This window comes from Lygodium microphyllum, chromosome 15, assembly GCF_053477565.2.
Source record: "Lygodium microphyllum isolate KBCC chromosome 15, Lygodium_microphyllum_v1.1.10, whole genome shotgun sequence".
Classification (NCBI taxonomy): Eukaryota; Viridiplantae; Streptophyta; class Polypodiopsida; order Schizaeales; family Lygodiaceae; genus Lygodium; species Lygodium microphyllum.
This window is the reverse complement of record NC_141149.1, coordinates 152,882,677-153,026,855: the sequence shown is the minus strand read 5'-3', so window position 1 is coordinate 153,026,855 and position 144,179 is coordinate 152,882,677. Positions and strand designations below refer to the sequence as shown.

General features: G+C 39.8%; 1 protein-coding gene across 1 annotated transcript; it reads right to left on the bottom strand.

The window, feature by feature from the left end:
* Positions 1-24,382: 24,382 nt before the first annotated feature.
* Positions 24,383-137,912, bottom strand: LOC148025237 (uncharacterized). The gene is made up of 5 exons (XM_087693666.1): positions 137,685-137,912; positions 137,478-137,553; positions 137,167-137,240; positions 82,734-83,024; positions 24,383-25,356 (listed from the first exon to the last, which is right to left on the bottom strand). The coding sequence occupies exons 1-5, from the start codon at positions 137,910-137,912 to the stop codon at positions 24,868-24,870; spliced, it is 1,158 nt and encodes a 385-aa protein (XP_087549792.1). The 3' UTR covers positions 24,383-24,867.
* Between the last annotated feature and the right edge of the window lie 6,267 nt (positions 137,913-144,179).

The following is a 144,179-nucleotide window of genomic DNA, read 5'->3' as shown; positions in this document are numbered from 1 at the left end:
TGTGGCCACTGTGGATTTGGTACACTGTACTGTGATACTGGAGGCATCTGTTGGTAGGGGTAGGGTACTGTCCCTGGGACTGCATTTGTTGGGTACATCATTCCTGGCATCAGAGGAGGTAGGACTCCTCTTCCGGGATTCATCACTAATCTAGCTTCCACTTCATCGTACAGTCTTGCACCTTCTGTTGCAGCTTGCAGGGTGGCTGGTCTTTGCAGCTCCACAAACTTACGGACTTCTGGTTGTAATCCTCTGAGAAACACCCAAAGAGCCCTGTAGCCTAGTCCCAGCCAAGTCCGCACCCCGAATGTCAGTGAGCACTCGAAGGAAAGTTGATGCCACGTAGGTTGGGTCTCTTTGAGACCGCCATTTGGCCAATCGCTCTTCTGAGACCGTCATGATCTGAATGCCATCATCTAGATTATGGTTAGTCCATCTCTTCAGGATGGATTCCATTCGTGAGACATAAGCTTCTACTCTTTCTCCAGAGGACTGACTTAGGTTCATAAATTCCTCTCGCATCCGCTCTTCAAAACCTTCACGCCTGAATTTAGTGAGGAAGGCCAACTTCAGGTCGTCCCATGTGCCAAAAGTTCCTACTGCTTGTCTCTCATACCACTGAAACGCCGCGCCCTTGAAAGTGGCGGGGAATATTGCTAACCAATGCTCAGGGGTTCTGGCATTGTTAGCCACACATGCTACCATAAACTCTGCTATATGAAGATCGGGGTCTTCATTGTACTCTCCCTTAAAAACTGGCAATGGGACTACATTCGCTAGCCTGTCATCAATATTTCCAGGATGGATTTGGCTTGGAAGTGGACCTTCAGCAGGAGGAGGAAGGGCTTGATGTGCCATTGGGGCTTCTGTAAAGAGTTTCGCAAGGGCATCAAAGGCATCTTCTGCTGCGAGCTTGTTCTCAGCTCTGATTTTTGCTTTCTCTTTTCTCACGTACCTCTGGACTCGTTCTAATGCTTGCCTCTTTATTGCGTCATTCATCAGGGGGTTGGCTCCACTATGTTGTTAGTGCTCCATAGAGGGTTAACAGAAGGCTTCAGTCTCTGGAGGATTGTCTTGCCAACATTTCTTCTACTTCTTCCTTTTCAACGTCTTTGAATTCTGCTTTCATGCCACTGCACAGAGGAAGGTATTCGGTTCTGAAGGTGTCAAAATGCATACGTCTAAGCATTGTGGTGGTGCCATCATCATAGTAATGCCAGCTTCAGATGGTTTCAACAGTGTATGTTGTGAAAAACACTCTGTCTACCAACTTCCAATGGGTTGCTAATTGAACAAACAAACGATTATCAGTGCACCAAGCATCCCACGTATCTTGTTTTTGAGCATCCACGAACAAATTCCAACTCTTTTCCTTCTTGTCTCTGTGAACCTCTACAGACCAAGACTCCTGAAGCTTCTTCACAATCTCCCACTTGATGATGTCTGGAAACTTCTCAATGAATGCCAAATCTTCCATGTATGGTCATTCTCTCTGTTCTGCTCTTCAATTTGTTCCCAAACAGTTTGCCACCAAGATGCAAGTTTCTGCTACTTCAACAGGAAGAGGAAACTGTCCACTACATAGAGCATGCATCATGATGGTGATGTGTTTCCGCCATTGTGGGATGAACTTCTTGTGGAAAGTGGCTTTGATTATGAGAAATTCCAACTCTTCAGTGGAAGAAGGAACTTTACAAACATCCATTGAATTCTTCTCTTCTTGGCAATGCCATTTCCTTCATTTTCAGCCTCTTCTGGTGCTTGTTGATGGCAAGATTCCCCGGCTGCGCACCAAAAACATGAAGCCCCAAGAGGAACACCAAGGAAAAGGGAATTCTCTTACAAGAAAATCTATCTTGTAACATAAACAAGCTTGTTTATTATGTTTTATATTATCACAATGAAGAAAAGAACACCAGGCACAACAAATCTTCATACAGCATCATGTAGATCTCCCATGGATTTGATAGAATCAACCATATTCTTCAATATCTTCACAAAATCCATCAATATAACAAAGAAAGCAAAGGAATACACCATCTTGAATGGAAATACATCACATAGTATTCATCTTCAATATCTTCATAGTCTTCTCTCTCAATCTCTCATATACAATCACTCTGTTTCAGTAGAATTGACTATCTCTGACTCTCTCTCTCTCTCTCCATCAATAATACATCATATCCTCACTACAATCTCTCAAAATCACTCTCAATAATCCTTCTTAGGTCGTGGATATCCCTCCCAAGAGGTATGTCTGATATGAAAAGTCATCAGAGCCACTACAGTGTCTTTTCATAGCTCACTACTGTCACTTCACTCCAGTCTTCACTTGAGTCTTCAGCAGCTACTTCTTTTACTTCTTTCAGCTCTTTTGCACTTGTATTCACCTCTTTCCAAGGCTAGAAAACTTTCCCAAGCTACACTCTCATCCATCAGAACACATACAGAAGCATACAGAACAGTCATCACAGAACAGTACCAGAACAGCTACAGTACAGAACAGAACAGAACAGAACAGAAACAGAGGCTCTACAGAAGACCTACAGAAGGTTACAGAAGGTCATCAAAACCACTTAACTCATACTCAAACCATTCCAAACTATTCAATAAACTTTCACAAGATCTCAATCTTCATCAATCATCAACCCATCCCTCCTTATAGAAGACAATTAGAACAAAATAGAACAAAACTAAAGCTATACAGAAGGTATACAGAACCAATCAGAACCTATCAGAACAACACAGAACCTCATATCTCCACTGATAAATATCATAAACTTCCAAAACACAATCAATATCATCCAAAACACTCTCAAACCACTTCCAAACCAATCAATCATCTCATAAAATCAACCATTCAACTCTCAAAAACAACAAAAATCAGCCAAAAACAAATCATTTCAACACTCAACACTAGGCTTGGAGAAAGAGGCTTGAGGATACTTGGGCTTGCATCACAAATGGTGGAGCTACTAGTGTGTTTGAGAGAGGAGGCAACTCAATCGAGCATTAATGTCAAAATATGCAAAAACTAGAGCATGGCATTAGCTATGGTGGATCGAAGACGAAGATTAAGGTCATGATGACATAGACAAGACTTGACCTATTACAGAAGTGAATTAGGTTCCAAGATTGAGACTTGGACTCATAAACACAATCTTGTGTATAAGACTATCAATGACCAAGACACTAACTAAAATGGAAAAGCATCATGATATTTCATTCATCATATATATGTAAAAGTGGTAGTTAAGTACAATGCTTTATAGTTGTTGGATGGGTAGCAGTTTCCCTTTTTGTGCATATGGGATTCAGTCTGCCTGCATGTCCTAAGCCTAAACTGCCTCATATAAAGAGGCCATAGTGGGTGTGATTGTAAATCTCAACACCTCTCCTCAATCACAACTAGAAAGTACAAAGTGTCTAGAGGCTTTAGTGAAAGCAACCCCTGTAAAGTGTGCGCACACCATAAACATGGCAAAACACTAGAGGCTGTCGCGTAGAAAAAAAGGCTAAGTGTGGGTACCACAAACATGGTGGTCGTCCAGAGGCTGTAACAGGGGCCTCACAAAGTATACAGAGGCTGTAATACATGGCTACATGAGGAGTTTACAAGCTTATGATAAAGATATTTTGGGCTAGGCAATACAAGGCTAAAAATTTAGTAAAAATTTGGGTTAAGGATCATGAGGTCCTTGCGATTTTCAGCATTTCTTTTTACATAGATCTTCAATTCATTGCAGTCTTCTTTTCAGTGTAGTCCAGCTTGCTCTTTTTTATCTTGTACTTGTTCTTCACTTTGCTTGCAGCTTCAGTGTCCACCACTTCAATCTTTTGGTCCTCTTCTTCTAGGTCCTCCTGGTCTTCTTCTTTGCTTGCATTAGTTGCATTAGTCCTCATGTCCATGTCCCCCTCAAGCAAAGGTATCATCATCTTTGAGGCAACGGAAATGACTTCAAAATCTTCTAATAGATTCATTGATAGCTCTTTAGAACAAGAAAATTCGTCCATCCATGCAGGTAGAATAAACAAGTATTCCATATAGTGTTGATAAGAAACATGAGTCATGCTACTCTTCATGAAGTGTATCCACATAGAAATCTTCTTTCTTGTCATTGACTTGATCAAAAACCAATACCCACAAATTGAGAATAACCAACAATGAGTTGATCTTTTTATGTGTCAAAAGACACAAGCAATGGTAGTGTAGTATTAAAAGGTACTAGTTTGAAATTTGATGTTTGTTGCTTGAGTTTGACTTGATGATCTTAAAAAAATCTTCACAACTTCCCTTTCTTGTTGATTTGAGTGGTGAATCTTGTTGGGTTTTTAGTGTGATAATAGATCACAGTGACAATGAGTTTCTTGGACTGAGAGGAATAAAGAAATGATAACAATTATGAGCTTTTGGTGCTTGTGGCTATGGAGGACTAGATCTTATGACATATATGCGATTGATTTTTTATTTATATAGCAGCTTGCAGAGAACATAATCTGGTAAGATATTTGAGGTGGAGAAGGCTTGAATGGTGGCCTTTAGAAGCCCTAAGGTCGTAGCAAGTACCGCGTTGCGTAGAGGGAGATCTAATTGTATGAACAAAACATGCGCAGTTCTAAACAACGACCATGAATTTTGGCAATGTTGACCTTTGGAGTAGCCAATGCCAAGGTGTTAGGTGATAGGAAGCTTCACCCTGAGCAAAGGCACAACTCTCTAGAAGGAAGCTTCCAAAGATACGACCTCTATGATGAGATATGAAAGCTCCAAGTACAACAGGTCCTATCTGGCTATGGCAGTCACAAGCTTGACTGAAGATGAAGTTGAAAAAATGAAGTCCCGAGCTGGATGTGAGCTAGGTAGAGATGAACAGAGGCTGGAGAGGCATTGCCATGCTCAGCTGAGATCTGATACCATGTCAAAATACACGGAAACTAGAGCAATGCATTAGCTATGGTGGATCGAAGAGGAAGATTAAGCTCATGATGACAGACAAGACTTGACCTGTTACACAAGTGAATTAGGTTCCAAGATTGAGACTTGACTCATAAACACAATCTTGTGTATAAAACTAACAATGACCAAGACACTAACTGAAATGGGAAAGCATCATGATATTGCATTCATCATATATATATATAAAAGTGGTAGTCAAGTACAATGCTTTAAAGTTTTTGGATGGGTAGCAATTTCCCTTTCTGTGCATATGGGATTTGGTCTGCTTGCATGTCCTAAGCCTAAACTGCCTCATACAAAGAGGCCATAGTGGGTGTGATTGTAAATCTCAAGCTCGCTACACTCATAGGGAGGGATAGCACATCAACTATGTGAGAGGTAGCCATTGGTGCTTGCTTGAAATGCTTGAATAATAAGTGGTCATAGGGTTTTGGTGGTTGATCTTGAGCTCTCACCTCTACATTTTGGTTCCATTGATGGGACCAACGGATTCAAGCTTGAGCGCTTGCGCGCTTCAAATCGAGCATTGAAGTAAGGGTTTCATCTCTAAACTGGAGCTTGAGATAGCTAGGAGGTTTTGGGTTTTTAATTCGTGCTATAAGTAAGTATTTTTTGTTTGTGATGATTAGTTGAGTAGGAGAAACCATTTCAGTACTCTGCTTTTGATTTTTGTTGCATTTGGAGTAGGATAGGAGGGAGAAATCAGAGTAGAAAGCTTAGGGTTCGCTGCTATAAAACATGCATAAACATGGCACTAATAGGGAAAAAAAATGGAAAAAAAAGAGTCCTCAGATGTGTTGGGGTTGCAAGGGGGGTGATTGGGAAGGCTAAGGCGGTATTCAACAAGGGTTTAAGGTATTGGGTAACCAAGAAAAGTCTCATTTGTAGTCCTGGCTTTGTGTGTGTGAGAGAGAGAGAGAGCTTGCAGGTCATGAGTCCACATTGGATCGATCAGAGCATGTTGAAACTTTCTGCGAGATTGAGGTGGTATAGGATGCCCTTGGCCTTCACCCTTGCTTGATTTCTGGAAGTTCTTGTAGTAGGTGGTGGCGACATTAGAGTGGAGATTTTTAGCAAATCGTAGTCGACACGTGTTTTTGACCGGCGGAATTGGATGCTCTTCCGAGTGTCTAATTTCGCGGAATCGAACGCTCGGACCAAAGACATTGTCCGATTCCGAGAATCGGACACGTAGAATCGGACACACCACTTCATGAGAGAGAAGATATAAAAATTAATTACTAGCTAGGAAGATCACATTATGTATGTATTTATGATATGCTTTAATGTGAGACATACTAGATTGAGACTTTTTGAATGAACTATATTGAAATGTTTGGACCTTATGAACAAACAAATCATCTCTTTGGAAAAATTATTTTCTTCTAACATAGAAAACTAATAATTAACATAATGTATAATAGTTATTGCATTGTGTATTTGGAAAAATAAAAATTTTGAAATAGAGAAATTTGATATAAGTTGGAGAGAGAGAGAGAATGTGTGTGTATGTATTTTGATAAAAACCTAAAGTTATTAATGTAAAACAAGCCCAAATGTAGTATTATAGTATTACAGGAGAGAGTTGCTATAATTATTTTGAGAGAGAGAGAGAGAGAGAGAGAGAGAGAGAGAGAGAGAGAGAGCTTTGAATCACAACTCTCCTCCATCATCTTTCTAAGTGGATGTAAAAAAATTTGTTGCCAGAAAGGGATTGTTGGCAACCCCTTCTCAGTGAAAAAAATCCGTAAGTTACCTCCATCTCTTTGAGGGGGGACTCATGAAATTTTTTTTGGCTAGGAAGGGGTTGTTGATAGTTCCATGTTCTATGAAAAAAAATTTATCGAGAAGGGGTTGCCAACAACCCAAGTTGTTCGGCGATTTTTTTTTTCACAAGTCCCCTCAAAGTAATGATGGAGGAGACTTGTGAAAAAAAAATTCATCTCGAGAAGGGGTTGCAAGCAACCCTCTTTTTGACGAGTTGCTAGCAACCCCCTTTTCAACCAAAAAAAAAAGTCAAAGCAAGTCATACACACACACACACTCTCTCTCTCTCTCTCTCTCTCTCTCTCTCTCTCTCTCTCTCTCTCTCTCTCTCTCTCTCTCTCTCTCTCTCTCTCTCTCTCTCTCTCTCTCTCTCTCTCTCTCTCTCTCTCTCTCTCTCTCTCTCTCTCTCTCGTCTTTGTCTCTCTCCCCCCTCTCTTTATATTTTTATTTGGTAATTAACTAAGAAATAATTATTAATTAAGCTATTAACTAAGTAATAAACTAAGTAGTGCACGTGCATATATACCTCTCTCTTTATGTGTATGTGTATGTGTTTGTGCATGGCCATTATCTTCATTTCTCGCTATGTGTATCTCTTGCAACTCTCTCTCTCTAGAGTTACTAGGACTCAATAGAGTATAAAGAGAATATATATATATATATATGTATATGTATATATATATAATTTTTTTGTATGAGAGAGAAGAGGAGAGGGAAGTTGTAAAATAATGTTTGATGAGAAATAAGATACAAAAAATAATTACTAGCTAGGAATATCAAATTATGTGTGTATTTATGATATATTTTAATGTGAGGCATAGTAGATTGAGACTTTTTGAATGAACTGTATTGAAACGTTTGGACCTTATGAACAAAAAGAGTCCTCGCTTTTAGAAAATTTTTAATCCTAACATAGAAAACTAATAATTAACATAATATATAATGGCTATTTTCTTTTGCATTGTGTATTTGGAAAAATAAAGATCTTATTAAAAAAGTTATATACTATTGAAATTATAATCAAAATATGACTTTTTAGTCTAATTTTACCTCGGCCAAAAACTTTTAAATAGAGGAATTTGATATAAGTTAGAGAGAGAGAGAGAGAGAGAGGGGTTCGTACGATGATGTCCCATGCTACATTACCCCATGGCTTTTGGGCAAAGGCTGTTATGACAGTCGTTCATCTAATTAACAGGTCACCGAACAGGTCTTTGGGGGGGAGAGTCCCTCAGGAAGAGTGGTCAGGCAAGCTATCTTCTTATGCTCATTTACGAGTGTTTGGCTGTGAGGATTTTGTGCATATACGAAAAGAAGAATGCAACAAACTGGAACCAAAGTCCTATAAATTCATGTTCCTAGGATACGGTGATGAGGATGAGATGGGGTATAGGCTTTGGGATCAGAAGAAAATAAACATAGTATGCACTAATAGCTTTGTCCTATTGATGCTTGGCACAAGCATTGTCTTCTAGTTAAGAAAAGCCTAGAGAATGTTTGCCCTATGATTAGAAAGAGAGATCATGGCTCCACTAAACAAGAAAAGAGGATCAATAGCTATCCACCCACCATAGGGGCTTGGATAAAATCCTGCAAGAATAAGAGAGAGAAAGCATTTTCCAAAAAGTAATTGGAGTTTAAACCCTAAGTAACTACTGAGACCTCTTCTTGGACCAAAATACCTTCTAAAATAGCATGTATCTTGGTTACGACTTGCTAACTTGTCCACCTTGCCTCCAACTTTGTCTCCATGTCTTGAAATAAGCTCCATGAAAACCTTGGTTAGGATGTGACTAAATGGGATCAAATACCATTACTCTAATACCACTTGTCAATAAGGAGACTAAAAAGGAGAGACAAGAGTGTAAAAGAGAGAAAAAAGAGGAGAAAGAAATATTGATGAGGAAAGAGAAAGACTAGGAAGACATGAAAAATGTAAGAGAAGCCATGAAAGCTTGAAGAAGGAGATGAGATGAAGAGACTCTTCTTGTGTATTCATGAATAATGAAAATTTTACAAGTCTCTACATCTTCATACCCATGTCAATGTGACATGGAATTATTTCTCAAACTTACTAAAAATGTAACTCTTCCCAATTTCTTATAGCTAACTGCTCTCATGATTACTTTACCTCTTGAACTTTTCTCTATAGCCTAGTGATTTTGCATTGGTCTTAACACAAGTAACAACATAGTTTCACTACTTGCTCCTTGAGAGTTCATCATTCTTCTAAGTTTTATTTAAGCTTTGGATCTCTTGATTTTCACCCAAAAACTATTTAGCTACTTCCTTCCAATTTTGCTAGTGGTGAGCCATTTCTTTATCTAATAGCCTTTAGGCCTCTTAGCATTCTCATACTACCATCTCCTTGTCAACTTGTATCTCCTGGACAAGGATTTCATACATTAAATGCCTCTATTGTATTTGGACAAGTTTATATGGATGGACCTCATCCATGTTTTTAGGCTCTATTAGTTCTTTTGTTATAATGTGATTGAGAAATCAAGTGACTTGTTTTGAAGTCTTATTTTCTATTTCTTAACCTTCTTTGTTAACAACTTCACTATAGTGACTTGGTACTATAAGAGGGAATTAGTCTTTGATGGGAGGCTATAGACCAACAAGTGGCACCACTATTGGCTCCCTATCATTGCTAAAGCTTGATTCCTTTTGTTGCTTAGCACAATACAATTGTTATTTGTCTACACTACCTATTAAGCAAGGCTTTTAGCATGCCATGTGTCTATCAAGCAAAAATTTTGGAGTGTCATATGTACATTCTTTCTTGAACTACAAGAAGGAAAGGAGTTTGAGATCTCTCTCTTGAATGGGTAGGTAAACACACAATTTCTCTTTCTCATCAATCAAAATCCCTCAAATAAAAAAAACCTTAACTTCTTCCCTCCCTCCCCCACCTCTATGTGTGTGCACGCGCACGCGCGCATGTTTCTCTTCATCAATGCTAGAAAACTTGGTGATTGATGCCCTCAAAAGAAACATTGAGGTGAGAGGCTATTGAAAGAGGCTAGAGAAGGAGGTGAGAATAACAATAAGAGTAATAATAGTCATTTGAAAATGTCTTCATGTACTTCTTCTAGCACATCTTTAAAATTGTTCACATATACATCTCTAAAGAAGAACATCCCCCAATTAATGTGTTTGGGTTGGGGGCTATATATGCTAGTAAGTTTATAACACTCCTTTACGATTGTTCATATCTATCATAGGCCAAGTAACATGCATGTGTTTGGGTTGGGGACTTAATTACTAAGCATATGATGGAGGAATTCATTTGATTATCTTGTACATTATGTATGCTGTGAGCCAAGTGACATGCAATAGTGACCAAAAATACATGCACAGGAAAGGCCTAATTTTGGCATCATGAATCCAATGAGATTAATGAAGATTGAAGATCCATAGCCTAGATTATCATATAAGACACTAGAAGTGAAGTAGGACTCTTGTCTCCCGCATTGTAACTAGGGCAATGGCCAACAATTAGAGAGGGATGGTCAATGCCAGCTTGAGTTGATCCAGACCACCTATAGGTGGATACACCTGAATTTGTGTGTTATCTTAAAGATAACAACTAAAAAATTTTAATGACGCCCTTTATGTAGTGATTAATGCTTGCAAATCTAAATCCTAACATGCAATTATCTATATCTTTTTCTATCAAAATAGCTTGCAAAAATTCTAGTAAATGACTAAAGCATGTGTACAATTCTAGATCACTAGGAGGAGACTTAGCCTCATTGTATAAATTCATGTAATGCATTGTTGACCACATTGTCCTCTGAACATAGTCCCCTGGCATAGTCCTTTGAGCTTGGTTCATGCAGGCTATCTAGTACACTCCTCAACCTATCCTCTTGAGAAGCTTGGTACAAGTAGGTTGTGTGGTAATCCTCTTGAGAAGCTTGGTACAAGTAAGTTGTTTTGGGTTTCAATAGGCATCCATCTTAAGTAGTAGCTATGCCCTAGACTCTCATGTCAAGAAGCATATTAGACTCAACTTGGGAGTGTATTCCTCATGCATCCCTCATGCATCTCTAACATACTTTGCTTGATGGGAAATTAGGAGCACCTTGATATTAAAACTCAAAGAAGATATATTCAAGAAATATAAGACTTGAAAAGGAAGTCAAATGGTACAAAGGATCAAAAAAATAAATTCAAAATAATTTATTCTCTATTTTATTTATTTTAAATGCTAAGGAAAAATCATCATTAGGAGCATTGGGTAGGCCCAAAAAAAGATGATAGAGAATTCCAAAGCCATGGAGAAGAAAGGTCTGAGAAGATGGATAGAAATTTTAAACTCATATGAAGAGGAATTCAAGGGGAAGTCATAGCTAGAGGTAAAAAGGTGATTTAAGCTAAGCAGAAGAAACATTTGGAATTCAGGAAGAATGATGTGTTCCTGAAGCAGCAGTAGATGGAGTGGAGATCCATCTTCCCTAGGGAACATTGGAAGATATGGCAGAAATGCACTAGAAAAGTGTGGTCTAGTACTCCATAAACAAATTGAACACCCCTCTATGTAAGGTGTATATGCAAAAGCTAAACATGAAGGAGAGGCTCAATACGTTTATAAAAATCCATGCATGATGTGTCATGTGCCATCAATCTTGGGAGTCAATTCTCCATGTTCTCTAGCATTGCCTTGCAAGTAGGCTTTGTCTTAAAGAACGTGACAGGGTGGATTACAATTGTAGGCCTTAATGTAGAGGTTATGATGAAGATGGCATTGTTTGGGGACAAAGGTGTATTGGACGAAGACATGTTAAACCTATGGAATGTCATCAGGGCATTAACATTAGCACCATTTGGGCCAATAAGAATGCTCAAATATGATCTACTATCTAGATAGACTGTAAGAGAAGTGCTTGCAACATGTAGAAAGATGAGGAGGAGAGAGCATGTCTTCAAAGTGGGGGTACAAGCTCCTTAGAAAGACAAATTTTTGAAGCCTGTGGGAAGGCTTTTTCAAGCCCACTAGCATATTTTTCCATGAACCTCAAAATACTTTGTGATCAAACCTTCACATTAAAAGAAGGAAAGAGAGAATAGAGTTCTCTTTTGATTTTCGCAACAGCGCGAGTACTCATTCAGACTGTGCATAATCGAGGGCTAACAATGGGGCAGGGGCTCTGCTACTACATGCGACAATGCACATGAAGTAGATGAAGACCATTATCGCATCCATCGACCTTAAAATAGGTCCAGCGTTGACTGTCATTTGAATACTGTGGGGCAGTTTCTTGCATGAAGAGGGCTCATCATGGCAGACACACGAGAAGATTGAGAGCTAGAAGATATACAGTCCACCGGATGCTTATCTTGCTTAATTCAGCACATCGAATGCCCTGTCTCTTATTAGCCATCAGACCTTATTAGCCAGAAGATATACATGTATATTTTGAGCATGTATGATGGCTTTTGATAGTCTTTATGCTTGTTAACTACATGGAAATTGGAGATGGCACCAGAGACTCCTGGTTCACTCCTCTTACGACATAAGTAAGCTTTTGTTGTAAGGTATTCCAAACCTCCATCTGTAGTCTACTTGAAGATGATTGATTATTATTTTTGGTTGTGTGTAGGTTGCAATTTCTCATGAGGCGGTAATTAAGGTGTAAGTTGTGCTCATCATGAAGGTTGGGTGAAAGATTGAAACACATCTGATAATCATTGTTGTTGTGTGTGTAGGTCAAGGCCCTTCAATTTGAGACTTCCTAACTCATATTGTAAATGCTACATATCACTCTGCATAGTGCTAGCTAGCTCTTCATCTACTAGTCGTTGAGACTCAACCTGCGGTATAATCATCGACAACAATGGAGGTATGCACAGCTGCTATCCCTACGACAGCTTGCCCCATGTGCTTGTAATGATGCATTTGCTTACCTTTCCAATTCAACGTCTTAACTTTGCAAGAATGTAGTGTAGCTCCTGAAGCAGTTTTACTTTGCACCTTAGCGGTATTTTGTTAACTAACTTGTGGGGTATAATTGCTGGTGCAGATGGTGGAGCTTCTGGTCCGAATGGACTATGCTAGTTGTGAGAGAAGTGTGGGAAAGGCTCTGGTTAACCTCATAGGTACAGGCAATTTGTTCACTTTAATATGTTATGCTGCATGTGAATGTAAAGAGAGTTAACGTGTTCATGAAGATTGTGACTTATGACCGCTCGTTAATCAACTGAACTGATTTGGAGATCACCAAGATTAGCTAACCAACTGATGAGATTAGGGGCATTTATGTTGAACGGATCAGCCCAAACATTTCTGAATCCTCAAGTGGTTATTGCCTATCAATAGAGCTGTTTGAGGTGTGTTAAATCAAATGGGCCAGAGCTTCAGGATGGGTACAATATAGTTTGACTCTCCCATGTAGGTTAGCAGAATCATACAATGTTGCCCTTGCAATACTTCATGTTATTTCCATCTGGGTCTATGGCTTTTAAGCATAGGTCAAATCAATAAATTGTACATGTCTTATCACTATTAGGATGTTGCTAATCGGCTGATTTTTCTACATATAGGGAAATGTGATTGCTCGTGGGATTATTGAATGGTGTGATGGAGCGCCTCAAGTAAGGAATTCTATAGTTGGCAAATGAACCTTGATTCTACTCAAGCTAGAAAGAAGACATCTCTGAAAGCGTTGACTAGTTTTTTTTACCATGTTAGTTCAAGGTACAATGTTGCACTTGTTGCACATTAGCAAGAAATGGATCCCTTTTAAAGACTTTAAATTAGGCTTATTGGCCACTTGTTGCTTAAAGGCTTTACAAATAGCATCTCAATAATATCATATGCTCTTTTAATCATGAGAGGAAGTGTAACTCTGCCAAGACCACAGCAAAGACATATTGTTTTTTGTATTTTAGATGACTCATGGAGTTAGATATAGAAATAATGAAAAGCTTAAAGGAGATTGCATTGTCAGGGAGACATCCTAAAATGAAGAAAATTGATCTTGTGGGAAAGAGTTATTTGTGTGAGTGTGCAGTATGGAAGCAATGAAAGGAACACAGAGAGAAGAACTCATAGAAGATTATGAGGGAAACAAAACACAAATCTAGCTTCAATGAACAGGAAATAATACTGATACAACAGCATCTGCACATTGTAAAGCTATGCTACGAGACTGATGATGAAGTATTGAAACAGAAAAACACAGATCATAAAGTGATGTAATTTGCAGATGAAGCAGGACAGATCTGAAATGCAGCAATTGAGATGCTACATGGCAGTCTGTAATAAGTGGTCAGCAGGCCTGGAGTGGAAATGCAGCAGCTCGATAGGTCATGTTGGTTGTAGCTGACTTGAAAGATCTCAAATAGTAATAGATGAGGTGAGGATGATGAATTAGGAGAAAAACTAGTAGATAGAACCACATGTAGACTGTCATCAGTGGGTGGAGGGCAATGAATAGGCTGCAATAATCCCCGGAGCAGGTTGTGATGGTTGGCTAAGAGAGGAGCGTCTTTGGCTACCAGCCCAGGGTAGGGGCCAGGAGCCCCTTACCCTCGATGGCAACTAGTGGCAATTAGCTAGATATGCGGTGGCTCCCAAGCAGAAGCTCATGTCATTGAATACTATTAGGGGAAACCAAGGGAAAACAGTCCCCTTTTCCACATGGGAAAATTATGTCAAAAAAACTTCTTGTGATTGACTATATTCCATCTTGACATTTGATTTGTGGGCTGCAGGAATAGAAAGATCATGAAGAATTTGGTCACTTCATGTGATAATCATGGTGAATTTGGTCAAGATATCCTGAATAGCAGCAACCTCCTCGAGATTAAGGCCAACATGACTGCAAAGGATTCTGATCCATCTGATCAACCTGGCCATATCATGAATCAAGTGAATCAAGCTGATATTTCAAGGTCAGGTGGTATGATTAGCATATCCTTAAATTGGCCATGGACATCCATGCTACTTAGCAGATCAAGCCCAAGCAGCATTGGTCAAGAGCATGTGCTATAGCTCAACAACATGGGTGGATCAAGAGGCATGATTGGTGATGATGATGTGCATAATTTGCAGGATAACTTCAATTTGGTATCTTCTATTGCTAGACATGTTCAAGTTGATAACTCAGCGAATCTGAAGGCTCCGAGGTAAGTGGAATGGAGGTTTCTTGTTCTTTTAGTAAAAAGCTTTTTGGGTTATGGGTTGAGGGTTGTTATAAAAAACATTAAAAAAAGATATGATAGGAAATGAGGAAGATTATCCTGCTTTTGACACATCTTTTTATTAGAACTTGAACTTCTCTCATGGATGGGAACAATAATCAATAAGAGCATATGCATGTTGGATATACAGCTACTAAAATCCAAGCACCTCTTTGCATCATTTGATGTGCAGGATTAGTTGAACTATGTTGATATAGAATAGATTTCAGATAGAGCTGCTTCTCTAATTGTCAATTCTAAAAGTTATTTTCCTTCCCGTCAGAAGCACGTTAGATTTGAGGTGGAGTATTTGACCAGCGAATAAAAGCAAATTGATTAGAATAAGGTATGCCTTCCTTCAAACCACTAACTAAGTACTTTTTTCGTTTTTGAATCATTGTATGGCACAACAAGCCATGGCATGTCATTGAAGTAGTTGTCAAAATATTCTTGGTCTTCATCAAATGAGATAAACACAACCTCAAATTATGTGATAGCATCATTGATGCACAGAACAATGGTGCTATCATGCCCAAGAACAAGACCGTTTGGTGGAGTCTAGATCATACTCTTCTATTGACTCTCAGCATGAAGGGTCAAAACCAGAGATGACCTATAATGACTTCAGCACATGCATTAAATGTATCTAGGTAGGCTTTTGATAGTATGAGTTCAAGGTACAATGTTGCATCAAGCACCATGGCATGGCTTTCATTAGAGGCATCATCAGTAATGTTTAAGCATGTGTACTAATTATTGGTCAATTTTGGTTTCTAGCTTGTAAGATGTCTATGGGATGCTACCTTAAGATGATCAAATATGAAATGCCAAAGGATCATGACACAAAGGAAGTAACCACAAATGCTCAGGTGAGAGTTTTAAGAATGTTTCTTGTCCTTTTCTTCAACATGTTTTTTTTAGTAGTGCATCAAATTTAAAGAGATGCAAAATTGAGTTGATTCTTACAATAAGTTTTATAGTCAAATGTCTACATGCATCAAAAGTGGTGGTTTTGTTGGTCTACTTGAAAGAGGTAAAGAAAGAGGTCATTGGCTCCATTTATGAAGGCAAATCACAACTACTTGAAGGAAGAGAGAAGACATTTAGCTTGCAATTTCAAATGAAGACAATTTGTAACTAGGTTGGGATGGCCAAGTACTTTCCTGCTTAGGGGTGGTCTAATTAATTTTTGTAGTGAGTATGTTTGCTCCAATCATGCATTGAATTGTGTTTGAAAATTTAGAGCATGTCTTTCCTCTCTCAATACTAGGTGGTAAACTTCAAATAGTTTATGAAGTGGTTTGAGAAATCTTTTATGTTGTGTAGAGTATGGTTTGTTGGCTACATGTTGGTAGGGTCTTTTCCCACTATTTTGGAGCTTGTGGAAGCATATGAGCTTGAGAAGAGCTTGTGGGTTGCGAGCAGCTTCAAGGAGATGCTTGACATCAATAGAGCTTAGGCAGTTGTTCCTTCATACCTGGTTTGCCTAGCTCCTTGGCTTCTCTTTCCCAATCCCCCCAAATGGCCTTGGGAGGCCTTGTATTCATGATGTGTGATGTTAGCTTTCAGCTCCAGCTATGTTGTTGACCCCTTGGTAGTTCTTTAATGGTTCTTAATAATACAATTAGCCACACTTTATTTTTCCAGAAAAGGTTCAAGTGATAGGCAGGAAAGTCTAAGACAAAGCTCGGGAAGGAATAACAGGGTAGGGAGCTGATGTATCATGTATAGAAAGCTATACACTAGAAAGGAGAGATGTGGGTCAAGCCGAGGATAAGTAAGGATAGGCACATCAAGCTGGGAGGGGCTGCCTTATGATTTTGTAAAATAGTATTGATAGGTTTTTCTATGATTTTGTAGTATTAGGTGGTGTTAAGGTGTAACCAACTAAAAGGTTTGTATGTATGAGTGTATAAACAATGAATTTGGTTTCTTTATAATGCTATTAGTATATTAACTCCAAAATTTGCAGTCATCATGTGAAGGATCGCAAGCTGCAACTTTACATGGTGCTAATTTTAACTCTTCAAACAGGTTATGGCTGAGGGATCAGCGACACATCATTTGAAATTATTGATCCCTACATTGCTCAGGTACCAATTTTCACCAACAAAAATCTTAATTTTGATGCACAATCACTATCAAAACTTTGTTGAGGACAGCAATTAACAACACAGTGCATGCCTTTCTCCTTTGAAGCACCCCCTATGGATTGGTACTTGAGTTCTCTTGAGACCATCTATGGATTGGTACTTTAGTTCACCTTGGATATTCAATTGCTAAGACCAATCTAACTTCTTGTGGAATATGGCTTGCTTGTAGGACATTTTTCATCGGCATCATCATTTCTAATAAGAGTATCAATGTTTAGCTAGCATTTGAGCAAATCAAGGCTTATTTCTTGTGAATATTTGTCTAATATTTTAGATGAAGCCTATACGCACTTGAAACCTCGCTACTGAGAGGCTTGTTCTATCTAGCAGCTTTTGCCTATGGAGTTAGAGTGGTCATGGTAGCATCTCTTCTAGACACGGGCAATGCCAACAAGGTGCTTGGAGGATGGGAAGCATATCAAACCCTGGACTACTACCACAAGGTATGTATCCTTATGAAGGAAATCCATAGAAGATACATCTATTGCTACTTTGGTGCTCTTACATTAGATGCACCTCTTGCTACTTTGGTTGTAGCAAGCCCAATAAAAGGTGAGATTGGTTGAATTTGAGCTTGATGGATCTGTATGTTTCATCCACCTATCTAAACAACTTGCTAAAACGTTGAAAATGAAGAATGTAACTTGAGGGTTTTGATATCCTATTTGCATGTAGTGGTAAGCTAAATAAATTTGACTTCATATGATACTTCAATATATTGGATTCCTTTCTTGTGGGCAAACTCAACACTAGCATATGTGTTTGGTCAATCTTATTGTTTGAGAGTCTAGATAGCTTTGCATATTCCCACAATGCATATTCCCACAAGAGTATGCATTGATTTGGATGGGCATTACATTTATCCCCATTAGTAAGTATGATACAATATGGTTCCATGAGCAAATAATTTAAATATCATTTTATTATTTGTCTTGTTGTGGATAGGACTATAGGGTTTGAAGCATACAACCAGTAGAGTAGATCTATGTTGTGGAGCTATGGGAGATTGCAGTGCTTTTAGGATCAAGGGAAGGAAGTTTACTAAAAATGGTAGGTCTTCTCTTGTTGCTTTGAGCTTTTTTCGCTATGTACATGTTTAAGCCTTTTGATATCCTTGGTAATTGTAAACACAAAATGCATGTAGGGACAACATTGTGGGTGAAGCAACAAGGATCTACATTTCAAAAAAAAGGAAGGGAGGCTTAGGAAGAGCTAACAAGACTTAATTTTTTAAACGGTGGAGCAGATCGGAAGAGGATGGCAACCCTAGACCTACCTTAGGTGCTCTAGAACATGGTGAAACAGAGAGAATGTAGTGTTCAAGACAACTTTTTTAGTGGATTCAATTACAATTCTATTGCTAACAATACAACATTGTGAACAAATTGTGATTAGTTTTCTTAACATGATATATTAGTGTGATAATTGCTTGTATTAATGGTTCCGACTAGTTTTCTTGTATAGGAAATTTTTACTATATCTATGGTTTCAACTAGTTTTCTTATCTAGGAATATTTTACTAGATCATCAATTAGGAATTTTAAAAATTTTCTATATAGAAATATTTTACTAGATCACTAACTTGTAAAGTGTTCCACTTTTACTAGTTGAGACTTTTTCTAGATACTTTGATAAGTATCTATAAAATCTCTGTTTTTTTACTATATGGAAAAGTGTTTAAAGTTCCTTGTGTGGTGACATTCTACATATTCTGGGGGTAGTATGTACATGCTACATTCTCTTCGGCTCGCGGACTGTTCTTTTTCCCAAATCAAACCCATGAGACCATGTTAGAGAGAAAGATTAGAGTAATATTTTCTTCTGTCGTCTTCTTTTTCCCTCTGATTGCTCGCAACTATTGGATTAAAGAGAAGGAGGCTATTGCATTCGGGGGGGCGACCAAGGACCATGACACCATTCCTTGCTCCCTCTTGGCAGCCATGACTATGGTGAAAGATTAAGGAAGGGTGAGTCTACCACGGCGCCACGCTATGATCATTGGGTTGCCTTGAGTGCTCCCATAGCAAATGCGGACCTCACAGCTCGAGGTCCATGTTAAATTTAAGAAATTCATGATAAATCATCAATGTGGATGCAATTCACCTACAAATCACATGCTTTTACCGATCTTCATTGTGAATATTCATGAAATGCTTCTCCAATTTTAGGATTTCATTAAGATCTTGTCTTGTAAAACTGTATTGTGTACTATCTCTTCCGTAATGATCTTTGCCTTCACATTTCCAACAACAATTTTGTTATTTTGTCTCCAACAATTTGTGCAATTGTAGTGCATTGTACTTTTGCTTTTTATCCTGCTTGCAAGGGTCCTCACAAAGTCGAGATCAAAAAAGAGAAAGGAGAAACTCAATGTTTTAAGATTTAAAAATAATCAAAATAAACATCTAACTACGAGAATAAGCTACCTTATATTGTTATTATTTTTTGTCAATGTGCATGGACTCGTCTACTAAGGACCTCCAAGAATCACCCATGACTCTACATCCATAAGTGGGACCATCTTGTCTATAGGAACTTGTAGTGCACAAGGCTAGACATTTGTCTCTCTTTTGAGGAGAGGATCATTTTCTTCCATGGCTACATATAGCATCACAAACATGCATTAAAACATGATTAGGTGCGAGTCTATAGAAAGATGGAAATATCTAAGACTTGATGGTTGCTTTCCGAATTTGCAATTACTATTGCAATTGCCATGAATTTTATCTTGTAATGGTTGCTTCCTATTTGCAATTACCATTGATCCAATCATGGAATTGAGAAAACTGATCTTACTTAAGCTCAACTCGAGGACAACAATAATCCATTGTGAACTAAACATGACATTAGGCAAGACCAAGTGACCTAATAAACCTAAGATAATAAACTAAAAACATCAAAGGAAAACACTTCTTTTTTGTATGGTATTATGACATAGAAGACTTACTTCAAACTCATGTTCTTAAGATGAAAACTTAGGTACTTCTACATACACAACTAGATCAACAACAAAAGCCCCCTTCAATTTATATTGTGAAAGTGAAGCATTAACAATTATTTCAACGAGGATGGTTATTAGCCTTCAGAAGTTCTTCTCAAGCTAAACTAGCTCACATATGATTGCTTTATCCTTATCAATGTTTTATTTTGTTGCTTTTTTGGGTTATGTTTTCTATGACAGGAGTTGGAACTAATTTATCAAATTTATTTCTAATAAACCTTACCCATGTCCTTAATGGTGACCCTACACACATGGGTACCACATGCATATCTACCTTGTAGAAAGTCAATGATGAACCTTTAAGTGTCTCTTGAAGTAAGGTAGGGTACTTCTTTGCCACCTAACAAAAAGAACCCACGTGGTGCGAATCTTATTCAAGAGCCTTAAAAAGGTGCTCTTAGAACAAGCCTTGTATTGATGTTTCCCTTACAAATTCCTTTTAGGACATTGATTTATTGGTTGAATCTCCTCTTACCTAACCTCTAAGATTGGAGTAAGGCACTCTTTGTATCTGTAAGGGCCTCTTGCTTTTCTTTTGCTTGGTTTCCCTTTTTCTAATCATTTAAATATCATTGATAGGAGCAAAATAAAAAAGATGTTACTTACACAATTTAATGCAAAATGCAACACAATGGAAACTATGTCAAAAATGATTGGAAGTCTTAGAGGAATCGAAAAATGAAAATGGAAGGATAAAACAAGGGGATTAAATTGTGTGCAAGAGGCCAAAAGTTCTTGCACTCTAGTGCATCAGTATTCCTATGTATAAAGTTGGAGAGACAAACACTCCTCTAGTGGCAAACTATGTGTGCCACCATGTTTTAGGCATCAAGCACTAATACTTGGGACATTTTCGAAGCTTAGATAATGGGTATGTTGGACCTCTCAAAATGAGGTAGCAGAAAATCCTATCAAATAGAGTTGCATACAATTAGAGGCTTTGCCAACCTATATGTTGAACCAATCAATATGAGATAGGAGATGATCATACCAAAGTGAGTGTATCATTTAAGCAATCAAGCACTTACATGAAAGCATCCCCACACTTGCCAATAAGCTCCAATATCATAATGAAGATTGCATTCCATGTTGGCATGGACTTACATGTTGTTTGGCATTAAAGAGGAGATAGAAACCATTTTAGCTTGTTATGATTTTATTAAAAAGCTATCAAATTCTCATATGGTCATTTGTTTCGCTAATACATCCACAGATGGCATTCATGACATGATGTACTAACATGGACATGGTATGTGCTCAATTTTGGTATTTTGGCAATTGAAAAGTCTGAAATATTGAAATCAAAATTCAAGGCATCATAATATCATCAGTTTGCGCCAAAGATGCCATATCCCTAGTCATGATCATGAATAGTACTAGAACAAAAGGTGGATTGCTAATCATCCAAGACTAAAAGCTATAGAATGACCTAGAATTGAAAATTTGACTAACAGAAATAGCATTCTATGATACTTGATAGGTCATGTCGTAGGATCGATGAATTAAATTTTTAATTTAGCATAAACACATATTGGCTAAAGTCTCATATTTGGGCAAGAAAGAACCCCATATGGTAGGATTTGATCAAGGTAAGTACAATCATTTATTCTCATGTGAATCAAAGCAATTATGATCTCCATAATGCTTATGCATCTAGGAGTAGAAATTGAATTGCATTTGGGCATCCTATACTCACAACATAACAATAATCTGCATTTCGTTATAATGTCCCCAGTCCATTGTAAGTTCATGAATTCTCAAGGCAATGAGATGCATGTGATGCCAATTAGAGCAAGACCTTAATCTCTTTGCAATGCAATACAATATATGTAGCATTGTATGATTTTATTGCCTTTAATACAAGTCTCTAGTGACCAAAGATACTCTACTTCTTGGCCAATTGCTATTTTGTAAACCTAGGGTTGAAAAGCTATCTCAAAGCTATAAACAAATTTACAAAGGAACTTGCTTCTTTGACTTATATATAAGCATTTTTTCTTTGAGCTCCTTTCAAGGAATTTTGGGTCCATGATATCAATGACTTTCCTTGTGAAATATTGATATAAGGTATAGAATGAAAAGAACATAAATAACAAGAATGTTAGAGGTAGATATATGAGCACAAGCTTGAGTACCAAGGACTACTATCATAGCATTTAATTGCTAAACAAAACAAGGAATGAGTTTGAGTTGTATACAAACCATGTTATTATAAATCTTGAGGGGTAGGGAATGTCTAGCCTTTATTATCACATGGTTCTATTATCTCCTTCAACTTTTTCTTTCAAGGTATTATTACTACTTTTCATTAGCATATCCAATGGAGCTATGTAAAAAGGTCTTGAAAAAATGTTATACCCCTAGTATTGGACTCAAACTCAAGATTAGGATTTTGAATGATAGGCTAACACTAAAGATTCCCTTATTGGTGTCACCACACGACAAGCCATAATTAGAGATTCTCTCTCAATTCACCTCATCATAGTTCACCAAGGTCAAACAATTTACATTAGTCATAGTCCACCTCTTCTCTCTCTACTCAATAGTACCTAGCATTTTCACACTATGTCTAGCTCCCTCAATCCAGTTTTAGCTCTTGTAGGTCAATGATTACATCACAAGTAGCTCATAGGTCGCCAACCAAAGTCAACCCACAAGTCTTTATGTTTTGCATTCTCTCAATCCTATCCCTTTGTTCTTTTCTTTTTCTTTCCCACCCAACATATTCTCTCCCCTTTTATATAAAGACCTATTCATATGAATGAGCTAACCGGTTTTTAATCTCCCCATGATCTCCCCCTAGGGTGGAAGGATAGCACCTAAGGGTGAGGGTTATAACCTAAGCTCTTGCCTTGACATCAAAGACTTTCTCATTAGTCTTGGTGTCACTGTCGAAATCAAATAAAGAGTCGAGCTCATGGGAGGAGTATTTACATCAATGAGTTTGCACTTGGAAATAGAGAATGCAATTTTGAAAGACTCACTTGACAAAGTGCTCGTGCATTTTGCATAAGTAGAGGATAAGCTCACAACAAGATTGGCTACAACCAATAAAAAGATTAAATATAACTCAAAAAATAATGATTGAAGTGCAACGAGAACTACAAAATGAAATTGAAACAAAAAAGAAGGTAGATCAAGAAGTATAAAAGAAAATTAAAACCTAGAAATGAGATAGATCAAGAAGATATGATAATAAACACTATCTTTTCAATAGATAATGAAGCTATATTGCAAAAGAAGATTGCATCCCATGCATGTATAGGAGGCCTACTTGAGGGATGGCATGAAGAAACTGAGGAACAAACTAATGAAGAGCACCAAGAATGCTTAAAGTTGTATAGGCTAGAGACTAAAATAAGGCCAATACTAGAAGAAAAAGGATTTAACTACATAGCTCCATAGCAAATCAAGCAAGAAAATAATCAAGCAACTATACAATTTACAAATATGGAAGGCAAAGTTAAGTATTAAAAGCAATTAAAATATTTTAAAGAAAAGTAAACTATGGATCGTGGATAAACTTACACCAACGCAACTCAAAGCCTAAATAGACAAAATTGTCAAGATGAAGGCAACTAGAAAGGATGGTAAATGGACAATTTATCAAGGTGGCAAAGTCATCGTAGAGGAGTTGAAAAGCTTAAGCACTAACTTTTAAGGCAAATAGACTATTTATCGATGTGGCAAGTTACTTTTGAGTTATGATGTATTAATAAAAATTAATAGCTTTAGTTGTTGGTTTAACTTTGAGTGTTAGTAGCACTGTGTAGGTTTATTTTCGAATTGATTGTTCCTTGAAGTGGATTGTAATTGAAAATGTTAATTTGTGTATACACCTTAAAGGCAATTAAAAGAATATTAAAAAACTCTCTCTGTGCCACAAGAAGCCCCTACCTCACCACGTCAACTTCTCTCTACTAGAGAGACATGAGAGAGAACCTGAAATGAGAGCACTTTTTGAGCAACACATTGTATCTAACTTAAATATCATTTTGTAATCATCGACTATGTATTGTTCGTTGTTAATTTTCCATTTAGATAGTCATAGCATTAGATGTCAACTATTTTGGGACATGGAAAATTTCCCTAAATTTTTAGATGTAACATTTTTATCTCATATGGCGATTTAGCCTTTCGAAGATGTTAATATAACTCTAACTAACTCTCTCTCTCTCTCTCTCTCTCTCTCTCTCTCTCTCTCTCTCTCTCAAGCAATATGATAAACAATCCAAGAATTTTATATGCATTCCAATGCATATACCTACCGTCCACATGTCAAAAAGAGTAACTTACAACAATAACAATGGCCCATGCAAAAGCAATAACCCTTTCTTAATGTGATGCCTTGATGTTACACAAGACTTGAAAAATAATGAATTTAGTTTTTATCTTTAAAAGAGGCTATGAATTTCCACAAGAAACCATAGCTTAGTGATACATGATGGCCATGGATTCAAATCTTGGATGCAAGGCCACACAAGCTACCAAAGTCACATTACCATCATTGCATACATTATCAAACTACCTCAAGATGTGCACATATCTTGGTCATTATCCTGCTACTGAATGAAACCCAAATGAAAAGCTTTTCTTCAAAGTGAACTTCAAATTTCTTCCTGGAATGGTGAAAGGTGAGCTTCACCCCCTCGATGCTCCTTGATGCAGTAGCTTTGCAAGTATTGAGGTGCATTCTATGCCAGGTGATCCTCATCATTTTCTGGATGAGACTTAGAACATCAGATGATCCTCCAAAGCTAGTTGTTATCAGACGGTAACAGATCACCATTTTTACAAATTTATCCGGGGGGCAAATCGACACGATTCCTGTCAACAGGTGGGTAAGGATTAAAAGCCAAGCCTTCGAGCACCAGCAACTCATCTAAGAGAGCCACTTTCTCTTCTTCAAGCTGTTTAACTTCCTTTTCAGTTGTTTCAAGCTCCTCTACAAGTTTAAAGCTTTCCTCCTCCAAATTTGTATATTTGCGTTTCAAAGTTCTATAAATGCTGCGGCTATCGCCTTCAATTACACTCATCATATCAACTACTGGTCTTGCAGCCATTGTGGCAGTTGTTGGCATGCCAGTCTTTACCTCATCAAAGGAGCTTGGCTGTTTTGTATCCTTCACACTTCTTCTCACAATCTTTTGTACCTTTTGACCAACAGCTTTTCTGACTTGCAGTGTATTGTCTGGCAAAGAACTACCCTTGGGCTGAAGCAAGCCCACTTGCTTTCTTGGTGGTTTTACTTTGGGTTTGTGGAAAGAATGATCAAACCCAAACGGATCCTGCATTGATTGTAGATAAATGAAATTTAACTTTCTTGTTATTTACAAAGACCTGCATAGCAAGAAATGAGAGTAAAAGGTCAGGCCTCTCAATATACTGATTAACTTTTAAGCACATTTATTGCAGGAGTCTTTACTGCATCCCCTCTAGCATGTACAATTGCCAAACTGAAACATTTACACGTAAGGACAACAAGACTTGCACATGCCCAAGCAAGAAACAATCCCCACGTTTTACTTGTCTACAACTGCATCCCCACTTTCTGAATCTTGAAAATAGTGGTTTCAATCGCTTTATCCACAAATGCTCAAGAGAAAATTATTATATTTATGCATTTTAACAGCTCAGAAGCCAGTTATACAGGTTAAAACCTGTGTTGATATATCCAGAACTTTGTCCTATAAACCCTCTACATATAGCATCAGGCTCATGCCCTCTATTCACAGATCTATCACAAATACAAAGGGCACATTTAGCTCCAAATATTACCAAAATTTTTGTGCTGCCTCACTGCATCTCTCAAGGCTAGAACACCATCTGTGTGAGGAAAAGAAAACTCAGGGCAACCCATCTACCTTGCAGCTCCAGGTGACCAGCGATTGTGGAACCAACCTAAAACCAGTCCCTTGGTACAAGCCCCATATATCCTAATCCCCAGTATACATCTGCTTGTTGATGATGGCCTCGTCCAGATACACAAGGGGACTGAACCACCCATCCTTCCACAGCTCCTAAATGCAAGATTCAGAAGTGTCACAAAGGCTACAAAACCTCGCTAGGATGAAGAAACATGGTCATTGATGAAGAAGATCAACAATCCATGTAACCTCCAAACCCCATCCATCCAATGCACAACCAATTCACTATGGTGAAGCATCTGCCTAGGATCCAACCTGCACATGAAACACAACACAAGATAGAATGAAGCACAAAGAAATGGGCATTAGACTCACCTCCCATCCATGAGCCAAATTAAATCGGCTCACCCTAGAGCTTGGGACCAGCATCATAATGGACCAAGCTCATGTCACAAAGAATTAGTGTTGGGCAGTCGTGTCTTTCCAAGTCTTCTTTTGTGTCAATCCACTGCTGTAAGCCTTTGTTTGAGTTAAACAAGGACATTTAGAGCTTCAGCACTGGTCGCATATGTCAGTCCTTTCCATCCATGATCGATAGTGTTCATCCCCAATGTGTGTGGGGGCAACAGCCAGTAGGACACTTAGCTTGATCATGATTTGGCCAACCATATCTATTAAATTGCTGGCCCATGTGTGGAGTGATTGAGAGAGAGAAAGAGAGAGATAGAGAGAGATAGTGCACTCTCATTATTCATCATTGATCCTTCGTGATCAGCCAACCCTCCTCATTCTCTCACCCCCCCCCCCCAACATGTAAAGCTGCATGCTGGGGCTGACTGTTGCAACCTTGTACCTTCAACCATCGCACTCGCATTGTTCCTTCTCTCACCTATGTTCTCACTTTGTCTCCTCTCCGTATTCACTTTTCTCTCTTTCCATTCCACACACTCACATGGTATTAGAGCCATGTGTGGGAGCCAGAGTCTACGAAGAGGAGCATGCTGTCTGCATTAAATCCAGCTAGGGGACATGTTCAAGTGCCAAAGACCTTGCATTTGACATCCACCAGTGCTGGGCGGCCTGTTTTCTGCCTATAGCAGGCTGCATTTAGCAGGGACAGGTTGTGTTTTGCATCTGGGTAAGGCTCAGTGCTGGGCAGCCTTTATACTGCCCTTGCCACCCTGCATTTGGGAGGGACAGCCCCTGGCAGGCTGTATTTTGTGCAGTCCTGACCTGTTCGTGCTGTGTTTCAGATCTGGTCCTCCTCTTCTGCATTGGGCAGTCCTTGCACAGGAGCAGCTGCTCTCTACCTTGCATTTTACTGCAGGGACCATTCAGCTATTTTGGGTAGCGATCTTCCAACCAGGGTGGCCATTATTTGGGTGGCATCTCTTAGACCAGGGCGGCCTCTATTCTGGACAGCTCCTTTTGCACAGGGACAGGTTGCATTTTGCATCTGGGGAAGGCTTTCAGTGCTAGGCAGCCTTTGAACTGCCCTTGCCACCCTGCATTTTGCAGGAACAGCTCCCTGGCAAGCTGCATTTTATGCAGTCCTGACCTGTTCATGCTGTGTTTCAGATCTAGCCCTGCTCTTCTGCATTGGGAAGTCCTTGAGCAGGAACAGCTGCTCTCCACCTTGCGTTTTACTGCAGGGACCATTCAGCTATTTTGGGTGGCCATCTTCCAATCAAGGTGGCCATTATTCATGCAGCATCTCTTAGACCAGGGCAGCCTCTAATCTGGACAGCCCCTTTTGCAGGCTGGGCGGTCTTTTTTTTCGGCAGACAGATCCCCCTTTTCTATGGTGTTTCCTGGGTCAAACACACTTTTCACCAGGCAGCCCCTTTCACAGCTGGGAAACAGGTTTTCTGACATGATATACTGCATTTATTGCAGCCATACCCTTCATATCTGTGTTTTGCAGATCTACCCCTCCTGGCCAGCATTGAGTCACTTTCCCACCTCGGATACTTGCCATTTTATCATTGTCCATCAATCCTTTCATACAAGTGGAGGATATCCCAGTTGCAGCATCTTCTTTGTTTTCTTGCAGGTACTTATTGAAGGACATCTATGGCCGACACGTATGCTTTGGGGGATCATGTGGTTTGGGACAATTCAAACTGACCACCATCCTATCTCTCTTTCTTGCTATATTCTTCCGGGGGTTTCTAGTCCTCAATGGGCATTAATGGCATCTCCTAAGCAGGTGCCACTCCTACCCTCTCTACCCGTATCCGACAAGCTAGGTGGGACAAACTACCCTCTATGGTCATGTCAAACAACTCGAGAGATAATCAATGCCCAAATGTTTGGATTCAATAGAGAGGTGCCACTATCTACCAAACCTTTGCAGCAGTGTGGATACATCTGACATGCACAAGCACATAATCTGTAGAACTCAAAAAGAGAAAAGAGCAAGCTCTGGCATTCAACTGATCCCATAAAGCTGTCGAATCCGGGATCACACCTTCATGGGAACCCATGGTAAGTCAGGGTATAGAGACTGTCACAAAATCCCAAAGGTCATAGGTGTTGTTGAGGCACGTTCGGACATTTCTTCAAAGAACCTAGCTCAGACATTTCTCCCACATCTTCCATCATCGACACATGATGTGTTCTATACCAATCTTCTCACTTCTCATAGCCAAGACACTCACTTGGGAGGCTAGCCAACAGACTCTCACTTGGGAGGCACTAGTCCCATTGGTGCTTGAGCAAGATGTGCGTCACAATGAGCCAGATTCTTGCGGAACCCGCACACATGGTCGTGCTTATGCAACTTTATCTCCAAGTACAATGCAAGCCAAGTAGAAGAAAGGAAAAATGAAAAAGTTGAAGTCCTCTTCTAACTCTGCTGTAGATTTTGTGGGGAAGAGTAGAAGATATATATGTCCTTGTTGTGGGAAGGCCTCGCACCCTAAACAAAAGTGCTAGAGAAAATACTTGTAAAGATATACAAGGGTTTGCACTGAGAAAACACAGCATGTACAATTTAAGACTGAAACACAAAGACTCACATAAAGACAAGCAAAACTCAAACCGTAAACGCGAAATGCAAAAACTCAAAACTCAAACACAAAGACAAACACAGAGAGAAGAAACTTTGAAGTGAATGAATGCTATAAATGAATGTAAGAGTGTATAGAATGCCCAACGGCAGAGCAATGCAATGTCCGAGAGTATCGTACACCAAAGACTTATCCTGATTACTGTAACCACTAGTCAGAGATAATCGAGTGCTAAATAATGAAGAGCAACTGACCGTTCACAAAACACAACAGTCGAAGGCTAAAATTTGGTAAATGCAACAGTGTACCACCAAACAAGGCTGAAAATTAATCTCATAAGATAGAGAACTATCAGGCAACAACAAGAGAGATGTTTACTCATGTAGATGGCTTGCTAGACAACAAAAACGCAGGTACTATAGTAGTTGCCTGGTGGAAGAGGTGGCAGCAACCTATCACCTGGCACCGGATGCTGAAAACGCAAGCTTATCAGATGCTATGATGACACAGCAGAGGGAGACCTCCGAACAACAAGGCAATGGCTGAAAACAAGCCACCTAGGCCAAGATAGCGATAGGTTGCACTCAATGATAGTTGACAGTAGGTGGTTGAAAGCTGAAATCTAAACAGTAGAGTGAGAAACCTGCACAAAAGGATGAGGCTGAATGGTGGGCAGCCAGTCTATTTATAGATGTTAAAGGGTGCCCCAAAAATTAAGGGTTTCAAGGAACCACTAAAACTCTCTCGAACCATGCACTTAATTAAGTGTGTTTTGGGACTGTTTAAAAATGTTAATCGGCTGTAAAGTATGTTTTAGCTCAACACCCCCTCTCAGGCCCAAAACTGAGCCTAAAATGAAAGGTCTATAATGTTTACCCCAAGGTGTCACACCCCAAAGCAACCAAGGCATCGAACAAAGGGCGCACGTCGGCTGCCCAATGGCCTACCAAGACTATAGAGGTGATGATTATCTTACCAAGGAAGTCCAAGTAGTCATCCCAGAGAGGACAAGGCATCAGACAAAGGGTGCTCATCTGCTACGAGTGGCCTACCAAGCCCTACAAAGGTGGATGGAACCACATTGAACTTTCTCTCTGTCTTCTTTTTCTTTTTTGGTGGGAAGCTAATTTAGGAGTAGTGGCCAAGTAATAGTGATCCAGAAGATGAAAATAGGCAAGGTACACCCAACACATCACAAAATAGTACACGCTGACCCAACCACTCCAAGATGTCGATAACGAGGAAAAGGTGATGAAGTATCATGGAAAGAAGGATGGTAGTGTAATCCTTGGATGAAAATAGCTTAAGATCTACCTAGTGGTGCTCTGCACAATGGGATGCATGGTATGCTATATGCTCAAGAATGCTCATGCAGCAGGCGTCACTTAGACAATGTCCCTCATGGAAAAATTATTCACTTACCCAAGCGTCCTAGTACATAGATGATGAAATCATGTAATGCATGAGAAAAGGTACAACAAGTGGGAAGGCCGATGTCATGAGGACATGTATTTTTGAAACCTCACTTAACATGTGGTTTAATTTTTAATCACATGATTAAGTAAATGTTACACATGTGAGGTGCAACTGGGGTTAAAGTAAATTTACGAGCCCAAGACCCGAAAAAATCACGGGATATCAAAGGCAAAAGTTACTATAAGTTATGTTGTACAAGTACTTGGTGGTATCTAGTGCCAATTGTTGGCCTAGGTCATTCATTTGGCCATAAGTGTCAATTGGTGACACTAAAGAAGTGGCGTTTAATGGTACTTAACGCCAATCTGATGGTCAGAGATAGCGCAGAGACACTTGGAAATGGAAGTTGCCTAATCAAATTAATTATTGACCAGTCAAATTATTTTTCAGGGCACCGAAATAATTATTAAATTAATTTTTAATATTAAAAACTGAAAATTAATATTTAATTATGAAAAATGCTAAAAAGGCCATTTGGGAAGGCTGCCACTAGTCAAAAATGCCCATGCAAGACTGAAAAGCGTCTTTAGAAGCTGAAGATAAGCATTTTTATAAATTTAGCCTACAAGAGAGAGGGAGGGGAGACTGCTGGTCTGATTTGCAGCCATTGGAGGACCTTCTGAGGCTGCCAAGGGCAAGAGAAGACCAATCAACAACAGGAGACAACATCTACCGGCTGCTGAGACAGGGCAGCAGCAATAAAAGACTAATTTTCTTCAATTATTTGCATCTACAAGCTGTTGTGGCAAGGCAGCAGCTGCATTTGACTGATTTTCAGTCAGTCTTCCCAACAAAACTCTGAATTTTCTCTCTCTATAGCTTTCCCTCTCATCTCCCAACCATTTCACAACCTTGCTCCGAAGATCTCAGCATTTGAACCCTTGGAGGCTAAGAAATTGCAGATTTCTCTGTTATAAACCCTAATCTATAGCAAAAATTAGGGTTTAGCAGCAACCTCGGGAATCATGCCAAAAATTGGAAGCTTCAAGACTTGGATTCAACAAGGCTGAAGCTGTTTTTAGCCTATTCAAGTAGAGGGACCGGCAAATAATTGAATTTGGGGCATTTTCCATCTCCATCAAAGCGGGTGAAGGCCAATTGATTGCGTGAATCAAGGGGCAAATCGGATTAAAGACTTGCTGGTGATTCATCACGGCAAGGGGAGTTGGAATACTAAAAGGGATCGGGAGAATCCCATTGTAAATCAATTTCTTCTTCAATAAAGCTAAAGAAATACCGAAAGGGATGCCAATTTTGGAGCCAATCATAGTTGCACTCGTACGTAGTACGAACTAGTTCGTACTATACGGTTCGTACCATACCGTACCGTACGAATTCGTACAAAAAAACAAACACCTTTTTTTTTTAAACGTGGTGGTTGTTATTGGTGGTGGTTTGGGTTGTTGACTGTTGTTGTGGTTATGGCTCCTATGTATGTACTTGTAAGTTGTAGCGAATGTTGCGCATGCGGCATATGCTATAGAGGTTTTGGCATGTTACCCTCAAGTATTCATCTTATATACTCCAATAGCATTGCTATTTAGACATTAAACATCTGTTCTATCATCTATAGTTCAAAATAGTGAATTTAAAAATTTTTTTGTACTAATATCGTACTGTACCTTATAAAACCTTAAGGTACCATTTAGTACTATATTTTATCGTACCGTACTTTTCATACCTAACAACTATGGGGCCAATCGAGTGTGCATTGTCCAAGATCAGTAGGTAAATTTGTATTTTCAGATTTGCACTAATTGTTTGCTGCTGTAATTAAGTTGTAATCAAGGATTTACCACCCATCCACGGAAGGAAGACTGGTTACAGCCGATGTCAAAGACAAGTACCGAAACATGTACAATACCAAGAAGGGTAGGAACCCCCTCTCAACCTGGATATCGATACCAAAGAAAAAAGAGAAGCCATGAATGTCGATCTTCATATGGTGCCAAGAACCATGTGGATGAAGATGATGAAGCATCCCTACTAGAAAGAGCAAGAGCAAAAGATACCACTATGATAGCATCAAGAGAGATGCTCCATGATCTCCCACAAGAGGAGAAGCCTCCATGCTAGTAGAAAAGTAAAACCCCTAGTAGATGAAACCGTGAAAGAAACAACGTGCAACTCCTATCTCCAACTCAGGAAAAACTAGTGCAAGCCTGTATGTTTGCCTTGTATGAAAACACAAAACCCTACAAAAGAGATCAAAATCTGCAAGTACAGAGGTGAATAATGAGATGCTCCAAAAAGAAAAATAAAACTAAAAATAAAAGAAAGCAAAGCTAAGTGCAATGCAATGAGTATGTAAGTATGCATCGGAAGTCTAAAAGGGGAAAGGCTAAGTGTGTGGCTGCCATCGCATACAGTGAGGTAGGAAAGGGGTCCTAGAAGGTGCAACAGATGCCCTAGAAATGAATGCGTAAAGTGCAATAGGCGAGCCACTAGTAGACCAATCAACCAATCCTTCAGGAGTAGTAAAGAAGAGAGGTGGTTAAGATTGTCCGTATGCCGCATATCTAATGGTCATTGGAACAGACAGAACAAAGGGTGCAGTAGCGAGAGATATAGCCCCACTAGACTGGCCAACCGAAGTGAAGGCAGTTGCAACAATCTGCGGTGGTTTCCTAGAGACCCTGGGCATCTGCTACGACATTCCTCGTCTACATGGCCGGACCTTCGGTAATGTGTGCAAAACCTATTTTTATTAGGAATTTGATGCTAAAGGGCTCGTGATTCTTTGATTCCAATGGAGAAAGGGATGTCACCCTTGTTTTGGCTTGCCTTCACATCTTGTGAGTTCTTGCCACTGGTGGTTTTTCCTCCCGAAGAAGAGAAAACCACCCTCACGCCTCTAAATGGATGTGTATGAAGAATTTCTTGTGGACTTGATCATGCAGCCTCACATAACGCAAGAACTAGCACTTGATCTCATAGAAGGTTGGCAATCTAGGTAGTCAGATAATGTGCTAGATAAAATGGAAGTATTTATCAGATAAGTTATTCAAGAAAAACATGACCTAATCGTTGTCTCCTGACTTTAGGGAGCCAATAGTGACAAACTCACTGAGTAACTACCGATATTCAGCCAACTTGACTTTCAAATCATCCCCTTCCTTAATGGAAAACTCCTAAAGCTCAAAATCGAGATTTATACATAGAGTGCGATCTCAAGCCACATAGCTGTCAATGAGATGACTCCAACACTCAAATGCGAGGAAAAAATGTTGTAATAGAGAGTGGAACTCAAGAAGCAACCCCTACATAAACTCAACATTGGATATGGCATTGCAAACTCTCCATTGACGAATGTGATCAAGATGAGCTAAGCGAGGGTCCGCAGTACCAATAATGAGACCCCAAGATCCCAAAAAGATTCAAGAACTTATTGCATCAAGTTCGACCAAGTGGTGAAATTCGACCCATAAAAGCATGTATTATCCGTGAAGGTATTCTTGGTTCTTGCAACATGAGCGTAAAACTAGGAGATGAAGGTGTATGAAACCGGTCTATGACTCACATAAAGCGGTAGTTCCTTCAATAAACACCTAGTCTTTTCACACACACAAAAAAACAAAGACCTCACTCCCTCGCTCAACACCAGATTGGCCCCCAAGACCGGCGCCCCTCTCGGTATTTCTTTATCAATTAAAAGATGAAAAGTTACAAAAATGAAATGTTCCAAAATACATAACCTGAGAACTGTTGGTTTTCATCTTTTCTAAGTAAATCCCAGCTGCATAAGGACAGTACAGCATGACCAAAACAACATCCCTTTTAGGAAAGCATTTTCTATAACCATAACTCAATGATTTATGTGCAAAATTGCAATCGGCACATCTCCGAATTCACTATTCTTACTGTCCAGCATGTCCAAAACAACGTCCCTTTCAAGAAAGCATTTTATGTGACCAAAACTCAATGATTCATGTGCAGAATTGCAGTCTACAAAACTCTGAATTCACTGTTCTTACTGTCCAGCATATCCAGAACAATATCTCTTTTACTTTGGCATCATTCCAGCAGTAAAACAGTCCCACAAACAACACTAAATCAGAGCTGAAAAGCCCTATTGCTGTGTGGCATGGTTATTACTTTCTTTAGTTCCTGCATTGGAGAAGCCAACTGTTGCTCCCGAGCCTAGACAATGAGGCTCTTGCCTCAGCAAAAGTACAAAGAAAACACATAACTGTATCTTCGATGGAATCAACCCATCATGCAAAGCATTTCCTCTAAGAATAGAGAGAGAGTTCATCAGAGGGAGCAAGCTCTATCTCCGTACATGAGTCAGAGACGAAGTACTCTCCATGGCTGATGAAATTGTAGCAATCTACCCTCAACTCCTCTAAAACTTCATTCTCAGATCTGCGCCTTATGCCTATTACGTTTTTTTTTTAATGCTCTCTCTCTCTCTCTCTCTCTCTCTCTCTCTCTCTCTCTCTCTCTCATTTGTGCCACACGGCATACATGTAACAATTTTCCCCTTTAAACCTTCCGGTCTAAAATTCTCCATGATCGTGCAAAATTTGACCTCGACACACACCAGAGAATTAATCCTCGTGTAAAAACAAAGATAATGACGCGAACAGATTTTGGGGTCTAAAAATAGTAACTCCCTAAATTTTAGGAATGGTGACCCCTACATTCCTCAAGTTGTTATGAGCAACTTTTATCATTGCAACCACATCAAAAAGTGTAAGGTGGCTCAGTTATAGTGACTTTTATTCCATGAGCATTCTCACATGTGCATCCTCTGTCTTGGCCAAACTCGTTGTCCTACACCATCTCCAGTGGCTAAGCACATAGTCCCAAACCACTCGCATTCTATTCTTCAATGCCCATTAAATATGGAACCGATCCCAAGGCTCAGACAAACCATTAGTCCAATTTGTCCCAATGGCTACCTCTTCTAGCCATGCAAAGATCCCCGCTTATTCCAAGAGAACTCTGGGGATAAAAAGCAACAGGAACTAAAGAAAAGAAAAATAAAATATTTATATAAGTAAATAAGGAAAGCAACTGCAAAAAGTATCACCACCTAGTGACATATCTCCCTCTTGAAAGAAGCAAGCGACCTTGATTGCATCCCACACATGCTAACAGATGACACAAGACGATAACAAGATTCTCCATGTTATTAGTGTCATCGTATGTATCACTTGCTAACCAATGAAACGCGACGATGGTAGGAGTTTCCCTACTACCATTTGTGTCATTACAAGTTCAAGTCTCACATAGGTAGAGGATCACATCCTGTATCCAACTATGATTACTAGGAGCCTTTCTAATATACATGTTTCCGGATGCAACACACGGCGATAGCATGTATTCCCAAACTATTAGTGTCACAACATGTATAATCATTCAACTAAAGTGTAACAAATACAACTTCAAAGCACTGAGATTTCATTCAATGATACACATGTCAATGCCATATCTTCTGGCACTTCACCAATAAAAGGCCTCAATAGGCTCACATGGAATGCATTATGAATTTTCCAATTTTCTCGCAATTTCAGCCTATATGCCACATCATTGATCTTCTCTAAGACTTGAAAAGGGCCATAGTAACGCATACTCAACTTTGGAAACAAACGTTCCTGGCCCTTCTATTTTCTCAAACGTGCCTCTTCAAAATGCAATAAGACCCAATCATCCTTTTTGAACAAGAGTTCCCGACAATGACTATCAACAGCTCTTTTCTGCTTAGCTTGTAACTTTTCTAAGGCATACTTGACCTTTTTATATGCTTCTTCTCTATCTTTTACATAACGATCTGCTTCAAAAATGTTATCTTTTATTTGCAAAATAAGAAGCAATTTCTTTCTACCTTCCATAATCTCAAAAGCTGCTTTGCCAATAGATGAGTGCACTGTATTATTGTATACATACTCAACCAATGGCAAGTAGTGTTCCCAAGAAGTCTTATGATCGGAAACGTAACACTTCAATAGATCTAAAACTGTTGAATTTGCTTCTTCAGACTGTCCATCAGTTTGTGGATGAAAAGAAGATGAAAATTTCAGCGTAGTGCCCATGTTTTCAAACAATGCTTTCCAAAACAAGCTAGTCATTCTTGGGTCTCTACTCACAATTGATCGAGGCATTCCATGGTACTTGAAGATATTATGCATAAATATCTTTACCATGTGTTCTGACTTAACCTTTTTACTTATAGGAATGAAATGTGCCTGTTTGCAAAATCTGCAAATGATAGTCCAGATTCCATCATTCCTTGAAGGAGTTCTTGAAAGATCAAAAATGAAATCCATGGCAATACTTTCCCATGGCCTTTCTGGAATAGGCAATGGTTGCAATAACCCTGGTGCCTTCTGTCTATCAAATTTGACATTTTGGCATACAAGGCAAGATCTGACATATGCATTATCATTAGATCTCAAGGATGGCCAATAGAAGAAAGTCCGACCGCTTTGACTGTAGCATCAATACCACGATGTCTTGCATACAGTGGAGCATGGCTTTCTAATTAAAACTTTTGGTCTTAGTTGTTTTGTAACGCATAGTCTTCCATGCATCATGATAAAGCCTTCTTACAACACATAATTATCATGATGCTGGCCATTGATCAATTGTTCATAGATTTCAAAGAAATCTTCGTCATCAGCATATTGCTCTTTCACATCATCCAATTCATGGTCATAAGAAATTGAAACAACTGACACCTGTTGTTTGCGGGATAAAGCATCTGCAACTACATTCTTCTTGCCTTCTACATGCACTATCTGAAAATGAAACATAGATAGGAAATTTTAACCAATGCATGTGTTTCTCTGGCAATTTAAAATATGTGAGAAAGTATCTAAGTGTTTGATGATCCGTTTGCACTACGAAATCAGCACCAAGAAAATAGTACTGCCAACTAGAAAGTGCATGGATCACAACCAATAATTCTTTCTCATAAATTTGGTAAGTTCTTTCAACGATAGAGAGTACTCTACTCTTGTATGCCACAACTCGGCCATTCTACATTAATACAGCACCAATGCCATTTCCACATGCATCACACTGCACTACGAATGGCTTAGACAGATCTGGCAAAATAAGTACTGGATTTGTAGTCATTTTCCCCTTCAAACATCTAAATGTTCATTTCTCTTTGTCAGTCCATTGCCATTTGACATCCTTCTTTTCAAGCGCATGTAAAGGAGAAGCAATCTTTGCAAAGTGTCTTACAAATCTTCTGTAGTAAGAGCATAGGCCAAGGAAACTGCCGACATCATGAACAGTTTTCAAGTCTGGCCAAGAGACAATTGCTTCTATCTTTGCAGGATCCATCTTTATACCATCTTTAGAAACTATGTGTCCAAGGAAGTGAATCTCTTTCAAAAAGAATTCACTCTTCTTGCCATTAATGAGCAATTTTTTATGCTTAAGCTCATTAAAGACTGTAACTAAATGTTTTCTATGCTTCTCTTCATTCTTTGAAAAGATAATCATATCATCAAAGAATGTGCCAACGAAACTTCGATAAGGGCGGAAAATTCTATCCATCATCCTGTTAAATGTAACAGGAGCATTGGTCAATCCATACGGCATGACTCAAAATTCATAGAGACCAAATGTCGTTCTAAAAGCAATCTTATGGATATCTTCTGACTTGATTCTGATTTGATGGTACCCACTTTTCAAATTGATCCTACTATACATTCCTGCTCCTTGTAATCGATCAAGAATGTCATCTATCCTCGGAATCGAAAACATATTCTTGTTCATGTTCTTATTCAAGGCTCTGTAGTCAATACACATTCGCCAAGAGCCATCCTTTTTCTCAACTAACAACACAGGTAAACAAAACGGAGAACTACCGGGCTGAATTAGTCCCTTTTCTAAAAGCTCATTAACCTGTGTCATAATCTCTTTCTTCTGCACTGCACTGACCCTGTACAGTCGCCTATTGGGCGGACTAGTCCCTGGAATAAGATCTATGGTATGATCTTCAGGCCTCTTAGGGGGTAACTCTCCTAGTAACGAATCTAAGAAACAATCACTGAATTTATCCAAGAAAGCCCTTCTACTTTCATCTAGTATAGACATATTACTGTCAATTTCATTAACTTGCTTTGCAAAAACCAAGTATGCAGAAATACGATTTTTCATTATAGAAATAATTGCAAAAGCAGAAACAACTGGGACAGACTCTCCTTTAAGCTTCACATCTGACACATGAGTCTTGCCCTTATGTACAAAAGTAATCGTTCTGTTGTAAGTATCCAAGATAGCATGCTTCCTGTGGCACCATGCAATACCCAACAGAACATCACAACCCTCTAAAGGCATAATATGGAACTCCTCTGTGTCCACATAGCTTTGAATGTGCATACGGAGTTTGCCAAGAATGGGGGTGACAGGTTCAATATGTCCTAGGCATACCAAATCAGCCTGTCCAACTGGTCCCATTTCCTCGGGACATATACCCAACTTAGCTGCCAATGCCGGTGAGATAAAGTTTGCACGAGCTCCAAGATCAAAGAAAATAAGCACTGTGGAATCTCTGATTTTTCCCCAAGCTCTGCACAATTCTGTAGCATTATCAGCTGATTGATCTCCCACCATATCAAGCACTAAGCCAATGTTGGGTTTCTTTTTACTTGGCACAACTATATCCTCCGCATGTTTAGAAGATTGTTGTAGGCACTTAGAAGGAATATGGCCTTTCTGTTCTTATATAAAGCATTTCCCAGCCATCATTAAAGCCTTTCTTTCTTCAAATGATTTGTCCAAAAGTGACCTCTTCTGTCCTTTGCCTTGTTTAAAAGAAGTCTGAGGTTGCTGCTGAAATCTTTTCTTTCAAAAAGACTTCTTTGTAAAGCTGGTCCTTTCTGGAAATTGCTTCTTCTTCTTGCTAGGATCCTGCTTAAACTGAGAATCCTTCTTTTCGATGCCTTTAAAGCTATCAGCTTTTTCTTTCGACAATGCATTTGCCGCACCAGTATTTTCAATTAACTGTACCATATTTGTAACCCTAGTCTTGGTACAGTAATCCCTGATGGCTCAGGCAAACCGCAACAGTACATTTCAATTTGTTCTGACAGGGGCATTGTCCTGTAAGAACTCATGGGCAAAAGTGCTTCCCAAAATTTCTTATTGTACTCTTCTAAATCCACACAATTTGCTGCGTCTAATTTATACCATGCAGCCATGACATCTACTTCAAACGTGTTAGTTAACCATGAGGCTGCAAACAACTGTTTAAAATGGACCCAAGTGGCAGGTGCATATCCTTACATCAACAATATGTTCCACTACTGCAAAGCATTACCTTTCAAAAAAGTTGCAACCTTCCGCACCTTAGAAGTCTCAATAAAATTCTCTCCAGTGTAAGCTACATCGAACTGCTATATAAATGTCAAAGCTTTCAGCTTATCTTGCATACCACTGAAAGTTTCAAACTTTAATGCCTGACCACCCTCTTTATAGTCTTTAGGCTTTGCACTTTTTGGTGTCAGGCTGTCATAGACAAGTGGCTGTAAAAAGGAGAGTCCCTTAGACGCATTTTCAGCATTAATTTCACATATCTTAACTGCCATATGCCCACTAGGCTGAAAAAAACCAGCCGCTGCATTTTGTACTCCAGACATCAAATAAGGACTCTGCAAAGTCTAATAACCAGGCTATAGACCAATATTAGCAAAAAGTGGGTTCATTGCCTCAATAGGCATCATTCCTAGTGGTCCTCTGGGCAAGTATCCCTGATAACAAGTGGGTAATCCAGCCATTGCTTGAAAAACTGACCCACCACCAAAGTAACCAGGATAAGTAGCAAACTGAGGAGGAATAGTTTGTTGTGCCACTTGTGCATCACTACCTTGACCATTCACTCCCTGATCCCATGCTTGTGTTTCTTGTTGCACTGGACATGTCTCCATGTTTGGTGTCTTTTCCACATGCTCATGAACATTAGAGGTTTGCCTTTTTGAGCGCTCCATGGTATGATGTGATGACTCAGCCTGAGAATCCTCATTATGTGACTTCAAAAAATTTTGCATCCAAGGATTCTTTACAAGATGTTGAAAAGAGCGAACCATACTGAGGAGTTGTGCCGTAAACAAGTCCTCCTATTCTTGCTCCTCATCTTGTGATTCAATGTCGATTCTAGAAGGTGCTGACACCTGTGCACCAATACTCTCTCTTTGTTGACTATGAGCAGAAGAAGAACTCTCTTCTTCATGAGAGAGTTTTCCTTTGCCTTTATCCATGTCTATCATCTCTCTAGTACTGTAATCTCTGAAAAAACTCTATGTATGGCCTTTTCACCCAAAACTGTCCAAGCTTAAATTCTTACAGAAAAGAATTCAAATCCCGGGGATGGAACATGAAACCGGTCTATGACTCACATAAAGCGGTAGTTCCTTCAATAAACACCTAGTCTTTTCACACACACACAAAAACAAAGACCTGACTCCCTCGCTCAACACCAGATTGGTCCCCCAAGACCGATGCCCCTCTCGATATTTCTTTATCAATTAAAAGATGGAAAGTTACAAAAATGAAATGTTCCAAAATACATAACTTGAGAACCGTTGGTTTTCATCTTTTCTGAGTAAATCCCAGCCGCATAAGGACAGTACAGCATGACCAAAACAACATCCCTTTTAGGAAAGCATTTTCTGTAACCATAACTCAATGATTTATGTGCAGAATTGCAATCTGCACATCTCCAAATTCACTGTTCTTATTGTCCAACATGTCCAAAACAACATCCCTTTCATGAAAGCATTTTCTGTAACCAAAACTCAATGATTCATGTGCAGAATTGCAATCTGCAGAACTCTTGAATTCATTGTTCTTACTATCCAACATGTCCAAAACAACATCCCTTTTACTTTGGCATCATTCCAGCAGTAAAACAGTCCCATGAACAGCACTAAATCAGAGCTGAAAAGCCCTATTGCTGTGTGGCATGGTTATTACTTTCTTTAGTTCCTGCATTGGAGAAGCCAACTGTTGCTCCCGAACCTAGACATTGAGGCTCTTGCCTCAACAAAAGTGCAAAGAAAACACACAACTGTACCTTCGATGGAATCAACCCATCATGCAAAGCATTTTCTTTGAGAATAGAGACAGAGTTCATCACAGGGAGCAAGCTCTACCTCCGTACATGACTCAGAGACGAAGAAGTACTCTCCATGGCTGATGAAACTGAAGCAATCTGCCCTCAGCTCCTCTAAAACTTCATTCTCAGATCTGCCCCTTATGCCTATTACGTTTTTTTTTAATGCTCTCTCTCTCTCTCTCTCTCTCTCTCTCTCTCTCTCTCTCTCTCTCTCTCTCTCTGTGGAATTTATGCCCATGGCATACATGTAACAATTTTCCCGTTTAAACCTTCCGGTCTAAAATTCTCCATGATCGGTGCAAAATTTGATCTCGGCATAGACCAAAGAATTAATCCTCGTGCAAAAACGAAAATAATGACGCGAACAGATTCTGGGGTCCAAAAAAAGTAACTCCCTAAATTTTAAGGATGGGGACCCCTGCATTCCTCAAGTTGTTCTGAGGAACTTTTATCGTTGCAACCACATCAAAAAGTATAACATGGCTTAGTTACAGTGACTTTTATTCCGTGAGCATTCTCACATGTGCATCTTCTATCTTGGCCGGACTCATTGTCCTGCACCATCTCTAGTGGCTTAGCATACAATCCCAAACAACTGGCATTCTATTCCTCAGTGCCATTCAACATGGAACTGGTACTAAGGCTCAGACAAACCATTAGTCCAATTTGTCTCAATGGCTACCTCTTCTGATGGCCATGCATAGATCCCGGCTTATTCCAAGAGAATTCTAGGGATAAAAAGCACAGCAACTAAAGAAAAGAAAAATAAAATATTTATATAAGTAAATAAGAAAAGCAACTGCAAAAAGTATCACCACCTAGTGACAGTGTGCAATAAGGATAGGGTGAATATGGGGCATGGAGGAAAAGGAGGAAGGAGCGGAGTACACTTGGAAAGGAATCCAAGAGTGCCCACCAAGCATACGAGATATGGCACAATGGATCCAAATGTGAGCAAGGGCGGAATGGGTATGGACATGGTAACCGCCTGTGGAGCCCAAGCTTGACGGATAGGAACACATGGAGCAAAAGACGGAAACCCTTGTGTAGAAGTGACCCAAGGGATATGTGACGACACTCAATAAGCAGAGAATGGATATCCTTGCATCTAAAAGGTTGTGTGGGGGGTTTGTGAGTGTCCAAGGGAAGTGAAGGATGCCTATCACAACCATCCCATAGTGAAACGATATGGTAAAGTGGGGGTATGTGGAAGATATAGTGTTAAAGGGTGGCATTCTCCCTAACGATACATCAAGAGGTGGAGTGAATAAGGTAGATAGATGGTGGGATGAAGAAAGAGAAAGTGGTAGGAGCGAAGATGGAAGATCCAACCTCTAGTGTGCTTTGAGTGGAAGTAGAATGTAATCTAAGATTATGGAAAGAATATGTAAGTAGATTAAAATATGAAGAAAATAGTGGTGGAATGGGAGCAAGTTAAGAAGTATCGTTTACTTGCTCAAATGAAATAGATGGTAAAGATATACATGATAAAGAATATCTACTTCAAGAGTCTCCTCTATTAAAGTTAACATATTGAAAATTATACGGATCCTACACAACAAAGAAAAAAATTGGAGAGGGTTTTGACTCATATGACTCAAAAGGGTTATATAAACTTGACACAAGGCCTAGCTGAGATGAAGGAGATGGATCGCCAAACACACCAAATGTCATGGTCCCTCCAAGATCAAAGAGGTGGCCAGTCTCACCGATTGGTCCAGATAGAGTAGTAGCACTCATTGTAAAAGTGTAAACCGAATTGTACGTGATGCACAAATCCTCCTCAAACTCTTCATCAGTAAGGTGACCAAAATGAGAAGAAGACGGTAAAGGTAAAGGTGTGTCTACCTCCTTCTCAAGATCATAATGTCTTCTTAGAGCCTCCAATGATGGAGAAGCTTGATAAAGCATCATAGGATCCTTAGAACAAGGTGCTTAGGACATCATGAGTCGAAATCGAATCGTGTGTGAGTCTCACACAAAGACAAACCTCCATAATCACCACAAGATACCTTTAGAAGAGCATCAGCTTTGATACCATCTGAAGATATGCTACAGTTTGCACTAAGGAAACACAGTATATACGACCAAGACTGAAACATAAAGACTCAGACAAGGACAAGCAAAACTCAAACCCTAAATGCAAAACACAAAAACTCAAAACTCAAACATAGAGAGAAGAAACTTTGAAGTGAATGAAGTCGTAAATGAATGTAAGAGTATATAGAATACCCAAGGGTAGAGCAATCCAGTGTTGGAGAGGATATCCACCAGAGATGGATCCGGAGCACGATAACCACCAATCGAAGATGAAGGAGTGCTGAATAATGAAGGACAGCATGCTGGTCACCAAAACACAGCAATCGAATGCTGAAATCTGATAAATGCAAAAATGTACCACTAGAGAAAGCTGAAAACTGATCACTTGAGGTAGAGAGCTGTCAAGCGACAAGAAAAGAGGTGTTTACTGATGTAAACGGCTTGCTGGACAGCAAAAACGCAGATACTGTAGGAGTCACCTAGTGGAAGAGATGGCAACAGCTTGCTGCTTGGCACTAGATGCTGAAAACGTAGGCTTATCAAGTGCTATGATGACGCAGTAGATAGAGACCTCCAAACAATAGGGCAATGGCTGAAAACAGGCCGCCTAGGTCTGGATAGTGATGGGCTGCAATTGATGATGGCTAGACAACAGATGGTAGATAGCCGATGGCTGAAATCTACACGGTAGAGTGAGAAACCTACACAAAAGAATGATGCTGAATGGTGGGCAGCCCATCTATTCATAGATGTTGAAGGATGCCCCAATAAATTAGGGTTTAGGGGAACCACTGAAACTCTCTTGAACCGTGCACAAAATGTGTTTTTGATTAATTAAGTGTGTTTTGGGGCTGTTCAAAAATGCTAATCAATAGTAAAGTGTGTTTTAGCTCAACAATACCCTCACCTTCAGCCAAGAGCAAAGGGTAGATCTACATTGGAGCTATTACCACCAAGTCTATGTTTCTACACATTTATCCAATGGAGGAGCCTTTTTCGATTGTCTCAACTTCTAAGCAGCCTTGGCTCATTGACAATAGTGCGTTGAGTCATATGGCTCCCCAAGGTGATTTGTTGCAAGATCTCCATCCGTCACAAGGTATCCTCACTATCGGTGATATCTCTTCAATGCCTAATAGTGTTAATGGCACCTTGCCTCTATTGTCTGAACATCCATTGAGCTTCATTCCAAAGGCCCTACATATTCTCAACTTAGGCTTCCCTCTCCTCTCAATTTATGGCCTTCCTAGACTCAGGACCCATGTTGTCTTCACCAAGTTGACCATCTTTGATGAGAATTCTTGTGCAGGAGTGACAAGTTGGCAAGAGAGGGGGCTATCTATGCTCTACTCACCTTCCATTGAGCACAACCCTCTAAGGCAACTTTCTATTGCGGTAGCTATTTCCAATTGCGTGCCATTTATCCCACAGGTTCCATCACATCCCCCACCATCTCTTCTAGTGGTTCCCTTGCACCTCCCATCCCTTTCAAAAGGGGACAATATCAATGATGCAATTGTAGATTTCCTAGCCCTTTGTGTTTCAAAGGGGGTTTCCCAAGATCGTGAAGAGTTTCTTCATGGTTCCCAATGTACTTTGGGCCTTTCCCTTATGTGGCGACCTCTTCATCATTGAACCACCATCCCCTGCCACTTGGCCCTTGGTCCATGTTGTTTCTATGCAGCTTAAGGCGCCTTTGATCATTCCTCACTATCGTCTCAAAGTTGGATTAGTGGCTTGGCTCACCCTTCCCTAACTGGAGTTTTCAGCAGTGATCCATTCAAGGCCTCTTTGTTTCCCTTGGCTTTTGGTGGCCTTTATTGGATCGAGGTTTTATATGGAGAGAGGGTCTTGCTCCTTGGCTAGCTTTCTTCATTGATGGGCTTCGTCGGCACTGACACTCTTCTTGCCATCCTTGGATCTGCATTTCCTTTGGACTTCAGCCACATCCAAGATCTAAGAGGCAATGTTCGCAATCATGTGTCTTGTGTGGTCATCTCCTACCTACAAGCCATAATCTGAATCAGAATAGGACATTAAGAGCTCTCACGTTGTATTTGTCTATCATTTTATGTGCTTCACTTTAAATGGAGGGTACATCACTGAATCCTTTTTGGGCATTTTTGGTTATCCTGGGCACCCACATTTTGGGCCTAGCCACTATATTTTCAATTGTAGCCCAATTTGCCTATATTTATAGACGTCCTCTCTTTATCTCCTCTCCGTGTTCACTTTCCTCTCTTTCCATCGAGCACTTTCACAGAACAATCATACCACCGAAAAGTGTCGCCTTCGACCTTTGCTTCCCACACCACCAGAGTAAATGCATCTACCACCAAGCACTCCTTGTGCCACATCTCCAATTTGGGCCAAAGAGATCGTTCAACATCGGCTCTTAGGTTTATATGCTCCAGGCAATTAGATGCATTCGATGAGCAATAAGTCCTTACAAGCAAAAGAAGGCTCTAAGATCTCATCCGAAGCTCTAACCTCCTGGAGACTAATGCAATGCGCTATGGATGTTTCCCCCACCCATTTTGGCTTTCCTAGACACTGGTTCTACAATCCGCTCCACCAAGAGACGGCTAGTATCCACCCTTGGCTCCCCATGAGCTTCCTATTCTCTCATCTCCCTTGTCTTGCTCCATGGACACCGACTCTCATGTGAGCATCAAGAAGATTTTATGTGATACTTCACCCTCCACTCCCTCTTCTACTCAAGTTTGTGAGGCCACCTCTGGAAGCTATCTAGCCTCAATTCCATTGGAGCCCCAAATACCTTCTTTGGCATCGCCAGTGGCATCTTTCAATGTTTTGCAATTCAAAGGGGGTTCATCTTTCTTCTTCGAAGGGGGATCCCATTCCTCTTGGCTTCATAAGGGATCCTCTCTCATCCTACAATTCACATACCTTGTCAACAACCCTTTACATTCTTGGAATCACCCATTTCTTTGCCCATTTCCTTATCTATTTACTCATCCTCTTCTTGTCATTGATACCCAAGATCTACAAGTTCTTCCTAGTTTGGGGATTTCAATGTTTCAGCCATGGCTTGGTGGCTATAAGAGAGCTTGTGGCTTCTCTCCCGAGGTTAAGAGTTTCGGGTTCTATCTATTTATCATGTCTATTGTTCTTCACTACATATTACCTTACAAGTGGAACATTGAGATCCCTCAATTGATCTTCTCTGTCATACTCCTCATTTTCATTCCTTTTTAGGCTTGAGAGGAAGCGTTGAGAAATCAAGTCATTTAGTACATTTCCCCCTACATTTCTCTTTTGGTTTCCATTTACAACCCCAAAAAGGCTATATTTCATAGCAACATGGAACAACTGTCATTCCCTAACAAGCAAGGATGGGAAACGCATTCCATCGACTAGAACGTTCCTTGCTTCTCGTTTCACAATGTTCCAAGCTTGGAATGTTCCAAACCGACCGTTCCAACATTCCATGCCCCCTTTTCCACAACATTCCAAGCTGGCCATTCAATGTGGAGAATGTCCGTCCCAACTGTTTTTTTTTTTTCTTTGGGTACCCCTTTCATTTGGTATTAGTGGAGTATGATATACGATGTATCTTTTTGATTGTTTACTGAGTACTCACTCCTTAGTACATTAGTTTGTATTCAATTTGAGTTCTCAATTATGACTCATGAGTCTCAAGTCTTGACTCTTGACTTTATTTTTGTATGTGCAATTGTCCTTGCCACTTGGGCCTTGGCTCTTTCATGATGCTCTAATAGGTTACTCAACATTCAAACGTTTATAAATTACAGCTTTCCATCTTTAAAGTTTAATTATTAGAGTTTCAACCTTTTTAGTGGTGTGCATTGTGTACTCAAGTCTTATTTGCAGCATCAATTGGTCTTGTAGAGATTGGCAGTTCCATTTTTGAGCAGCTTTCTGTAGTTGCAGCAGACAGGCCACATGGCAATCAGTCCACGCAAGTGATGACAACAGGTAGCAACTACCGCAGGTGCCACATAGCACAACAGGTACAATCAATCATGTGCAATCGGACAGCTGCTGGGCAGTTGGCTGCATTAAATGCAATCAACCTGCATTATTTATGGCTTTTTTTTGCTATTTATTTGGCCCAACCTCCACACACTTTGACAGTTTAGATCTCAAGTTTCCAGACTATTGATCGTGGAGACTGTCCTCGGGGTTCATAAAGAGTGAGATCTTCGAGGTGGAGTCATATGCAGACATACACTCTGTGCCATGTACATATTTGCATCCTTGTACAGCATTCTTCATTGCAGATTTTTTGTGTTCCACTGTCTCTTTCTCTCTCTATGTTCACTCTTTGTCTTGGTCATACGCTTCTGCACTATCTCACTCTGACATGGTAACAGAGCATTGAAGGACTACTAACCAAGGGTGGACCTACCTGAAGAGGAGTTTTCAGCGTGACACAAGGCTGTGTTTTCAGCATTCAAGGGTGAGCAAGAGGGCTGCGCATCAGAACAAGGCTGAGGCGAGAATGGGCGTGCAAGAAAGGAGTAGATTAGCTGAAGCTACTGCTGATTTTTGCTGTTTGAGAAGGAAAAAGGCTGTGTTTGGGGCCTTCAAGTGCAGATTTTACCTTTTCATCACCTCAGGTGGGTGAAGAAGGAACAAGACGAGTGGCGAAGAGCCTTAGCAAGCTACATTCACATAGTTAGAGGGGGACTACTTTTTGTGTATTGTGCAAGCATTATAGGAGAAGATGTCTTCTAAGGCCGAGACAAAGTTTCAAGTGATCATGGACTGGAAGGTGCCCGTGTTACGGGCTCTTCCATCAAATCAAAATCTCGATGGTGAGAACTACCGCATCTGGCAGATTATGATGCTTGCTAATTTGAAGTCCTATGATTTGGCAAACCTTGTTACGGAGGCTATTGATCATCCTTCTTTGGATGACGAGTCCAGACTCTCTTCAAGTCATAAGTTGGAGTTGGTAAAGGCTCAAGCACATTAGGACAAACTCGATGCTTGCATCCGCTCATTTTTATTTCTCTCATGCACTACAACTGTGAGATCTCGTATAGAGCATTTGACAATGGCCTAGGAGATATGGTTGCAGCTTGATCACATGTATAGCAAATGAGGAACTTAGTTCTCAGCCACCGGACTCACCGATTGCATCCTAGCAATCAGTGTACCTTTGAGAGACCTCAACAGAGGGGGAGTGACGAGGAGAGATACGGCCTCCTCCTTGGGTTTGTGACACTCTTCGTGATGCAAGGATTAAGGGGGTCCCTAAGAAGTGGCAGCCACAGAATGGCCCACGACATTCTCGGAGGAACCAAGCATACCACACCGAGCTTGTGTACACTAATTACTGTTTAATGACTCGTGCCATGCAGGATCGGGAGGCCACCTCCATGAAGGAGGCTTTACGACATGATCATTTGACAAAGAGCAATGGAACAAGAGCTGGAATCGATTGAGACGAATGGCACTTGGTACCTTGTGTTGAAGCCTTCTCATAAGATCATTGGAGTCAAATGGGTCTTCAAGACCAAGTACTACAATGATAACACATTGGACAAGCACAAGGCTCGCCTTGACTCATTTCTCCAAGAGCGATTGGGGCATCAGCGTTCCACGACCAACCCCCAACTTTATGTTTACACCTCAGGTGGAGGTCGTGTGTTGTTTGTCCTTTATGGATGACTTGATTGTGACAAATAACCATACCAAGATGGTCGAGCAAACGAAGTAAGGACTTCATGAGAAGTTTGAGATAACGGATATGGAACTTCTTCATTTCTTTCTAGGTCATGAGATCTATTAGACTCCAAGGGAGATCTTTCTTTTCCAATAGCAGTATGTTCAAGAGCTCTTGACTACGTGTGAGATGAAGGGATGCAAGTCTCTTATGACTCTTATGGACCCGAATTGGAAGGCTACGGCTCATTCCGTTTCTCCTTTGATGCTACCTGTTACCAACACTTGGTTGGCTCCTTGATCTTAGCTTCTCAATACTCGCATTGACTTATGATATGTTGTAGGTGTGTTAGCCGGGTTCATGAGTGAAATCAAGATGGTGTATTGGTAGGCTCCTCAACGGATTTTGCGATTTCTATGAGGAACCCCTAATCTTCATCTATTATCTAGCAGGTACAAGTAATGCAAACTTGGTCCTTACAGGATGGAATGATTCAGATTAGGCTGGCAATGTGAATCATCGAAGGTCCACGACAGGTTATTGCTTTACCTTGGGTGCCGATGTTGTTTCATGAAGAAGCAAAAAGCCGCCCATGGTTGCCCTATCTTTGATTGAGGCAGAGTATCGAGCGGCATCTCCACTACATGTGAGACAGTGTAGCTTTGTAGGCCCTTGGAGGAGCTTGGCTACTCGCAGGCAAGTCACACTGTTCTTCAATGCAACAATGAGAGTTGCATTGCCTTGGCCAATAACCCTATGTTTCATACTTAGACGAAGCATATCGATTTTGCTCGAGAGCAGATTCTGGATGAGACTATTGCCCTGGTCTGCTGCAAGACAGAGGACAATCTTGCAGACTTGTCTACGAAGGCACTTCCTCAAGCTTTACTTCGACAACACTCCAGATCCCTTAGCCTTCTACCCAGTCCAAGATCTGAGAGAGGGTGTTAGAGATTGGTATTCCCTACATAAACACTTTCATTTTTTAGCAATTTTCTATAGTCGTAGCAGGCAGGCCACATGGCAATCAGTCCGTACGGGTGACGTCAACAAGCAACAGGCGACGCAGGTGCCACATGGTTAGATAGTGTTGGACTTAGCACCACGTGCAAAAACAAGATTTCCACGAGTAGTCTTCCATAAGGAATCACAAAAACAAATCGCATAACATGCATCATCCAAAGTTTTTAAAAAGGTGAGACTCTTCGTGAGAGCCGGTATATGGCGTACGTCATGAAAAGTAGATATGCAACTGAACCAAACTGCAGCTGGAAATCACCAATACCAACTTTCTCGAGTACGAGGTCATTACCCAAATGGACAGATCCAGTCAAATTGCGATAGGAGTGAAACCACTCTCTATCATAGATCACATGAAAGAAAGCTTGAGCTCTCATTGCTCTAGGACTTCTCAAGACCTATTGGGGCTATCTCAAGGCATTCTTGAGCCTACATTGAGCTTATTTCAAGGAGTATTCAACTCAATATTCAAGGCTGTAAATACAAACACGTTTTCTCAGCTACGGCCATTTTCAAGCACTTGTGCTTACTCAACCACTCCTCGTAAAACCAACCTTCCTTCCGTGGATGGCTGGTAATTTCCTAATTACAACTTACTTACAACAATAACATTTATTACAAAACTGAGAAATGCAAATTAACTTATAATCTTAGACAATAAATACCCTGTTGACCCCAAAATTGGCACCCTTTCAGTATTTATTTAATTTAATTGAAGAAGAAGTTGATGTACAACAGGATTCTCCCAATCCCTTTCGGTATTCCAACTCCTATTGCTTTCCAAAATGGCAAGCAAGTCTTCAATCTGATTTGCCCCTTGATTCAAGCAATCAATTGGCCTTCACCCGCTTCGACGGAGATCGAAAATGCCCCAAATTCATTAATTTGATGGTCCCTCCACTTGAATCTAACTAAAAACAGCTTCACCCCAATAGAATCCAAGTCTTGGAGCTTCCAATTTCTAGCACACTTCCGGAGGATGCTGCTAAACCCTAATTTCTGCTGCAAATTAGAGTTTACAATAGAGAAATCTGAAATTTCTCGGCCTTTGGTGATCTCAATGCTGTAATCTTCGGAGCAAGGCTATAGAAAGACTGGGAGATGAGAGCGAATGCTGAGGAGAGAAAATTCATGCTTTCTTCGCAAAGAACTGAAAAAAATCTATCATTTACTGCTACTGCCCTGTCTCAACGGCTTGTAGATGCCTAAAGAAAATCAGTCATTTACTATTGTTGCCCTACCTCAACAACCTATAGATGCTGTCACCTACTATTGATTGGTCTTCTCCTATCCCTAGCTGCCTGAGAAGGTCCTCCAATGGCTACAAATTAGACCAATAGCATCTCCTCCCTCTCTCTTGCAAGCTAAATATACTAAAATGCCTCTCTCCAACCTCTAAAGACGTTTTTCGGTCTTGCATGGGCATTTTTTACAAGTGGCAATCTTCCCAAATGGTTTTTCTAGCATTATCCATAATTAAATATTAATTTTTAATCTTTAAATACTAAAAATTAATCTAATAATTATTTTGGTGCCCTGAAAAATAATCTGACTAGCCAATAATTAAATTGGCTAGGAAACTTCCATTCCCGAGTGTCTCTGCGTCATCTTTGACCATAAGATTGGCGTTAGATACCATTAAACGCCACTTCCCTAGTGTCACCAACTAAGACTTATGGTCAAATGAATGACCTAGGCCAACAACTCGTACTAGGTACCACCAAGTACCTATGCAGCATAACTTATAACAACTTTTGCCTTTGACATCCTGTGATTTTCTCCAGTCCTCCCCGGCTCATAAATTTACTCTAACCCCAATTACACCTCACATATGCAACATTTACTTAACCATGTGATTAAAAATTAATCCACAAGTTAAGTGAGGTTTCAAAAATGCATGTCCTCATGACACCCTGGCATTGGACAAAGGCCTTGGCATTGTTTACCACTTCTCCCACCATTGACCATTAACATTAAGCATTGGTTTTGAGTCATTGAGCTTCAGCTATTAACTGTGCAAACAGGACAGCATGCTGTCATAAAACAAGGATGGTCATATCTTCAATGTTTGGAGCTCGTATATGCTTCCCCAGATGCTCATATGCCTATGTTTTGTTGTCGAATACTTGGGGAATCATATATCATTGGTTTGAGATACTATTGAACTAATTTGAGGACTCTTTTAGCTCAGTTTTCTCATAGATATCACTGCTGTCATAACAAGGCTGAATGCTATTTGTCTGGGAAATGTCATTCTCTTGGCTTATATGATGCTCCCGTTGGCCAATGTATTGGAATGCTTTTGAACTGATTTGAGCCAATATTTGGCTCGGTTTTACTGTCATTTTTACTGCTTAATAAGCAAGGCTGAAGATCATTTTATCAGTGAAAGCATATGCCTATTGGTTATTGATGCTTCCTGGCTACTTAGGATGATACATTGATGTCTATGGTTGATGCCACATACTTGGCCGTGCTCGCAAAATGGTTTTGGGCTTTGATTGAGCTCACTTTTGCTCAATCTTGACTGTCATTTTACTATTGTAGATACAGTGGACAGCAAGCTTTTAACAAGGACAGTCTCTGTCTAATGCTCTTTCATGCTACTCGAGCATTCTATCAGATGTATCGGTGCATGACATTGAATCTCTATGCTTGGTTATGCTATTGAATGCATTTGAGCTTAGGGCATTTGACATTGGTTGTCAATTACTTCATTGGATGCTTCAAAGGTCTATGACCTTATGAGCTTGAAGCTTCTACTGTGCCTTATGCTCCCAGCTACGTACTTGATGTATCTTAGGTGCTTGGATGCCACTCACATGAGTATTTGAGCTTTGTTTGCTCGTCTAGCATCTAACTTTTGTTCTAGTGGGAGCCTCTTACTTGACACTTGGATGTTACATTGAGCTTTGGATTTTATTTGCAATTAAGCTTGAGCTACTTCAACTTCTACTCACGTGCTCCAAACTATTGTATCATTTATGAGAGCAATCACCTCCATTTGATATTGTTTTGGTCATAGTTTGTGGACAGCTCATTATTTGGTCCATACCTCTTGTTTTCAACTTAGTTTGGCAGTGGTTTTGGGGATGTTTGCAGGTATTACAGCAGCCTATTTGGTCTATACTATGCCTCGTTTTCCTGCAGAATGGCTGGTCATTCAAATAACAGTGCCATCTTCAACATTGAAAAGTTGGATGGCAGCAATTATGACCATTGGAAGACCCAAATTTGGCAAGTTTTGGTGCAAAAATATCAGATTAGGCCGATCAAATGCAAGAGCATTCAGCCTAAAGGTCAAGATCAAGATGTATGGGATGACTTAGATAGCCTTTGCGCATCCATGATTATCCTGTCCCTCAACAAGCAAGTTTATTATAATGTTGTCACAGATGGGTAGTTTGCATGGGATCTTTGGGAGAAAATCCGTAATCTCTATGATAAGCAGAGCCTTGCTTCTCAAATATATTGGCTAAAGCAGCTTATGGACCTTCGTATAAAGGAAAGTACCAGTATTTCTCAGCATTTGAGCAAGTTTTATGCTATCATTGGCCAATTGTCATCACAAGGTATTGACTTTAAGGACAATCTTCCACCTTTATTCTTGTTGGTCACATTGCCTAAGTCTTGGGATACATTCCATACTGCTATGTGTGCAAATATGCCGGAGAATGGGCTGAAATTGTCTAATGTAGAGGGTACACTCTTGATAGAGGAGATCAATAGGAAAAATGCGGATGCTTCTCGTACTTCTCATGCTTTGACTGTTCGGTGTTGCCATGATGGCAAGAGCAAGAATGACCGCCATGGTAGAGACTTGTAGAAGTCTCATTCTAAGCCCCATGGACAGTCTTGCGATAAGTCCCGTGGACGTAAGTCCTATTTGACATGCCATTATTGTGAGAAAGCAAGACATATCAGGCCGCAGTGCCATAAAATGCACGCTAACAAGCACAAGAAAAAGGGTATGAAGAGTGCTAGAGAAAGTACTCATGATATGTGCATGAACCGAGGTGTGTGCAATTGTTGAGTGAGCAGTAAGTGAAGAGTCAAGGGATAGGTGTATATGAGTGTGGTACACAAAAAGAATAAAAGAATGTATTTATATTTAGGGTACGGTACACTTACACCCGCAAGGGTGTGTTCACATGTGTAAAGTAATATATACACGAGAATAGCATAAGGGCCTTTACACCCAACAAACCTCCCACTTAAAGGTCCTAAGCGAAACTTTAACCAACGCCCACTAGTTGAATGTGATGCTCATGTTGAGCCTTTGCAAGACTTGTAGTGAGAACATCTGCAGGGTTATCCTATGATTTGATCTTAGTCGACGTGACTAGGCCATCATCCACAACCTATCTGATAAAGTGATACCGCACATCAAAATGTTTGGCATGTGCATAAAACATGGCATTCTTAGCCAAGCATGCAACACTTAGGCTGTCACATCCAAGTACAGGTGTTTTGGGGGGCAGCCCAAAATCCTTGACCAAACGACTAAGCCAAGCAGCTTCTTACAAAGCTTCAAAGGCTGAAATATATTCAATCTTAGTGGTAGAAAGTGCTACTATCTTTTGCAATCTAGAGCACCAAGAAATTGCCCCACCAATCAAGGTAAATATGTACCCACTAGTAGACTTGCAAGTATCCAAGTCACTTGTCATGTCTGCATCACAATACCCCTGCAGATCTAACGTACCCTTTCCATAGCAAATACATTTTCTTTGTGTACCCTTAAGGTACAGGAAGATGCATTTCACTGCTTCCCAATGTGCTTTGCCAGGATTTGACATAAACCTGCTCACAACTCCTACTATATGAGCAATGTCAAGTCTAGTGGTAACCATAGAATACATGAGTGAACCACATGCTGAAGCATAAGAAACACCCTTCATAGAGCTGGCTGCCTTATCATCTTTTGAGCAATCAGCTTCACTAAGCTTAAGGTGTGGTGGTAAAGGAACACCAAGTGGCTGCCATAGAAAAACAATTAAGAACTTTGGTAATGTACTTTTCTTGTGAGAGAAACAAAAGTTGTTGCTCTCTATTTCTCAACACACGCATGCCCAAAATGTGTTCAGCTGCACCCAAGTCCTTTATTGAAAAGGTTGAATTTAATTGTCTTTTCAATATATTAACCTGTCTTTTATGCTTACCAACAATAAGCATATCATCCACATAAAGCACAAGTATTATAAGGCTTCCATCATCACCCTTCTTTATATATAAGCAGTGATCTGCATTGCTTCTTTTAAGCCCATGTGAGAGTATGAAGGCATCAAACTTTTTATACCACTACCTAGGAGCTTGTTTCAAACCATACAAGTTTCTCTTAAGCCTACACAGCAAGTGCTCCTTTCTTGGCATAACAAAGCCTTCTGGCTACTTCATGTATAGCTCTTCTTTCAAGTCGCCATGCAATAATGCACTTCTAGCATCCATCTCATCCAATTTAAGATCCATAGATGCTACGATAGCAAACAACATCCGAAGAGTGGTCATTTTGACAACAGGTGAAAAGACTTCTTGAAAGTCAATCCCCTCTTTCTATGTATAGCCCTTAGCCACAAGCCTAGCTTTGTATTTTAGTTTGCCATCCACACACTTGATTTTATAGACCCATTTGTTAGGAATAGCTTTCATGTCTTTGGATAATGGAACCAAATCCCAAGTATCATTCTAATACAATGACTTCATTTCTTCTTGCATAGCTAGCTTCCACTTTTTCTTTTAACTCACATGATAATGTCTCTTTATATGTAAGTAGCTCACCTTCGTCTATGGGTAAAATGCAATCCAAAGAGGGATCAAACATTTATATAGGTCTTCTGACACATATGGACCTTCTTACCCAATGATCTGTGTTATTAGGCAATGGATCCACATCCAAAGGGATGTCAATGAACTCATTATTTGGCTACTCAACGGCATGTTCAAGTTGATGTAATACATTTGCTGATTTTGTTGCCTAAATTGGTTTTCAGCATCCCTTTGCTGCCCATTTTCATCTCGCTCAATGATTATACGCTGATTATCATAACCAGTATCAAATGGAGCTGAATTTTCAATGGCTGATCATGCTGAAATTTCACTTTTTTTTGTCCAAGTCATTAGATGTGACATTTTTCAATAGCTTTGACTCATTAAATATCACATCCCGGCTGCATAGCACCTTTTTCATACTTGGAACCCAAACTCTATAGCCCATTTCACCTTCATCTTCATAACCCATGAAGATACCTCTATGGGATTTCATGTCAGGTTTGATTCTGCTATCAACACGTACATGTACATAGCATTTGCAGCCAAAAACCCTTAAGTGGTCATATAAAGCAGGTTTACCAAACCAAACCTCTTTAGGGATGCCATTTTCAAGTGCACGATGTGGAGATCAATTGCAAATATGTATCATAGTTTTAGGTACCTCTCCCCAAAATGATTGTAGGAGATTAGTTGTGGACAGCATATACCAAATCTTCTCACATAACTGCGATTCATTTGCTTAGCCACACCATTAGATGACGGATTATAAGGAGTTGTAAGCTCCAACTTAATCCCATTGACATCACAAAACTTATTGAATTCTTTAGATACATACTCTCCCCCGTTGTCTATTCTTATGCATTTTAAATTTAAATCCTTTTGAGTACTAGCAAATGCATAAAACTTTTTAAAGGCGTCCAATGCCTCGCTTTTCTACTTAACAAAGTAAACCCATAGCTTTCTAGAATGGTCATCAATAAAAGACACAAAATGACGAAAACCACTATGAGTTTTTATTGGCATGGTATATACATCAGAATGGACTAAATCCATTACATGAAATGAAGCACTACTGTCAACAATCCACGATTGTGACAAACAATCATGAGCTGACAACAAGGCATCTATCACATCCCTTTTAGTGATATATATGTCCTGCGCTATCACAGCATGTGGATCTAAAGATACAACCAACAAATCAGCATCTTTATCTTCTTCTATCTCCTCAATAATAACATTAGATACCACAGTTGCTTTTTCTAGTTTCTTTAGGGGTAGATCTGCCATCCTTTTCATTCTTTTTACCCTTTGTATTAGCCTGCTTCTTGCGTTCTTGCTCCCTTTTATAGTACCTGCAATCGGACAGGCTTTTACCCTTTGTGTCCACACTCATAACAAGTGTGATCTTGTTGTTTTTGCTACGATTTTTCTTCTTATTTGCAACATTTGACCTTTTTTCAATTCTTTCTCTTATATTGTAGGTTGATCCACTGTTTTTCCCACTTGCCTTGCGTCTAATCTCTTCATTGAGAATAGAACCACACACACCATCAAATGCCAAGTTAGGGTTGTTGCTAAATAACACGACCAATGCTTCCCATGAATCGGGCAAAGTCATGAGCAAGAAGATAGCCCTCAATTTAGGATCAAAAAGCTGGCAAGCCTGCATCCTATAACTGACTCAAAATATCAAGTAAAGCATTTAAATGGTCTGAGGCAAGCTTAGACTCATCAAGCTTCAAGTTGACCAACTTTCACATGAGATGTACATGCTTGACAAGAGTTGTATTCTCATACGTAGCCTTGAGTTTCTCCCAAACTACATGAGCAGTAGTAAGTCCCTTGATATCAACCAAGATACCATTTGTGTGACAGCCATTTTAATGTAAGTAATGGCCTTTTTATTCATTTTAGCCCAATCCTCATCTAACAAAGCAACAGGCTTATATTCTACCAAAGCATCATCACAATCCTTCAGAAAAAGTATACCCTCCATACAACCTTTCCAAATATCAAAGCCATTGCCATCAAATTTATGAATCTCGAAGAGATTCTTTGTGTCAGATGTAGATGCACTACCAGCCATCTTCAACAAAAGACTGCAATAAAATGTTGAATACTTTCAGTTAACAGCAAGGTTGCGGAATATAACAGCACAAGTACACACACTTGTACTTCAAAGGTGTCCAATAAGCATATGTTTTGCTGCAATTTCAGTCTTAAGTATTGATTACAGCAGGTACACGAATCAAATCTAATACATTTGCATAAATGACAGCTCCCACTTTAGTAGTACATCACCATAATGCCCAAATGCAATAACCCAAGTGCTGTATATACCATTGTTTCACTGCATAATGAGCATGCAGCAATACATGTACCAAGAGAAGCTGCCCTTTTATAACATTTGAAACATCCCAAGTTCAAATTTCTCCCACTCACTGGTGAATCTGCTGTAATTTCACAATCAAAGCTCAAATCAGCTCAAAATGCATCATCAATGCGAAAAGCCCCAAAATTTTTGCAGTGAATCTGCCCCAATTGCATCAATACATCCTCCCGAGTATCAATTACGAGCAAATGTTGCAGAAAGTTCACAAATTCTGCAAAACCCCCAAATTTCGGGGTCCAAATGTGCACAAATTACAATGAAACTGGCTCAGCTGAGCAAAATTTCACGTAATACATGAAAAGCCCCAAAATTTCCGGGGCATATGCACACAATGTCTCCAATTTCTGGGTAAAATGTCAATATATGCATGCGAAGCATCAAATTTGAAAAAAGCCCCAATTTTTCAGATGTAAATTCACACAAATCTCAACCCTGCTTGCACGCGAGAACACTCGGTAAAAGAAAAAGAAGAAAATTATAGAACAATAAAAAATAGAAAAAAATCGAGCCTGTAGTGACGTTAACCAAGCCTTTTTGCCCACCGGACCTGCGCGTCATCTTCTACTGGACCTACCTGCCAGTTCCACCAACTATCGCCAATCCCTACACCTATCACCTGCTGAATGTGACGCCCACTATTGACTTGTAACCTGTGCCTAGTGTCAACAGCCTGTCGCGATTGCTACAGACATTGTCGCAGCTGCTGCCTGTCTCGCCCGACGGGGCTGACGCCTGCACAAAGCCTGCCACAACTGGTCATGACTGCAATAACTGCTTATTCACAACTGCCTGCTGGTCACAACTGCCTGCACTGGTCCTCAAGCACACAAACACGTTTTCCAATGCTCTGATACCAATTTGAAGAGTGCGAGAGAAAGCACTCAAGATATATGCGCAAATCGAGGTGTGTACAGTTGTTGAGTGAGCAGTGAGTGAAAGTGAAGAGTCAAGGGATAGGTGTCTACCAGTGTGGTACACAAAGAATAAAAGAATATATTTATACTTAGGGTACGGTACACTTATGCCAGCAAGCGTGTGTTCACATGTGTAAAGCAATATACACACCGGAGTAGCGTAAGGGCCTTTACACCCAACGGGACAAAGGAAAAGCGCACGACAAGTCTGATGATTGCAACATTGTCCCTGCTAAGTCCAATGTTAAGATTGAAGAGATCAATGTAGTGCAACAACTTGACTCTGATGATGATTACATACTTGCAGCTTCTTCTTTGGATGAGTCACAACTGACTAATACCTCGCCTAGTTTTACTCAATGTTGGTTGATGGATTCAAGGGCTTCCTTTCATGTGACTCCTCATAGAGAGTGGTTCCACTCCTATCGCAGTATGACTAGATCTATCCATTTGAGAAATAACTTGGCATTGCAAATAGTTGGTATTGGTCATATCCGGCTACAGTTTGGTTCAAGCAGTACGTTTACTTTGCATAATGTTTAACATGTACCGGCTCTCACAAAGAGTCTTATCTCTACTAGCACACTGGATGATGAGGGTTACTTTGTTTCCTTTGGGGATTCTTCTTGAAAGATCACCCATGGGAACCTTGTTCTGACACATGGTGCTAAGCTTGGCACTTTATATCCCTTGGTTATATTGGGATCCATAGATCATGTTTTGTCTATAGCTCCAATTCCACATATATCTCTTTGGCATCGTCACCTTTTCAACACATGTCCTTAAAGGAATGAAAATGCTTGCTCGTTTGCACTATCTTCCACCACTTGACTTGTTTTGAGTTATGTGATCATTGTTTGTATAGCTAGCAAACTCGTAGTATGCATAAGATCACCCATGGGAACCTTGTTCTAACACATGGTGCTAAGCTTGGCACTTTATATCCCTTGGTTGTATTTGGATCCATAGATCATGTTTTGTCTATGACTCCAATTCCACATGTATCTCTTTGGCATCGTCACCTTTTCGGCACATGTCCTTAAAGGAATGAAAATGCTTACTCGTTTGCACTATCTTCCGCCACTTGACTATAATTGTTTTGAGTCATGTGATCATTGTTTGTATGGCTGGCAAACTCGTAGTATGCATAAGATGTCATGAGGACATGTATTTTTCAAACCTCACTTAACATGTGGATTAATTTTTAATCACATGATTAAGTAAATGTTGCACATGTGAGGTGCAACTGGGATTAAAGTAAAATTACGAGCCCAGGATCCGAAGAAATCACGAGATGCCAAATGCAAAAGTTGCTATAAGTTATGCAGCACAGGTACTTGGTGGTATCTGGTGCCAATTGTTAGCCTAGGTCATCCATTTGGCCATAAGTGTCAGTTGGTGACACTAGAGAAGTGGCGGCTAATGGTACCTAATGCCAATTTAATGGTCAAAGATGGCACAGAGACACTCGGGAATGGAAGTTGCCTAGCCAATTTAATTATGGGCCAGTTAGATTATGTTTCATGACACCAAAATAATTATTAGACTAATTTTTAGTATTTAAAGGCTGAAAATTAAAATCTAATTATGAAAAATGCTAAAAATACCATTTGGGAAGGTTGCCACTTGTCAAAAATGCCCATGGAAGACTGAAAAACGTCTTTAGAGGCTGGAGAGAGGTATTTTTATAAATCATCCTGCAAGAGGGAGGGAGGAGAGGCCGCTAGTCTGATTTGCAGCCATTGGAGGACCTTCTGAGGCTGCCAAGGGCAGGAGAAGACCAATCAACAACAAGAGACAGCATCTACAGGCTGTTGAGATAGGGCAACAACAGTAAATGACTGATTTTCTTCAGTTCTTTGCATTTACAAGCTGTTGTGGCAGGGCAACAGCTGCATTTGACTGATTTTCAATTATTCTTTGCGACAAAACTCTGAATTTTCTCTCTCGACAGCTTTCCTTTTTATCTCCCAGCCATTTCATAGCTTTGCTCCAAAGATCTCAACATTTGGACCCTTGGAGGCTGAGAAATTACAGATTTCTCTACTGTAAACCCTAATCTGTATAGTAAAATTTAGGGTTTACCAACAACCTCGAGAACCGTGCCAAAAATTGGAAGCTCCAAGCCTTGGATTCAACGATGCTGAAGTTGTTTTTAGCCTATTCAAGTAAAGGGACTAGCAAATAATTGAATTTGGGGGATTTTCCATCTCCATCAAAGCGGGTGAAGGCCAATTAATTGCGTGAATCAAGGGGCAAATCGGATTAAAGAGTTGCTAGTGATTCATCACAGCAAGGGGAGTTGGAATACTGAAAGGGATTGGGAGAATCCCATTGTAAATCAACTTCTTCTTCAATAAAGCTAAAGAAATACCAAAAGGGGCGCCAATTTTGGGGCCAATCAGGTGTGCATTGTCCAAGATCAGTAGATAAATTTGTATTTTCAGATTTGCACTAATTGTTCGCTATGGTAATTAAGTTGTAATCACGGATTTACCACCCATCCACGGAAGGAAGGCTGGTTACATAAAAAGTCTAGCATTCTGCACATGGGTGAGCCTTTGGCTCTTGTTCATTCTGATGTCTGTGGACTTGTGCCCTGTCAATCATTAGGAGGCGCGAAGTACTTTGTTACATTCATTGATGATTACTCACATAAGGTCTAGGCACATACCATAAAGCTTAAATATGATGTTTTGGCTACCTTTTAGCATTGGCTTGCATTGGTTAAAAACCAATCTAGGTATAGGCTGAAATGCTTATGGTCCAATAATGGGGATGAGTATGTCTCTAAAGCATTTGAGCAATTTTGTGATGAGAAAGATATTAAGTGTCAGTTAATCACCCCGTACACCCCACCCTAGAATGGTATGGTTAAGCACATAAACAGGACAATACAGAAAAGGATCCGTAGTATGCTTAGCTAGGCAAGCTTACCACAACAGTTTTGGGCTAAGGCAATGACTACTACCATACACTTGATCAATCGATCTCCTTGCAATACTATTAACTTTCAAGCTACGAGGAGGTGTAGTCTGGAAAACCTCCCTCATATACTCATTTGTGTCTCTTTGGTTGTAAGGCTTTTTGCCATGTACCCAAGGACAAGCGCACAAAGCTGAATCCTAAGTCTGTGAAATGCATCTTTCTTGGTTATGGGGATGTAGGTGAGATGGGCTATCGCCTATAGGATCCACAAGCTTGAAAAGTCATCCATAGCCATAATATAGTTTTCCATAAGAAAAAAATACATAAGCAACCTAGGCGAATAGTCGAGATACGTAGGGTTATATTGCAGGAGAAGCCTCCTGCTCCCGTACAACCTACAACAGCAATTGATGCTCTTGTGGCCCATGACCATGATGTTAGATAGAATGTGCAAGCTCCTCAGCCTGCCTTGAGATGCTCAGCTAGAGTCAGACGTCCTCCTGAGTGGTTTGAGCCCTCCGTTAATTATATGATGGCGACCGATACATGTGAGCCTCTCACTTATGATAAGGCCATGCGCCATGGTGATAGTCACTCTTAGGAAAGAGCCATGCAGTCAGAGTTTGACACTTTACAAGAAAAATCATACGTGGAAGTTAGCTTCTTTGCCTAGTGGAAAGCATGCATTGCCATGTACAAGTTGAAGCGTACCCCTGCGCCCCAAGCCTGCCTATAAGGCTAGATTGGCTGCTAAGGGTTTTAAAAAAGAGCATGTTGTTAGCTATGAGGAAGTCTTTTCTCCTATAGTCAAGATAACTACCCTACGCCTAGTACTAGCATTGGTTACGTAATTAGATTTGGACCTTTATCAAATGGATATTAAGATGACTTTCTCACATGGAGACTTGCATGAGGAGATTTATATGCAGCAACGTAAGGGCTTTTAGGAAAAAGACAAGGAACATCAAGTGTACAAATTGAGAAAGAGCCTTTATGGCCTTAAGCAAGCACCTAGGAAATGGTACCACAACTTTGATACTTTTATGCATTCACAGGGCTATATGGATCCGTGTTTATACACGAAGAAGGCTCGTGATGGCAACCTTCTGATTTTGACACTCTATGTGGATGACGTGTTGATTGCTAGGAGAGCTCATGATGAGCTGGATGCTCTAAAAAGTCAGCTCAAGAAGAGCTTTGAGATGAAAGACATGGAACAAGCCTCACATATTCTTGGGATGTGAATTACGCTTGACCGCTCTCAAGGGCTTCTTTACTTGTCACAGGAGTATATCCGAAAGGTCCTTGAGCAGTTTTATATGTAGGATGTTAAGCCTATTAGCTATCCTTTGCCTTCTCATGTGAAGGTGAGCTAGGCCGATTGTCTGCAGTCTAATGAGCAAAAGGCCGAGATGGCCAAGATCCCTTATGCATCCGCAGTGGGCAATTTGATGTATGCCATGATAGCCACTTGTCTTGACATAGCTTTTGCAGTGGGAGCTGTGGCACGCTATATAGCTGCACCTAGCAGACGGCATTGGGATGCCATCAAGGGCATCATGAGGTACTTGAAAAACACAACAAATATGTGCATATGTTATGGTTACCAGGATACAAGAGTCATGGAATACATTGACTTTAATTATGCAAGACATGCAAACAGTAGAAAATCCACCTCTGGCTGTGTTTAGCTTTGCTGGGAGTGTTGTTTCTTAGATGTCTAGGGTGCAAAAATGCACGGTCCTTTTTGCTGTAGAGACCGAGTATGTTGCAGCCACTGAGGCTTGCAAGGAGACTCTCTAGTTAGGTCGTCAGTGGTAGACCTTGGTATGATTAATATAGTCCCTACACTGCATTCGGATTCTATGAGTGATATCCAATTAGCCAAGAATCCAATCTTCCATGCGAAGACGAAGCACATTGAGGTGCGGTATCACTTTATCAAAGAGGTCATTGAGGACAAGTCTGTTGACCTTGTCAAAATCTCAACTGACCAAAATCCTACAGATCTGCTTACGAAAAGTCTCTTAGCAAAGCGTATTGCCTTCCTTAGGAAATTGATGGATGTTGGATGAGATGACCTCTATTCCTCATTCTGTTGTAGTCTATATACACATTGTACTTTGTCATTTTTTTCTTGTTCCCTCTTCACTCAAGACACATTCGCCTCTACGTAGGAGGTTGTTGGGGATAAAAGCGTCTATGAATAGCCACATGTATATTACTACGCTAACAACACCCACACCTACACACTACAGATGGCAGGCGCCCATCATTGTCACTTCATTCTTTATCCTTTCAGTGACATTTGAATAAAGGTAAGGCTGGTCACACATTGTGACTGTTGGAGTTCCCACATCTTGAGTCTCTCTCTTGCTCTCTTCCTCCATCCGCCATAGCTCACACCTCTCTTACTTCCGCTTGCTCATGCTTCCACTTGGGCTTTTCCCTTCATTGTGAAGTATCAAGAGAAAAAGATGTAAGTATGAAATCATCATCAGAATGAGTCTGGACAACATTAATATCTTCAATCTTAACACTAGACTTGCTAGGAACAATGTTGCGATCATCATTTTTGCCATGTACTTTACCCTTGTCCTTTTCTTTGCGCTTATCCTCGCACGTTTTATGACACTGTGGTTGAATATGTCCTCCTTTCCTACAGTAATGATAAGTCAATGAGAACTTATAGCCACGAGACTTACTACAAGACTACTACTGAGAGTCTCTCCCACAGCAATCATTACCGCTCCTACCATTATTGCCTCTAATTGTCAAAGCATGAGAGGCACGAGAAGCATCGATATTCTTTCTGTTAAACTCTTCATTCAAGAGTGTACCCTCTACATCTTGTAGCTCTAGCCCATCAGTAGGCATGTTTACACACATAGCAGAGCAGTATGAAATGTATCCCATGATTCAAGCAGTGTAACCAAGAGAAATAAAGGGGAAAGATTAAATTTGAATTCAATCCCCTGTGAAGGCAAATCGGTGAGAATAGAATGAAACTCATTTAAGTAAGCTAATATGAAAGTGCCCTCCTTCATGAGAAGGTCCATGAGTTGCTCAACCAATACATATGAGAAGCGAGGCTCTGCTTGTCATAGACATTGTGAATCTTTTCCCATAATTCCCATGCGAACTGTCCATCAGAGATAACATTACAAAACACCTACTTAGAGAGGATAATATGATGATGGACTTACATAGCTCATTTAATTCAGCCCAATTCTCTACATCAATAAGTTCAAGCTTGACATCCTTGTGTTTCAAAGTCCTAACCTCAATTTTTTGCGCTAAAACTTGCCAGATTTGGGCCTTCCAGTAGCTCTAGTTGGTGTCATCCAACTTGTCAATATTAAAAATAGCACTATCACTCGAGCCACCAGCCATAATGAAGGCAAACAAGTATACAAATTGTCAAAGCATGCTACTCTGATTATTGCAAACAGCCCTAAAACCACTACCAAATCAAGTTGAAAACAAGGGGTACTGACCAAGTAATGAGATGTCCACAAACTCAATGCAAAGAACTGTCAAAGGGAGGTGACTACTCACATAAATAGTGTAGTAAACTGCAATTACGACATGCGGAAAATGAAGTACATCAATAAGAAATCAATGCCAAAGAGGAGCAATCATTGATATAGAACAAACTGCAACTGCCATGGAGTAGCTCCAACTAGCAATGAGTGAATATGTGGCGGGCACTGAGAACTATCAAAAAATCAATGTGTTAAACTAAGATACATCCCATAGGCATAACCATCATGCATAGAGTGGGTCTCACAGGTAACAAAAGAGACCAACCAAAGGCACAACGGACATAGCAATGTAACAAAAGCTCAATACATAACCAACCAAGTTGCATACATTATTGACAACATCATGAAAGAGATAGGTGCCAGCCCAAAAGTAATATCACGCTAGCCCACAACCCACTAAGCATCAATTATGTATATAAAGCATAAGGAGAACATGTACATGTCACCAAGTCCCACAGTCTCACTGTAAGACTGTGGAACCCTCAAGATCAACTAAGTAACCAAATGCTCAATATGACATCCAAGTGTTAAGTGGTAGCTCCCAATGGAACAAAAGTCGAGGATGAGCAAACAGAGCTTAAAGCATCATGTGGAAGGCATCCATACGTCCAAGATCCAAGTAACATATATCTAGGCGCATCTATCCCAAGTAACTTGCAAAGCTCTTACTGGAGCATGAAATAACCATACATCAAATCAGTCCCATAGCATTCCAATACATTGGCATAACATTCCCAAATGATCTAGCATCAAATAGAAAATAGACATCTCGGGAAACATCAGTGACCTCCAGACAATGAGTGAAGGGCTGTCTAGAACTGTAATACAACAAATTGTCATAAACTGTGAGCTAATGGCTGAACCACCCAAGAGCTCCAACCAATGCCCAAACTCAGGCCAAAGGTGTCAGGTACAATGCCAAGTGATTGTCCAAGGCCGGAAGCAATGCAAGGAGCTAGAGATGAGGTAGGATAAAGCAAACCTGAGCAAGAAAGGGGACAGCCCAGTCACCGCAAATTGCACCTGCTGTCATGGGCTCAGTGCTGGCTGGGCTGATATCAATAGAGCTCAGCGTGAGCTCAATGAAGCTCCGAAACATGCCTTGATAAGCTGGGAAGTAAATGAGCAACAATACATACCGCTTCAAGCTAAGCCATGGTTGCAATTAAATCTATGAGCTAAATCTTTTCTCCACAAGCTAAAGCAATGTCAAGTTGAGCTCCTCAATCCTAGTGCAATGGCTCTGATACTAGTTGAAGAGAGTGAGCCCTAAAGTGGAAGCACGAAGCGAAAGCAAGAGCTATATGGTGAAAGAAGCAAGAGCAAGAGAGAGAGAGAGAGAGAGAGAGAAAGAGAGACACACACACACACATAAGATGTGGAAACTCCAACAGTCACAATGTGTAACCAGCCTTCCCTTTGTTCAAATGTCACCGAAAGAATAAAGAATGAAGTGACAATGATGGGCGCCCGCTACCTGCAGTGTACAGGTGTCCAAAAATGCTTCTCATGAAGCAAACACAACTCATCAATGCACGGCTGTAAAGCATCAGAGTCGCGCATAACATCACCGTGGCGCATACAAGACAGCGGAGAGCAGTCAAACTCTCCAGAGTCAATCACTAAAAGAGAGCTAACATCCCGAACACTAGTCCAACGGGGTCTCAAGACTACATGTGGCCTCAGTGAAGCGGAAGACTGACATATGGTTGGCTGTCCAGCCTGCAAAACTACAAGAAAACGGCTCTCATGAGCCTGTAAGGGGCTAGCAACTAGCCACCAACATCTTGACTCTGACTGCTATGCATAGCTACGTCATCTGGGCCAATAAGTGCCTCATTTTCAGCATAAACAGCTTGCTGTAATGTCACTATAGCTACTATAAAATCAGCCATAAAACGTACTGAATGCTCATTAAGAGGCCTAAGAGGTGTCTACATCGCATAGAAGACAGCATGACGGTTGCATATGACTTGTTGGGCATCCAAATCCCATAATCTGTAGGCCTTAAAGTCACCATCTCCATAGCCAAGGAGGATACATCTACGTGCCATAGGCTCATGTGGTATACGTACAAATGCCTGGCAGCCAAAGATCCTCAAGTAATCATAGGAGGGCTGCATGCCACTCCATGCCTCATGGGGTGTAATTCGATCCAAGGTCAAGCACGGCGTCCTGTTAACCAAATAGACTACCGTCATAAGGGCCTCAGTCCAAAAGCCATAAAACAACCCAACTATGGTAAGCATAGAAGCAACCTTTGCCTATAAGGTCAGGCACATACCATGAGCAATCCCATAATACCGTGGGCACAAGAAATCAATGCCATACTACTGACAAGAGGTCCGAAAGCTGGGAGAGAGAACATGACTCTCATAATCCATCTACAAGCACCTAGGCCTGCGACCAACAAAATCCAGACCTGTCAAGCATAACTGCAACATCCTCAATCTGCACCAAGGGAAAAGCCCAAACACGGTGGGTAGCATGATCAACAAAGGTCACAAAGTACGACACTCCACCAAGTGACTGGGAAGGCATAGGTCCATATACTGCACAATGGACAAGATCTAGAGGAGCATGCCTCGTACGATTGCCATAAGCCAAGGGGGCTCTGCAAGGACCAAGTGTACAATCAGAGCAAGCATCAAGATCTATAAGTAACATAGGAGGCAAGAATGAGTCTAAACGAGACAAGATCTCCATCTCTCTGTGGTGCATATGGCCTAGGCGATAATGCCATAACAATACATGTGGTATCTGGATAACTGCAACCATAGAATCTCTCACATGAGAGACATGCACTGGGTAATGAGAACCAACTCTAGAACCTCTAGCCAAAACCAAGCAACCACGACAGATCTTCCATAACCTATCCTGAAGAGAAATAGTATATCCTGCATTATGCAACTGACTGACAAAAATCAAGCTCTTACTGAGCATGGGAACATGTAAAACATCCCTGAGTATAAGAGAAGTCCCATTAGGCAAAGGTAGGTGTATATCCCCTGTACCAACAATAGCATAAGACTGCTCAAGGCCTGAATCAATACATCCGTCAACCTCCGTGTGAGAAGAGAACCATGCTCTATGAGGGGTAACATGACAAGATGCCATAGAGTCCAAAAGCCAATCAAACGCATAGGCTTGATCACTGAGCAAGTAAGCTATAGAGAAACAAGATAACAGAAGTACATGCTCAACTGCATCATCATGGGTAACTGCATGTACCTCACCACTAGTAAGAGTAGTAACACCTGTTGCATCTGTTGTATCTCTAACTCTCTGCTCATGTGGAGTCTGCCTTTGTCTTTACTGCTCTCTAATCCGTCTAAAGCATTTTCTTTGAACGTGCCCAAGCTTCCCACAATGTAAGCAAACAACATCTGAAGTAGAAAAACCTGTAGAAGACGACAAGGAATCCAAGTCATCATGAATAAGACTATTCATAGCATCCACGGAGCTCAAGCAGTCAAGGGCTATCCCAATGGAGGAAACCTGCTCATAAAGACAATCATCTGCAAGTATATCAATGGTAGAAGCATGCTGCAAAGGCTCATGAAACCTCAACACACGGGAGGACATAAAGGCATCAACCAAGGATGCAAAAGCTTCCACATGAAGAAGAGTCGTAACCAACTGCATGACATAACCAACCACAGTATGGTAAAGCATAAGACATTTGCCATAAGAGCATATGGTATTCAGCCATGAAATCAACCCATAAAATAAGTAGCTCTGTAAAGTACATAATAGTAAACAAAGTGCATAGCTGGATAAGCATCAAGAGCAACTGCTCTCTGACATGTATGGGCAAAAGCAACCCAACTAGCATAAAAGCTAGGCAACACAGAAGTAACAAAGCTATAACTGCTAAACTCGAGCACTATCAAGAAAGTCCACTGATCAAGGAGTAACCCACAAAGAACCAAGCATCAATGAGCAATGAAAGCTCAATAACCAACTGCCAAGAAAACGGAACAAGCACTACTCAAATATGTATCTACATCCAAGTAAATCCAAGATTCATAATCGGGGCATTAAGGGCCAAATAGCATCCAAGCTGCATAAGTGATAAGCCAACCAAATGCAAACTACTCCACAAAATTCTCAAATGCAAGTCGATTCAAGCCCAAACATCTGCCATACTATAGCCGAATCCAAAAGCATCCACATCAGACATCAATCCCATAATGGGTAGCACGAAGCATAAACCTTGTCAAGTAAAATGCCAACTACAAAGAAAATGACAGTGAACCAAGAATTGAGCTCTACTCTTTACTCAAGAAAAATCCGGGAGTATAAACATCAAAGTGGCATCATCCAAATACATCAATATATCATCCCGAGTAGTCGAGAGCACCCATAGACTATAGGCATAACCAAATCGGAGGTAAAATAACCTGTCAACCAAGGTAGCATAAATTCCAACCGACAACAAAGTGTCTGCATCCAAATCAAGGCTCAATAGCTCTCAAATAGCATATCCAGGCATAAACCATGATAACCAAGCATCAATACATCCAACAGGAGACTCGAATGTCAACAAAGAGCATTATGCATAAGCCGTCCTTGATAAAACCTTGCTACCCAAACAATGTACAACAGTAAATCCTTGCATAAGTCGAGCTATGGGAGCTCAAACCAAGTCCCAAAGCATTTCAAAACATGAGGCAAACATCCCCAAAGCATTTGGACATCAAATACCAAGTCTCGCGAGCATCACATAAGCTAAGAGCATAATACTTTCCTGCTGTAAATTAACTCAGAACTGTTACAGAAAATTTTGTGATCAGAATTTGGCAGATCTGACATCACCATTGCGTCCGGAGAGTGCCAAAACCCCAAGTTAGACTCTTACCTTGCCTAAATCAGATTCCGCATGCCCGAGATATGAGAAAAAATGGGATTTTTTAGCCAAATTTTAAAACAGACGCAAAAAAAACGTGAGCTGCTACTATGAGGTATGCTGGTTATGCTGAGGATAAGGGGACAAATGGAGGCATACAAGGTGCCCAATGAAGCCAAGGAATACCTACAAAGAGCCTATGAGGACCGGGGAGAGACGGAAGATGAAATCTTACCTCAAGGGAAAGAAGCCATGGCTGGCATTGAAGCTCCAAGCTCTAGGTCTTCAATCCGAGCTGAAGTAATACCAAGCCAAGCTCCACGATCAAGCTTTGATCCAAAGCTCTGATACCAGTTGAAGGGGATCCAATGGCAGTGGAGAAGGAGAAGAGGAAGATGCAGAAGAAAAGAGCACACACAATGTAGGTGCTGTCCAACTGAGCTGACAACCTTATTGCACTATCATATTATATATGAATAAAGAATGGATGGTCACAGTGTACACTAGCAGGCCCAGAGGCCTTTTACCCCAACACTATAAAGAGGTAAGTAAAAAAAAACAATCATGGCTACTTACACTATGGACAGTTACAAATAGTTACAATGGACCAAGCATCCTAATTCAAGATTACAAACATTTTAAACTATAGGAAAAATAGGTTGCATGTAAGAAAGAGAGCAAAGAGAGATTGTTGAATGTTCCTACCATTGGAATCATGCAAAATAGACCGAGCTTCCATTGCAAGAGTCTAGGAACACATAAATGTTGCAATGTGGAGATTCTCTATCGTACTCTATGTGCAATTAAAATCACAATTGAAATAAAATTGAAAACAATTAAGTGCAATTGATGTATATGCAATGATAATTAAGAGTAACTGATGCACGCACAATTATACCAAATTTTACATTGTTTAGACACAACAAAAAGCACGATAAATGAGTAAAATCAAGTGCCATTGAGGGATATCTAGGCACAATTAAGTGAAATTGATTAACAAATACATTCTATTACACCTAACTTTACATATATTGAACTACATGGAAAACTGACTACAACTGAGATAGGATTAAGAAGTGTTAAGTGCAAATGAGTCAAATTAAGTGTGCTTAAGGCAAGTCTAGGCATAATGTTTTGTAAATTAAGATTAATTGTTCCCAATTTTATGTTAATTGAATACAATTTGGTGCTGTAGAGGAGCATTGCGATTAAGAGGTATATAAGTACAATTGAGTGCAAACTGATGCACAACTACACTCAATTTTACATTCGTTAGGCACAACTAGGTGTGACTGACCTGCAAAAGTAACATTGGAGGTGCAAATCTGGTCCTACATTGTTGCACACTACAAACAATGTAGTAATTCATGTAAAACTCGGTTCCAAATTAATCTAATCTACTTTAGAAAGCCTCAACCCTCGTCATGCATCAATCCCAATGCCTTGTCCTAACCTTTACACGCTTGATTCAATATCAAATAGGGCAAATTCAGACACACACTTGAGATGCAAGCTAGCATTCAACTCATGCCCAAAAATAAAGGGCAAATGCTCTAATCCCTGAAATATGCATTCAATTGTTGAGTGTTGAAATGACTTGTTTTTTGGCTAATTTTTGTTGTTTTTGAGAGATGAATGGTTGATTTTATGAGATGATTGATTGGTTTGGAAGTGGTTTGAGAGTGTTTTGGATGATATTGATTGTGTTTTGGAAGTTCATGATGTTTATTAGTGGTTCTGTGATGTTCTGATAGGTTCTGATTGGTTCTGTATACCTTCTGTTTTGTTCTGTTTTGGTCTGTTTTGTTCTGATTGTCTTCTGTAAGGAGGGATGGAGTATTGATTGATGAAGATTGAGATCTTGTGAAAGCTTATTGAATGGTTTTTGAGAGTTTGGAATGGTTTAAGAATGAGTTATGTGGTTTTGATGACCTTCTGTAACCTTCTGTAGGTCTTCTGTAGAGCCTCTGTCTCTGTTCTGTTCTGTTCTGTACTATAGCTGTTCTGGTACTGTTCTGTGACTGTTCTGTATGCTTCTGTATGTGTTCTGATGGATGAGAGTCTAGCTTGGGAAAGTTTTCTAGCCTTGGAAAGAGGTAAATACAAGTGCAAAAGAGCTGAAAGAAGTGGAAGAAGTAGCTGCTGAAGACTCAAGTGAAGACTAGAGTGAAGTGACAGTAGTGAGCTATGAAAGGACACTGTAGTGGCTCTGGTGACTCTTCATATCAGACATACCTCTTGGGAGGGGTATCCACGACCTAAGAAGGATTATTGAGAGTGATTTTGAGAGATTGTAGTGAGGATATGATGTATTATTGATGGAGAGAGAGAGAGAGAGTCAGAGATAGCCAATTCTACAAAAACAGAGTGATTGTATATGAGAGATTGAGAGAGAAGACTATGAAGATATTGAAGATGAATACTATGTGATGTATTTCCATTCAAAGATGGTGTATTCCTTTGCTTTCTTTGTTCCATTGATGGATTTTGTGAAGATATTGAAGAATATGATTGATTCTATCAAATCCGTGGGAGATCTACATGATGCTGTATGAAGATTTGTTGTGTCTGGTGTTCTTTTCTTCATTGTGATCATATGAAACATGATAAACAAGCTAAACAAGCTTGTTGATGTTACAAGATAGATTTTCTTGCAAGAGAACTCCCTTTTCCTTGGTGTTCCTCTCAGGGCTCCATCAATTAGATACTACGTTGCATTTTCCTAATTTTTCCATACATCTCCTGCAATAGGATGGCTGAATTTCAATAATTTCATGCAACACAACTAATCCATAGGGGCAAAATGACCTTGTTAACTTCAATGTTGGTCTCCAACCAATTGCAAATATTCAAAAATGCACATGAACACTTCAGCCTACCAAACCCTAAAATTGACGACGACCATTTCAGTCCAATTTCATAGAGCATTCACCTAGACCAATGTCCTGCTGTAACTAGCCTTCCTTCTCACATAGGGTGATAAGTAACCTGATTAAGCATTATTTACAGCAATTAACAAATTCACAAAATTGAAAAGCACACTTTATCATATAATCTTGGACATTAGACACCTTGTTGGCCCCAAAACTGACACCCCTTTCAGTATTTATTTAGCTTAATTGAAAAAGAAGTCGATGTACAATGGGATTCTCCCAATCCCTTTCAGTATTCCAACTCCTCTTGATGTCCAAAATAACAAGCAAGTCTTCAATCTGATTTGCCCCTTGATTCAAGCAATCAATTGGCCTTCACCCACTTCGACGAAGATGAAAAATGCCCAAACTCATTGATTTGGGGGTCCCTCCACTTGAATCTAACTAAAAACAACTTCAGCCCAGTTGAATCTGTTAGCCTGCTCTATTTTCATTCTCAGTTTGTCATCTCCTGGTTGTGAGCTCCTATCAAAGTCTGGCAGGAGACAGAGGAGCTCTGTCAGCTTTGTATCTGCTGTTTGTGTCTGCATTCCTTTTCCGGGTGTCACACAGCCCAAAATGGGCCTTTTGGTGTGCAGTTGGCCCATATTTGGGCAGGTCGGCCAGATCTGGCCAGGTCGGCCAGTTTTTCTGGCCTGGGGCTATTTATAGCAGCCCCCCAGTCATTCTCAGCACATTCTTCTGCAGGTTCAGCACGCTCTCCCTCCTCTCCCACTCCGGCATTGGTGCTGCCATTGCTTTCAGTCTGTTCAGGTGCCCTCACTAACGCTCCGGGCTGCGTGCAGGGACTGATCAGTCCATTTCAGTGTATTCAGCATTCATTTCAGTCAGTGCAGATTTTCTTCCTTCATTCCCTGCTTTCTCTCTCCCCTCCTCTGTGTTCGTGTTCTTCCGTTGCGCACTCTCACAGAATCCAAGTCTTGGAGATTCCAATTTCTAGCACGCTTCCAGAGGATGTTGCTAAACCCTAAAGGCTAATTTCTACTGCAAATTAGAGTTTATAGTAGAGAAATCTGAAATTTCTCAGCCTTTGGTGATCTCAATGCTGTAATCTTAGAAGCAAGTTTGTAGAAAGGCTAGGAGATGAGAGCGAATGCTGAGGAGAGAGAAAATTCATGCTTTCTTCGCAAAGAACTGAAAAAAATCTATCATTTATTGCTGTTGCCCTGTCTCAACGGCTTGTAAATGCAAAGAACTGAAGAAAATCAATCATTTACTGTTGTTGCCCTACCTCAACAACCTATAGATGTTGTCACCTGCTATTGATTGGTCCTCTCCTGCCCCTGGCTGCCTTAGAAGGTTCTCCAATGGCTGCAAATCAGACCAGTAGCATCTCCTCCCTCTCTCTTGCAAGCTAAATATACTAAAATGCCTCTCCAACCTCTAAAGACGTTTTTCGGACAAGTGGCAGCCTTTCCAAATGGTTTTTCTAGCATTATCCATAGTTAAATATTAATTTTCAGTCTTTAAATACTAAAAATTAATCTAATAATAATTTCGGTGCCCTGAAAAATAATCTAACTAGCCAACAATTAAATTGGCTAGAGAACTTCCATTCCCGAGTGTCTCTGCACCATCTTTGACCATCAGATTGGCGTTAGGTATCATTAAACGTCACTTCCCTAATGTCACCAATTGACACGTATGGCCAAATGAATAACCTAGGCCAACAACTCACACGAGATACTACCAAGTTGTGCGGCATAACTCATAGCAACTTTTGCCTTTGACATCCCGTGATTTCCTCCAATCCCGGGCTTGTAAATTTACTCAGTCCAGTTACACCTGACATGTGCAACATTTTCTTAACCACGTGATTAAAAATTAATCCACATGTTAAGTGAGGTTTCAAAAATACATGTCCTCATGACACCTGCATAGTTTCCATGCAATCCCACGCTATTGTTCTCACAAATAGAGGGATTTCTTACAATGAAACTGAGAGAAAATCACCTTCTTTACAACAAAGTTGTCTAAAAAGTGCGCTAGGCTTAAGATCTCAAAGGAAAAAAGAGACTCTTAGTCTGGTGCTGTAATAACCTATTTTGCTAAAGTTTGGTCAAAAACAACATACATTGTTGTAAATGGAGTTACTACCCAATGGATTCTCATGCCGGGAGGAGAAGATTGGTTGCTTTCATAACTCCATACAAGTTGTCAACTCAAGTTCCATGCAAAAGTGCAATTTTCGCAATAAAAAAGAGAAGAATGGCTGCCTTCAAACTTGGGTTTCTTGAAAATGTGTGAGAGAGAGAGAGAGAGACACACACCTGAAATAGCCAATATTAGTTTTCTAAATGAGTAATCAGCTCCTCCCTAATCGAATCCCATTTTTTTCCCTAATCAAATCCCATTTTTTAGTAAGTAATTATTGACCCTTGGACTAGCACTAATTAATTAATTAATTAATGCCTAGTCTCTAATGTCACCACTGACATTAGTAACCAATAAATTGGTCTAGGCCCAAATCTAACATCAGGTACCACCTAGTACTTGTCACACAGTATAACTTATTACAACTTTTGCCTTCCGCATCAATTGATATTTCAGGGGCTTGGATCCCACACTTTGAAATAATTGAATTACACCTCACATGTGCAAGTCACATTTGCACATTTGATTAACCTTGAATAAAATACTAAGCAAAGTGATAAAATTCCACGTCCTCGTGACAAACCACCCCCTTGAAATCTTTGCAATCATCCTTGATTGCACTACATTGTGCCAAAGGAAAAGCATATTGCACTAGAATTTCCACAAGGCATCACAATCACAACATTAGCCACTGTTTGTCCAACCATGCCATATGTCCCAAACCTACTAAAATTTTCCAACCAGCATATATATAACATGAATCTGAAAAACAGTCCAGGTTTGTCGCTAGAAACCCATTGGATGCATCCATAACTCATGTTTCTCAACTATTCTGACTCCACAACCATAGTAAAGCATATTCTCACCATAAACTATGGCTGAAATTGTCAATGGCATTTACTAACATGCTGTTGTCCATAGAACCAGCTATAAACCATTGAAAATTAAGCATAATCTGATCATAAACTGATCACAAATTGGTGCAAATGTGACCACAAACTCGTTGCAAAAACTATCAACAATCAATGCAAAACTAATCCCAAAAGTGAGCATAAACAGTTCTCAAATTGATTAAAAACTAAACTAAAACTTATCAGATTTTGATCTTAAAACTGAGGCAAAAACTCACACCCAAACTGATCCCAAACTGATGCAAAAGCATAGTCCCAGAGCTGCGGTAACAACTATACTTATTTGCATATATCTCACAATGACTATGATACTGAGTAGTGACCCCATGGCAGACATACTATCAACACAATACCTTGGATGCATATTGAACACATCCAAGACCACTGCATACGAGAGTTGTTCCACAACTGGAGGAGTGGAAGTGCTACCTCCCCCTTGAGGATCAAGCAATACTCCGAACCCCTACTTTGTTGAAGCTAACTAAGCATGAACTAACGTCAGCTTTAACTGAAAGGCATCTAGGTGAAGCAACAACAACTGAGAATAGTCAGCCAAGTCATCCTCTTCCATCCATTTTGCATCTATTAGTGAAACAATGTTGAAGCTTCACCAAGAAGCATATCAAAACTTTACCACTAACTTTACTTGCCTCGAAACCTCCACTAGATTGTAAGTCTTTCTTCCCTCTAAGCATTGTGAAACTTTATACTTTCACGTTATTGCAATTTCAACTTAACTAATATGCAACATTGCATCCAGTTGACTAGCCCCTGATGTGTATCTGACATACTAGGAGCATCAAATGCATAAGGAAATATTCTTGTTTGCATACTTTGAACCATTGCAATGTGACTGTGCATGGGAATTTACATACTACCAGTCATACCAATATACATTTTCCCATACATTGCATGTATTACTAATAGCATTTTTCCTCATGACCAACATTATAAGAAGCATTTGCATGACCAACACTAGTACCATGAGTCCCAAACACAATGGGCTGCATATATACATTGCTAAACTTGCCACTTTATGCCGCAGCATCATGCCAACATTGTTATACAAGGGTTCAAAAAGCATCTGGTATCCAAGCAATGAAGCCATGAACCAGCCTTCCTTCTCAATTAGGGTGGCAAATAACCTAATTAAGCACTTAATTACATCAATTAAAAAATTCACAAAACTGAAATGTAGACTTTACCATACAATCTTGGACATTGCATAGCCTCTTGGCCTTAAGAATGGCATCCCTTGTGGTATTTCTTTAACTTTTATTGCAAACAAATAAAGTACGACTAAGATCCTTTGATCTCCTCAGCTAATCCAACTATCTTTTATTGTCAAAACTAACCAACAAGCCTCCAAACCTATTTAGCCCTTGGTTTGCTTGGGTTTTGGCCTTCGCCCTGCTCCTTGAAAGACAAATTCAGCCCCAAATCTAATTTTGGCTAGCTAGCCTCTTAAATCTCCTTGAAATTCCTCAATTTAAACTGTCAGAATTCAAGTCATAGACCCTCAATTTTGAGCACACATCTTGAGGCAGCTGTCAAAATCCTAATTTCTGCTCTAAATTAAGGAGCAGGGATTGGTTGAAATCTCTTCCTCTGATGGCTCAAACCGCTGGAAAATGCTAAGATAACTTGAGAAATGGCTACGGGATGAGAGAGAACGCTATAGGAAGAGAAATTTCAAAGTTTCATCATGAGAAACGCTGAAAAGCTACTATTACCTCGCTCAAACAGCCATGGAAACTATCAGCTGTAACTTAGGACCACCAAAAAGATAGTTGCCTCCTCCTGTATGCTATCATCTACACCAAAAGGACCGTGAGTTACTATCACCTGCTCCTGGAGGGCTCCAAACTACTATCACATACTATAAGACTAATCCTTGGTAGCTGAAATCACATTAGTAACCTCTCCTTGTTCTCTAACAACCTTCTTCACTCTCACAATGGTTGAAATAGACTTCTACCAACCCCTAAAAACGTTTCTCCCACTTGTATGGGCAAGTTTTGCCAAGTGGCAATCTTCTAATCTCATTTTCTAGCATTATTTAGTTTGCTTAATTAATTTTAAAAATTAATTTAATAATTATTCTAGTACTCAAAAATTTAATTTTACCAACCAATAATTAAATTGGCTAGGCTAATTTGTCTTCCAAGTATCCCTAAGCACTTATTGACCCTTAGACTAGCATTAATTAATTAATTAATGCCTAGTCTCTAATGTCACCACTAACATTAGTGGCCAATAAATTGGTCTAGGCTCACATCTGACATCGCGTACCAACTAGTATCTGTTAGGCATAACTTATTACAACTTTTGCCTTTGATACCAATTGCTATTTCAAAGTCTTGGACCCAACACTGTGAAACAATTGAATTACACCTCACACGTACATGTCACATTTGCATATTTGAATAACCTTTAATCAAATCCTAAGCAAACTAATAAAATTTCACGTTCTCATGATAGAAACCCCCAACCTTAGCCTATTTTATCCAACAAGTATAGGTGATTCTAGCTTCTTGAAATCCTTGCAAGGGTGTTCCTTTTTACCTCACTAGTAGCACTCACCCTTCTTTTTTTTCTACATGTCACCTCTCTCTCAAGTAATGGGCAAATTTGATATTTGAGCTTGTAACCCATTTGCAACACCATCAAATGTAAAGGCAATTTGTAAAAAACAATATCCACAAGATGGGCTTTGAGAAAAGCTAATTGCATACTTTAAAATTAATCCTAGAATTGTTTTACTTGAAGAATAAATGATTGAATTGTATCAATCGCCTCAAACCAGATATTCTACAATTGGCTATAAAGCATAATAGTTGTCATGGTTGACAAAGTCTTATATATAAACTAGAGCTTCTAGGACACCTCTAGAGCATAGTTACACAAAACGGCCTTTTGGGCTACCCAAATGGAAACGTTTTGACCTGGAAACATTTTGGTCCCAAAATGTGTTTTGGGGCAATCGTTTAAAATAAGCAAGGTAAAACTCCTAGTTTTGTGACAAGCTGCTCATTTTGCCTTTCTCACTCAGATTTCGACTTGTTTCATTTGCTCTCCACTCTCTTTCTCAATTGATCACTCTCCCTACCTATTCTTTACTTCCGCCCTTTCACATCTACCGCCATCTACAGCCTTGAAACCCTACATCCCTCATCTCTTAACTGCCCAATACTTTTTCTTTCCTATCCATACTATTTGCAGCACTTATCCCTCAGTTTTGGAGTTGTTTTTTAGTGTTTGCAACAAGCAATCCCTCTCCTCTCTTCATCCTTTGTTGTCCACGCTCTTGTTTTCCCTAGCTTTGCTGTTGGTATCATCTATTTCCAGCGAGGAACAACCATAGTGAAGGATACATCCTGGAGTACACCATGGTGAAAGATACATTTTGGAAAGGGCCCAAGAGGGAAATCCTAAAACAATATACGACAGTCACTTTTGCACAAACCAAGCTTTCATCATCGCACTCCAAGTTAGGTATTTGAGCCCTTTAAGCTTGTCGCCAATGTTGCGACAAGGAGGAGCCATTTAGATGGCATGGGTGGAAGATAATCATGGTTTTAGAGAGAGTACATAGGCCGCTTTTGATTGAAATTTAATAAGCCCAAAATCAAGAATTTTACAATTCAAGCAAGAGAAAACAATTCAAATGAGAAACAAGAGAGAGGAACATGATATTAAGTGGATGTGATAACCAAAGGCATGAGAATTGACAAGTATGAACCTTCCCTTCAATGTGAAAATCAAGTTGAAATGTAAAAAAAATGAAAAAATGGATACAATTGCATTTAAAATGAAAACATCAAATATAGATGAAAAACAATGGCTAACTAAATAAAACGTGGAGTAGAAAAAGCATAAAGTGCAAAACTGAAAACATAAAGAAAACAAGCCGCCCAACAGCCATATGTTGTTGCCCAACTGTCCAATATGCACACATGCCAACCAAATCAAGAGGGCAATAGAACACAGTTTGACACAATTACAAAGAGCAATCGAAACCTAAAACAGCAGTCAAAAACATGGGACAGCACCAAAACCAAGACGCTTGGGGTCTAATGCCCAGCCAAAATGATGTTACAATGCACCTAGACACCGCCCATATACACATGCTCATACACAAAGCATGCGATGGGGTAGGCTAAGGGGGATGACATGATCAAGGGAGCCTGCACGAGAAGGATTGTAGGAGCACAAGAGAGGGATTGTGGGAGAGGCGAGAAGCGAGAAGCGTGTGCAACCACCTACATATTGTGGTAGCAAGATTGTGCCTTTTGGAATGGGCAAAAAAATTTATTTCTTTCCATTGCAAAGGCTACTAAGGACATTTTTCCCAAAAGTATAGCTATTTGTATTGATGTGGCAATCTTATTAAGTCGGACTTATTTAATTAATGAAGTGACAATTGACAAAAGCAATAGCTGATTTAAAAAAGAACAAACACAAGAGTATGGGCTGAAAATTCATGCCGATTGCATGAAATCCAAAGATCAATAAAGAACAGGCTGTTTGGTGACCTATAATCATCATCATGGAGATAATCCTAGTGGCATTCAACTTTTGCATCTTCTTCTATTCATGTCAAGTTGCAAGGAGCAATGACCAAGTATCCCCATGTACTAGAGAGCACAAAGTGTTTGCAGCTTGATCAAGGTGAAAACTATTCGAGGTGGATCAATGTCCTGGATAGGACAGTTACGTGACCTTGTGGAATCAAATTGTACAAATCCCTATTTTAGTGTTGTAATAAAGATTTACGAATCTCTCTTACCTTTCTTGGGTTCTCTTTTCTTCTGTTGAGTTGTGCATTACGAGTGCAAGTCTTATGGGTATAGAGTAATGAAAGCAAAAAGATAAAAACTGCTATAAACACAACTAACTAAACAAAACAACAAGAATACATGAACTTGGAAATAATGAACATGAAAAACAAGATCCATATGCCAAGGCACAAGAGTGTGTACAAAGACACCGATTGTAAGCAACCAACAAACTACTCCTTAAATAGGTAGAAATGATATAAAATAAAAAGCAAGACAACCAACTTGAATATGACCAAAAATACAAATCGGCCTGCATCAATTGTGCATCTCCTTGGAAATGAATGCACTCTAAATATGAAACCCCCACCTATGAATGTACATCGCTTACAATCAATTCTCATATGGGGGACTTTGACAGTCTTGCTGAAGGCACAGAATCCATGGTCATAGTATGCTTTTTGAGGAGTTGTTTGTGACAAACACAAAGATCCAACTATTTCCACTTTCTACAATCAAGGTTAAATTGTGATCGAAGTTGTCTTCAATATTAGGAGTCATGGCCTAGAGCTGAAGTCTTTAAGAGTATTTTCGATGGTACATTATGGTACCTCAAACATCTTCTTCAAGTATCAGTTGTCATTTTTCTCATACTATTGATGTCAAAGTTGGGACGTGGTGAGGAACCCAGAGGCTTATATACCTACCATCATTGAATAATTTGCTATACTGATCATCTAATCTGATAGAGGGTGTTAGTGGCATACATTTCATGAGTGTTGGGCTCTTGAGTCTTTACTAGAATTGTTTTTATTTGCTTTTATGGGCAATTGGGTGACTTACTTAGGGCTAGTCCATTCATCTCGAGCCTCATCCAATAGCTTATAAACTCCATTCCTCCTCCACTCTTGAGGTATTTGGTCAAATCCACTTGTAGAGGAGGAGAGTGGAGGTATAGCTGAAATGGAACATTTCAGTGGTCAAACATTGCGCAGTTACCCTGATTGGGGGCATTATCCAAAGCTGAGACCGTTGCAGTCCAGGAGAAGTAGCTGCACTTTAATAGATTTTATTAGGGTGAATCAGCACAAGGCCGCCGGCGCACGCAACATCCGTCCAGCATAGACATTTATGGCGAGGTATGCACAAGGAAGTCAACAGACAACACTTTTGGATACCGTTTAAGGGCGCATGATGCCAAAGCTCTGAGAAAAAGTCAGGCCACCTCCCCATAGAGACATCATAACATCTCGAGACTAAATGGAAAGGCAAGTAAATGAAGATCTCTGAAAACGTCGGACTCGTGACATTCAAAATGGCACACAGCATGGAAATTTGAGACCAATAAACACAAACCACAGATCAAGAACGAATTTCTAACTAAGAGAAAGGGAAGGCTTGGCAGTACCCGGGCGTCGGAAGGAGCTGCGACGAAGAGGAGCCGGCCACGCCTGGGCCTCTGGTTATTGTTGTCGGTGTTGTCGTCGTCGTCGTCGACGACGATGCTGCAACTAAGGGTGGAGAGGCCAACGCCTGCTGCTAGAGGGCAGCACTTCTCAACACTTGAGCTGCCATCGCTGCGGAAAGCAAGATGGAAGAAGTATAAATGGAAGTATCTAAGGGGACCGAACAGACCTGTGGTCACGAGAATCTCTGTCTCTCTCCCCCTCGTCTCTCTGATGTACTGGGCTCTCCACACCTACGCCGCGCACACTGTGACACTGAAAGTTAATTCCTCTCACTTAGGCCGGTTACACACCGGGCTATGGACGGACAGGAGGTGCAAGCTGTCCATTACTTTGTTTAGACACTAGACTGCGCCCAAGAATCCTACGAAAAAGGAGGTTGGCCCATTGGTAATGAATGGGGGTGAGACGGCATTGGTGGGGGTTCAATTCCTGTTGGTCTTGTAGGCCACTTTTTGGAGAAAGGTGTTGTCGTCTTGTACATTGGACGTGCCTGAATTTCGGGACGGGGAAGATCCACCGCCCAGAAGTATCCGCCACCTACAAAAATTGGGCCCAATGGCCTTTTGACACGTAGGGCAGCGGACGCCTCTTTTTCCACCCTGCATCCGTCCACAGCCCGGTGTGTATCCGGCCTTACTTGAGTCGTGCTTCACAAGAATCTGTCTCTCTCTGTCCCTCGTCTCTCCGCTCCTTGTCTCTCCAATATACTGGGTTCTCCACACCCAGGCCGCGCACACTATCACACTATGTAAGGAAAGTCCTCTTAGTTACCTAAGTCCCTTCGTGCAGCCAGTGGCTATTGGCTATACATATTGCACATCCTAAGCTATGCTTTGTGCTAGGGAAGAGCATGTTTTAAAATGCATGTTTCACACATAGGTATCATTTTTTATTTTTTAAGCCCGCACATAACTTGCTACCACTTGAAAGCCCAAAAGCCCTCTGGAACATAGTTACTTCTTGCAACTAATGTGGTACTAATAGTGGCTCCTTAACTCCTCTTCCAAGGAGTTATGGCCTAGCATGGCTTTGTCAATGCACTCAGGTGCATTTACACACGAATGCCAAGGTTGTATGCAATCTTTGCAGGGCAAACGGCAAAGAACTCAAGACATGCTAAAAGGACAACAAGTGACTCCACGAGATTACAAGCTCGCGCTGCAAAAGAACGATGTCAACACAGTAAAGGTCAATCATGCGTTGAAAACTAACCAAGAGAAGCACAATGCTTCATGCAGAGACAAGGCACATGATGGTGCTAGGATCCACAATGTTGTGGTACCTCTACCCCTTGACAAGGTACTCCAGTGTTGTGCAACACTACTAACCGCTAGGGTTTATCTATATTTCATGGGAGGATCTGTTGGTGGTTTGAAAATGTGCACTAGGGTAAGACGAACTTGGTTTAGTTCAAGTTTGTTGTTGGATAAGGATTCTATTTGGCTCTTTTGGGATCCAAAGTTGAACAAGATTGGGTTCTTGCCTTTGCTATGTGGGTTATAAGGACAACTTGGTCTACGTGTTCCCATGGTCTTCTTGGTCCTCGCTTGATGGTGTGTTGGCCCATGAATGCCCAATCTAGATTGAATTTGCTTATCCACCTCCCTTGTTGGTTGATGAAGTATCTACCATGGCTTCAACATTGAGCAAGGTCCTTTATTCTTCCACTCTTGTCACTTCTTGGGGCTTGCTCAAATCCATTAGCCATGCATGCATAATGTGGGATCGTTGCAATGAGCTTCCATAGTTTCTCTAGCTCCAAGTACTTGGGGGAATGGAACTTCTTCTTAGTGGTTAAGTTCTTTGCTTTTCCCGATGCTTGCTATCACTATAGGGCAAGCATGCATTTTGCTCATAACTATCCCCTCAAGATGGTAGGTCCTTGAAACTCTCAGATACAACCATCCAAGGGTGTGTAGGATCAAATGGTGGTCGAAACTATTACTTAGAAGATAGATAAGCAGGCAGAGGAAACTCCCTCTAAAAGTGATAATGTGTTGCAGGAAAATGCGTTGCTTGAAAACAAAGGCAATGAGCCAAGTGGGTAATCTCCCCCTTGAAACATGTAGGCCACCCCACAAAGTTCTCAATCAGGTGGATAGGGCAAGAAGGAGATGGCCTCTCAGAGCTCGAAGCAAGCAAATAAGGAGAATATTAACGCACATTATTCTAAAGGTAAATGTAAGATTAAGAAGAACAATAAGAAGCCTTCACACAAATAGTTGGCTAAAACACCCCTTGTGGATTAAAATTTATATGCACCCATTAAAAATAATGAATTGCTTACTGAAGTGGCTTAGATGTGATGAGAAATTATCTCTCTCTCCTAAGCTCAAATTTTGCTCATGGAATGTTCGTGGCTTTTCTTTTAACATCAAGAAATAGGTAATGTTTGGGTTTGTTAAGAGGCAACCTCATTTTTCTGAACTTCAAGAAATCAAAATGGGCACTAAGTGTTGCAAGGCTTTTGAAGTTCTTGGGTATACAACTCTATCTAATGTGGTTGCTAGAGGTAAAGGTGGCTCAATGCTTCTAATTAAAGATGAGCTCAAGGTGGTCTTAATGTTCACATTGGGAGTGGGAAGTAGTGTTATTATGAAGGTTATTGTGTCCAATGAGGAGCTAGTAGTCTACTATGTATATGCTTCTAATTGTTTTGGGATCACCACTAAACATTGTACTTCTTATAGCAACACAATTGAATGGTCTGAATATAGTCATTGTCGGTGATTGGAACATGACAATGAGGGGTGGGGATCTCTTTCATGGGAATGGCTCTATGTTAGGAGAAGAGAGAGAAGCATGGCAATCATTTGCTTCAACATGTGAGCTTGAGGATTTAGGTATTGTTGCATGTGATGGGAAGCCTCTTGATTTTACTTGGCATAATCAACATGTGGGTGGCACATGGAGAGCTACTAGGGAATAGGTATTATGCTACATTGTGTGCATGGTGGATCAACAATGGCACTAGGTATAGAGTCATGCAAGATGTTGTGGTATTAGACCATGTTCCCATTCTGTTTCTTTTAAAGTCATTCACTGCACTGGCACTTTAAGAGGTCCTCCCCCCTTCAGGATGAATATCTATTTTCTTGACAATAAGGAGTTTGTATTTTGCTTCAAAAAAGCTTGGAATGATGCAAGGGATTTCTCCCTATCCCAAGTTTCGAGGTGGTTTAAGTGTCAACATGCTATAACTAAAGTGACTAAGACTCATGGGAAGCATAGGACCATGGTAAGGAGGAAGTCTCTAGAGGCAACATGCAGAGCCACATTTGCAGCACTTTCTATTCTTGATAATGCTCCACAAGACTTCGTAATGCATACGTGTCTCTATGATCTAGATGATCTCATGAAGAGCTACAATGAGGAGCAAGTTAAAGCTGCCAAGATACAACTCAGGGTTTAATGGGAAATTTACAGGGATGGTCCCAATGAATTCTATTTTCCAAGGTTGAAGACCAAGTAGAAAAAGGAGTCTAGTGGAAAATAATGAGGGCAAGCTAGTGTATAACATAGTACAAAATTTTAGAGATCATTTGGCTACTATAGTTGGGAAAGAACGTGAAGATATACCCAATTACAATGCAAGGCTTCAAGAAAAATTTTCTAGGATATTTGTAGCTATTCCCATCAACTAGGCTCTCCTCCTTGAGACACCATTCTCTCTAGAGGAGATCAAAGAAGCTGTTTCATCTTCAAAGCTGGCAAATCTCCTCGTGCTAATGGTCCCCCTCCCAAAGTATTCCAAAAGCTTTGGCATGTTTATGGTCATGACATGGTTGCCGTTCTTAACCATTTGAGAGATACAGGAGGTATGTCTGTTGAAATGAATATCGGGGGTGATCAAGCTAATTCTAAAATCCTAGGACCACTCCAAAGTTTCAAATTGTAGAGCCCTTTCAAGGTTAAACTTTGCACGTAAGGCACTAGCTAAGGCTTTGGCCTTTAGGGTCAAAAACCTCTTCTCTATCCAAAGCAATATGGTTTTGTTTAGGGTAGATGCATACATGGTGCAATGTTGAATTTGATATTCTCTATGGATTTGGCACTTAGCAACAAGACTGATTTTGTGTTGATTAACATGGACTAGGACAAGGCCTATGACTATGTCAATTGGGTTTTTATTTTGGTAATCCTCAATGCCATGAAATTTGGCTAGGTGTTTATCAAGATGGTGAGATCTCTTTTTAAGGATGCCTCTACTACTGTTAACATCAATGGGCAGTCCACTATCCCATTTGCTTTGAGAAGATCCATAAGGCAAGGGTGTCCCCTTGCACCCTTGTTTTTTGCTTTGATCACGGATTCACTCCTCAGAAGGATTGACGAATGCTTGCAAGATGGTTCTATTTGACGGTTTCCTCTTCCATGTGGCTCTCAAAGTGATGTACAATCCTTTGCAGATGATAAGGCTTCAGTTTTTGAAGCTCTCGGTCTTTTATGTCCAAACTTCTAGAGGTATATGCTGAATTTTCTGAGCTGTCCTCTTCCAAAGTAAACAATGCTAAGCCAAAGCTTTTTCTTCTGGTCCTAGAAGGACCCTGAACCCTAGATTTTAAACCTTGGTTTCAAAGTGATTAAGCATGGAGAGTTGACCAAATACATAGGTGACCCTATTGGGGTTGGTGTTACCCTAAAACAATGGTTTCATTGTTTTTTCTTGCAAATTCCAAGCTAAGTTGTAGGGCTAGTTGGATGCTCTCTTTTTCTTAAGAATAGGAAAGGTGACCATCATCAAGAATATTTTGGCTTCTTTGATAGTTTACCTCGGTTCTCACCTACCTTTCCATCCCACTTCTTGGATGGAGCTCAAGAAAATCATTAGAGAGTTTATATGGGTTAGGCAGGACAAGAAGATGCCAGCTCAAATCAATTGGGAACTATTAAGAGAAGATAAGGCATTTGGAGGTACTAGTCTAGGGCCTTAATCTCTCAAAATTCAAGCTTTAATTATGTCTTTGCTTTAAAGAATGGGCAATGATTAGCCCTAGATGAAGATTTTGCAACATTGGATTTCCTCTTCAAATTTTTTTGGAATGGCTTGGGAAAAGACAGGTTTGGTAAGACACCCACTACAATCAAAGGTAGCACATGCCATGGTCTCTATGTGGCAAAAATTGACCAATAACTTGACTTGGAAATCTAGGGGTGAGAGAAGGGGTGATTCTTCCCTTGTAAGGAGCATTTGGTTGTCTCCTTTCACCCTTGACCTCAAAGCAGCTCTTATACACAGGTCACCTAAGTTGGCCAAGTCTATGCATAGGAAAGTATTATCAATTGGATTGATGTATGGGATACTAGTAATGAATGATGGTGATCTCCATCAAGTTCAGTCTAAGTGATAGGGAAGCCACTTGGTTTGGGGACATTCTACAGTTGAAGAAAGATAAATGGCCAACTTCGCTTGCCATGCTTATTAACTCCCTACTAAAAGATGTTTATGTTCCTACTGTGGTAAAAGTAGCACTGGCACTCCCAATCAATCAGAGATTACAAGGAGGCTTCACTGGCAATTCTGTTGTATGTTCTATAGAAGTAGAAGAAAGAATTTCCCTTTTCTAAGCTACCAACCTGGAAAAGAAGAGCTACTCCTTAATATTAACTTCTTTAAGTGGAGGTTGTTCCTTAAAAAGCTACTCCTTCGTGATGCACTCGCCATGAGACTTCACACTTTTCCCTTTATGCTTGCTTTGTGGGGATACAAATGAAACAGTGAAACATCTTTTCTCGGATTGTGCTAGAGTATCAACCTTTTGGAAGTTTGTTAGAAAGTGGTTAACTCAAGCAAACGTAAGAAATGATTTTGGCATTTCAATTGCCTTCTTTGAGGATCAAGGGAGCTTGGATGAATCCTCTTAGGGGCTAATCACTCTATTGACAGGGATAGTTCTTAGGTTTATCTAGTCACTCAAGTATATGTTGGTTTTCAAGAGCTTGCATAAATATTCCCCTCAATTTAGCCCTAAGAATCTTAGAAAGGAGATTCTTACTGTTTTGAGTCCAATGAGGAGTTCTCATTGGCTAATCAAATTGTTTATCAAGAAGTTGACAAGCATGGCCTAGGCCCTTCTACATCTAAAAGATGTTGTAAAATTTTTTACTTTTAATATTAAAATCACGCATTAAAAAAAAACACTTGCTACCACTTCACTTAGATACACCTAGCTCGCATGCTTAATGTTTATCACTTGCCCCCACATAACCAATGAATGCGTAAAGAAGCTACTAAGATTTTGAGAGAGGTGGACTAAAGGGGCCAAAGGGGCCAAAGGCATGCCAATTTGAGAGAGAGAGAGAGAGGAGAGAGAGAGAGAGAGAGAATTTAGAAAGGGGGCCCAATATAAGTTAGAATTTACTATTTTGAAAGTTCATTTTTATTAGGTGGGTGGGGGCATTTTATTCAAAAGCTCTATTTTTGAAATAACAAAATTTGATTAAAAAAGTAAATTGAAAGGTTTGACAATCCTATAATTTTACCGCATAGGATTGGGTGTAACAACTCTCCCCTCTTTGCTTTGTAGCTTAGCCTCTGGAAATGTGAAAATAAAATATAGTATAGATGCATATACGGTGGTGGAATGGTTAATGCAAATATTTCCAATTTCAAGTTTGAATCCTCAAGGTTTAAAAGCCTAGGATGCCTAAGGGTTTGAGCCTAGGCAATTAGATGCCTTATTGATTGGTATGTGCCCCTAGTCATATGTGAATACATCAAAAGTGGGCATGCTTAAGATGACATTCTTTGGTAGCTAGTCAGTTTACATGGTAAAAGTGAATGGTCTCTCAAAGGCAAGCATTCAAATTCAAAATGAGATTTTTGAGTATTGGTGTTATTGCCTCTTGTCTACCATCATGAGGTCAAAAATATGAAGTGCATGGTGGACACAATTCCAATCAATCTGCTTGCATCATGTCAAAGAGATGCCCCTATAGCAAAACATTTTTTAATGGTTGTCTATGAGTCAAAACATACCCTTATTAAAGGCATATTGGGATTATTCCTATCACATTAAAACCACTCTTCTTCTCTGTCTCTCTATCTTTGAAAATCAAAACACCTAACGATGACAACTATACCTAACATCAACTACTATGACTGGAGCTTTTTGTGAGTCCAACCCAATGTTTAGTAAAATTACAATCCATGGCAAGTAGGAAAGTGTTTAACTCAACATCTTTGAGGGATTTTTAAATCAAATTATATGTGTTTGTGATTTCTATAACAAAGTCTTGAAAAGTTCAATGTTTTAAACCTTCTTCTAAAAAAATTGAAGGTTTTTTTGAAATGTTTGCCATTCATTTTACATTAACCCTCGATTTTTCATGAATATTGGGACTCTAACCTTGAGAAAAATTACGGCCTTCCTTTTGCCCTTGCTTGGGTCCCATCAATGTTTCCAAGTTGTATCTTTTTTACTCTAGGTTACATTCTTTCATAGATGGAGAGCCTTGTCATGCACTTGAACCCACACCATTGACCTCAACATGAGTAGGATAAGGCATGCACTAAAGTAATGATGAGCTTCTACTCAATATTTAGCCTAGCTTGTTGGAGAGCCAATATTGTGGCACAAGAGACCCACAATTTCGATTTGCTTAGTAGCACATGAAAGTCACATCCCCAATGATTGTTGTGTTATTGCTACTTCCTTGCTTTTAGTTACGTAAACTCTCACATTAACTATGTAATCACTCCTAATTTTTTCATTTGGCCTCACTTAAGCTAAGGGAAGTTTTCCATATCACAATCATCTTCGATACCCATAAAGCTTCCTAGATCGAAGAGGGTGAGTTAACCTACCATAACAATAACTTCTTTACCCTATAGGATGTTCTCTATTTTGTTGCATGTCATATATAATAGAAATGTACTGTTTTATAATAGATGTAAACCCTTATCATACTACATAAAAATCCTCTTCTACAACAAGGCTGTAAAGAAATCCCTAATGGTGATGTTTCATACTATTTGAGACTCCCATGTGTTCTAGGGTAACCTTACAACAAGTGTGACAATGTGGCAAATTGAAGCACACTGCATCAAGTTGTGGGGTATGGGAGTTATTAGGGATTTCCATTCTGGGGTTTGAGGGCCGTGAATGTAGCTCCTAGCTAGGGGGACTCAAGGAGACCAGCGGTCCCCTTGAGAGGGTCAGAGGGCAATAGCCTCGATCTAATAATGAAGAGAATATTCTTTAGAATATTTGTTGGTCGACTAGTAAAGGTTTATGCTATGATAGGTTGGTTAGGCCAACTTGGCCACCTTCCTAGGCTACAGAGGAAGATCCATCCAACGCCATCATTATCTACCTTGAGAGTGAGAGGGAAGGAGGGGGTATGTGTGTGTGTGTGTGGGAGTGAGGGACATGGCAATGAGAAGCTGCTTGCATCCTTTCTTCTTCTTTTTCATCCAATCCCTTTGATGAGTGCAAATGAGAGCAAGAGTGTATGAGTTGAGAATGTGGGAGAGTGAGGAATGTGGATCATGAAGCCCTTCTTCTTCTTTTCACCTCCTTGAGCTCACCATTGTTATCTTCCCTTGTTTGTGGCAAAAACAAAAGCAAGATTGAGGGCAAAGGATCATGTGCATAGTTGGAGGACATGGCTTGCCAATACAACAACTACAACATGGTAAGTATAGTTAAGCACATTCTCTCATTGTTTTTAGTAATAGATCCTATGTTGGAGTAGGCTAGGTGAGAGATAGTTATGCACTTCATAGGTTGTCATATTCTATAATTGAGAATAATAATGGAGCACAAAAGAATCAGTCAAAGGGAGTTGCTTGCATTAATAACATCATTGCATACAAGCATACAAACTTTAGATTAGGCATGAATAACACATCAAGTCTTATTATTAATTAAAAATAGTAACTGATGAAATTAAACACATATGTGAGTGTTGACAAAGTAGAAGCAATATATTAGATTGGGTACCTTACGAATCCTTTGCATGGCATGAATCCCACATGTACACAACATAGGCAATATAACATGAAGATTGGGATAGGGGAAGAGAGAAAGTTTTTGCATGATTAACTTGAACAAGGGAATTGCATTAAGGATAGCTTTTTCACAAATTAAAAAACCCTTAAAAATAGGAGAAGCATCATTATCATTGTAATGATCATCGTCCTCTTCATTTGCTCTTGGTGCATGTTTTGGAATATTCCTCGCTACTTCTGTAAATCTTCATCATCTTCTTCATCATCGTCTATGCATCTCTTCCATTGCATGTTTTTTACAATCCATGTGGATTTGGGATCACCATCTACTATTCATCATCATCATTAGAATCATCTTCATCATCTCTAGCAATTGCTACTGATGTCCACCTATTCGTCTTCATCACATGGACTTGGAGCATCATCATCACTACCATCATTGCATGTGATCTACCATTGTGGACAATATTGTCTAGCTTTAGTGATGCTTACTCTTATAGCAAGATGGTATGTAACATAATCGGCATCATAATCATCAACATTTTCATTAATTGCATCATCATCTTTAGCTTCATTCCCATCTGATGTAGGCACCTATTTGGAGCAAGACATAGAAAATACCCTGGTTTACAATAGTTTGGTTGAAGGCCCTTGTGTATCATTGTTAACTCCTCTAGGAAGTAAAGGCAAAGGTGAGGTGCACAAAAAGAAAGGAAAAATTTTAGAATAAAAATAGAAGCAGAAACTAGAGCATCTCTTAGGTACTTATAACTTTTGGTAGAAAATTAGTTGTAAAGAGAGTCATGCTCGGTCTTGTGCAAATTGTAATAATACTTTGAGTGAGGTATGAGCATAAAATCCTGAGCTCAAAAGTTGAAAAAGATATGTAAAAACCAAAAGAGTGGGTATAAGGCAAGAAAATATTGGTTTTGGCTAATGAGATTGGAGGTTTTAGGAAGGTAAAAGAATAAGACATTAAGTTTCAAAGGTCTAAAAATCAATAAAGTATAGAACTTCTCAATTTTTGTAAGTCCACATAAAGAAAAACCAAAGGCAAGGATGGTTCCTCTATGGGGCCTAAAATTAAAGTCTCATGGTTAAATGATAGCCTTTATTGGCCTCATGGCTGAATGATAGGACTTATTTGCCTTTGTGTGAGGTCATGACCTCAGAGCCAAATGATAGGACTTATTCATCTTTGTGCAAGGATGGCCTCATGACCAAGTAAAAGGCCTAATTGGCCCTTATTAAAGGCCTTGCACTCAACCCCTTTTTTTTTCAAATTAGATTTATTAGAGGCCTTGCACTTGCATAAATTTTTAGATTTTTTTTAAAAGTTTTCTACATCATATAAAAAATAAATGGTTTTTCTTTTAATGATAGAAGATCAATGGTCAATCATGACTGATTAAATGGCCCAATATGGCCTAATAAGGCCTAGAATAGTTGATCTAATGGCCTACTAAGGCCAATTATGTGGCATGACAATTGAACGGCCTAATAAGGCTTATTATATGGCACGGCTAATTAATCAACCTAATGGCAAGGCCTATTAAGGCCAATCAAATGGCCTATCATGGGCCGATTTTCCTAATCTTACGGCCTTATGGCGTAGGTGTGCGGCTAAGGTGGCCAATTACCAGTAGAATTTCCTTGTATTAAGGCCTTATGGCCTAGATGTTGCCAAGATAGTCGAATCACAACCATTTTTCATGTGCTAAGCCTATGGGTTATATGTGGTGCAATTAGCCAAAATGATCAAATATGAAGCCTTGTAGCTTTGTGGCAATCGGTGAATCAAGGCCTTTTTAGCTTTTATGTGTGGCAATCAATTGAATTTCTAATTAATGAGGCCTAATGGCCTAGTTTTGGCCAAGCACCTGATTAATGACCAAATTTCTTTATGTTAGAGCCTAATTTCATTGTATTAAGCCTTATGGCTTTTGTAAAGGCCAACTCAACGGGCAATTATTTACTTGTTTAAGACTTTTTTCTCAAGGGATGGCCGGTTATGATATTGATGATTTCCATAAAGCCCTTAGGCTATTGCATATAGATATCATCATGAAAATCCCCATGTAGAAAAGCCATTTTCACATCTATTTAATAAAGATCTAGATCTAATTGCGGAACCAAGGCTGAAACCAATTGTAGGGCAGTCGTCTTGACTAGAGGAGAAAAGATTTCATGAAAGTCAACACCATGTTTCTACTTAAAACCCTTAGCAACCAATCTGGCCATATATGCTCTAACTTGGGGCACCTACGGGTACTTTTCAACTTGTATAACCACTTACATGGAAATACATGTTTCTCACTAGGCAAAGGAACCAAATTTGGTGATCAACAAATGACCTATTTTTCCATGGGAGAAAGAAAAACTATATGGCTTCTTGTGGAGCTGAACTTCTAACAGAGAAGTAGTTGATTAGAAAATTGAAAATCAAGTATTGAAAGATGAGACAAGAGACATGAGTGAGAAGAGAGTACACCCAAAAATCACAACATAAAGGGATCAATCAACTTGTACATTTGAAGGTCATAATTGTGTGCTTTGTCCAAGATGGGGTAAGGCTAATTTGTGTCGCAACCTCCCTTGCTCTCCTCTACAACATGAGATTGCAATTCATGGTCACTCTTCACTTGTCTTGACTTGCTTTTATAGCTCTGAAATCCGCTAGGTTTTAATAAAAGCACAAAATTAAAACCCAATGTAAAAGCCAAAAGCAAAAATGGAGACTTCACAACACAAGAAGCTTCGAATTATTATTTACCCCTTATTCTTGGACACTTGTGAATAGTTGTAATAGCCTTCCTTTTGAAAGATTGATAGCAAGCCTTGAGCCTTGAGCCTTGGAAAAATATTGAAAGAGAGATGGTAATCACATTGAGGGCCACAATATTTAGCTGCAACACTTTATGTTGTGTCTCACAACACTTGAGATAAGTAGCCCAAGATCAAATTTCCATGAGGGCATACAAAACCCCACCTTGATTAGATTGTTTGAACACTAACACCATCCAAGAGAACCAAAGTAATTTAGACTTGAGTGTGCCAACTAATTTATATTGGTTTTTCTTGATTATATCTTTATTTTTTTTAAAGTAAGAAAATAACACTTTATTTGTTTACTTTATTATGAGAACATGCTTGGTATGCTTATTGTTGATTTGATTGGTAGCTTCAAGGTACACTTCTGCGGGCATTATCACTCAAATCTACCATCTCATCAATGGTCAACCCTTGGTGCAACCTTCACTAGAGAGCAAGGGGAATCTTACCAAGGTTGCAAAATGAGAGCATAGCATAGGTGAGGCAAGGGCTAGTAATTCCAACCAAACTAGCTCCCCCTACACCATGTCTAATCTAGAAGGCCTAGTTGCAAGGAAGGACCAACCACTCAGTGCTTTGTCACAATTCCAAACTTTAATCACAATTGAGAAAGGAGAATCTTGACTTATGAGTGCCCTCATCAAGCAACGAACTTGGAGAATGAGTACAATTTGAGATTGTGCCACAGTTCTTGCTCTTAGTTGGATAGACATTGATGTGTGGTCTAGGTCAAATTGACTTAGATAGCCAACTCTAAAATCACTGTGCAAAATATTGGTATTGAGAAAACCGCCTCATTATGATTCCAAGGAGCACATGGTTATATGTCTACCTAGCATAAGGCCAAAAGCAGTGAGAGGGGGAGCATCAATGACATTTGAGAAAAGTAGGGATGCAGACTTGATTAGGGAGAGAGTTGACCTTTGCCAAATTGATTGCCACTCTTCTTGACTGAGAGTTAGGAGTGGAAGCCTTAGTGCTCATAATGCTTGTGAGACTAGAAGAAGAACAAAACATGCAATAAGAGAGACCTAGTCTTGTGCATTGTGGATCATAAGAAAGACCTTTTCAGAGTTTAAGGCTCATTGTGAGACTCCAAGAAGACACAGGGGCTTTCTATGTATTATTAGACCTAGTTTCAAGAAAGATTTGGGTGGACTTGGAACAACAAAAATTATAAAGGTGCATGTAAATTAAGGAGCAACCACCCAACATATAGATTTGACTACCTAAATCCAAGAGAGAGCAAAAAGCTTGGATTGCAGAACTGCCTCAAGGGCTAAAATTATTAAAATTGAAATCAAGTTGTCTAATGAATGTGTTGCACGCTTGAGTTTTAATGTTTTCTTGTGAATCACATTGGAATGAGGTGAAGAGGTTTGAGTGAGCACCATTGTTACAAAAATAATTACATACAATCCATTTGTGCTACTTCGGAAAAATTGAAAGCCTAGTTGTGCAAAGCACACGTCAATTGCACAAAGTAGTAGGAAGACTCTTTGTGGCTTCATGTGTTGGTGACTTGCTAAACAAGAGGAGCACAAAAGCTATTCAACCCATGGGCATCATTATCACCCATGGTGAGAGATCCATGATCCACAACGATCATCTTATCTTAAATAGAGAGGACAAGGGGGAGGGTGTGGACCTCACGCAAGAAGTGTCAGCTACTCAGACCACTTGGACCCATGCATTTTATGGAAGAGCCATTAGAAGAAAAACTATATGTGAATCCTTATGTCACTTTATGACAAAGAGGGATATTCAATCCTGATGGATTTTAGGCCAATTCCAGTTATGCCTTTGGGGAGAGAATGAGGTTAAGCTATGGGAGGAAACCAACCATAGGACCCTCTCACCTATTGGACATATGGCCACCTAGGACACATTTCATCAAGATGCCTAGAGAAGGAACAAGTAAGCAAAGGTAAAGCCAACCTAAGTTGTCAGAGTGTGGTGTCATGTACATCTATGTCAATTTCCCTAGACAAAAACCCTCCACTAGCTCAACAATTGTGCAATCAGTACCACTTGGACTGTTTGGTGTTGAAACACTTGACGATGATACCTTCTCGATTCCCTTGAATGTTATGACTAGAGCTCCAACAAAACAAGCTATCATTTTAGTGCTACCACTTGGACTGTTTGGTGTTGAAACACTTGACGATGATACCTTCTCGATTCCCTTGAATGTTATGACTAGAGCTCCAACAAAACAAGCTATCATTTTAGTGCTTGGACCTACTAACTTGGATGCCTTGTCCATATGCAAAAAGAATCAAAAGAAGAGAAAGAAAAGAGTCAAACATGAACTTATAGTCAAAACTGACAGCAACACAATGATGACAAAAAGGAATTAAGTTCCCGACATGAAGGCAAAACTATTTGCTCCAAAAAAAAGGAGAAGGGAAGTACAAAGATTGGTGAATGGTCCAAAGTAGTAGCTGGATATCGTAGATAAGGTCAAAAGTTGGGTGAGAGAGGCACAAGCACATCTTTAGGATTTTAAAGTAATAATGGAGGGTGATGTATATCTTATTGATACAAGCAATACACATAGGTTTGTCAATACCAAATCATTATTTGAGTTAAAGTTATTACATCAAGGAATGGACACCCCACTGAAGGCACAAGTGGCAAATGGAGCTTAAGATTTTAGCAAAGATATTTGCCTACAAACACACATTGAGCTATCACAGTCTTGCACCATTATTAAGGACTTGATTGTCCTAGATGTGGGTTGTATAGACATCATTATTGGTTGTGATTGGCTTAAAAAGATTGAAAAGTTTTCATTGGAACTTAATTGGATGTTTATAGAGTTTATTTGAAAAGGGCAACAAGTAACACTTAATGACACAGAGAGAAAACAAGTGGAAGTAATCAACAAAAAGAAGATGAAGAGAAATCAATGCAATGTCTTGTATTTTCACACTTTTCCTCTCAAAGGTGGATGAAAATTAGAAATATTTTGTACCTAAAGAGCGTGATCTATGTCTTTGTATACTTTTATAAGAGTTTAAAGACATATTTTAGCCTCTTATATCATTACCACACAAGAGAGAAGTGGACCATCCTATCGATTTTACAATTGACACTAAACCTATCAAAACAAACCTCCTAACAAGTTGTCAAAATATGAAAGAGAAGAAGTGGAATAACATGTTAAAGATGGCTTGAAATGGAGTTTATTCAACCTAGTCAATCACATTTTACTTCTCCCATACTACTTGTTAAGAAGAAAGATGGATCCTATAGGATGTGCATTGATTATAGGGACCTCAATGAGAGCACTATAAAGAGCAGGTGCCCAATCCCCCACATTGATAATTTGTTGGATGAACTCAAGGTTTCTAAGGTGTTTAAATAAAAAACTATATCTACCACTTCCTGGTTATGCCATTTGGCCTTTCCAATGCACTTGCTACTTTCCAAACTCTTATGAACAAGGTTTTATAACCATTCTTGTATAGATTTATTTTGGTATTCTTTGATGATATTCTCATATATAGTAGGAATAGGGAGGATCATTTACAACATGTCCATGTAGGCCTCCTTACATTGAGACAACATAAGCTTTTTGCAAAGGAAAGAAAGTGTACTTTTATGGCCAATGAGGTAGAATATTTGACTCATTGTGGGTGAGAAAGAGATCGGGGTGGATCCAAAGAAGATACAATGCATCAAAGATTGACCCATACCACAAAACTCTACTTCATCGAGAGGATTTCTAGGATTATCCTCTTTCTATTAGAGATCCATCAAGAACTATGCCCTTGTAGTAGCTCTTCTTATCATTGATAGATTGAAGCAAACTACTTTCTTTTGGGATGCTATAGCCATGAAGAGCTTTGATGAGTTGAAAAGTCTCCTTATCTTAGCACCTATTTTAGTGTGCCCAAACTTTTTCAAGGAATTTACTATCTATGTTGATGCTAGTGGTCATGGTATTGGGGTTGTTCTATGCCAAAAACATAGTGTTATTGCCTATGAAAGTAGGAAGTTGGATGACAAAGAAAGGAAACTCCATGTCTGTGAGCAAGAAATGTTAGCCATACTTCATGCTATTAAGAAGTGGTGTCATTACATTTATGGCAGTCATTTCAAAGTCAAAAGTGATCACTGAGTGCTGAAGTATTTTCTTTCACATCTTAACCCATCTTCTAAGCAAAGAAGCTGGTTAGCTACATTATAGGTTTATGACTTTGAGATCTCTTATATGGTAGGAAAGGATAATGTAGTGGCAAATGCATTATCTAGGATGTGGACATGTTTTGTTTTTACTATTTCTACTCTCTACAAAGATTAGATTCAAGACATATATGAAGAATATTTGTTAGATGTGCAAACAACCAACATTGTGAAGAATTTATAGCAAGGCAATGAATTTGAATTTTCCAATTTCAAGTAGCAAAGTAGACTTGTTTGGTTTAAAGGTAGAGTATATTTGACTTCTCAGACATCTTTTAAGCAAAGGATCTTTTAGGAGATGCATTCTTCTCCTTTGATAAGGCATATTGATTTATTCAAAACCTTTGATAAAATCCATAAATGCTTTTATTAAAAAGCACTTTGAAAAGACGTAAAAGAATATGTTATGATGTATTTACCATGCACCAGTAGAATAACGATTCCAATTTGTTACCTAGTGGTCTAGTTTAGCCATTATCCATTCCACATGGTAAATGGACTAATATTAGCATGGAATTTATTATAGGATGACCTACCACTAAGCAAGATTAGAATAGTATTTTTGTTGTGGTTAATCATCTTACCAAATCAGTCTATTTTATACCCACCACCAAAGTCTAGTATTTAACTAAATAAGTGGCATATCAATTCATGGAAGGAGTTTTCAAACTTCATGGTTTACTTATGAAAATTGTTTCTGATAGAGAGAGAAAAATTATGATTTTTTTTTGGAATAGCCTTTTCACTTTCATGGAAACAAAATTAACTCCAAGTATAGCTTAATGCCCATAAATATATGGTCAAATTGAAATAGTCCACAAATGGTTGGAAGTCTACTTGCGATACTTTTGCCATGACACACAAAATGCATGGGTTCATTGGATTCATCTTGTGGAGTTTTGTTACAACAACACATACCACATGAGTATAGGCATGTCAGCGTTTGAGGCTTTATATGGGTACAAGGTTCAAGTATCTTCAACATTGTTTCATGATGAAGTGAATCTCCTTGCTAAGGAAGAACTAGAAAAGATGGAGGCCCTAATGAAGCAATGCAAGGAAAATATTTGAAAGGCACAAGAGACTATTAAATCTTATATTGATGATAGGTGAAGGCATGTGGACTTTGAAGAGGGAGAATGGGTCTTCTTAAAAGTACCTAAGTCCTGTTATGCTTCTCTCAAAGGTGGATATAATAAGCTTGCTCATTGCTATTATGGTCGATATCAAATTTCAAGAAAAGTTGGAGATCTTACCTACCAGCTTGATTTTCCTTTCAACCACTCGTATTCACAATGTTTTCCTTATCTCTCAGCTCAAAAAGTATATTAGCCCTGATATTTAAGCTCTTGAAGATCTACCTCCCTTTGAATATGAGATTAGAGAATTTGGGAATCTCCCAAGTTCCACTTTCAAATAAGGAATAAAGATTTGACCAAGTGGCTAAATCTTAACTCTATATTTGAGAGTGGGGCTTGGGGGAATTGGCTATATAGTATCTAGGGAAAATTTCACCTTCAAGTAAGGGGATAAGATTTGACCATGTGTCCAAATATTTATCACATTAGGAATTCTCAAACTTTATGAAAATTTTTAAATTCCTAAATATATGGCTCTTGGATGAGGATGGATTAATCATCTATAAATCCGAGAGGATTGTTGGCAAGCGAGAGAAGGTTCTAATAAACCATATTATCATGGAATATGTTATTAAATGGAAGGGTTTGCCTATGGAAGAATCTACTTGGCAACATACTTTGTATTTGAAACAATTTCCATGACTTCTATAAGAGGATAATAGCTCACTGAATAGTGGACAACTTGTTGTATAACATTTTTGCATTCAAAATAATTGTCCTGTTGATGTCAAAAGTATATTTTGAAGGGATGGATATCTACTAAAGTATACTTCATTTTTATACCTCATATGCATCAATTTGATGTCTATCTAAAGTTATAGGCTATTTTCTATAGCTACCTTGTTTAGGATAGAATTTTAAAAATTCACTGTTTAATCTTGATTAGGCTTCTACAAGGCTACTCCAGCATTGGCCCTTCTCTATTCATTTCTACCATTCATTTACCTTTTTAATCTTCAAGTTTTGAGGATAAAACTTTTGAATAGGGATGGATTGTAATAAAATAGTTTTATATCCTTTAGCTTAGGGAAAATTAGCTTAATTGGGACTAGTGTATAAAAGGCAAGAGTGTGCAGTTGTAAACATCTTTTTAACACATTCGTAAACTTCTCTCCATTTCTTGGAGCTTGAGGATTCTTGCCTTTCCCACCAACATTGAGGGTGAATACTCAATGGCCACTATACCAAGAGGTGGATTTCTTGTAGTAGCCTCTCATCCATGATTCTCATTATACTTTTGATTTCATTTAGCTATGGCTTCATTATGCTATAGATTTAATATGTTTTCATCTATGGCATGACTATGGCTAGTTGATTCAATTGTTGTTTCTTGATTTTCTTGTCATTTTAATCCAATTTAGGTTCAGTTCATTTCCAAATTAGCTGGTCTTCTCAATACCACAAACTTACAAAATTTTGGTTGCAATCCTTTGAGAAAGACTCCCTTTTGAATTCCTTCATCTAGATTGGTTCATCTTTTCAATATGGATCTATTCTTGAGACATAAGCTTCAACTCATTCTCTAGAGGACTGGGTCAAACTCATAAACTCCTTTCACATCCACTCTTCAAAGTCTTCATGCATGAATTTAGCGATGAGGAAAGCTAGCTTTAGTTCATCTCATGTACCAAAAATTCATGCTACTTACCTTTCATACCACTCAAATGCCATGCCCTTAAAAGTGGTGGGGAATATTGCTAGCCAATGTTATGGGATCCTATCATTTTTGGCCACACATGCTACCATAAACTATGCTACATGAATATCGGGATCTTCATTGTATTCTTCTTTAAATATGGGTAATTGGACTACATTCTCTGGTCTGTCATTCACATTTCCACACTGTATCTGACTAGGAGGAGAACCTTGATTTGGTTGTGCCATTAGGACTCCTATAAAGAGTGCCACAGGAGAATCAAAAGTTCCTTCTCCTACTTTGTTGTCCTCTACTCTAGCCTTCACTTTCTACCTTTGTACATACCTCTGGAGCTCTTCTTTTTATTGACTCACTCATAAGAGAGTTGGCTCCACCTAGCTTCCAATGCTCCACAGAGGGGAAGGAAGGGTCTTTTGTTTGCTCTAGCATGTGAAAACTCTCTGGCTAGTACTTCTTTCACTTCTTCTTTCTCAAAATCTCTAAATTTTTCTTTCATGCTACTATGGAGGGGAAGAAAATTGATTCTAAAGGTGATAAGCTACATTCGTCTAAGGATAGCCATGGTGCTATCATTGTGATAATATTAGCTTTGGAGGGTTTCTACAGTGTATGTGGTGAAAAATGCACAATCTACTGACTTCCAATGGGTTGCTAGTATACATGAGATTCTTAGTGTAATAAGCATCCCACATGTCTTGTTGTTACGTATCCATGAAAAATTTCTAGCTTTTCTCCTTATTGTGGTGGACTTCCATTGACCAAAACTCTTGAAGCTTCTTTACTATTTCCCACTTGATATTGTCAGGAAACTTCTCAACAAAAGCCAAATCCATCATCTTTTATCATTCTCTATGCTTCTGATTCTTTAGTTTTCTCCCAAACAATTTGACAACAAAATGCAAGTCTCTATTGCTTATGTAGATAGAGGAAATAACTCATCATACAATGCTTGCATCAAGATAGCATTGTGCTTCCATGATTAAGAAATGAGTCTCTTGAAGAAAGTGGCCTTGGCTATAAATTCTTTCAATTATTTTGGAGCTCTTAGAATTCTACAACCTTCCATTGCTTCTCTTTCTCTTCAACAATGCTATTCCTTTTTAGTCACTTTTGGGTGCTTGATGGTAGTTTTTCCTAGTTGCACACCAAAACATAGAGCTCTCTAGAGAACACCAAGAAAACTTGGAAACAAATGCAATAAAATATATATTGTAGCATTAAGAAACATCATTTTCATCTCCTCATAGCATCAAACAAAAGAAACAAGAGGAATAACAATAGCTTCTCTATGTAACATCATATAGACACATTCTCCCATTGATTTATTTTTAATAGATCTTCACATATTCCTCATATCAACAAACCAATAATGAAATGAGTACAAAGGAATACTAAATATGGAAGAAATGATCACATATCCTTCATTCATCTCTTTAGTAATTGAATCCATTGTCTTCTTTTCTCAATCTCTCACAATCTCACTCATTGGTACATTGTTTCAGCCTCTAAAATGGCTATCTTTCTCTCTCATACACACTCTCCATCACTCATACATCATAACAACTTAGAATAAAATAGAATGAATGATCAATATCCTCTCTTGGTTGTGGAGTTACCCTCCCAAAGGCATGTCAAATCCAAAGGGGCACTAGAGTCACTAAAGCGAGTCTTCAGAGCTCATTAGTATAGTACACTATCACTCCAAGTCTTCACTTCAATAGTTAACTACTACTTCTTTTGCTTCAACAAGCTAGCAAGAGGTTACATTCTTCTCTTTCCAAGAAAGAAACACATCCCCAAGCTAAACACTCATCCACAACAATACATATGAAAGCACACAGAGGCTTGTAGAGACATACAAAAGCTCAATAAAACACCACAAAGGGTCAATAGAATACAACAAAGTCTGTTAGCTTCAGCCATAACCATTCCAATCTATCAAAAATATTTCAAAGAATATTCAATTATTCTCAAACTTAACATTTCACAATCTCAACCTCTCAACAACCAAAAACAAACTCAAATAGACACAATTAAGACACAATAAAACCAATCAATAAAATATATCAGCACATCTCACAATCAATCAAGAACCATCATAAGCTAATAAAACTTGTTCAAACACTATTAAAACTCTCCAAAAAACTTCTAAAACCATTCAAATCCAACAATTCATGCACTAAAACAATCATTTAATACAAAAAGAATCAAGAAAAAATGGCCAAAAATACAATCTCTTCAACTCTTAACATTGCCCATGACCAAAACCATAACCATGGTACCTATATGATGGGCATCCATAATAAAAATGCATGTCTAAGAAGAATGTTGATCATGAGGTTGATGTCCATGCCATGAATGTGCTTCATAATCTTCATGAATGAATCTACGGGGCTAATTTGATTGATTCATTGACTTTGGATCTTTAGTAGAATGAGTGTTTAGCAATCTTCCATCCCAATTTGTAAATGTCTCTATTGATTTTGCTATTGCTTGGTCAAACTTGGAATCCTTGTCCATAAGAATGTAATAGAATTGGACCATCAATCAAATAACTAGAAATATCTTATTTGATATTTCTTCAAACCAAATGACGTATGGAAAATACTAGGCCTTCCTTGTTATAATAGATATGACAACATGTTGTATAGCTCTATCCCTTCTCTCTTAGAGCTTATAAAGAAGAAATAATACTAAAGAAGTGAAATATATACTCCAATCTTGATTAAGAGTTGATCAATGTATAAAGTAGTAGCCCAACAATCTATTAATGATCAATACAAGACTGTCCTTTTTGCTCAATCCATGTTAATCGAGCTGCTATCATGTTTCTCCATTAGGTTTTTATAAGGATAAGTGTCAAGAACTAATGAAAACATAGCCTCAAATCTCTACCAAGAATGTTACTATGAGTATCCTTGATTCTTAAAAAAAGATTAGAGAGCTATATATGCTGCATGGAATGGTGATAATAACTAAACTACAAATCTACCTTATTTTCATTATTCTACTTTTGTTAAGGTAAAAACATGGTCATCAAGGTAAAGAACTGCTAAAATCTTCTTCAAAAAAGCACAATTAATGGTTCAAATAAATTTTGTGAGCTACTATAAAATATTTAACTATTGTAGTAGGAGATTAAGCTGCTCTGCAAGTATTGGTTTGACAATGCCAAATTGTTGTCTTATCGTTAGAGTCACATTGGCTTGTTGCTCATGGCTTAATGACTAGGTTTTCATGGAGATTTTTGATCTAATATATCATGTTAGGCTACTCTATTTGCACAAATTATAGGATGGAATGGCTACTCAACACTCTTGAGTATAGTATCCTATTACTTGCTAATGATTGAAGGAAGAGACCAGAGAGTCAACCACAATAGATCAAGTAAAAAATTGTGCAAATCTATCCTAAATATACCTTGCATAGGCCTATAGCTAATAGGCAATGCAATTGAAGCTCTTAATGCTTGAACAGATTGGCCATGCACAATGTAAATGTCTTGCTCCAAAGCTAGGCAAAATGAGATGACACTATGCTTGATCAAGCATAGGGTGAACATGATGTTAGAGTGTAGCGAATGTGGAAGTATATGATTGGACTGAAATAAAATGAACACGAGAGAAGAGGAAGAGAGAAAAGAGATAGTAGAATGCATAAATTGGCATTAGATGAATACTGAAATGAAGAAGGTAGATGTATACATAGGCTATCGAATATCCACAAGTCAATCTCACTCCTCCTAAAATGACAAGTGAAGAATGACTAGGGCAAGTTGTTTATAAATAGGCATTAAAAATAACAACAAAATAATTAGGTCAACCAATAAAAACTAGCCTACTACTGCCAAAATAGTAATCATTGAATAAAATAATGACTACAACTTGATATATCAAAAATACATAATTGTGCCTGAGAGTACAAGCTATACAACATTAGCCTACCAATGCTTGTCTAGGGAATGAATAAATCTCTAACATATGAAGTGTTGAACTACTATAGATTTTCCCTAAACAGTTTGTCATTTTGGCTCTTTCCAATCCTTGGCATATGATATCCACTTACTAGTTAAATTCAAGGCGCTACTATCTAAAGACACATGTTGTCTTGCTGATCAAAACCTTGGAAAATGATATCACTTACTACCTTGCTTCCATTTGTCTATTTCCCTACTGTTATTTAGCATTAACACTTTCTAGGTCGCTACCATGCTGTCATCAACAATGCCTGGAGCTGCTGTAATTTGCTTTGAATAGAGAGAAGAAATTGCAATAAAGCATGAACAAAACTATCCAAAATCAGGTAGAGACTTCTCCAAATCAATGTAAAATGCTATAAATGACAAATGCTATGGAGATTGAATTGTCATAATATTGTTCCCAGCTACTATATGCCTCCCTATAAATCCGAGCAGATTGCCCGAGCCACTAGTTGAAAACATTGAAAACAGACATGCTATTAGCATATGTCGTCTATTAACAAGTATGGCTACTTCATTGAGGAGTTTTGAAATGGTAAACTTGGTAGGATTATTGCTCATGGTCAAAAGAAAGGCAAGTTATTTGATTTGGATGTAGGAACTCACATCATGTGTAGCTCTATGTATGCTGAGACAAGGCATGGAGGACAAGATAAAGATATAGAACAATAATATATAAGGATTGGGCATGTAAATAAGTAAAGGCTTCAATAGATGTAGTCTAGAAAATGGATGCATTGTCAAAGAATAAGGCATGGGATTTAGTTGAGTCACCTTATAACAAGATGTATGTGGTGTGATAGTTTACATCATGAAAGGAAGGATTGTGCTGCTTATCAGGAGGCCTTAGCACAACAACTCATCTTTTGGAAAGATGGCAAGATCCATGCATAAGAAATGGGATTGCCTCTTGTTTTGAATTTTGGAAAGGGAGGTATGCAAAAGTTGTTGGAAGACTTGGCTATCCAAAATGCTTATGCAACTGTACATGCTTCTACTTTTGGTCTATAGTTGGATAGAATGCATGTGGCCAAAGTGATGGTTGGTCCAAAGGCTACAATATGGACACATGCTTTGTATGCAAATGAAAAGAGAAAAGTTACTGAAAGTGAAATGTCTCATGTAGGGCAAGAAATTCGTGACATAACTGGTTGGGAATCACCGGTAGATGCATGTTCAGTGTATGCATATTTGGCAAAGGTGCAAAACATGGATGTACTTGTGGAAGAGAAATAAAAGAGAGATGAGGATAATGAATGGATATCTAAGAGAGTAACAAGAAGAAGTGTAGATTCTCCTAAAGCTACAAATCATCAGTCTCTTGAGCATGTTTTGGAAGAGGTTGGGTAGGAGCAGAAACAAGATATCAAGCAAGACGGCAAACAGTTGGGATATAAGTAGCAGTTTGATATTGAGACAGCCACGGATGCCCTTGAAGATCTTATAGTGGAAGAGTCAGCCATTGTATATGTAGATTTTCTTAATGCATCTGAAGAGGTTTACAAAACTCATGTTTTACTTGATGCAGGGACTCAGAGGGAGATTGGTGAAGTGTTGGATGCACATGATTTGTAGGATACGGTTATCATTTCTGAGATAGTTCACGAGCTCAAGGATATGTTTTTAAAGGATGTTAGATGTAATGTGCCACAGCTGGAAATTGTTTTTGATGCTTTGTTAGAGGTCTTGATAGGCAATTCTAAGATGCTTCAAGATATGGACTGCTTCACTATTTTTGGTGATGGTGAGAATGTGTTGGATGCAAGTGAGGCTTAGTTCATGTTTGATATGGTATACAATTGTCAGTATAAGCAGAATTCCATGCGCTCGACTCTGAAAAAGCAGACATGTTGCTATTTATTTGTTGATGGGTGTATTGATAACATTTATATGGAGATTCGATAACCTTTAGTGTATGATACGAACCCAAGGCCTTATGACCCTAGAGGGGGTACTAGGTATGGCTCAAGAGTTGTGCAGATATTGAGTATTTTGATCTATGATATGGGAGGATGCCTTCTTATATTTATGACAAGCGACAAGTTGATGCTATGGGTGTTTGATCTGGGTGGTGCATCGGTGGCACATACCGGAGCATGTGTAGGTTCAGAGGGGGTGGACATTGTGCCACTATACGAACATAGTGTGAAAAACTCTAGAGTGCATCATCATACGACTTTCTTATTGATCTAGAGAGTCAATGCTGGATTAGTAATTAGTGTTAGTGTCTAAAGTATGGATGGTCCAAAAATACTAGATTTTTGCATATTTTGATATTTTGGATATTATTTCTAGTAAATATCCTAAAAAGCTATGGAAACTTTTAGAATAGGGTGACATGTAAAAAGCAAGTGGCTTTTTCAACTAGTTTGGGAGATTTCATGCAAAAAGAAAGATGGATGAAATCGTGCACGTTGCGATCATAGTTGATAGGTAGCAAACAACACTTTGAGCTAGGAGAAGAAGGAGTGATCTGGAAGAATCCTAAGCAGGTGTCCTAGTAGGTGTATTGAGGTTTTAGCCCCCTTTTGGAGCCAATAGAATCATCAGATTTGCAATTTGAGTAGCAGAGAAGAAGCTACTGTTTGATGGACGTTTTTGGTCTACAAGGGAGCTCAATGAGATCTAATGCTTGGAGATTGCTTTTGAGTAGTGCCAGACAAGGAATTTGTTTATCTTCTTAGGTTCTATCAATACATAGTACTTAGATTCATTGTGATTTGTCTTTATCTTGTGTACCTCTTGTCTATTATTTTTCTTCTCTTCTATCTCCTATTCTCTACTTTCTTCTATCTTTGATTCTTGGTGGATATGACCTTTCGACTAAAACCCCTTCGACAACATCCTCATCATCTTCAAGTCGAGGTTCAAGCTCTAGCCATATGGCCCCAGTGATGGTTGCACAAGCCTTCCTTCTGACTTGCTGGTATGAGTGATGCAAATCATCCCTCTCATGACAATCCAATGCTAGAGAGGATGTGTGAGAAGGTGGTAGCAGTGGGGTAGCATGCCTCATCAATACATTCATATAGGTGCGAAGGACCTATAGAGGAGTTTTCCCTTACACATTGACTAAAATCTAGCAAATCAAAATCTTGGTACTTGGTTGACATCCAAGTGCATGTATACCTCTTTAGTATAGAGAGTGAGATTGGCTTCGAGTTAGAGGTCACATGCACAGACACTTTGATAGTATGGCTGAAGGCGGAAAATCCACGGTCGGATATGCTATTGTAGAGGCATTGTTCACACATGAGAGACTACTACGACTACTTTATATTTTCAAAAGCTAGTACAATCAACACCGATACTCAAGTTCTCTTTGAGGAACCTTGGTGGTGGGTTATGGACCCACTACTTGGGTATCCATTACCCTATTTGATGCTCATTACTATGTGTATTATAACAAGTCATTATCATTGCATATTGTATTGTTAGCAGTCATGGGTGACTTGCATAGTCATCTCCCTATGAGCATCCGTCTGAGTCAGATGTGGACATTAGGAACTTTAACATTAGGAGCAATTCTTCACTAATTGACAACTGTCTATGCTCTTCAAACATTCTTCATTCACTTTCATCAGTGATAAACTTTCTTCTGTCATGTGCAACATCCCACACATTCTAGTCCTCATCACCATAGGATGAATGTCATTTCTTTAGCAATGTGTGTCTTGGGCAAAGAAATTTACAAAGGCCATAGTTAAAGCAAGATGCAAGCTTAATCCATCAAAGAAGTCCCTGATATAAACATGATCTCACCAGCAACAATTATTCCATGCTCCCACTGTGTGGTTACAGATGGGTAAGCTAGAGATATGAGGGAGATGCACACATGGCGGAGCTAATAATGAGGCTTCTACATCTACTTCATTTAATTTTGTTCTTGTTCACCTCCTATCTTTATAGAGATCATGATGCTATCATCCAAATTCAACAAGTTCATTGTATGAAAGAGTATAGAATGTAAGGGTAGTTTTCAAATATAGAAGTATGAGTTTGATGCTTTTAAGGAGGAAACCCTTTGCAAAGTAAACATTGTGACAGGAACATACACAGTTTCTAGTGGTGTTGCGATGGTCACCAAAAATTGTAGTGTGATTTATAAGTGGCCCCTACTCATAGACCTTGGCATGTGTCTCATCACCTATTGCTCTTATGCTGCCTCAAGCTAACAAAATGCAAGTAGAGAAGATTGTATTTTAAGAGAACCCTCCTCACGCATGCAACCAAAACAAAGCTTTACCACCATTGTCAATTCAACTTCAATTTCAAGCAAATACTTTAGTAATACTTAGGAAGCTATCCTAGCTGTATTGTCAGCTAGAGTGTGAACTACCCAACATCCAATCTGCATGGCCTATATTTGCCTATGTGTACCATAAGTTCTTTATGAATAGTTTGCATGAGCAATGCTGGCCTACATAAGGTTGAAGCAATAGGTTTTGTATGGACATTGCTGGCCAAAATAGTTAGGTTTTTGTTATCTTTGCTCAACTTCTAATGAAAATAGGATAGATAGAATGCATTTTTGCAATATTTCATTAAGCTTCCTCAGCATTGATGGGACAAAACAAAGTGAGTTCACCCCAGCACTGCAAGTGAGCTAGATATGATAGCATCTGGCACTACAAGGATATAGGGGCATAGCGACGGGTAGTTGTGATGCATATTAGCGGCATCGCTATTTGCGTCACAAATGTAATGCAAATAGTGATGGTACTCGGAGGAAAAAAAGCGGACGAAACTCAAGCGCAACATTTTGTTGCAAAGAGTGAAAGAGAGAGCAAAAGAGATCATGCCTTTGGAAGGGAGAGGGAGAGGAAGAGAGAGAAGGAGAGCTTCTCACCGTCGTTGCTGTTCGGAAGAAGAGGAGGAAATGCACGAAGGAAGAAGAGGGGCCGTTGCAAAGAGAAGACGAAGAATCCATCCTCGGGCCTTTGCGTACATTGCCCCCTCTTAGTTTGTTCTTATTCTTTCTTCTTTTCTTTTGTTTGTTTTTTTTTAGAATGAGGTGCATTGAGGGTGAAAGACAGGAAATGAGAGAGGGAGAAGAAGAAAGGAAAAGGAAGAGAGCATGAGAGAGAGAGAATAAACATGAAAGATAACAAATAATATAAGAAAGAGAGAGAGGGAGGGAGGGAGAGAGGAGAATGAGTGAGAAAACACGAGTGGGTGGAGAGAAACAAAGAGAGGGTTTCTCATGAAGAGGAGACGAACAATCCATCCTCCTCTTGGTTTGTTCTTGTTCTTTCTTATTTTTTTTGTTTTTTTGAGAATGAGGTGCATTGAGGGAGAAAGAGAGGAAATGAGAGAGGGAGAAGAAGAAAGGAAAAGGAAGAGAGAATGAGAGAGAGAGAGAGAGATTTGTATAGTTCAGGGATGTAAATTTATAGATTTATCTATTAGTTAGTTAGTTTAGTTAGATACTTTGCTTTAAATTGTTTAGATTACTAATCAATGATTGATTGATTGATTGAGAGAGAGAGAGAGAGAGAGAGAGAGAGAGAGAGAGAGAGAGAGAGAGAGAGAGAGAGAGAGAGAGAGAGAGAGAGAGAGAGAGAGAGAGAGAGAGAGAGAGATTTGTATAGTTCAGGGATGTAAATTTATAGATTTATCTATTAGTTAGTTAGTTTAGTTAGATACTTTGCTTTAAATTGTTTAGATTACTAATCAATGATTGATTGATTGATTGAGAGAGAGAGAGAGAGAGAGAGAGAGAGAGAGAGAGAGAGAGAGAGAGAGAGAGAGAGAGAGAGAGAGAGAGAGAGAGAGAGAGAGGTTTATATTGTTTACATTGTTATCTATTTAAATAATTAATTAGTAAATTAGTAGGTTTATTTACAATTATAAGTTTAAATTTGTAGATTTCTAGCTGATTTAGAGAGAGAGAGAGAGAGAGAGAGAGAGAGAGAGAGAGAGAGAGAGAGAGAGAGAGGAGAATGAGTGAGGAAACATGAGGGGGTGATAGATTTATAGATTTATCTATTAGTTAGTTAAGTTAGTTAGATACTTTGCTTTGAATTGTTTAGATTACTAATCAATGATAGAGAGAGAGAGAGAGAGAGAGAGAGAGAGAGAGAGAGAGAGAGAGAGAGAGAGAGAGAGAGAGGTTTTTATTGTTTAAATTGTTATCTATTTAAATAATTGATTAGTAAGTCAGTAGGTTTGTTTACAATTAGTAAGTTTAGATTTATAGATTTCTAGCTGATTTAAAGAGAGGAGGGAGAGAGGAGCATGAGTGAGAGAACATGATGGGGGTGGAGAGAAACAAAGAGAAGGTTTGTCATGAAGAGGAGACAAACAATCCATCCTCCTCTTGGTTTGTTCTTGTTCTTTCTTCATTTTTTTTGTTTGTTTTTCTTGAGAATGAGGTGCATTTAGAGAGAAAGAGAGGAAATGAGAGAGGGAGAAGAAGAAAGGAAAAGGAAGAGAGAACGAGAGAGAGAGAGAGAATAAATACGAAAGATAACAAAGAAATGGGAAAAGAGAGAGAGAGGGAGAGAGAGAGAAGAATGAGTGAGAAAACACAAGGGGGTGGAGAGAACAAAGAGAAGGGCAACAAAGAATGAGAGAGAGAGAGAGAAAGAAAGAGAAGGGAGAGAAAACATAAAATGAAGAGTACAAAGAAAGGGGGAGAAAATCAAGACTTTAGTTGACGTTAATTTTGTTGAGTTACAAGAGAAGAAATTCATTTTCAAACAAATTAAGAAACAAGAAGAGAATGAGAACAAAAATCAATTGTTTGTCATAACATAGACAAATGGAAAACGATGATGGTCGTGATATTTAAGTTCGTGAGGCGTATCTTAATTAGCATGTCCCGTGTCCTTGCTCTCAATGCAAGCTGGCACAATCGGATGAAAGAGTCGCTTGTTTATAGAACACATATGATGCTTCGGGGAGTTTCAATCAGAGATCATTGATCAAGAGATCTCAGACTTTGAGCAAACAGTAAGAAAAATGTGTATCAATTATGCCTTATATTATTTTCACAAACTAATTGAATATCATATGCAAAAACATTAGACGTGGTCGTAATATTTATATAGGGAGGTGATGTCTCATCCCAAGGAGGAATGCACCTATTGCGGCCAGTTAAAAGAGTTCGTGGGTGTGCGATGGATGGAGTGCTTGAGCCAATCCACTATTTGGAAGGCACGACCTAGTCTATACAGTCAATACCAAAGGAGACTGGTACCCTTTCAGACTTTTCTACAATCTTGGAGCCTGAGATGGAGGCAATGATCGATGCATTGATACCCATGGATGTCAAGACATCTGATCCGCCAAGAGAGCAAGCATCCATACCATTATATGATGGGTGCTGAGTGTCTAGCCTAAAGATGCTGCTTGCACTCCTAAGTGTGCAAGCAAAATACGGGTGGAGCGATGCGAGTGTGATTGAGTTGTTCAGGTACCTTCTACATATGCTTGTTGATTTCTTTTCAGCATCATTATAAAAAAGAATTATGCTTTTTCTATGTGTTTTATGATTTCTTTTTAAGTTGCTAAAGTATCATATATCGCCACTTAGAAGTACCATGCTTGAGTCTCATGATGATGCGTGACATGTTTTACGAAAGCTTAGCATGGACTACAATAGCATCCATGTATGTGTCAACGATTGTGTGCTGTTTCGAGGAGAATACGAGACTATGGAGACATGTTCAAAGTGTGGTGCTCATAGATATCGACAGGACTTGCAAGGGCAAACCATCCTTCAGAAAGTTCTTAGACACTTTCCACTTATCCCCCTTATATGTCACATGTTTTGTACATCGGGCATGGCGAGCTTGACAACGTGGCATGCACAGAATAGATCCACAGATGGAGTCTAACAAATATCAACGGATTCACACGCATAGAGCCACATTGACTCTGCCTTTCCAGGCTTTGTACGAGAGCCAAGGAATCTTTGGCTCGATCTTGCTATGGATGGCGTGAACCCATTCCATCTCCACTTAACTTCTTACAGTGTGTGGCTTGTAGTCCTTGTTAACTACAACATCCCACCATGGCTTTCTATGAAGAAAGGATACTTGATCCTTAGCTTGCTCATTTCTTACCACTACAAAGTCAAGAATATGGATGTCTATCTCTGTCCATTAGTCAATGAGCTTAAGATTTTGTGGGAGGAGGGGGTCACCATAGAAGGTATGAGCAAGTGCGATGGTCGACAGTCCGCCAATATATAACCTATTCTCATGTGGACCATGCATGACTTTTTGGGATTTGGGGAGTGCTTAGGTAAGTAGGCTTCCATTCTTGTTGGTCATATCTATCATAGCTCATTCAAGTTTATATTCACTAAATAAAGGTGTTGGCACAAGTTTGGTTACCTCAGGTTATTATGCATGTCCATTGTGTGGGCCACAGTTAGACTCCTGAAGGTCACGAACCATGAAAAAAATGGTATATCAAGGAGATGCCTCTTTCTTACTGAAGGGTCATGAATTGAGGGAATGTTTTCTTGGATGACCTCCAGCACGAGTGAACACCCAAAGCTGGTACGAGTTGAAAATGGTCCACATAGAGTCGCATCCAAACGGAACGTGACGGTTCTCGATTTTTTATGAGTTGTCATATTGGACTCACTTTTGCAGATCAACCACTTGTTGTATCCCATATATATTTTCAAGAATGTGGGCAGCTTACTAAGGGACCACATCACAGGAAAGAGAGACACTACAAGGGCACGAATGGATTTGAAGGAGGTAGGCAAGATGGAGGCGCTTTGGCCATAGTTGAGCGTTGATGGTCGCTTGCAACTACTTCACGCTCCTTGGATTTTGTCCACTAAAGAATATCACATTGTGAAGCAAATTATTAGGTCTATCCGTACTCCAACGGGTATGATGCATTCTCTCAGATCCACTTTTTCTAAAGACGACCAATTATCTGGGTTAAAATTCTGTGATTGGCATAAGATATGTCAGGTTTGTACTACGAATGGATTGTAAGTGGCTTGCATATTTTGCTATTTGGAGTCTAGTCATTGTTTGTAATGCTTATTCATTTGTGGCAGTTTATACTACCGATCGCGATCGCAAGATGCCTTACTCTAGAAATATATAGGGCGATTTACAGGTTGTCAGATTTAGTGCAATGGATCTCATAGAAGGAGATCAAGACATCCTCTATTGAATCTGCAAGGCGGGGAGTAGTGGAGACAGTTTGTCTCTTTGAGAAGTACCTGCCCACCACCAGTATGCTCATGATACAAACCCACCTCTTAGTGCATCTTATAGATGAAGTGGAGATTGCGGGACCTGTCCATACGTGATGGATGTTTTTCTCGGAGCACTTCATGAAAACCCTAAAAGGCTTTGTGTGATGGCCAAAAGGTAGCATGAGTGAAGGTTGGTTGGTGTTTGAGGTATTAGTGTATATTTTATAGTGGCTACCAACAGTGGATTCAGACAATAGTATGCTATAGTCAGTGAAGGTTGATGATAGACTGACTGGAGATGTGGTGGTTGAAAATGGGGTAGAAAAAATGATGGATGTTGCAATGGAGGAGAAAGTGAATCATTTTTATATGTTGCACCATGTATCCATGGAGACATGGCCTGCTAGGTACAAGCAAGCTAGGAAAGATCGGAAAGAAGCACAATCTGAATTTCAACGTAGTACGCATTATCGACCGATTCGATATCTTGAGGGCATGGAGGAGATGCTGCGATTTATGTCTATGTGATGGTTAGATAGAGCTTTGACCACAGCCTCTTGCAAAGGGGTGGACGTCTCTATTGAGGAATGGAAACTCTCGAGGGAATGTAGTCCAATGGTGACTACATGTTTTATCAGTTGTCATATTGTTGGAGGTAAAGATGCCTCCGCCTAGCCACCCGTGTATTACTACACTGACAGTACCCATCACTACATACTGTAGGTAGTGAGCGCCTATCACTGTCACTTATTCTTTATTCTTTTAGTGATAGTTTGAATAAAGGAAGGCCCGGCCACACATTGTGGTTATTGGAGTTCCCATTTCTTGTCTTTGTCTTTCTTGCTCTTGCTCTCTCGCCATAGCTCTCGCGTGCAAGCTTCGATCCTTCTCACCTTTCAACTGGTATCAGAGCACGTCTTTCGTGAGTGCTTCCCGGCCTTCCCTGGCATCTACGCAAGGTATAAGAGTTTGTTTCTCACTTAGTTCTTAGCCATTCTTTGACATGAACACTAGGGTTTCATGAAGAGGCAACCATAGCTTCCATCATTGAAGCTTGTTCTCTTCACCTCTTGCTTGGACTTGTCTAGGCTTGTGTAGGCCTATTGTAGGCCTTCATTGGGCTCTTTCTTATCCCCTACCCACCCTGATTTGGCCTCTCAAGTACAGTAGCATGCTCACATTTTATTTGCGTCTGTTTGTAAAAATGGCTCAAAAATCACTCTTTTTGTCATATCTCGGGCATTCGAAACCCGATTCTCAGGCAAGGTAAGAGTCAAAGTTGGGGTTCAGCATGCTCCGGATGCAATGCTGATGTCAGATTTGCCAAATTTTAACAACAAAATATTTTGCAATAGATTTCAGGCATGAGACAGCATGTATTTGTATGCCCATGGCTTATGTGATGCTTCTATTGATGTCAATTGATACTGGATCACTTGTGGATATTATGCCTCTTACGTGAGACAAATTTGGAGCTGATTTAGCTCAGCCATTGACTATTTTGAATAGTCCTAGATCTGGCCAAAGCAGGGCAGCACTTATCTCTTGAAGTCTATGCTTACTAGGATTGATCACTTGATGCATATTGATGCCCCGATGATGTCTATATGTATGGAGATGCTATGTTAATGGATTGCCATCATTTTTGGTACTGATTTGAGGCCTGAAATACTCAGTCTAGAGCAGTGAATGTCTGTTGTAAACAGATGGGCTAAAGCTATTCTACTCAAGTATACTTATGCCTATGCGATTCAGGTCATGTCTTGGAGATGTACATTGATGTATTGACCATCAGGGATTGGAAAAGAGTTCGACATTGCTTCTTAATCATTGGTTGAGCTTGAGCTCCACTTTAACATTTGGATATTTATCTTGGATGTATCTTGGCACTTATTGGTCTATGCTTGACCGCTTTGGACATGCACCTATGCTCATGTCACCTACCTATGTTAGTTACATTGTTTGAGCTTGGATGCTATTGGAGCTTACTTGGGCTATTTATTGGCTTGCCAGAGTTTACTTTGGGATGTACTTGATGTCTATGGATGCTACATATGGATGCTCTATCGTCTACATGTTTGGGATGTATCATTGATGCTTGATCTTGGACACTTGTCACTGGTGCTTGTACATGCTTTGTTTGAGCTTTATTGCTTGATATTTACAGCTTTTGTGCCAGTGGGAGCATCTCTGGATGCTTGACAGACATTGAGCATGCGGTCTATGCTATTTGAGCTTTTGAGACTATTTGGGATTTCTTGCCCTTTGGGATGATGCATGGTTCATATATCTTGGTTCCTTCCGATGCTCATGAGCTGACTCTTTGACTTGGGTCCCTTTCCTTGTGAGCTGACACCTACTTGTGTCAAGTCTTGGTCGTGGCAAGCACACTCTGCTCTGTTGACTTGGGGGTGTGCCTACTCACTGGCAGATATTTCATGACATGTTTGGGTGTTGGATTCATGCTTATCAACTGTCATATGCCTATGTTATGCCTACATGATGCTGGTTATCGTCTTGGCAGTATATGATTGACTTGGGATCCGCTTCTGGCACAGTTAGCTCTCATTTACTAAAATCTATCATTTATTACAGTAAGCTGAAATCTGCAGATTTTGAGCACTTCTTTGAGGGTAATGCTTACTATTTGATGTTATCTTGGTCATATTTGGTGGACAAGTGCTTGTCTTGGTAAAATCCACTCTTTTAGCCAGTTTTAGCAGTGGTTTTAGTGCATTTTCTGCTAATTACAGCAACCTACAATTTTTCCTTTTGCATTGATTTGGGATAGTATGGCTGGTCATTTGAAAGATACAACTCTCTTTAACATTGCCAAGTTGGATGGTACCAACTATGGGTATTGGAAGTCCCAAATCTGATAGGTTTTGCTATAATATTCTCAAATTCATGAAAATCAAGGTTCGTTGTGCATAAACTATTTATATCATGTGCATTCAAGGGCTATGCATATAATGTATTATTTGTGAGTTTCTCATTTATATAATATATCCCTTTTCTTTTGAAATCTATAATATTCTCAAATTCATGAAAATCATTGCCTTTTATGAACACATTTTTGTAGCTTCAGTACATTAAAAATCCCCCTCTTTTGAACTCACATGGTGAAATATTGTTGAGTGAACCCCCCTCCCCCCCCCCCCCCCCCCCCCCCCCCCCCCCCCAAAAAAAAAAGATGTAAATACACTCATAAGAGTATGTGCTATAATGTGCACATAAGTGAAGTAAACAACTATACATATGAATGTGTTGGGGCATGGATTTTTTGTTTCTGTGGCATAAAAAGTATGCTTGGGCATGTTATCTTCAAGAATAATGAGGTCAAACCTACTTTAAATTACTCGTGCTCATAACAATATTGTCACCGATGCTAGCCAATAACCTATTGCCTTGTTTCAAGCATAATAACTAGTTAAAACTATGTAAAGTTTTAGTGTTTAGAATTCCCTTATGTGAATACTTAGATGGCATTCAGATCACGAAGTTCTCACACGTGTTATCTAGACCCAACAAGGATAGATAAGAGTGTGCTTTATCTCCAATACTAAATTAGAATTGGAAGATTTACAAAACCTAACTCCTAACTTACATGGCACATGTAGAGTTGGAGCTAACAGAATTGGTGTGTGTGTGTGAAATGCGGTGTGCTTACAAAAGCATATAAAGTCTTTAATGAGGTTTCAACATTGAATGTAGCAGAGCCTATCAAAGTGGATGCAATTTATGGAAAAACTTTAAACACACCAAAGAAAATTAAAAAGAGGAGAGACATGGGGAAAAAGCTAGAGAAGCAAGAAGTATTGCCTCATTATAAAAAATGAAGGGAGCTTACATCTCTAGGTATTGATATAAGACATAGTCTTAGAAAGCAAAGGGATATAAGTCGCAATATCAATGTACCTTTTCTAGAAACATGCCACCTCATTATTCTTGTGACATATCACAAGAGCAAAAAAGGACTAAAGGCCTATTGAGGAAATGCTATTCCTCTACCATTGAGGAAGAGCACATCACTTCAAATATATGTGCACATTGTTACACCAAATTAAAGTCCATTGGAGGCTTTCAAAGACCTAAAGAGTTGAGCAGTTGAGGAGGAGCTTCAAAAAGACCTAACATGTGTGAGCCTTAAAGAGTGTAATAATTGCGACTTATGGAAAAACTTTAAACACACCAAAGAAAAGTAATAAGAGGAGAGACATGGGGAAAAAGCTAGAGAAGCAAGAAGTATTGCCTCATATCAAAGATAAAGGGAGCTTACATCTCTAAGTATTGATATAAGACATAGTCTGAGAAAGCAAAGGGATATAAGTCGCAATATCAATGTACCTTTTCTAGAAACATGCCATCTCATTATTATTGTGACATATCACAAGAGCAAAGGACTAAAGGCCTATTGAGGAAACGCTATTCCTCTACCGTTGAGGAAGAGCATATCACTTCAAATATATGTGCACATCATTACACCAAATTTAAGTCCATTGGAGGCTTTTGAAGACCTAAAGAGTTGAGTAGCTGAGGGGGAGCTTCACAAAAGACCTAACATGTGTGAGCCTTAAAGAGTGTAATAATTGCTATTAGGAAAGGAAGGACAACACATGGTCTCCTCCCTAACCTACATGCATGCAGGAGAAGGTAGCTCGAGAGCCGAAAGAACAATGACATGGCCATGATGCAAGGACATGGTGGACCAAAAAAATGCATAGACCACAAACAAGTGCTAAAAAACACAGAGATTGACATGACAATAGTTGGAAAATAGTTCATCATTGATCAAGCTTGATACAATGAAGTTCAAAAATCACCCATAACAAAAATTGGCAAGAAGGTGCATAGAGCCATGGTTGCATTATCACTTGACAAATTTAAGCAAAGTTATGTTGATACGGTGTTTGCTAGCTTGTTTTTCTTCTTTATGGGTCTCCCTCCAACTAAGGAGGAGTTTGCCCATTGGTTTGACAACACCTATAAAAGAAAAGCTATTAGGGGAGATTTGGATTCAAGTTTGGGCCTTGTAAGAAATTCCACCTCAGAATAGAGAGAAGTAATTCAAAAATAAATAAAAATGGCTAAAAATTCAAAATTTTCAAGATTTTTTTCTTTTTTCCAAAATACACAAATTAGGCTTGATTAAGAGTTTAGAGGTCAATTCTTGGAATTAAGTGCCTAGTACTGAAAACTTGATGGCTCATATCTGAATCAATTGGAATTAATGACATAGTCTCTTTTTATTAAAAGACGAGCCAAAAGACTACATGAAGCCTTGAGTTGTGCCCATCACATTACATTTGGAAGATTTCCATGTATTCTCTCTTTTTTTTTTTGAAAGAACTTCACAAAACATCGCAAACAAGGATGAATGAAGCCGAATCAACATCACAAATGGAGATGGTTGGGGTGGAATCAACAAGGATAGCTAGGGCAAAATCAACACCACAAATGGAGATGGCGAGGGTGAAATCAACATCACAAAGGGAGATGACGGTGTCCGAATCATCATCAAAGAGATACATGAGAGAGGCATCTCACCTCAATGTCGAGGTTGATCACAAATATGAGCCATTAAGTAATTAAAAAAAAACCCTATCTCATGTCTTCTACATCCAAAGAACTTTGTAGGTTGCAAGGAAAGAGGAATATAGATCTATGGTTTGATGGGAAACTGTATTCAAAAGATCCTTTGCATAACTATATGCCTCCATTCAGGGATATTGCATCCTTAGTAAGCTTCGTTGAAAATGGTTATAATGGCATATTAGGATACACTCAATATTTGGATGCCATTAACAATGTACACAAGTTAGAAAGAGATTTGTTAGAGAAGGAGAATGCCTCTTTGACGCAAACATTAGAGCAATGTAAGCACAAGTTACTGAGAATAAGGAGACTATTTTAGAGCTAGAGAAGCAGAGAGATCAATCAATGCTTAAAGAAACACTATTGGGAGTTTGCAAAGATGCACGAAACTTCAAAATATTCAAGAAATGAAGCTATGAAGTGGTGGTATTAAGAAAAGAATATGTGCAGTGAAGTAAGTAAGCTCTTTGTTACTTTTTTCATAATCTCATAAAGTATTTGTAAAATAATTTATAATAATTGAACATTTTTTGTTGTGAATGCAATGATATCCCACAACCCAATCAAGAAAGGACTTCAACCATGGGGGCATCAATTGAACACTTTAAAAAGCTTCTAAATAAGGAAGCTATCGAAGCAATCTTGAAGGATCCAAAGCATCAAAATCTTGCAAAACAAGAGATTGAGATTTTCTTGAGAGGGCGTCAACTTAGCTTTATAGGAAGATGAAGGAATCTAAGCTGCAAGGATCAATATTGCCAAACCCAACATCACTCAAAAGAATGTGAAGACAAGTCAATGATTAACTTCTACAACTCATGGGAGCTCCATTTCATATCGAAGATATGCATCATTTGGCACTAGGGGAGGTGATGGTTTACAACAAATACAACAATATATTTTACAACTTGGCGGCCCTACAATCATACTCTATTCAATTATTTGAGGTGACTCCTGATGAATGTGATGGTCTCTTGAAATTTGTACTCAAGCTCGATGAGTGCCGGATTGTGAAGGATAAAAGGCTAGAACGAGTCACCATCACCTTGATGAATAGGGCACTCGATCCAACACTTTCAAAGCACAATCCAAAATGGTTTAGTCTTTGGGGTCCTTTGAGGTGAGAAATATATTTTAAATTAGAAGTTTACTTATGCTAATATTGTTGTTATGTCACATGCTTATAATATTTGTGTATTCCAGGTTGTTTGAGAATTTTGAAACCTTGCATTGGATTTTTCACAAGACAAATATACATCAAATAATTAGTGAGAAAAGGAACGTGAGAATCTTGGACGTGGAAAGATTTGAAAGATTCAAAGTAGAGTGGCATCTAGCAGGTGATTTGAAGACCCTAAAGTGTATGTACAATGTCTCAAAAAGGGCCAATTCGAAGAGCCCATGTATATATTGCATGCATGCTGCAAAATAACTTGACAAAAGGAATTGGAAAAAGGCGCCCAATAGGCACCTCAAAGATCCAAGTTTGAGAGCAGTTTTAGATATTCCCTTGTCTCAAATCCATATTTGTACAATGCATGGTCCATACAAAATCATTGAGAAATTACTTTTCTTATATGTATGTTTTGCTTGGACAATCCAACCTAGGTCTATGCAAGTCAAAGCAATTGTAGCACTTGAGAAGGCATTATTAGACATTGGTTTGTATGGTGGAAATTTGAAGATTGAAAGGGATGAGAAAAGGTCAAAGGATGGTCGACACATGACAAAGAACTCTCCGTTCGGGGTGTGAAACACCCTTCGATAATCCTAATCAAGTAAAATATTCCACTCAAAGAATTCAATTCAATAGGTGGAAGTGCATCCACAATGCAATTATGGACTATGATGACATTGGTGAAGTATAATCATGCAAGGTCAACATTTGGAAGTCTTTAGATAAAATCTTTAAGCTTTGTGATATATGCGCATGGAACTCAAATAACTACCAAGCCTTTGAAATAGCATTGGACGAATTTAAAAAGGCAATGGTTAGTGCATGGACAGACTAATACATTACCCACTATATGATTAGTATCTTCACAATATCTGATAAAGTATAATTGCTTAATCGCAGGTGCATGAAGCACTAATCTGGCATCCTTTCTTATGATTTGATAGCACATTATATCTAACCACACCGCTTGGTTTGCTAAGAAATATGGCAAGTTATCGATGTGGTCAACTCAAGGTATGGATAAAACCCATTATCAAGCGTGTGCTGACTATTTCACCCATAGAAGTCACGGTGGAGGAGTAGAGAAAGCCAATAGTTTAGAAGAATTACTCCAATGGACATACAGAAAGCTTGTCCATAGAACTAATAGAAAAAAGGCACTAATAACATCTAAAATCAACAAAGTAATGCAACATTTAGAAAGACAAAGAAGAAAAGAATCGTGGGAGAATTCTAATGCATCAATCAAACATACTATGTGGCAACAAACTAGACAAAGGTAAGGAAAAACTTGGATACCCATAACCAACAATTCCTTGTAAATACTTGAGGTGTTTGTAGAAATTTTGACACAAAGGAGCACGTATCAATTATCTATTTTGGATGAAACATTTTACATAACAAATATACAACTCACTTTTTTCGAAAAACCACCATTCTTGAGTATACAATAATGAAGCTCACTCCTCTACTCTTGGCTTCTATGAAGATGGCCTAGCTTCTTCTTGTAATTGTTGCTTTAGTTCATTTAAAGATTTTTTATCAATTTTTGGAATTGATCTACTTTTAAGCAAGCACCTTTTTCCATATTTTGCAAGCATATTGGGATCCTTGATCCCACTCATCAACCTGAATGATACGTATGCTAAGTGGTATTTGGCACATAGTTTTTGGAAACTAGGGCCTTGACCAAAAATTCTCATGTCTTCTTGTTTCTCCAATAACATTATCTTGTTTGCATTCCACCTAATAGGATATCCTCGAAGATATCCTGACAGGGTCTTCAATGCAAAAAGAGGGAACTCTACATTGTCCCTTGAGAGCTTGTGGTGGAACGCAACAAACTTTGGAAAGGTGAGGTCAATGCAAAAAGAGGGAACTCTACATTGTCCCTTGAGAGCTTGTGGTGGAACGCAACAAACTTTGGAAAGGTGAGGTCTTTGATGTAATGGCCAAAGGTAGAGTCATTGCCTAAACCTCCCTTCCATTTGCCACCTGCACAGCTTGTGAAACCATCTTCATACACGACAACAAGCTAAAAAATAGCAAATATACCCAATGAGTCTTAGGAAAAATTTTATGGAAACCAACATGGTATCCAAATGAACATAGTTTGTGAAACAAACCTTCTGATTTTCATCTAAAATGAGCAACTCCTCACTCCATATTTGAATGGATGATTGGCCAATTTGCAAGGACTTATGAGTCAAGTCCTTATTTGGCCTGCCCAAATGTGAAACATTCAATTTTTTTTGTGTTTCCTCGAACTCTTCCTCTAAAGGAATGGATGATTCATATTGGAGTGCATCCATGTATATCATATTCCAAATCTTTGTTGTGGAGAGGTATTTCGTTTCCTTGACATTTGAATCCACAAGCATATATTTATCCCAATCCAGTATAATAAGATTAGAATCTGTTTCTAGATTCCGTGCAACAATGTTTAGGCATTGGTCCTCCCTGATGGGCCTGGATATCGGACAAGAGAACATACTCCCTTTCTCCCTTCTCAAAGCTTCAACATCGAGTTGAGCACTTTTCTCCCTCTCACTCACTACATTACTAGCTATGAAACCTCTTGCACTCCCTCTCTCCACTTCACAAGGTTGTTGTGCATTTTTTAGTTCTTAGACAAGCTCTTTCCCTTCATCCCCTACAACACATGCAGGAGGCATACAAACCCATGAAAGTACTCAATCAGAACACACTTCTAATTGTGTGCAAAGTACTATAGATCTAGCTTCTTCATGCCCTGAGGAACCCTTAGCACTACCCTATAGAACCTTTTCCTTTGCTGCTTATTAGCAAAGGTATCATTCATGTGAACATATTGCATGCCCTTGATAGGAACCTCCCTAGCAGACGTCTACTCCAAAAAAGTGGCCTCATATTCCTCAAGGTAGACTTGCGAGGCCTTGATCCATTCGTCCACAGAGGCAACAATAGAAAACACCTGGGATACTTATGGTAGCACATACTCTTGTCCCACTGAACCAAGGAAATATACAAGCATCTTCTCAGGACTGCGACCACTCCTCCTAGGCTCTTGTGTGAGACTGCTAGGAGTGCCTTCAAAACTAGCAGGCTCTTGTGTTGGAGCATTAGGACTGGCTTCACTCCTCATAGGCTCAGGAATCCCTTCCATACGCTACACATGTGTAGCATCCATATCTGTAAACACAACTATATGAGAAACACCAATCAACAAAGGGGGACACGGACAATGCGAGGGGTGGAGGGGAAGGTTTCAAAACCTTGAGTCCCCCCTCTCATTGTGGGGGTCCTTAAATATTTGGGGTGGGGTGGACTCGGACAACACAAGGGGCATGGGGATCCAAAATCTTGAGCCCCCCCAATCTCATTGTGCGAGTCCTTGGCAGATTGGGATGGGGCAAACCAGCACAAGAGCAAGCGGGGGTTTTCAAAATCTCAAGCCCCTCCCCTTTCATTGTGTGGGTTCTTCGTGGTTTAGAGCGGGGATGAGGAAAAATAGCACAATGCAAGGGGAGGTTCAAATCTCGAGGCCCTCCTCTCACATTGTGTTGGTCCTTGTTTTGGGTGGGGTGACTGCATAACACGAGGGGGGGTTCAAAATATTGAGGCTCTCCTCTCACATTTTGTTGGTCCCTGTTTTGGGACAATGTATCGTACTTGCTTTATGTGTTCATGGCGTATTTGGGGCAAATCCCTAGGTGTAGGAGAGCTATAGTCAAGCCCAAGAAATTAGCTGAGGGGCGCTCCCTTTGTTTGTATGCGTGGTGGGGGGTGATTTAAAATATCGAGGCCCTCCTCTCATGTTTTGTTGGTCCTTATTGGTTGTTTTGGAAGAGGGGACTACACAACACAAAGGGGGGGCTCAAAATTTTCAAACCCCCCTCCTCATATTATGTGGTTCCAACACCTAGGGGAGGGGGAGGGGGGTACAAGCTACTATATCAAAACAATAGGAGTCCAAAAGAGAGTGCAACAAAGGCCACACCTTAGGACAAAGAGCAAGAACGGACCATCGAGTGCAACAACGGCCACACCTTAGGACAAAGAGCAAGAACGGACCATCGATCAAGCAACACGAGCTAGGGGAAGGGTGTGAGATAGAGAGAGAGAGAGAGAGAGAGAGAGAGAGAGAGAGAGAGAGAGAGAGAGAGAGAGAGAGAGAGAGAGAGAGAGAGAGAGAGAGAGAGAGAGAGAGAGAGAGAGAGAGAGAGAGTAGACCGAGAGAGAGGGAGCAAGTGAGTGCAAAAATAGGGGATGAATCTGGACTCTTTATAGCCACAGGTATTGTACACATGGTGACTACGTGTGCATTCACTACGGCACATGCAAGGAACTTTGTTGGTGGACATGTGGTGCCTCACTCATTTCTTCACATGCAAAGGGACCATGGTGGTGGACACATGCATGCACTTTTAATTCTCACATGTGTGGGTGCATGCTCTTGCTGACATGGCATTGAGTGATGTCAGCACATGTAAGCATCATATATAGCACAAAATTTGATAGTCAATTGATTTTTCACTTTGCATTTGCAAGCCTCTCGAACCTCAATAGCTCTCAGTGCTCATCTAAGGTGGTAAGTGTCTCCTCCTATGAAGCTTGCACAACTCGATATGGCTATAACAAGCTGAAAGAGCACTCTCCCCTTGCATAGTGCTGGCCCAGGACTTGCACAACACAAGGGGATAGCATGGAAAAATCTCGACCCACCCCCCTCACGTTGTGCAGTCCCCCCCAACAAGAGTCGCACAATATGAGGGGGGGCCTTCCCAATCTTGCAACCCCCCGCCCTCACATTGTGTGGTCCTCCCCCACCCGTCTAGAGCCACATGGCGCAAGCTGGAGGTGTCCTATGTTGTGACCCTACCCTCGCATTGTGTGGTTCCCCATAGGTAGCTAAGAGCTACACAACGTGAGGGTGGGGACCTCCTAATGTAGCAACCCCCCACCCTTGCATTGTGTGGTCCTTCCCCACCTCGTCAAGGAGCTGCACAACATGAGGGGGAGACTTCTATGTTGTGACCCCACCCTCACATTGTGTGGTCCTCTCCCACCTTGTCAAGGAGTTGCACAACATGAGGGGGAGGCCTTCTATGTTGTGACCCCGCCCTTGCATTGTGTGGTTCCCCCCATCACGGTGGCGGCCAGGAGCTGCACAATGCAAGGGTGGGGACCTTCTAATGTATCGACCACCCACCCTCACGTTATGTGGAGAAAACTGCACAATGTGAGATACCCGAGACCGCACAACACAAAGGGGGGCCTCCAAATTTTGGGACCCCCACCCCTCATGTTCTATAGTACCTCTCACCTCGCACAATGTGAGGGGGGGCTCCTGATTTTGGAATCCCCCTCCCTTGTGTTGTGCAGGTTTGGTCTCTTTTATCCCATTTCTCTACTATTTTTCCCTTTCTTCATTGGGAGTTCTAATACTATGTTTGTACTCTTTCATAGACATGGTTGTCAAGATTGTGGGAGAGAAGGAAGGAGTCTCACTTGTAGCTTTCTTGCTTGCACAATGGGGGAATACACACAGAGGTGGAGGCTGAAAATAGTTTTCCTCTTCTTAGTTTGTGTAAGCCAAAAGAACTCTCATACAAAGAAATAGAAGAACCCTATATATGGGTCTCAAACCAAACTCAAATAACTAAGGTGGCATACTAACTGAGCCAAAACTAGAGTAGATAAGGATAGCTATAATCTAGCTATTATTCATGGGCGGTATACCAACCGCATCTGCAACTGACAAGTCGGTGACATAAATGCACAACGGTCACCCTGGCATATCACGAGTGGAGCTCGATATCTCAACACTCCCCCTCGAGCTCAATCCCAATTCCTACACACCAAGCAGGTCTCTGAACTTGCGCAACTTCTCTGCGCCCAATGCCTTCGTGAATATGTCAGCTACCTGATCCTCTGTGCTGACATAAACTAGATCAATAAGACCTAGTAAAACTCTCTCTCGCACATAGTGATAATGCACCTCAATGTGCTTTGTTCTAGCATGATAGATTGGGTTATTTGCCAAGTGTATACTGCTCATGTTGTCACAATAAATGACAACTGGCCCATCTGTAGGCTGATGCATATCATAAAGTAGCTTATGCAACCGAGCTACCTCACATGCAGCCATTGCTGCACCCCTGTACTCGGCCTCTGTGCTCGACAAGGCAACTGTAGGCTGTTTCTTGCTGCTCCAAGTGACTGCAGCACTCCCAAAAGAGAACACATATCCACTGGTAGATCGTCTATCAGAAATACTACCAGCCCAATCAGCATCAGTGTATCCATGCAGCTGTATCTGAACCCCAGTCTCATAAAATAGTCCATACTGCAATGTGGACTTCACATACCTGAGTATGCGTCTCGCCGCATCCAAATGCGGTTTCCTTGGAGCCTGCATAAACTGACTTACCAATCCAACAACATAGCTCAAATCTGGCCTGGTAATAGTCATATAAATCAAACTTCCTACTATGCGTCTGTACATAGTAGGGTCTTCCAGAAGCTCACTTGCATCTGTGCTCAGCTTCACATTCTGCTCCAAAGGAACTGAAATAGGCTTACAGCCTGTCATCCCATATTTGGACAGCATGTCCAATCCATACTGCCTCTGCAAGAGCTGTATCCCACTTGGTGATCTAATCACCTCAATGCCCAAGAAATAACACAGCTCTCCCAAATCCTTCATTTCAAACTTTTACTTCAATAGCATTTTCACATGAAGGATATCTTCATCACTGTCACCTGTCATAATCAAATCATCAACATAAATGACAAGTAGCATAATACCTTTCTCTATTTTTCTCACATAAAGTGAGAAATCTGCCTTGGAAATCTGAAAGCCAATAGTGACAAGATACTGTCCTATCTTGTCAGACCATGCTCTAGGTGCTTGCTTCAAGCCATACAAGGCTTTCTTCAACCTGCAAACAAACTCAGGATGAACAGCATGCACATAACCTGGTGGCTGCTCCATATAGACCTCTTCTTGCAAATCACCATGCAAGAAGGCATTCTTTACATCCATCTGATGTAAAGACCATCCCTTTGATGTAGCCATAGCAATGATTGCTCTTACGGTTGCCATCCTTGCAACCGGGCTGAATGTTTCTTCATAGTCAATGCCATATGTTTATGCATACCCCTTGACTACTAATCTTGCCTTGTATCTGTTCACAGAACCATCTGCATTGTGCTTCACCTTATAAACCCACTTACAGCCAATTGCATTCTTACCTTTAGGTAAAGGTACCAATTCCCATGTAGCATTTGCTTCCAAGGCATCCATTTCTTCATCCATGGCTTTCTCCCATTTTTCTTTTCCCATGGCTTGCTCAAAAGAAGTGGGTTCTGGTTCCTGTATCACTTTGACCATATATGCATAGTGAATGGCTGTAAATCCATCATATTTCAGCCTATCCACAGGATACCTAGCTCTGGTAGACCTGCGCAAAGTAGGTTCACTCCCAGGTGCTCTCAAAACATCCCTGGTCTTCCTTACTCCAGGTGTAACAATAGAAGGAATACCCAACTCATCATCAATGCTCTGTTCTGAGCCACTGGATTCACCATCCACATAAGAGTGACCTGCATTCACATCAAACATGGGCTGATCTACCTTCTCTTTTCCTTTTCGTGAAACCTGCATACCACTATCTGCATTGCTTTGAGAAGATTCTCCTGATCTCAATCTGCCTGTCCATGGCGAAGAATGTGAACCACTGCTAGAGGACACTCCAGGTCCACTAATATTTTGTGACTGCTGCTGTGAATTCTGTGCAGCATTACCATTTTGTGCATCTACATCATCAATCACATTTACTGGTTTATACCAGCTACTCATCTCATCAAAAACAACATCTCTGCTCACTGTAAACTTACGAGTTCTGCTGCAGAGAGTAACCAATAAAGATGCACTTCTCAGCTTTTGGATCCAACTTGGATCTCAACTCATCTGGCACATGAACATAGGCAATGCAACCAAAGATTTTCAAATGAAAAATATCTGGTTTCCTACCAATATACCTCTCCTCTGGAGTCATTCCATGTATTGCTGCAGTGGGAGTCCTGTTCATTATGTAGACTGCTGTAGCAACTGCTTCAGCCCAATAAAAATCTGGCAGGCCTTTTTCATTGAGCATGGCACGAGATACCTCTCCAATATGCTTGTTTTTTTATTTCTGCAATTCCATTTTGCTGTGGGGTATGACTACATGAATATTGCTGCTTTATGCCATGCTCCTGCAAGAACCTTGCAAACTCATTTGAGAGGTACTCTCCCCCTCCATCTGACCTTAGGCATTTTATTTGCAGTCCTGTTTTTTTTTCAACCATAGCTTTAAGAGTTTTGAAATGCCCAAAAACTTCACTTTTCTTTTTCATAAAATACACCTAAACTTTTCTGCTATAGTCATCAATAAAAGTAACAAAATAATGACAGCCTCCAAGAGATGCAGCTTTAGTAGTCCACACATCAGAGTGGATCAATTCCAATTGCTTCTTACTCTCTTGAACATGTCTAGGAAATGGTTTCCTTGCCTGTTTTCCAAACTGACCAATGCGTTTATGCATTGATTTAAGTCGCTGTATTTTGGGCCTGCATTGATTTAAGTCGCTGTACATTAACATGACCAATGCGTTTATGCCAGATATCAATATCTGCAACTACACCGGTCCCATGTGCAAACATTGCTGCACTCAATTCAGACATGTCTGCATCCAATGTAAACATCCTGCCCTTCTTCTTTCCTTTTGCTATCAAGCGACCTTTATTTTTCATATCCTCAACAAAGCATCCATGAGGATTAAATCTGACCTGCAAGCCCTGTTCAACCATTTGACCAACAAAAACCAGATTCTTGGTGATATTCGGGACATGAAATACATCGGACATGTATTTCTTTTTCCCATCCTGCATAGACAAAGGAATTTTTCCAATCTGCACAATCGGATGTGCAGTATCATCACCAGTCTCCACAAATCCTGGTTTTTCCATTTTCCTTGCATCCTCCATCCATTCTGCATGACCTGTCATGTGGTTTGATGCACTTGAGTCAACATACCATACATCGTTACTTTCTTCTGCACTTGTCATAGAATTGTTTATGTGCTGCACCATAAACAAATGCTCATTTCTGTCATCACCCTGTCTACTAGAAGATGCATAATTCCCTTATTGCAGTTTTCCATTCATTATGTCATTCTGCTTTTTATAGCAGTCTTTAGCCATATGACCCACTTTACCACAGTAGTAGCATTCAACATTACTGTTTGCATTTTGGCCTCTTTGCCATCCACCACGACCTCTTTGGCTCCCCCTGCCTCTAGAGTTACCACGTCCTCCTCTATGGACTGGAGGTCCATAGATGGAGTTCAAAAATATGGATGTGTATCTTCATCCATTAGTCAATGAGCTTAAGATTTTGTGGGAGGAGAGGGTCACTATGCAAGATATAAGCAAGCGCGATGGTTGACGGTCCGCGAATATTTGAGCCATTCTCATGTGGATGATGCATGACTTTCCGGGATTCGGAGAGTGCTCAGGTAAATAGGCTTCCGTTCTTATTGGTAATTTCTATCATAGCTCGTTTAAGTTTGTATTCATTGGATAGAGGTGTTAAGACAGGTCTGATTACCTCAAGTTATCATGCATGTCCATTGTGCGGGCCACAGTTAGACTCCCGAAGGTCACGAACCATGAAGAAGATGGTATATCAAGGACACGCTAATTTCTTGTCAGAGGGTCATGAACTCAGGAAAGGTTTGCTTGGACGACCTCCAATACATATAAATGTCCAAAGCTGGTACGAGCTGAAAATGGTCCACGCAGAGTCACATCCAAATGGAATGCGACGGTTCTCAATTTTCTAGGAGTTGCCATATTGGACCCACTTATAGATCAACCACTTGTTGGATCCCATTCATATTTTCAAGAACGTGGGCAGCTTGCTATGGGACCACATCACAGGAAAGAGAGACACTATAGGGGTATGAATGGATTTGAAGGAGATAGGCAAGATGGAGGCGCTTTGACCGCAATCAAGTGCTGATGGTCACGTGTAGCTACTCGCGCTCCTTGGGTTTTGTCCACTAAAGAATAGCGCATTGTGAAGCAAATAGTCAAGTCTATCTGCACTCCGATGGGTATGATGCGTTCTCTCAGGTCTGCATTTTCTAAAGACGACCAATTTATCAGGGCTAAAATCCCATGATTTGCATAAGATATGTCAAGTTTGTACTACGGATGGATTGTAAGTGACCTACATATTTTGCTATTTGGATTGTAGTCATTATTCATAATGCTTTCTCATTTGTAGCAGTTTGTACTACTAATCACGATCGCAGGATGCCTTACTCCAGAAATACGCGGGGCCATTTATAGGTTGTCGAATTTAGTGCAATGGATCTCACAGAAGGAGATTAAGACGTTCTCTATTGAATCCGCGAGGCGGGGAGCAGTGAAAACGGTCTGTCTCTTTGAGAATTACCTGCCTACCAGCATGCTCACGATACAAATCCACCTTCTTGTGCATCTTGTAGATGAAGTAGAGATTGCTGGACATACTCGATGGATGTTCTTCTTGGAGCGCTTCATGAAAGCCCTGAAAGGCTTTGTGCGACAACGAGCTCGGCCAGAAGGTAGCATGACTGAAGGTTGGTTGGTGTCTAAGGCACTAGTGCATATTTCATAATGGCTACCAACGGTGGATCCAGACAACAATATACTATGGTCGTTGAAGGATGATGATAGACTGACCGAAGATGTGGTGGTTGAAAATGGGGTAGAAAAAATAATGGATGCTACAATGGAGGAGAAAGTGAATCGCTTTTATATGTTGCACCATGCCTATATGGAAACGTGGCTCGGTAGGGAGTCGGCACGTACTAGCAAGCTAGGCAAGATCGAGAGGAAGCGCGATCAGAATTTTCAACGTAGTATGCGCGACTGATTCGATATCCCACGGGCATAGAGGAGATGCCGCGGTTTATGTCAACGCGATGTTTGCATGGAGCTTTGACCGTAGCATCTCGCAAAGGGGCGGAGATCTCAACCGAGGACTAGGAATTCTCGAGGGGATGTAGTCCAAAGATAATGATGTGTTTAGAATTTGTCGTATCTATATTTTGTATGCGACAACTAATTAAGTGTTTCAATGTACATTACAAAATATATAGTGCAGTGTGGTCGCACAAACAATATTTTTGCATGGACGTATTGACAAAATGCACTCCACAACAGACTGTGGTATCATGACAAGGTTCGAGCAAGAGAGCCGACGACGAGCAACGGATCGAAACACGGTTATAGATGAGATGGAGTATTTTGAGAACTTGCAAAGTATTGTTACAGTGGATTACTGTAGCTTCTCTATGATACTATTCGATGTGCAGTGGTTCAAAGTCGTACTTGAAGAAGCTGGAGCAACAATTCGACGAGGTTTATCTGGATTTCTCAAAATAGATTTTAAAAAAAAAGGATGGATTTGCGTGACACCTTTGTGTTGCCGGCCCATTGTGAACAAGTGCATAAACTCATTTGTTTGTTAATTGTATTACGACATGGTACATGTCACAATAGTTAAATCTCTCTTGTACGTGTTTGTGAACATGTAATCTTTTATCCAAACCCCCGACAACCTCGATGGTGGTATGTTATACATTTAGTGCGAGAGTATATGATCAAAGCGATATTCCGAGCATAGATGAGGACAATATGCAAATAGAGGGATTGATATTGCAAGGAATGGAGGCTACCGAAAGCTTAGAGCATGTAAAGGAGCCAGCATTAGATAACAATGATGGAAATACAGGAGTCCAAGAATTCTTTGAGAATGAGGTGGACTCATCCTTTTGTGGTGACATGTCTATCGACCTTCCAATTTATGCCGAGTTGTGTCAGGAGATTGACATGGGACCATAGGATACTTCATACTTGGAGCATCCACTTACTCAATTCGTTCACTAATCTCTTATAAGGGTACATAAGATATGCATTTTAAGTAAGATCATTTTTTAAAGATTTATATTACTGTGCTTTGTATGATTTAAATTGATTATGCTAACATCATTTTTTGTCTGTGCAGGTAACCTTTGCAGATACTTAGATCATTAGGATGAGTCGAGGGATGAGCGATGAGGAGTTGCAGGATATCTTCACGAGCATGTCTCTAGATCAGATGGTGAGATTTAGAGACATAGCGGACCAGGAGCTGTCTCGAACATCGTTAGGCCGCTCTATTAGATCTACTTCTACACGATCAGATGCTTCAGCTTCGAGCAGATGAGGTTGATGCTCCAGACTTGGGCCAAAGGGAGGGAGTGCTTCAGGGTCAGGGGGATGCTGCAGAGATACGAATGCAGTGAGCTCGCGATCGGCTTGGGATACAGATACTACTCCTCGCTCTCGTAACGGTTCTAGAGAGTGTGGTTCAGGTGGTTGCTATGGAGGCACAGACGCGGTGTCTCCGTCTCGTCGTTCTGCTGGAGTTGCGTCATCTCCGAGATTTATCACACCTATGGGGACATCTACTCCAGTTACTCCAACTTTTGCTCAACCGTCCGTAGGTGGCATCCCTATGGGTGCTACTCCGATAGATACTATCCCGGTCGGTACACAAGATATACAGGGGTCTCCTGGATATGCCCAGGAGTGTAGTCAAGTGGGAGAGGACCCATCTTAGGCATACCCTAGAGGGGTATGCCTCATCTTGTAGATGATAGGTCAGGAGCTATCATCATGAATGATGAGGGGAGAAGGGTGATGGCTCGCATGAGAGAGTTGTGCCAATAAGTTTTTCGGCACAACGTCTTGGATCATTGGAAAACATACCAGAGGAGAGCAAGGACTACATAGTAGCATCCTTGTATGAGGAGTTTCCAGTTCCAGCCACAACAGATAGGCTTTCTACAGGCTAGATAATGGAGTGTATGCATGTATATATGTCACACAGACGATTGGACACATGCAAGGCACTCGAGAGTGGGACTGCAAAGCCTGAGTGGCTAGACGCGGACAACTGGTGCCGACTGAGAGAGGAAGCGACAAATTCTCCAGGACATTGGAGTCAGCAGCAGCACGAGGCGACGAGTGCACGACTAGAGGCCAGAGTGGTCCATCATCTTGGGAGTGGCGGCCACAGGACATATCTAGAGGACTTTGTAAGTTTTTCTTTTGTTTTACTTGCTAAATTTTTTGCAATATCATTTGTACTGACAATCGTATTTCTAACAGTTAGTATTTTGTTTCCTTTGCAGCACTCCATTACAAATCGTGATCCAACCGGCCTTGAGACTCGATATGCAGAGAGGCACAGTCTCACTGCATTGATCGACCGATTGTATAGATGCAGTGGCCCTGTAAGTCACTCATCTTTCTTGTCCGTAGTTACCATGTTTAATTAGAATGCATTATTGTATGGTGGACTGATGTCTAGTTGTTTATTTTTTTGCAGAGTCCATTTAATGCTCCTTTGTGGCGGGATGAGCTTTCGGATGGCGAGGATGTATAGCTCGCCCTTGGATCCCTAGAACTCACACATCCTTCTTTTTTTGTCACCTGATATATGTAGACATTTTCTATGTAGTAGTGATATCTTGCCATGATTGTACCAGTCACTTTCATTATGCGACCATATATTTATTTCATGTATCCGTGTTACAATTTAAGTACACTTTGTCTTTATTTACATGAGCATTGTACACAGTGTAGAAACTATTTTGTATGGCCCAAATAAAGCACATAGTGCTATATGTGGCAGGGCGGCTTGCTGCCCTGCCACAAAAAAAAATAAATCATGTTACCGTCACTATTAGCATCGCAAATTTACATGCATGTGTCGTTATTGGCATCGTTATTAGTGTCGCAAAGCGTCGTTATTTACATCGGTATCAACGTCGATACCGACGTAAATAGTGACACTGATAACGATGCTAATACCGACTGTTCTATGGTGTCGCCAATAACAACGCTTTTTGCAACAACGGGGGCAATTTTCTTTATTTATATTTTCGTCGCTTTTAACATCGGTATAAGGCCTATATCTTGTAGTGATACAGTCTATCAATACAGTAAGACCGTGTCTCTCTACATATCGAGTCTCTAGGTCGGTGAAATTGCGGTGTATAATGGAGTGTTGCAAAGAAAACAAAATACAACTACTAGAAACACGATTGTCAGTACAAACCACCCTTGCCTCCAATCATGCCCTCGATGCCTCGTACTACTATCTCCAACGTCTTGAAGAATCTATAGCCTCCTCCCTGAGTCTTCGTCAATCATCTGCGTCGAGCCACTCGAGCTTCGAGACGCCACTCTTCAGTGCCTTGCTTGTGTCTGATCGTCTATATGACATATATGCACGCATGCACTCCATCATCCAGCCTATGGAAAACCTCTCTGTCGCGGTGGATATTGAAAACTCCTCATACTAGGATACTACTATGTAGTTCTTGCTCCCCTCGGATATGTTCTTCTAATGGTCCAAGACGTTGTGCCAAAAAACTTGTTGGCATAACTCTCTCATACGAGCCATCACCTTCCTTCCCTCATCATTCATGATCATGGCTCCTATCCTATCATCTACAACATATCCATACCCCTCTAGGGTATGTCTAAAATGTGTCCTCTCCCATCTACGATTGCACTCCTGGCATAACCAGGAAACCCCTCTACACCTAGTGTACCCATAGGGGTGGTATCTCTTGGAGTAGCACCCATAGGGGTGCCACCTACGGAGGGCTGATGGAGTCACTAGAGTAGATATCCCCACAGGTGTGACAAACCCTACAGGTGACACAACTCCACCTGGTGTGCAAATCGGATGTTGTATGCATACGTAGCGAGCACGCCGAAAGGTCCCCAAGAACAAAGAACTCTACTTTAAGCACAAAATTCAAGAGAATAAACTTGCACGACATGAGGCAAAAAGACCAATTGGATACAAATTTTCCCCATGCCTTATGTGAGCACTCCACAAAGCATGTATTTATTAATTTATTCATCTCAAAGCTCAAAAATAGCCCAATTTTACCATTAACATGCTTTAGCTTTTTTGTTTGCTTTTATCCAAATAAAGAATAAAGCAGTTGGGCGGCCCAAGAGTTGGGCTGTGCACAAATACAATGTCAAATAATAAATATTTAAACCGTACATCCATGCGTATACAAAATAATAGATATATGTCAAGCGCTTCAATAAATAAGCATGCCTAAATAAATATTAGTGCCATGCCTTTAATGATAAGACACGTGCCCAACAAAAATGATAATTACTTCTTGAATACACGCTATCGTGTAGTGCTTTCCAATGCCACCGTTGCTCGATCTACACATCAACTGAAGCATTCACAATTGTTAGAAAATAATAAAATTAAACTGAAAAAAGTGAATACTTAGCAGTCTTCAGCTACGAAATAAATAAATAGGTTGGAACTCTGTTCTAGCCTTAATTTAATACAAGTGCGTACTCTAAACTCATAAACGTCCATTAATTTAATTATGTATTTTGCGGAATCATCCACTTACATATTAAATTAACGTGACGCTCGAAAATGACAAGCGTTCCCATCAACTTTTCACACAAAGAATCCACCTTGTGTACGAGCCCCAGTAAATAAATATAATTTTACAAAATCCACCGCAAAACCTCACGAAATCTACCATGGTCTCATGGAATCTACCGTAGAATATGCCTCTTGCATCACCACTAGAAGACGAGACGAAGGCACTGCATCGATGCCTCCATAATAACCACCTGAGCACAAGATCGAGAAGTAGCACCTATATCTCGAACCAACCGTAGGCTCACCACATCCACGTCTTCACAGCATTTCCCATAACCACTCCCTCCATCCAGCCCAAGTTTGGTGCGTCGACCTCGCCTATTAGAAACCGAAGCATCAAAGTGTGCCGATGTAGATCTAATGGAACGGCTGACATAGCTCCTAGTCCACAATATCTCTGAATCGAGCCATATGATCTAGAGACATACGTGTAAATATGTCATACAACTCCTCGTCGCTCATCCTTTGACTCATCGTGCTCTCCAAAATATAGTCAAAGGTCACCTGTATAGACAAAAAGTGATGTTAGCATAGTCAATATAAAGATTCAAGCAAAGCACGGTAATATAACTCTGAAAAAAATGACGTTACCTAAAATGCATATTCTAGATTACTCTTATAAGTGATTCATCAACGAATTGTGTATGTGGATGCTGCAAGTATGACGTAGCATATGGTCCCATGTCAATCTTCTGGCACAACTCTGCATAGACTGAAAGGTCGATAAACAAGTCACCACAAAAGGTTGAGTCCACCTCGTTCTCAAAGAATTCTTGGCCTCCTATCTTTCTGTCATCGTTACCTGATTCTGCCTCCTCTACACACTCCTTGATCTCCACCCCTTGCAATACTGACCTCTCCATCTGTATATTATCCTCGTCTATGCTGAAAATGTTGTGTTTATCATACACTCTCGCACTTCAAGGAGCTAAAGGCACAACATACCACCATCGAGATTGGCAGGGATTTGGATAGAAAATTACATGTTCAAAATTACATACAATAGAGATTCAACATTTGTGACATATACCATGTCATAATAAAATTTAAAAAAATAGTTCATGCACCTGTTCACAATGGACTAGCAAAACAAACGTGTCACATAGATCCAACCATCTTTTTTCAGAATCTATTTCAAGAAATCCAGATGGACCTCATCGAATGGTCGCCCCGACTCCTTCTAATACCACTTTAAACCACTGCACATCGAATATGATCATGGAAAAGCTATGGTAATCCACCGTGATAATACTTTGTAAATTTCCAAAATACTCAATCTCATCTATAACGGTGTTTGGATCTGTGGTTTGCCGTCGGCTCTCTTGCTTGAACTTTGGTATGACACCACAATTCGTTGAGCGCATTTTATCAATGCGCTCGATGAGAAAATGTCGCCCACACCACCACACCGCACTATATATTTTGTACTGTACATTGAAACTGTTAAATTAGTTGTCACATATAAAATCTAGATACGTGAAAGGTGAGAAGGATCGAAGCTTGCATGCAAGAGCTATGGTAGGAGAGCAAGAGCAAGAAAGAGAGAGACAAGAAATGGGAACTCCAACAACCACAATGTGTGGCCGGGCCTTCCTTTATTCAAACTGTCACTAAAATAATAAAAAATAAGTGACTGTGACGGGCGCCTGCCACCTGCAATGTGCACAGTGGTGGGTACTGTCAGTATAGTAATACACGGGCGGCTAGGCGGAGATGTCTTTACCCCCAACAGCCTCCCACTTAAAGGCAAATCTACCCCAGTAAGAGAGAAAAAAGAAAAGACATTACAACATGTATACATGTACAACAGGATGAGGAAAAAAACGTCATCTCATCCAATGCCCATCAATCTCCTGAGGAAGGCAAAGTGCTCGGTAGTGAGGCTTTTCGTGAGCAAGTCTGCAGGATTCTGCTCAATCGGAAACTTGACAAGGTCAATAGACTTGTCCTCAATGACCTCGCGAATGAAGTGATACCTCACCTCAATATGTTTCGTCTTCGCATGGAAGACCGAATTCTTGGCCAACTAAATGACACTCAGAATCCGAATGCAGTGTAGACATAGCATCTGTCATACCAAGGTCTACAATCAAACCGCCTAACCAGATAGCCTCCTTGCAAGCCTCTGTGGTTGCAATATACTCGGTCTCTGTAGTAGAAAGGGCCGTACACTTTTACACCCAGGATATCTAAGAGATAGTCCCTCCAGCATAAGTGAGCACATAGCCAGAAGTGGACTTTCTACTATTTGCATATATCTGGATGGGTGGCTATCATAGCATACATAAGACTACCCACGGCTGATGCATAGGCTATCTGTGAACAATCGGCCTATGAAATCTTCACATGAGAAGGTAATGGACATCCAATAGGATTAACATCCTACATGCGGAAGCACTCAAGGACTTTATGTACATACTCCCTCTATGATAGATAGAGGAGTCCCTAAGATCTATCACGCGTGATGCACATACCAAGTATATGAGAGACATATCCCAGATCTTTAATCTCAAAGCTCTTCTTGAGCTCAACCTTAAGAGCATCGAGCTCCTCATGAGCTGTCCCTGTTAACAGCATGTCATCCACATAGAGTACCAAAATCAGTAAAGAACCGTCACGGGCTTGCTTCATGTACAAGCACAGATCCATAGCATTGCGATTGTAGCCGTGTGACTGCATGAATGCATCAAACTTATGGTACCATTCCTTAGGTGCCTGCTTTAAGCCATATAGACTCTTCTTTAGCTTGCACACTAGGTGTTCCTTGCTAGGGTTTGCAAAGCCCTTAGGCTGCTCCATGTAAATCTCATCATGCAAGTCCCCATGTAAAAAAGTCGTCTTGACATCTATCTGGTACAAGTCCAGGTCAAGCTGTGCAACCAAGGCCAAGACTAAGCATAGGGTGGCCATCTTGACCACAGGAGAAAAGATTTCATCAAAGTCAACACCATGCTCGTGCTTAAAACCCTTAGCAACCAATCAAGCCTTGTATACCGGCTTGGGGTGTCCAAGGATACTTTTCAGTTTATACACCCACTTGCATGGCAAAGCCTTCTTACCCTGAGGCAAGGAAACCAAATCAGTCTTATTCTTATGCAATGAGTCAAGCTCAAACTACATAGCCCTCTCCCAAGAGTGACAATCACCCCTGCGCATAGCCTCATCATAAGTAAAAAGGCTCTCCTCCATCTGTAACCAGTACATAATCCATAGAGGGCGCAAAACGGTTAGAAAGTTGTCTATCTCTAGTAGAACGTCTCAACCCTTGCTCTGTTGCCTGTCCAACATCCCATCTAGCATAAGCATGTCTAGCATCTAGGCCATGAGCATCAGGTGATGCTATGCGCTATCTAGCTGGCCGTGGAGCGAGCTGAACGGGAGTAGGGAGCTCCTCCTGAAAGATAACTCTATATACCTCAACCACTTTTTTAGGCTGCTTATGCATTTTGTCCTCATGAAAGATGACATCATGGTTGCGGATCACTTTCCGCGCCTGCGGATCTCATAGATGGTAACCCATTTCTCCTACATCTCCATAGCCAATGAAAATGCATTTGACATCCTTAGGATCCAACTTATTGCGTTTGTCCTTAGGCACATGGCAGAATGCCTCACAACCAAAGACATGCAAATGATCATAATAGGGGGGCTTGCCTGCCCACATGTCCTCTGCAACCTGAAAGTCAATGCCACTACTAGGCGACCTGTTAATGAGATGCACTGTAGTAGTAACTGCCTTAGCCCAAAAGTGTTGGGTAAGCCAACCTAGCTAAGCATGCTACAGACCCTTTCCTGAATGGTCCTATTCATGCGTTCAGCCATACCATTCCGGGGTGGGGTGTAAGGGGTGGTCAAATGACGCTTAATACCCCACTCATCACAAAAATACTCAAAAGCACGTGATACATACTCACCCCCATTATCTGATATAAGGCATTTTAGCATATTCCCAAACTGGTTTTCTGCCAATGCAAGCCAATGCTAAAATGTGTCTAAGATATCAAATTTTCTCTTTATGGGATAAGCCCAAACCTTATGTGAGTAATCATCTATGAAAGTAACAAAGTACTTTGCCCCACCAAGTGACTGACAGGGCATGGGCCCACATATATCTAAGTGCACAAGAGCCGAGGGCTCACCCATGCGTTTCTTACCAGACTTTTTATGTGTATTTCTAGTCTGCTTGCCATACAAACAATGATCACAAGAATCAAAATGCGAAGAGTCAAAAGGTGAAAGATACTGCAAAGCACTGAGCATTTTCATTCCTTTAAGAGACATATGCCCCAAACGAGCATGCCAAAGGGATACATGGGGAATAGAACCCACAAACAAAACATGATCCAATGTAGCTCCTGATACAAGTAAGGGATAGAGGCTGTCAAACTGGGCACCTGTTGCAAGTACAAGCCTACTATGAGTAATCTTCCATGTAGAGTCTCCAAAAGACACAAAATACCTTGCATCATCAACCTGTCCAGTTGACATAAGGCTGCATGTCAACGTAGGTACATGGCATATATCATGTAAAACAAAGGAGCTGCCAGAAGGAAACTGCAGCTAAACATCTCCAATGCCCACAATGTCAAGAGACCTGTCATCACCAAGACACACAAAACAAAACATGGTATGATAGGTATGAAACCAATCTCGACAGGGTGTCACATGAAAGGATGCACCCGAATCCAAGAGCCAGCACTGCGCATACATAGAATGTATCTTAGAAGTCTGTAAGGCATCGCATGAAGAAGCTGCAAGTATGTAATCATCATCTGAATTAGTGGCCTATGTGATATTAACCTCTACTATGCTGCGCTCAGAAGACTTCCAACACTTTATCTTTTCCCTTTTCCTTACACTTATCATCGCGCATTTTATGGCACTACGGCCTAATATGTTCTGCTTTCCCACAATAATGACATGTAAGATTAGACTTCCATCCACGGGACTTATTGCGACCACGGGACTTGGACCTAGACTTCTGAGAGTCCCTACCCTTATGATCTTTATCATGCCTGCCATTTTTGCCACCTCTAACTGTCAATGCATGTGAAGAGCAGGAAGCATCATTGTTTCTCTTATTGATTTCCTCAGTCAATAAAGCACTCTCAACATCTTTGATTTTTAGTTCATCAAGCTTGTTTGTGCATATGGTAGTATGGAATACACCCCATGATTCAGGCAAGGTGCCAAGCAGAAACAACGGGTGCAAGTTGTCTTTGAACTCAATACCTTGTGACAACAGGCTCTTCATGATAGCATGAAACTGGCTGAAATGAGATGAAAGGGAGGTCCCCTCCTTCATGCGAAGGTCCATTAATTGCTTGAGCCAATACATCTATGACGCAGGACTCTGCTGCGCATAGAGCTCATAAATCTTCTCCCATAAATCCCATGCACTCTTTGATTCTCATCTTCAACAACATTATGATGGACCTCTTCTGAGAGTGACAAAATAATGGTGGACTTGCATAGCTCATCAACTTCCATCCAAACATCATCATCCATATCCTCAGGTATTGCATCTTGGAAAGTGGAGAGGAAAATAGTAAAATAATCCTCTTCTCGCTCCACTTTTCCGATCTTGTTTTGCCTCTTTAATATTATCCACAAATGATTTGCTCATATTCCTTCTCTCTCCTCATTCTATAATCCTTTTTCAAGACAGACATTAGTTACTTCCCTCTCCCTCTCTTCTCTTCCCTTTTGCCCTCCTCTTTTTTCTCCTCTCTCTCTCTCTCTCTCTCTCTCTCAACCTAAAGTAGAACTCAAACAAAAAACACTAATTTAAACTTACATTGCACATATATGCTCAAAACTTTCAAAAATCAATCATAGAAGTGGATAAAAAAATCCTAACAGTAGGGCTTGGAGACTTACCTCAAAGCTCAATAGCATTAAAATGAACAAAAAAAGCGAGTCTTGATTGAAATGATTTTGATTAACATCAATATATGCCTTGGAATGTTAGATATAAAATAGTTCAATTTGCATCAATACATTCATCAGTATATGTGCTATTATTTTTATGATTAAATATTGGCACACATACAATAGGTATACTAATGCAAACATTAGTGTATATATTGGTATGGTATTTTTTTATAACTGTGCATGAAATTTTTATGTCGATATTCCCCTCATCGTACTATTGATATACATGTGTGCAAGATAGCCATGCATGTATGCATGGTGCCATGTAGTGTATATATGCATGTATATAGGATATTCATCCATGAACTTGAAGTGGACATTGCTAGGTCAAAATCTTATATAAAATGTATAACTAGATATATGATACCTTAAGATTTATTAAAATATTCCAAAAGTAAGAATACTAAATTTTTTTATGTTTAAATATTAAAATATAAACATATAAAAATTAAATAAATTTATACATAGACAAAAGAGTGGTAGAAAACATTAGAATAACATCAAATAAGTAGATAAATTCTGATGGAGGATCCATAATTGACACAGCTGCCATTTCCTTCACTATAACCAAAAAGTTGAGAGAATAATTGAGAGCAAGAGTTAGATAGAGATAAGAGTGTGCAACAAAAGAACGGGCACAATCTCCCCCATGTATGAATGAGCATCCTTTTGAATTTTTTGTTTTCCTTGCACAGAGGACTTGCTTTTGTCCAATAATCTTTAGGACCTATCTAATTTTGGTTAAAGCATAACTAATAGATCTGAGCTTTCAAAAATAATCGTATTATCCTAAACCATAATATAAAGGTTATAATGACATAATAAAAAAATTATGTGCATAAGTGCATAAATAAATATGTGCAATAGTACCCAAAGTAATAATCCCATATACCAAAGGTGCTCCATTGGTAAATATAAAATTATTGGATCTACATTAATCTAGCTACTAATAATCTTCTCCATAAGAAACACATTTAACACATATTCCCTATTTATCCACCTAGCACAATGTGGATCGTGTTACATGTATACACATGTAATAAGTCAGTATTATGTGATGAGTTGAAAAACAATAATAAAAATCCGTAACATAAATAAACATTTGATTTTCATCTAAATAAACTAAATATCATAACATTTCATGGGGTGTTATTCCCTTCACTATAAATTCATAAGCATGAACTACAAAATTGAGA

Bases quoted from the DNA above. Each gene is read 5' to 3' on its own strand.
- LOC148025237 (XM_087693666.1), bottom strand. From the start codon at position 137,912: ATGGAGAGGTCAGTATTGCAAGGGGTGGAGATCAAGGAGTGTGTAGAG. The intron at 137,241-137,477 runs GTATGTCTCTAG...TCTTGTGCTCAG, and splicing joins GTTGTATGACATATTTACAC to GTGGTTATTATGGAGGCATC. The intron at 83,025-137,166 runs GTAGATTCCATG...TGCGCGGCGTAG, and splicing joins TGCAAGAGGCATATTCTACG to GTGTGGAGAGCCCAGTACAT.